The following is a 144,179-nucleotide window of genomic DNA, read 5'->3' as shown; positions in this document are numbered from 1 at the left end:
TCATATTCTTCTGGTGTCCATGGTTTCTGATGAGAAATTCACGGTGTTTCAAATTATTTTTTCCCTGTCTATAAGGCGCTATTTCTATTTTCTAGATTTTTTTCTTTGTGGTTAGTTTTTAGATGTTTGACTCTGGTGATAATTTTAAAAATTTATTCTGCTTTGGGATTGCTCAGCTCTAATATATAGATTTTGCCTTATGCCAAATTTGAGAATATTTTTAATAGTTTTTCAGTTTTACGCACTTCTCCTTTCTTTTCACAGTTATGATTGCATGAATGCTACAACACTTGTTATATTCCTACAGATCTCTAAGGTCCTGTTTATTTTATTTTTTCCAGTCTATTTTCTCTCTGTCTTTCAGATCATGTAACTTCTAATTCTGCCATCAAGCTCACAGATTATTTCCTGTCTCTTCCATTCTGCTGTTGATTCCATCTGTTTAGTGTCTAATTTGAATTCTTGTATGTTTAATTATAAAATTTCCATTTAGTTCTTGTTATATCCTCTCTGTTTTTGGTGATGCTATATTTCTTTGTTGAGACTTTCAGTTTTTAATTTATTTTCACTTTTCATTTGTTTCCGGCATTTTTGTGGTTGCTCATGAAAAAATTTTTACAATGGCTGCTTTAAAATCCTTTTTGGGTAATTCTCACATCTTTGTTATCTTGGTGTTGGCATCATTTTTCATCTTTTTTCATTTAAGTTGAGATTTTCTTGGTATTTGATATAACCAGTGACGTTCTATTGAAACCTAGACATTTTAAGTATTATAAAACTCTAGATTTTGTTTAAAACTTCTGTTTTAAGTAAGTTTCTCTGACAAAGCAAGGAGAAAGCACAGTCTCGTTTCTGCCAGGTAGAGGTGAAATTATAGATTCTTCATTTAGCCTTTGTTGATCTCCCCAGGAGGAGAGGCTCCTCCTTCCTGCTGGGCTCCTGGTGGGAGTTTCTGTTTGCATGCTAACAGCATCCTGACTGAGAAGAGCACTGAGTACCTCCTTACTGCTTGCCAGCTGGCTTCCCCTGACACTCAGTGGGTGGTATCCTCATCACAGCTGGGCAATGGTGAATGTTCTGCCTCTCCACTAGGCTTCCACTGATACTACCCCAGTAAAGAGGGTGAGGGGTATCTCATAATCATGCAATGAGAATAAAAATCTCAATTCCCTACTTGACCTTTTCTGACACCACTCCAGCAGTGGGTTGGAGAGCCTCTTTATAGCCTGGTAAGGGTGAAAATCTGGGCTCCCTACTTGGCCTTTCATTGCAGGGAAGGGTTAGCCTACAGATTTATCTGTTTTCCTGGACCGAGGTAGAGCTTTTTCACTTTTCTTTTCTTTTCTGGCTAAATTTTATTTTCCTTGCTAGGGTACCATTTCCTGTTCTTTGGCTAGAGAAAATACGCTTTTATTGGGGCTGGTTGATTCTGCACCTGTTAGTGTTTCTGGGTTGTCAACTTTTCCAGCACAAATTCTGGGATATATTAGGCAAAATTAAAAGCCAGGGCACTCACTACTATGTCATTCCCTGTGTCCCAAATACCCTGCTAGTCTGCCATCTACTTTTCATCTTTAAGGGTCTTCTAATGTTTGTTTTATATATGATGTTCAGGGTTCCCAGTTGGTTTTAGTGGGAGGAATAGGAAAAAGTACTTCCACACTATCCTTCCAGAAGCAGAAGTTTACTCATCAACATATAAATATTATCTATTATTTCTAATTTAAGGCAAAATAAGGTGGGGGGAAAAAGAAAAGAAAATGATATAAAAAGAAAACCTCTTTTGAACACATATCTCAGTCAATTATAATACAATATTTTGCTCCTTTTCAAAGCAATATTTTGCGAAATTACACCCCCTCTCTGTCTTTTCAAAATTGTAAAATATGACACATACGGAAGAGTACATACAACATAAAATGTACAATATACAATATAAATAGAATTTTTAAATGAACACCTCAATAACCACCCAGGTACAGAAATCAAGCATTCCTAATATCCTAAAAGTGCTTGTTATAACTTCTGACAAACCTGCTAGGGCCAGCCATTATGATAACTTCCACAATTAACTTCTAGGACTTTTTCATATGCATATGCCTCCTTTCTACATTAGGTTAAACAGCGTTTAACAAACAGTCTCTTTTTTCTTTCTTGATGTTGATCATTTGCCTTCTACTTTATATTTGCTGACACTTTTACCACTTCAAGTGCTTTTCTTTCTTTTGTGTAGATCCAAATTTCACTCTGATACTATTTCTTTACTTAAATACCTTTAACATTTTTAGTAAAAGTCTGCTGGCAATAAATTCTGTCTTCTTTGCTTTGAAAACTATTCATTTGTTAAATATTTTTGCTGAATAAAGAATTCTGGATTGGTATCTTTTATTCACTGCTTTAGATATGTTTTTATGCTTTATCTAACTTGCATGGTTTCTAGTAAGATATGTGTTTACATTCTTATTTTTGTTCCACTAAATGTAATGTTCCTTTTTTTTCTCTTGTCTTTAAGGCTTTCTCTTTACATGCTGTTTTCATTACTTGGCCTATGGTGTTCACACGTGTGTTTGCCTTTGTATTTATTCTGCTTGGGTTTTTCTGGACTTCTGAATCTGTAGTTTGTTGTCTTTCACTAATTTTAGAGAGTTCTTGGCTATTTTCTCTTTTCTTTTCATTTCTTCTTTTGTTGTTCCAATTACATGTAAGAGTATATTAAACATTTTGGTATTTACCTGTAGGATATTCTGATCTGTTGGCTGCTCAATTATCATTTATTTCCAATCTTTAGATCTCTTTGTGTTTCAGTTTGGTTAACTTCTATTGGCCTGTTTCAAGATGTCCAATTCTTTCTTCCACTAAGTACATATTCAGTCTTTTGTTAAGCCCATTAAAAGAACTTTTCATCAATGATATTGAGCTTTGCACTTACAGCATTTCCGTTTGACTCTATTAATAGGACCTAGTACTCTATGGAAAATCCACATTTTTTATGTGTTATTAACCTTTCCACTAGATCCTTTACCATAATCATAATGATTTTAAAGCCCTTATCTGATTGTTCCAACGTTTGGTCTATCTCTAGTTCTGTTTCTGTTGCTTGTTTTGTCCCCTTACAATAGGTAGTTTTTACTTGATTTTCTGTGTGTGTCAATTTTTTATTGAATACCAGGCATTATTAAAAAAAAAAAAAACTAGTTGAGACTGAAACAATATTTTTGCTTGGAAATGGGCTTACCTCTTTTTTTTGGAAAGGATGTTTGTGGGAGGCATTTATTCAACATAGCTGTAGTTCAACTACATTTCTGTTTTGTTGCACCACAGTTATCTTCAATGAATTACAAGCTTCGAATTGCTCCAGTGGAGCTCTGCCACTACATCAATATTAGTGGAAGGCCTGAAATGCCTGAAGTCTTTTTATCAGTATTCCTGTTCAACATCAGCTTTTAGCAGATCCTGCATACTTCTGTCACATGCAGAAGAGAACACTTTCTTTCCCTGTGTTGCCCTATCCTGGTGATATTATTACTTGTTACTCGGTGCACAGCTCATGATGAAGGCATGGGTATTTCTCTGTTTTCCAGGCACTCCTGCTGCATCCTCAAAACTTAGAAGCCTGTCACATCTCAAGGTCTATCTCATGTCTCCTTCCCTGCACCTAATATTTTTCTGTGAGCACCTGATGGAAGCTGTATTAGTCGATTTCTATTACCTGTAACAAAATATCTGGAACTGGGTGATTTATAAAGAAAACAAAACTTATTGCTTACAGTTTCAGAGGCTAGGAAATCCAGAGTCCAGAAAAAATATTTGGTGAAGGCCTTAGTGTTGGCAACAGTGACCCGGGGGCTTCACATGGCAGAAAGTGGCAGAGCAGAGAGAGACTAATGTGTCATGTGCTCTCCTTTTAAAGCCCTCAGAACCACTCCCCTGACCACTATTATTAATTCTTTCACCATGGCATGGTCCTACAATCTAATCACCTCTTCAAGGCCCTACCTTTTAATTACCATGATAGGACTTCCCACCCTCAGCAGTTAACAGTGGGGCTTAAGCTTCAGTGAGGTTGGGGGTGGCATCCAATCTATACCAGAAGCTAATAGGAAAATTGCTTAGGAGTATGTTTGTCAGGAGCTCACAGAAAGTCCCGTTTTTATAACTGAAAGTTTGTACCCTTTGACCAACATCTCTTTATGGAAAACAATATGGAAGTTCCCCCCCAAATTAAAAACAGAACTACCCTGTGTTTTCAATTTTAATTCTTCTCTGATACATGGGTTTAATGTGATAAGTTTTATAAGAAGTAATTTAGCAGTATCCTACAAGTTTGATATGGGGTATTATCAGTATTTTTCAGGTTAAAATGTTTTGCATATTTCATTATGAAGTCTTTTTAGACCCATAGGTTATTTAGAAGTAAAATTTTTGACTTACACACATATGGAGATTTTTATTTATCTTTTTATTATTGTTTTCTAACAGTGCATTATGGAAAGTCAGGACACTGCTTGACTGAAATCATCTAAGACTAAAATATATAGTTTATTTTTATAATTATTCATATTTTGGCTTATTTGGGGGTTATGTAATAAGTTACATAAACTTTAACAACATTATATCTTCCAGGAAACTGGAATTTTCATCATTTTCTACGTCATTCAATACATAGACATGCTGTTGTTCTTTATATATATATTTTTTTTTCCCTTTTTTTTTTTTTCCTTTTGATGGCTGGCTGGTATGGGGATATGAACCCTTGATCTTTAATATATTTATTCTTTCTTTTTAAATTATTTATTATAAGCATGTTATTATTACAAATCATGGTTTTTCTTTATGCCCTTTACCCAGCCTATCACTCCCCAAACCCCACCCCCTGCCTCCCTCCCATCTCAGGTATCCTTAGATTTATTTTTCCCTTCTGAAAATTCAATGTATTGTTTTGGTCTTTTCTTTCTTTCTTTCTTTCTTCCTTTCTTTCTTAGCATCCAGTTATGATTGAGAACAAGCAGTATTTCGCTTTCCTTGTCTGGCATATTTCACTTAACATAATTTTCTCCAGACTCATCCATGTTGCTGCAAATGGCAGAATTCCATTCTTTTTTATGGCTGAGTAGTATTCCTTTGTGTATATATACCGCATTTTCCTTATCCAGTCATCTGTCGATGGACACTTAGGTTGGTTCCATATTTTGGCTATTGTAAATAGAGCTGTGGTGAATATGGGAGTGCAGAAATCCCTTCGACATGATGATTTCTATTCCTCTGGATATATGTCCAGTAGTGGGACTGCTGGATCATATGGTAGTTCTATTTGTAGTTGTTTGAGGAACCTCCAAATTGTTTTCCATAATGGCTGTACTAATTTACAGTCCCACCAACATGTAGAAGAGTTCCCCTTTCCCTGCATCGTCACCAGCATTTGTGTCCTTGGTCTTTTTAATAACAGCCAATCTAACTGGGGTGAGATGATATCTCAATGTGGTTTTGATTTGCTTTTCTCTGATGACTAGTGATGTTGAGCATTTTTTCATATATCAGTAGGCCTTTTGTATGTCTTCCTTTGAAAAGCATCTATTCATCTCCTTTGCCCATTTTTTAACTGGATTATTTGTTTTTTTACTGTATAGTTGTTTGAGTTCTTTATATATTGTAGATATTAATCTCTTGTCATATGTATAGTTTGCAAATATTTTCTCCCATTCTGTAGGTTGTCTTTCTGCTCTGTCGATTGTTTCTTTTGCTGTGCAGAAGCTTTTTAATTTGATACAGTCCCATTTGTTTATTTTTTCTTTTGTCCCTTGTGCTTTAGGGGTCTTATTCATAAAGTCTCTGCCTGTCCTACTTCCTGGAGCTTTACCTCCTATGTTTTCCCTTAGTAATTTTATGGTTTGGGGTCTTATATGTCAGTCTTTAATCAACGTTAAGTTGATTTTGGCATATGGCAAGAGGTACAGGTCCAGTTTCATTATTCTATACAGAAGTCCAATTTTCCCAGCACCATTTAGTGAAGAGGCAGCCTTTTCCCCAATGTATGTTCTTGTTGTCTTTGTCAAAGATCAGTTGGCTGTAAGCATGTGGGTTGGTTCCTTGGTTTTGTATTCTGTTCCATTGGTCCAAGTGTCTGTTTTTGTGCTAGTACCATGCTGTTTTGGTTACAACAGCTTTGTAATATAATTTGAAGTCAGGTAGTGATATGACTCCAGTTTTATTTTTATTTTTATTTTTTTGCTCAGGATAGCTTTGGCTGTTCAGGGTTTTATGTAGTTGCAGATAAATGTTAGGATTGCTTTTTCTATTTCTGTGAAGAATGACATTGGTATTTTGATGGGGATTGCATTGAATCTGTTGATTGCTGTGGGCAGAATAGACATTTTCATGATGTTAATTTTTCCCATCCAAGAGCATGGTGTGTCTTTCCCTCTTTTTGTGTACTCTTTAATTTCTCTCAGTAGTGATTTGTAATTCTCATTGTAGTGATCTTTCACCTCCTTCGTTAAATTGATTCCCAGGTATTTTATATTTTGGGTGACTATTGTAAATGGACTCTCTTTCTTGACTTCTTTTTCTGCTAGTTCATTAGTGGAATATAAGAATGCTATTGATTTGGTGGTGTTAATTTTTTATCCTGCAATATTACTGAAATTGTTGATCAGCTCTAAGAGTTTTTTAGTAGAGTCTATAGGTTTTTCTATATTAAGCTCATGTCATCTGCAAACAGGGATAGATTGACTTTGTCCTTTCCAACCTGGATGACCTTTATTTCTTTCCCTTGCCTCATTGCTCTGGCTAGTAATTCCAATACTATGTTAAAATAGGAGTGGTGAGAGGGGCATCCTTGTCTTGTTCTTGTTCTTAAAGGAAAAGCTTCCAACCTTTCCTCATTTAGGATGATATTGGTTTGTCATAAATGGCTTTTATTGTGTTGGGATACTTTCCTTCTACACCTAATTTGCTGAGTCTTTCTCATGAAGAGATTTTGTATTTTGTCAAAAGCTTTTTCTGCAACTATTGAGATAATCATGTGGTTTTTGTCCTTGATTTTGTTGATGTGGTGTATCACATTTATTGATTTTCATATGTTGAACCATCTTTGTATCCCTGAGATGAATCCCAATTGATCATGGTGTATAATTTTTTTGATGTATTGGTGTATTCTGATTGTAAATATTGTGTTGAAGATTTTTGCATCTATGTTCATCAATGATATTGGCCTGTAATTTTCTTTTTGTTGTTGTTGTATCTTTGTCTGGTTTTAGTATCAGGGTGATTCTGGCCTCATAGAATGAGTTGGGAGAATGGCTTCTGTTTCCATTTTTTGGAAAGTTTGAAGACAAATGGTACTAATTCTTCTTTAAAGGTTTGATAAAATTCAGCTGTAAAACCATCTGGTCCTGGACTTTTCTTTTTTGGAAGGTTGCTGATTACTGCTTCAATCTCTTTATTTTTTATTAGTCTGCTTAGGTTTTCTGTTTCTTCTTGGTTCAGGCTTGGAAGTTTGTATTTGTCCAAAATTTATCCATTTCCTCCAGATTTTCATATTTATTGGTGTATAGTTGTTTATAATAGTCTCTGATGATTCTTCGTCTTTCTGTGGTGTTGGTTGTAGTGTCTCCCTTTTCATTTCTGATTTTCATTATTTGGCTCTTCTCTCTCTCTTTTTTTTTCTTTTTTCTTTTGTTAACCTAGCTAATGGTTTGTCTATTTTATCTTCTAAAAAAACCAACTTTTCGTTTCATTGACCTTTTATATTGTTTTCTGGGTCTCTATTTCATTTAGTTCTACACTGATCTTAATCATTTCTTTTCATCTATAGTTTTAGGATTGGATTGTTATTGTCTTCCTAGCTCTTTCAGGATAGTGTTTGGTTATTTATTTGAATGCTTTCCTTCCTTTGATGTAAGTGTTTATTGCAATAAACTTCCCTCTTAGTACTGCTTTTACAGTATCCCACAGGTTTTGGTATGATGTATGTTTGTTTCATTAGTTTCAAAAAAATTTTTTTGATTTTCTGTTTAATTTCTCCTTGGACCCATAGGTCATTGAGGAGTCTGTTGTTTAGTTTACATGCACTTGTATAGTTTCCAGAGGTTCACTTGTTATTGATTTCCACTTGTAATCCATTGTGATCTGAAAAGATACTTGAAATTATTTCAATTTTTTTCAAATTTGCTGAGACTTGATTTGTGACCTAACATGTGGTCTATCCTGGAGAATGTTCCATGTGCTGATGAGAAGAATGTGTATTCTGTAGTTGTTGGATGAAATGTTCTGTAGATGTCTGACAGGTCCAATTGGTCTAAGGTAAGTTTAAGTCATGTGTTTCTTTGTTGATTTGTTGCCTGGAAAATTTGTCAATGCTGAGAGGGGGGTGTTCAGATCACCCACTATTATTGTATTAGGGTCTATCTCTTTCTTTAGGTCTAATGGTGTTTGCTTTACATATCTGGGTGCTCCAGTGTTGCATGCATACATATTTATGATTGTTATGTCTTCTAACTAGATAGATCCCTTTAGCATTATATAATGGCATTTTTTGTCTTTTCTTATGGTTTTTGGTTTGAAGTCTCTTTTATGCTATATAAAAATAGCTACTCATGCCCATTTTTGGTTTCCATTTGCATGGTATATTTTTTTCCATCCCTTCACGTTTAGTCTGTGTGTGTCTTTATAATTGTGGTGGGTCTCTTGAAGACAGCCCATAGTTGGGTCTAGTTTTTTAATCTGATCAGTCTGTGTCTTTTGAATAGGGAGTTTAATCCACTTACATTTAGGGTTGTTATTGACAGATATTGCTTTACTTCCGACATTATATTGCTTTTAGTTTAGGTGTTTTAAATATAATTTGTCCCTTTCTCCCCCTTTTATTTTTCATCTTCAATACTAGTTAGATTTTTAAGGTGACATGATATAGCTTCTTTCTCATTATGTTTGCATTTTGGTTTTAATGGTGGGTTTTGCTCTTTCTTGTAAATCCATGATAGTGATTATCTTTTTTTAGATTCTGGATGCAGGACTCCTTTGAGCATTTCTTGCAGGGCTGGTTGTGTGGTAGTGAGCTCCCACAATTTTTGATTGTCTGGGAAATATACTATTTCTCCCTCATTTCTGAAGGATAATCTTGCTAGATATAGAATTCTTGGCTGGCAATTTTTATCTTTTCGTATTTCGAATATATCATCCCATTTTGTTTTCTGGCTTATAAAGTTTCAGCTGAGAAGTCAGCTATTAGTCTAATGGGGGCTCCCTTATAGTTGACTTCACAGTTTTCTCTTGCTGCTTTTGAATTCTCTCTTTGTCTGTGAGTTTTGCCAGTTTGACTACAATATGTCTAGGAAAGGATCTTTGTGGATTGAATCTATTTGGGGATCTTTGGGCTTCTTGTACCTGAAGGTCTGCATCTCTCTTTATACCTGGGAAATTCTCTGTTATTATTTCCTTGAATAGGTTTTCAATGCCTTTTTCTTTCTTTTTCCCTTCTGGAATACCCATGATTCAGATGTTTGTGGATTTTGAGGTTGTCTACTAGCTCTTTCAGGTTTTCTTCATTTTTTAAAATTCTTTCTTCCTGCCTGAGTTATTTTTGGTCTGCCTGAGTTATTTCAAAAAGGCCATCTCTGAAGTCTGAAATTCTTCTGCTTGTTCTAGCCTGCTGCTCAAGCTTTCATTGCATTAATCTTTGATTTCTAGGAGTTCTGTTACATTCTTTTTTGAGGTATTAATCTCTTTGTAAATTTCCTCCGTCATGTCTGGGTTATTTTTTCTTATTTCTCTAATTGATTCTTCTCTTATCTCTTTGAGTTTTCTTAAGATCAGCTCTCAGAACTCTTTTTCACATATCTCATGGGTTTCTTGCTCTATGGGGTCTGTTACTTGAGAATTACTATATTCCTTTGGTATTGTCATATCTTCTTGTTTATTTGTAGTTCTAATGTTTTTTCATTCATGTTTGGTAGGACACTAGTTTCTTCTATTACTTTGGAGTGGGCTATGAGGGGAAAGACTTCCTCTTCTATTTGTAGGCTCCACTTTGACTCTTCTTGTATCCATGCAATTGAGTATGTGGTGGGCTGCCGAGGCTCCTGACCAGTCACTGGGTGTGCCTTTTCCTGAGCTTGGGGCAGGTGCAGGCTGGCAGCTGAAGTCAGGGGCCAGGTCACAGGAGAGAGCTGCACTCATCTGGGGTGCCCACTCAGTCAGACAGTGCCTTCTCTGTGGCTTGGGGTGGGCGTGAGCCAGTGCCAGAAGTCACAGCCTGGGTCGCGGGAGCATAATATATTTTTTCATATGCTACTATATATTATACAGCACACAGATACAACACACACCCCCTAAGATATTTTTGTTTAGTATTCCTCTTATTATGTTGCAACAATTCTACCTCTTCTTGATATTCAGAGTCAATTATGCTGGTCAATTACCAGCATGTTGACACCATTCAGTGCTTGCTGACCTACTGGCACAAGAGGCACAATGAGCTATAGCTTTCATTTTAATGGTGCCTAGTGTGTCTCCTGGGGGAAAAAAACCTCACTTTAGGATCCGAGACCTCTAAACCAACAACCTAGAATTCCAGATATGAGAAGCATGAACTCCCCAAGGAAGATATTGTGTGTGATGGTGAGACTACTCATCCTCCACCCCTAGTTCTTCAAACTCATGTATGTGTTGGGTACACAGCACCACATAATGGCTATAGGTTAAAGGTGTGTACTCATCAGTGTACAGACACTTAAAACTTCAAGAATTGTGTTAGATCCTGCTTCTTCTACTACAGTAGCTCTTATGAACAGCACATGCCCCACTCTTCCCTACCTCATCCTCTCCAAAATATTGAAATGTGTAAGCTTTGATTATGTGAACTTTCTGATAGCCAAGAAATGGTAAAATAAAATATTAAGGCATGAAAACATTTTCCTCTTTATAAATGAAACCTAAGGAGACTTTAGATTGAGTACAGTCCTGAAACCCAACCATGAATTTTAAAAATTCCTCAACTTAAAATGACCCATCTCTGACAAGTGGTGGAAATGTGTAAAGGGAGTGCTTTCTGATGTATGGTCTAGCAAAATATACTTATGTATATGTCTTCAGTACACCACACTAGATGTTATGGGCTACAGAGGGACTATGCCAGCTGATTTCTATTAAAGTGTTTTCCAGATTGGATCCCTGAAAGAAAGTTGAGGTTCTTTTTCCTATTGAGCTCATTTGCAAGTCACTGGACCTGTTCCCTAGGGGAGCCAGAGAAATCTTAGTCTGTGATGGGGCCTTCTGAAAGAAGAACAGGCATGAGTCTGGAGCTATACCCCAGGGAGTGCCTATAGTCTCCATCAGTGATATGGCACAAGGCTAAGTCTTACCTCATTTAATGGTGAATGAGTGGAGGAGGCACCATGGGCTAAACCTATGTGGAAGAGTCTTCTATCAGAAAATGATGTGCAAAACACTTTTGTAAACTCATTAATATGTTATATTAGCATTTCACTGTCCAGGTTTTATTGGATACTCTTTCTTCCCTTAAATATCTATCCTGCATGTAAAAATTCCTGTAGTTTTAGTTCTCCCTGTAAATCCCATGTTTCAGTTACTCTAAGACTGAATTGAAGTGTGATTTCTCTCTAATGATACAACTTTCATTTCAGCTTGCAAGCAAGGTGACATGTTTATCATAGCCAAACATGCAAGCACGTCCCATTGTCTTACGTTTTATGTAGATCTGAATGCCTATTTCTTTTAGTCCGTTTTGTGTTGCTGTAACAGAATTGCCTGAGACTGGGTAATTTATAAAGAAGAGAGGTTTGTTTGGCTTACGATTCTGGGACAGCTGCATCTGGTATGGACCTCAGACTGCTTCTACTCATGGTGGAAAGGGGCAGGGAGCCAGCAGGTACAAGCAGATCGCATGGCAAGAGGAAGCAAGAAAGGAAGCGAGAGAGAGAGAGAGAGAGAGAGAGAGAGAGAGGAGGTGCCAGAGTCCTTTAAACAATCAGGTCTTGTGGGAACTAATAGAGTGAGAACTCACTCACTACCCCTTCTTCCCCAGGGAGAGCATTAATACATTACTGAGGGATCCGCCCCCATGACTCAATCAGTTTCCAACACTGCCACATTGGAGATCAAATTTCCACATGAGTTTTGGAGGGGAAACCACATCCAAACTCCATCATTCCGCCCCTGGTCCCCCAAAACTCATGTTCCTCTCACATACAAAATACAATCATTCTATCCCAACAGTCCCAAACTTAAAAGTTTGTTCCAGCATCAACTTAAAAGTCCAAAGTCCAAAGTCTCCTCTGAGACCAAAAGCAGAAGTCCTTCCAGCTGTGAACCTCTAAAAGTCAAAACCAAATCTATCTACTGCCAAGATACAATGGTGGAACAGGTATTGGGTACACATTCCCATTCCAAAAGGGAGGAATAGGCCAGAAGAAAGGACAAACAGGCCCCAAACAAGTCCAAAACCCAGCAGGGCAGGCATTAAATCTCAAGGCTGGCAAATCAAGTACCTTAATTCCATGTTCGACTGCTTCTGCACACTGGTGTGGGGTTGGGTCCCCAAGTCCTTGGGCAGCTCTGCTCCTATGGCTTTCCTGGTCTCAGGCCACACTTCACTTCTCCCACTCTGGTAGCTCTACAGGTCTGGGGTCTCCGTGGCAGTCCTGCTCTCATGGCTCCACTAGGCATGGCACTCTTGGGGTTTCTCTGCTGCAACTCTGATCCCACATTTCTGCTCAGCATTGCTCTAGGGAAGGCTGTCTGCAGTGACTCCACCCCTGCAACAGATCTCTTCCTGGGCCCCCAGACTTTTCCATACATACTTTGAAATCTGGGTGGAGGCTCCCAATCCTTCCAAGCTCTGGCATTCTGTGAACCTGCAGACCTAACACCACGTGGATGCTGCCAAGACTTCTGGCTTGTATTTTCTAAAGCTGCAGGCCCAGCCACACCTGGGGCCAATTTAGCCACAGACAGAGCAGCCAAAGCAGCTGGGTTGCTGGTGCTGGAAGCAGCTTCTCAAGGTGGCCCTGGGCAGCAAGCCCATGGAGGGTGCCTCGGGCCTGTTCCACAAGACCATTCTGTCTCCCTAGGCCTTTGGGCCTGAAATGGAAGGGTTGGCCCCAGAGGCTTCTGCAATGCCTTCAGGGCCTTTTTCTCCTTCTCTTGATAATCCCTTTCCTTTGAACTAATCTTCCTAGCTAATGGTCGCTGGGCTGCACCATTGCATGCTCTCTGCTTTTCTACCACATGGCCATGCTGAAAATTTTCCAAATCTTTATGCTCTGCTCCCTTTTTAAATTCTGGCTTCACATCATGCCTTTTCTGCCATAACTAAGCATAGGCTGTTAGAAATAACCATGCAGCATCCTTACTGCTTTGCTGCTTGGAAATTTCTTCTGCCAGATACTCTGGTTCACAACTCTTAAGTCCACCTTTCACAAAGTCCAAGAGCATGGACACAATGCAGCCAAATTCCTTGCTATGGTGTAGCAAGGGTGATCTTTGCCCCAATTCATGATAAGTTCCTCATTTCTATTTGAGACCTCATCATCCACATGGTCTTTACTGTCCGCATATCTATCAGCATTCTGCTCACCACCACATAAGTCTCTAAGGCATTCCAAACTTTTCCTCGTCTTTCTGTCTTCTTCTAAGTCCTCCAAACTCCCCCAACCTTTGCCCATTACCCAGTACCAAAGCTACATCCACATTTCCAAGTATCTGTATAGCAACACCCCACTCCTGGTACCAATTATCTGTTTTGTGCTGCTATAACAGAATACCTGAGACTGGGCGACTTATAAAGGAAAGAGGTTTATTTGGTTTACAATTCTGGGAGAGCCAGCATCTGGCATGTGCCTCAGGCTGCTTCTCCTCATGGCAGAAAGTGGTAGGCTGCGAGTGGGTACAAACAGATCATGTGGCAAGAGGAAGCAAGAGAGAGAAGCAAGAGATGCCAAGATCCTATAAAAAATAAGCTCTTGCGGGAACTAATAGAGTGAGAACTCACTCATTAATCCCTCCTCCCCCAGGGAGAGCATTAATCCATTCATGAGGGATCCATCCCCCATAACTCAATCAGTTTCCAACACTGTCGCATTGGGGATCAAATTTCCACATGAGTTTTAGAGGGGACAACACATCCAAACTCCATCACTCTTCTTTCATTTTGTCTATTTCTATGACCAGAAAATCCAAGGTGATTTTAGTTTGGTGTTCTTTTTACAGTTATGTTACAGTAGCTAATTCCTTCTATTCTAGAATTCCCTGCTCCTGTGAATTCTGCCCTTAAAGGACCACTTATTTTTCAGCTGAAAAATTGCACTCACCACATTTCTGAACTAAAACTGCTTCAAATTTGTGCTTACCCGGAAGGGTTGGTACATCCGAGACTTTGTGTTCTTTCATCAAGCTTTTTGTAGCAGGATGCTGAAATGAGACTCTTCCTGTCCGAGAATTTCCACCAGGCCTGAAAGCTGAGTACATTAAGTGCCAGATAAACACAATTCCTAAAACAACATGCTATGCTATTATCTTTGGAGTGAAATTAACTAAACATGAAAAAAACTTTACTTCTGTTAAATAAAGCCTCAATAACCTTCATCAGTTTAGAAAACCAATTTAACAATTCTTCCTTTACCAATATTATACTCCTGTTACTTAGACTTTATTAAAGTATGCTGTATTATACTTTTTTTACTTAGAATACAATTTTTAAAAATATTTTTTCTTACAGCAACTATAAACAAGAGAAATTGAAAGAAAGATTCTATTTTTTTTTCATTGCTTAATGTTTACAAAAACATATTGCTGTAAGAAACATTATAGTGTGAATAGGTTTGAAGGGAGGGGAATGTTGGAAAGTATCACTGTGCTACTGAAGGATTTATACAGCACATTCATGATATAAAATAAATGATGTTGAGCAATAAAAGACAACTGCTTTTATTTATATCATTTATTTTATATTATGCATTTTCAATATAAGGTCGTCAATAGCGTCCTAAAACATCCCAACATCCAACATCCCCCTGCCCTGAACCTTATTCACAATGTGGTGTTGTAATAGACTTTTCACTTCTAAATATTGTAAGATTTTATTGTACAAGATGCTCTCATGACAACCCAGCCAGAGATTATATTTGTCTAGCTGCTCTTAAAACTGGCAGTGGCCATGTGACTAGGTTGTGTCACATGAGAATTTAAGCAGAAGTGTATGCATGTCACTTGAAACTATGGGCCATAGAATTTTGAGCTTGACTTGACCAGTCTCTCTTTTTCCTCCTATTGTCTGGATCACAGATGTGGCAGCAGTCAGGCTTTGACCTTGCAGATGAATACAATGCCTTAGTGAGTATAGAACAATATGGAAGGAAACTGCTTTCCTGAATGATCCTCTGGAGCGATGTTTCCACATAAGCCTAGAGTAGTAGGACTGTAACATGTCTTCTAAGATGTAGCTGCAGCATCCAAAGTGATCTCTATTTCCAGTGTCCCTACTTTGTTCTCTCTCTCCTCCTGACATTAGAGTGATGGAATTGAAGTACTGTTCTGAGTGTGCTTAATAAACCTTCAAAGACTTTATTTGCCTCTGAAATAAATTCCACTATCTGTACCCAACTGATCTTTCAATCTCATCCTTAATGTCTCCGGCTGATCTTAGCATTTACTCCTTATAATTGTGTGTTTGTGTGTGTGTATACACACTGATTCCCTTCCTTTGCTCTAAAATGTGTTTCCTTTTATCTCTTTGCTGAAATCTGAGTCATTCTTCAAGATCTATTAGAAATGGCATTTCTTCTGTGAAACCATCTAAAATCCTTCTCAATATAATTAATTTTTGCTTTTATAGTAAACCAGACACTTTATTTATAACATTATTTTAACACACATCACTTCTTGCTTAATGGTATGTCTGTCCAATTTAAGATACAGATTTTTCGAGAGTAAGAACTTTTCTTTATTCATCTTTAAAAATCCAGTAGCAATGCAAATGCTGGTTTTGAAGGCCTTTGAGGTATAATAATGACAAATAGGGAACATGTAAAGCAATTAGTTTTGACTTCAGAGTTTAATTGGGCTGATAACAAAGTTACAAATTTGAAAATTTCTTAACATTAAACTATTCTTGAAAAGGTTTGGAGATGTATAAGGGACAATTTCAAAAGTGAAGATTAACAACAATCTGCTTATATAGACATTCACTGTCTTGAACCAAATGTCACAAGCAATGGAGGGAGGCCAAACTAGCTAAATGTTGTTTTAATTTACAAATTGGATCTTGGGGACAATAGTGAAGATGCTTTTTCCAATTAGTCTCATTGCAAGATACAAAATCTGTTCCTAGTAGAAAGGGGTCAGGGCAAGCCTGAGGAATTGCCAAGACACTAGGGAGGTACACATTGCTACTGCCTGGGGCCACCATCAGATATGTGGTATAGAACAAATTACACTCAGAGGTGAAAGAGAGAAAAAGTCACAATCGGCTGAATCTTCTCTAAGGGAAATAAATAGTACATCAGGGATTCTTAGAGGGTGGCATTAGTCACCCTTCTGTATTTTCCACATTCAAAATATGTGATGTTAGTATCCAGAGCCCAGTTCACAGAGTAAGTTTCTCTCCTAATATTCATTCTACAAATATAAAAATCTCCTGAATTCTAATTTCCATCCTGCTCCCTAAGCCAATTGCATACTCAATGCTAAACTAAGGGCAGCCATTCCCTCTAGAGGCTCAGCCCCCACTCCAATTGTGAACAACGTGATATAGAAAACTCACCAAGTTAGTCTATTGCCTCACATATTGGGTAATGCTAATTTCCTTTACATTTTAAAAAATTTTACTTGACCAATAAAATTGTATAAATTTATGATACAAATCACAATGTTTTGAAATATGTATATATTGAGGAATGGTTAAATTGAGCTAATTAATATATGTGTTACCTCACATAGTTATCATTTTTGTAGAGAGAACATTTAAAATCTACTCTCAGCCTTTTTTAAGAATACAATATATTGTTAACTACAGTCACCATGTTGTATAATAAATCTCTTTAATTTATTCCTATCTAACTGAAATTTTTATATCCCTTGACCAACATATCCCCGTCCCCTAGTCTCTGGTAACTACCATTCTACTCTCTACCTCTATGAGATCAAGATTCTTAGATTCCTCCTGACTGAAATCATGTGGGATTCAACTTTCTATGCCTGGTTTATTTCGTTTAACATGATGTTCTCCAAATTCATCTAAGATATTGCAAATGACAGGATTTCTTTCTCTTTTATGGTCCTTTTCATTTTTTTCTATAGTTTTTCAGGCTCAGCAATATCCAAAGTATTTATCTTATTGTCTTTAGTTTCATGTCACAGTAGATACTGTCTCTTGTTCCTCTTCAAGTATTGTGTATGCCTATTAATCTTGACTCTAAGAGCATTTCTTCTTCTATCTCAAGATTTATATCAGCTGAAGAATTCCATATTGATGATCTAAAATTGCTGAAAGCCTATTTCCAGAAATCCAATGAGGATTATAAAACCATAAGTTTTGTACTCCTTTTCCTTATGTTTCATGCAAAAAGAAACCAAAAGAAGTAGAAGTGACTATATTTCTGTCACACAGTGTGACTTTAAGTCAAAAACTAGCTCTAGAGAAAAAGATGGTCTTTACATAAGAATAAAAGAGTTAATTCAATAAGAAGATATAATTGTAAACAAACATCTACTCAACATCAGAGCACCTAAGTATATAAATCAAATATTGACAGATCTGAAAGGAGAAATTGACAGCAATACAAAAATAGTAGGAGACTTCAAAACCCCACTTTAATAATAAGACATCTGGGCACAAAATTAATAAAGAAACAGTGAACTTAAACAATACTATAACCAAATGGCCCTGTCAACATATACAGAACTTTTCACCCAACAGCAGAAGAAAGCACATACTTCTCAAGTGCACACTGAACATTCTCCAGAACATATCTCTTATTAGGTCACAAAACAAATATTAACACATTTTAAAAGACTGAAATCATAGCAAGTATATTTTCAGACCACAATGTAATGAAAATAGCAAAATACACAAATTCACGAATACATGGAAACTAAGTAACACACTCGAACAATCACTTTTCCAAAAAAAAAGAAAGAGAATTTAAAAAAAACCTCTAGATAAAAGAAAATAAAAACACAAATTAGCAAAACTTATGAGATGCAGCAAAAGAAGTTCTAAGAGGGAAGTTTATGGAAAGACACAACTATAAGAAAAAGAAGAAAGTCTACAGCCATATCAGCCTGAATGTGACTGATGTCTGATCAATCTCCTCTGATTGCAGAAACTAAGAAGGGTCAGGTCTGGTTAGTACTCAAATGGGAGACTGCCTGGGAATACCGGGTGCTATATCTTTTGAAGATAAGAAATGAGAAGAAACTTGTGAAATAACCTAACTTTATACCTCATGGAACTAGAAAAAGAAAAATAAATAAACATAAAGTTAGCAGACAGTTGGAAATAATAAAGATCAAAGTAGAAGTAAATCAAATAAAAACAGAAAAGCTATAGAAAAAAATGAACCAAACTATGAATTGTTTTTTTGAAAAAATAAACAAAATTGACAAACCCTTAGCTAAAGTAGTTAAAAAGAAAGTGAGAAGTCTCAAATAAAATCAGAAATAAAAGAGTAGAAATTACAATGGATACCTCAGAAATAAAAAAGATCATAAAGGACTATCATGAACAATTATATTCTTTATTTTATTTTATTTTTTTTTTGGTGGCTGGCTGGTACTGAGGTCCAAACACGTGACCTTGGTTTTGTCAGCACCATGCTCTACCAACTGAGCTAACTGGCCAAGCCATGAACAATCATATTCTAACAAATTGAATAACCAATAAGAAGTGGATAAATTTCTAGAAATGTACAACTTACCAAGACTGAATTGAAGACAAATAGAAAGCCTGAGAATATTAATAAGAAGAGTCTGAAGTAGTAGTAAAAAGCCTCCTGATAAAGAAAACCCCAGGACCAGAGGATTTTATGAGCAAATTCTTCCAAACATTCAAAAAATGAATACCAATATTTCTCAAACATTTCCAAAAATAGAAATATTGAATGTACTGCCAAACTCATTTTATGAGGCTATCATCACCTGATACCAAAGCCAGAAAAGGACACCTCAAGAAAAGAAAAGTCCAGGACAATGTCACTAATATATATACATTTAAAAATCTTCAATAAAATCACTGCAAACTCACTTTCGCAACACACCAAAAGATCGTGCAACAAATGGGGTTTATCCCTGGGCTGCAAATTTGATTTATCATAGCAAATCAATCATTGTACTACACCACATTAACAGAGTGAAAGATAAAACCACATGATTATCTCAACAGATGCAGAAAAAATATTTGACAAAGTTTTACATCTATTCATGAAACAAAATAAACCTTTCTGTTTTTCAGTGTTTTTTAAAATTTATTTTTATTTTTATTTTATTTTATTTTGTCAATATACAATGTGGTTGATTATTGTGGCCCGTTACTGAAACCTCCCTCCCTTCTCCCTCTCCCCCCTCCCTCCTCCCTCTCCCCCCTCCTCCCTTTCCCCCTCCCTCCCAACAATCTCTTTTCTGTTTGCTTGTCGTATCAACTTCAAGGAATTGTAATTATTGTGTTTTCTTCCCTCCCCCCCACAGGTTGTTTGTGTATTTATTTATTTATTCTTTAGCTCCCATAAATAAGTGAGAACGTGATATTTCTCTTTCTGTGCCTGACTCGTTTCACTTAATATAATTCTCTCTGTGTCCATCCATGTTGTTACAAATGGCAGTATTTCATTCTTTTTTATAGCAGAGTAGTATTCCATTGTGTAGATATACCACATTTTCCATATACACTCATCTGATGATGGACATTTGGGCTGGTTCCAGCTCTTAGCTATTTTAAAGAGTGCTGCAATGAACATTGGGGAACAGGTATACCTTCGACTTGATGATTTCCATTCCTCTGGGTATATTCCCAGCAGTGGGATAGCTGGGTCATATGATAGATCTATCTGTAATTGTTTGAGGAAATTCCATGCCATTTTCCACAGAGGCTGCACCATTTTTGCAGTCCCACTAACAATGTATGAGAGTTCCTTTTTCTCTGCAACCTTGCCAGCATCTATCATTCATGGTCTTTTGGATATTAGCCATCCTAACTGGGGTGAGATGGTATCTCAGTGTGGTTTTGATTTGCATTTCCCGAATGCTGAGTGATGTTGAGCATTTTTTCATGTGTCTGTTGGCCATTCACATATTTTCCTTTGAGAAATGCCTGTTTAGCTCTTTTGCCCATTTTTTAATTGGGTTACTTGTTTTTTTTTGTAAAGTTGTTTGAGTTACTTGTATATTCTGGATATTAATCCTTTGTCAGATGTATATTTTGCAGATATTTTCTCCCACTCTGAGGGTTGTCTTTTAACTCTGTTAATTGTTTCTTTTGCTGTGCAGAAGCTTTTTAGTTTGATATAATCCCATTTGTTTATTATTCCTTTGGTTGCCTGTGCTTTTGGGGTTATATTCATGAAGTCTGTGCCAGTCCAACTTCCTGAAGTGTTTCTCCTATGTTTTCTTTCAGTAGTTTTATTGTTTCAGGGTGTATATTTAATTCTTTAATTCATTTTGAGTTGATTTTGGTATACGGTAAGAGGTATGGGTCTAGTTTCATTCTCCTGCATATTGATATCCAGTTATCCCAGCACCATTTGCTGAAGAGGCAGTCTCTTCCCCAGTGTATAGGCTTGGTGCCTTTGTCAAAGATCAGATAGCAGTAAGTGTGTGGGTTGATTTCTGGATTCTCTATTCTATTCCATTGATCAGTGTGTCTGTTTTTATACCAGTACCATACTGTTTTGGTTATTATAGCTTTGTAGTATAGTTTAAAGTCAGGTAGTGTTATGCCTCCAGCTTTATTTATTTATTTATTTATTGCTCTGAATTGCTTTGGCTATGCGTAGTCTTCTGTTAGTCCATAGAAATGTCTGTATAGTTTTTTCCATTTCTGAGAAAAATGTCATTGGAATTTTAATGGGGATTGCATTGAATTTGTATATCACTTTGGGTAGTATGGACATTTTCACAATGTTGATTCTTCCAATCCAAGATCATGGGATATCTTTCCATCTTCTTGTGTCCTCTTTAATATCTCTCAGCAGTGGTTTGTAGTTCTCATTATAGAGATTTCTCACATCCTTGGTGAACTCAATTCCTAAGTATTTTATTTTTTGGTGGCTATTGTAAATGGGCAAGCTTTCTTGATTTCCCTTTCTGCATGTTCACTATTGGAGAATAGAAATGCTACTGATTTTTTTGTGTTGATTTTGTATCCTGCTACTTGGCTGAAATCATTTATCAACCCCAAGAGTTTTATTGTGGAGGTTACAGGCTCTTCAATATATAGGACCATGTCATCTGCAAAGAGGGACAGTTTTATTTCATCTTTTCCAATCAGGATGCCCTCTATTTCCTTCTCTTCTCTGATTGCTCTGGCTAGTACTTCCAACACTCTGTTGAATAGGAGTGGTGAGAGTGGGCATCCTCATCTAGTTCCTGTTCTTAAAGGAAAAGCTTTCAGCTTTTCCCCATTCATGATGATATTGGCAGTGGGTTTATCATATATGGCTTTAATTATGTTGAGATAGTTTCCATCTATACCTAACTTATAGAGAGTCTTTATCATGAACGAGTGTTGAATTTTTCAAATGCTTTTTCAGCATCTATAGAAATGATCATGTGGTCCTTGTGTTTGATTTTATTGATATGGTGTATCACATTTATTGATTTGCATATGTTGAACCAACTTTGCATTGCTGGGATGAATCCCATTTGATCATGGTGTATAATTTTGCATATGTGTTGCTATATTCTGTTAGCTATTATTTTATTGAGGGTTTTGCATCTATATTCATCTAGGATATTGGCCTGTAGTTTTCTTTTTTAGTAGTATCTTCACCTGGTTTTGGTATCAGAGTGATGTTTGCTTCATAGAATTTAAAAAAATAAACCTTTCAACAAAATAGAAATTTCCTCAATGCAATGAATGTCATTTTTGAAGCACCCGCAACTAACCTCACAATAAGTGGGATATAACTGAAAGCTTTTCCTCTAAGATTTCATACAAGGCAGGGATGCTGGCTCTCGCTACTTCTGTTCAACATAATACTGGAAGAACTAGCAAGGGCAATCGGGCAATCAGACCAAAAAAAAAAATATCAGAAAACAAGAAGTAAAATGTTCCCTGTTTGCAGATTGTATGATCTTATATGTAGAAAGCCCTAAAGATGCTACTAAAAAAAAAGACTGTTAGAACTAATAAATGAATTCAGCAAAGTCGCAGAATACAAAATCAAATTATAATAGAAGAAAATGGAAAAACTCCTTGGTATTGGCTTGCCAATGATTTTTTTGTATATGATAGCAGAAGCTCAGGCAACAAAAGCAAAAATAAAAAATGGGACTATGTCAAACTAAAAAACTTCTGCACAGCAAAGAACACAATGACAAAATTAAAAGACAGCCTATAGAACAGGAGAAATTATTTGGTTATAAAAATATATTCACACAAAATAAAAATATAAAACAAAAAATATATTCACAGAATTCAATAGCAAAATAAATAAGTAAATAGTAAAATAACTCAACTGAAAAATGGGCAAAGAATTTGAATAGACATTTTCCAAAAAAGACATACAAATGACCAACAGGTACGTGAAAAGGTGCTCATCATCACTAATTGTCAGGCAAATGCAAATCAAAACCACAATGAGATATCGCTTGTTAGGATGGCTATTATCAAAAAGATAGGAAGTACAAAGTATTGGCAAAGCGGTGGAAAGAAGAGAACCCTTGGATACCAACCCTTGTTGTTATGAATGGAAATTAGTACCATTATGGAAAACAGTATAAAGTTTTCTCCAAAAATTAAAAATAGAATAACCATATGATTCATCAATCCCTCTTCTGGGTATATACCCAAGGGAAATAAAATCAGTGCCTCAAAGAAATATCTATGTTGCCATGTTAATTGCAGCATTATTTACAGTAACCAATATATGGAAATAACCTAAGCACCCATGGGTGCATAAAATGGATAAAGAAGTTTATATATATGAGTATATATAATGTATGTGTATATATCTTTATATATGCATATATACACTAGTGTGTGTGTATATATCTATGAATATCATTAAGCCTTTAAAACAAGGAGATTCTGCCATTTGCAACAACATGAATAAACTGGAAGGACATTATGCTAAGTGAAATAACCCAGACACAGAAAGAAAAATATTGCATAATGTCACTTAGATGTAGAATATAAAAAATATTTGAGCTGATGGATATATTAAGCACCCAGGTATGATCATTGCGCACAGTATGAATGTACCCAAATATCCTATTGTACTCCTTAAATATACACAATTACCATGGCTCAATTAAGAAAAATAAATTTAAAAAAGAGAAAAACAAGAGAAAGAGATTAGAATAATGGTTATCATGGGCAGGGAAAGGGAATAGGGAGAGGAAGCCAGGGAAAAGTTGGTAGATCAGTACAAAGTTACAGTGTTACAATTGGACAGGAAGAATAAGTCTGGTGCTCTAGGGTGACAATAGCTAATAATATTTATGTTTCTAGGTCGTCAGAAAAGAGGATCATGAATGTTATAATCACAAAGAAATGATAAACGTTTAGGTGATAGAGATGCTAAATATTCTGATTAGATCATTATGCAATATATGAGTGCATTAAAACAACAAACTGTACTTCATAAACAGGTACAACTAAACAAATAAAGATATAACAGTAAATTGATTAGCAATATTAAAAAAAGAAGTCAAATATGTAAAAGCAGAGAGTAGAATGGAGATGTTGGTCAAAGGGTACAAAATTGCAGCTATGTAAGATGCGCAAGTCTAGAGATCTCATCTACAGCATAATGACTATAGTTAATAATACTACTGTATTGTGTACTGTAAATTTGCCAAGAAAGTAGATTTCAGGTGCTCTCACCACACACACACAAGAGTAACTAAGTGAGGAGATGGCTATGTTAATTTGCTTGACTGTCGTAATCATTTCACTATGTATTTATATATCAAAATATTACCGTACACCTTAAATATATAAAATTTTTATTTAAAAAGATATGCTTCCCATAAAAATGTGATTGATAGCATTACTTTACCTATGAACGGAAAAAGGGTATTTAAAATTTTAGTATCAAATTTTGTTTTCTGATATTTTATTCTATTTAACAGTTTTGTTTGTCATATTAGTGCTATAAATATTTTGACAATGCTATAAAATGTGTATAAAAAATAAATCTATAACATCTAACTGTGGGTACATTGCTTTCACTTTATTGTCAAAGAGCAAATTGTAGAGAAAAATAGTGGTGAACATGGAATTGACACCCTTAGTGTCTTTTTGAAACACACTCAGAACATCTGAGCAGAGAAAAACAGCCATGAAACAACGCCCACGAGTGTTCCCCTAAAACAGCTCCTACCTATATCCATCCAGAAGGCAACAGATGTAGTAAAAAGAGTGATCTGATTACACACTTTTTCTGTCGCTCAAAATAATGGAATGCAACTTTAAAGAGAATAAAGTTGCCCTTGATTACACCTCAAATTATTTGCTAGAATCATTGCTTATACTGAAATTCAAATATGATAAAAAAAAAAAATACCCTTACAGAAATAAAAAAAAAGAAAACAAAGAGAAAATGTTCATAGTATATGTCAGCTTTTTAAAATATGATATTTGTTATGACTTCTTTGCTCATTTAAATCAATATTCACTTTTGAATTTGTATTTTTCTATCCTTTTATTTAAAGAGGACTCCAAATTATATAAGCTTCAAGCCACCCAAAATCTGCCTACTCCCTAGAATAAATAGAGGGGAAAAAACAACTGAAAGAATTAGAACAAATTAATAGTGAATATTTCTGGATGATAATATTAAAGGTTTTACATCATATATTTATACAATATATATTTTATTTTGAAAACCGTACTTATATTGCTATCAAGAGAACTTCTTAAAAAGTGGGTGTGGGGGAGAACTGAGCAGATAAAAAATCATAAAATGAAAAAGACCATCCTGTTCCCTAACAAAGACCCCTGAGCTGACAGGCCAGTTGAGACGTGCCCCGCCTATCATTGCTTCGCTTTCTTTAACTCCTTCTACCCCGTATTTTCTTCGAGGCCAAACAAACGTGAGTCCCACAGCCCGGTGTGAAAGGACCTCATGGACTTTCCCGCTGTCTCATACCACAAACTCCGGTCTCCGGCCCCCGTCCGTTTTTTTTTTTTTTTTTTTTTAAAGGTGAAAACCCAGAACAGTTAAATTCATAAATAGCGCGCGTCCTTTCGCTTTCAGTTCTCCTCATCCTGGACCCATAGCAGAATGGCTGTAATATCCGGTTTGCTTTTGAGCTTCTGAAGAGAACGGTGGGTTCCCGCCGAGCCAGACGCAGGACAGCGCGAGGGGTGAGCGAGGGCCGCTGACAACCTGTCCCCAGCCGCGGCGGCCGCGCCAGGTAAGCTCGCTCCCGAACTTGGGCTTCCGTGCACGTTTTCCGTAACTAATTGACAACAAAGTCCCGAGCGCGCGCTCCACACCGGCGGGTGGGCGAAGGCAGCGGGAGGAAAGCGCGCTGGCCCGATGGTGTGTGGCCCGCGGAGAGCTTTGCCCCGGGCAACTCAGCGTCTCGGTTTGGTTGGTCCAGAAGCGGCCACGAGGCGACAGTGCACGCACCGTGTCACCAGGATGCGCTACTGCTCCTCCGGCATCCAGAGGCGAGTATCCTTTACTCGTCTGGGGGAAAGAGGGGCTGAAGGCCTTTCTTGGTGTGAAGGACCAAACTTTGGCCCCATAGCAGAGGCGCTGGGTGGGGTCCCTTCCTCCAGCCTCCCTCCTCCCTTCCTTCCTCAGGCATTTCCTGACTGCCCCCTTCCCGGCAGTGGGGAAACGAAAAAGATGACCCTTACCTTACAGACAAACTCCTAAAAGACTGCCTCTTGCTTATTTTTGTGTTATCCATATTTAATATTCCCTAGATACAACAAAGGTGTATTATTTGGGATAATTCAAATTCACTCACACTAATCAACTGTTACAAATTACCTTAAAGTGGAAGCAGCGGATTTGTCAACCGTGCGCTGTTTCTAGACGTGCTACAGGCACAAAGTACATCAGTTACCTAAGATACTTGTTGAAAATACAGAATTGGGGGCATTTTTAGCCATCCCTCCAGATGACTCTTAGGGACAGTAACTTTTAGAAATTATTAATGGTCTAATCCCATCTAATAGAACTTTCTCAGTCTTATTTAATTTGGATTTAAAAGCGTCTTGGCTTGGACATCCAGTCTTACTTTGAAGTAAGTGGAGAAAAAAACTTTATAAAGCTCATTTATTCCTTCCCAAAACGTTTAAAAATATTAAAATAGTAAATCAAAGAAAAGAACTCTGCAATGTCTTCTGCTTCTAACACAGCAGTAAAAAATTCGTGTTTTACTCCATAATTTCTGCTCCTTAACACCTACAGAAAAAGAAGAGATAATACAGAGGAAGTCTGTTAAACAAATTGATGTTTATTTTTTAATTAATTTAGCATTTCTTGGTAATTTACACTTTATAGGATGTATTGACATGTGTTAACTCATTGTTTCACATGCTCATTATAAAAACAGTAATTAATATTGGAAAATTAAAAGTAATGTATTGAAAGCCTATTTATTATTAGCATTTATTGAATCAAGAAGGAATTATTGTTTTACTCATAACATTGATAAGAAAATGGAGGCTTACAAAGTTGTTTCTCTTTCAGTTTCTCACAGGTAGTAAGTTATTCGAACCCTGCAGCCTGACATCAGAATCTGCTGTGACATCCCAGGAACTCTCTGGGTTCCTCTTGCCTGACTCACCTTCCATAGATCCCTCCCTCTCAGCCCTTCCTGCTGCTCCTCTCCTGCCTTCTCTTCCTCCTCATGGGATGCACCCTCTCTTGTTTGCCAGGTCCTTGTCTCCTTCACACTCCATATAAATTTTGGAATTGTTATTTAATTTTTCTAAAGACCCAGTGAAGTAGTTACCTTAATAATCCCATTTTGCTGAAGACACTAGTAAGAAAGAACACGAGGCACAAAGAGATGAAGTATCTTTCCAGTAGTCACACAACTAGAAAAGAGTGGATCCAGTATTTGAACACAGACAGTTAGGCTCTAAACATAGTACACTTCACTTTAGTTCATCAGTCATCCCTTTCTTTCCAGGATCTTCAGTCCTGTCTGTCTCTATCTCTCTCTGTTGGTCTGTCTCTTTCTTCCTTAACTCATTGTCACTCTTCTTGCCGCTCTAATTGTATCTCTGCTGAAGATTTCCCCTTCTATTACCAATGCCTTAAGGCAGTTTTATGAACTGAAAATTCATGGATATTGCCATGCAAATTAATAATTTTTGTGTCTCATAGGAAATAAATGGGCAAAGTTGTCTATTATCATGAAGTGTAGAGACAAAATATAATGTGATAAGCTTAGAGGAGGAAGCATGCTTTATCTAGAAATTATGACTGGTCATGTTCAATATTTTATTTGTGTCTCAAATGAGGTAAGAGGGTTGTTTTTGCATATCATCAGGTAGTCTGTTCCAAATGATGCAGGATTGTGCTTAGGTATTACACAGACTTACCAGTAATGACATTGGAGTGGTGAGCACGACTCCTTCCTGTGAAGCAGGTACTCAGTTGTGCCCAGAGAGCTCAGCTTTTACTTGTGGGCAGACCCTAGTGTGAGACTTCTCTCTACTCGGGCTCCAGGACTGCTGAAGGACAGTTCAGAGTAACCCCATCTCAGGCAGAAGGATGGAAGCAGTGTAAAAACACACAAATGTTGCTTAGCATTGTCTCAGAAAGAATAAAGCATTGTCTTTTGATGTCATGAAACACTCTGCCCTCCCCCCGGCCCCCACTGAAATGAAAAGTGGAGCCTTGTCCAGAGGTGGAACTCTTTCAGATCTGGGCAGACTCTAAAACACGCTCACTACTGGCTCTATTCTCTCTTGGCCTATAAACAAGAAATGTCCTTTTCTTCCACTTACATAAATTAAATCCTGGACCCATGTCTGTCTCTAGGCACCGTGAGCTATTTCTTTTCCATTTTGAGAAATAGCTATATTCTTTATTGCTCTTCCTTCTCTTATGGTCACTTTGCTGTCCAGTCAGTCTCCTGCTCCACCACTTTACTATTTTCATCAAGGTCACTGATGGCTTTCATTTTGTCACTTTCTCAAATGGCCTTTGTTGACTACCTTATGTATAAATTCAACCACAAACACTCCATATCCCATTCCCTGCCTATTTTATGCCTTACTAATTTTTTTCTCCAGAGCAGTCACCATCATCTAACATTATATATAATCATGGATGTGGATATATATGTGAACATTAGCAGAGGTAAACTGACTCAGAGAGGGTCACACACACACACGTACACAGACTACATTATACAAATTGTTTTATTATCTGTTTTCCCCACTAGAACGGAGATCCATGAGGCAGAAAATTATATCTGTTTTACTCACTGCTAGATACTGACTATCTAGAACAGTGCTCAGCATATGACAAGTTCTCTCTCTATCTCTCTCTACACACACACACACACACACACACACACACACACACACACACACACACACACACAGAATGTTGACAAACTTCACAAGATGTTTGGTCCTTATCTTACATGAACTCTCCATGTATTTAGTACTGTTGCTCACTTCCTCTTTCTTGATACCCAATCCACCCCGCTTTCTGAGACACATATTCTTCTGGAACTCATTATTTTCTGCATCTACTTGAAAGGTAATGTCAAGACATCCCTGATGTTTTGATGCATATACTACAGTCTCTCATATCTGATTTTACAGGTAGACCTATCTCCTGAGCTTCGCATCAATTCAAGTTAGCAAATATTTTTTTAGTGTCCAGGATGTGCTGAGAATTGGGTTCACATTGTTAAACAAGATGGAGATAGCCCCTGACCCCATTGGATATACTGTCAGGAGATACAAATGAGCATGATAAACTGTGGGTTAAATGCTACACTAGCAGGAAATACTTACATTCAGGTCTGCATAATTCTATTTGAGTGTCCAATGAGTATACCACAATTAACCATGTCCAAAAAAATTGAAAACCCACTGAAATCATATGTCTATTTCTATTTTTCTTACTTTTTGTCATTTACTCAGCTACCCAAGCTAAAAACCTTGGAGTCATTTTAGATACCTCCCTCTCACTTAAATCTTTCAAGTCATTGCATCTGCTATTTCTTCTGTCTTCTAGCTCTATCCTGTCATCAACTTTACTAACTTGCCTCTTTTAGAAACTTTTCTTGACTCATTGTTATTTCAGTCTGTATTAGATTTATCCTTCTTTTTACCTGGACACCATCCTGTATCAGTCTTCTTTAATCCCAGTGTAATAATACAACACTTGATTTTTACCTGGGTACATGGCACTCTACTAGAGAGCCTAAAGCTCAGTCTCCTAGCAGATAGGCTGCCTATGAGATGCAATTCTAGTCAGTGGAATCTGAGCAGAAGTGATTATGCATGATCAATCATCTAGATGTCCTTTAAAGGAGAGGACCTAGGTTCTTCTCTCCTTTCTTCTTCTGCTGGATGGAAGGTACATGTGATGGTGAGTCATCTTGGACCATGAGGTGGCATGTCAAAGGATAGCTAAGCAAGAAATAGAAGGACCCAGTGCCCCTGGTGACTTCGTGAAGCAGAACCAAGGATGCTTTACCTTGTGATCTTATGAGAAAGGGCAATAAACTTTCAGCTCTTTAAGCAACAGTTTTCTAGGGGTTTTCTCTTACTCACAGATGAATCAAATCCTAGTTGATACAGATTCTCAAGCACTTTGAAGGTTGGGACTCTATTTTATTAATTTTTATATCCTCAGCATTGAGTATGGCATCAGGCTCATCAAACATATAATGAGTTAAAAATTAAGGTAATAAACTTAAAATTATGTTTTTCACAAAATGTAAGATGAACTGAAGTCTCCTATGATGCACATACCCTGTAAACAGGCAAATTGGACTGGAAGTATCTTGGTAGTTGGATAACCTTGCAGGAATACCAGTAACCATTCAGATCACAATATGTATTTTAATGACTATATATGATTAGAGCCCTTATAGTTTCTCTATCAAGAAACTTATATATTTTTCAAAAATGTTTATTTGAGGAAATTAATTCTGACAGGTAAGTTTTTGTAGTATGTCACCTCTCCCCCAGGGTGACAGAGATGCAAAAAGGATTACTCAAAGCCCATTTCTTCGCAGCAGTGAGAAGCCCTGAAGGGGTTAATTTCCATGGACCCTCAAGAGAGAGGCATTCCTTGGAAAATTAACCACGAACTGGGGTTTTCTCTCAGGATTTATTCTCCAGGCCAAAAAATTACAGAAAAGGAACATAGGTGGTTACAAAAAGAACAGTGAGATAATTGTTATGGCAACAGTCATTAGGTTTAATTGCACCAAGGGCATCTGTCCTTGGAGCCAGCAATTCTGCTGTTACAATTCTTATCTACAACAGAGACTTTAGCCTGGGGAAAGTTTCCTGTCTTTTGCAAGCTTAACATTTCTATGTGTAATTTTAAAAGGTTGGGTTATAACTGAAACTACAGAGCTTTGGAAACTAGGCCCTGTGAAACACATTTGCTTTATAAATGTTAGTATACTCCACAATAGTAGGTAATACAATGAGACACTCAGATCACTGTTCAACTCCAGCTTCTGCCACTGACTAACTATAAAACCTCTACCAATCTTTTAGTTTATATTTGTACTGCTGTTACTTCATCTAGTAAGAAAGGATAAAATTCCTTAATTTTTAGAGTTCTTTTAAGGATCAATAAGTTAATATACTTAATGGATCTTTACCAAGACTTTTTATGCAGAGGGATTAATTAACTAGAATATTATTTTTAGAGAAATGAATCATTGGAGACAAGCAAGACTGTATCTGTCGTCATCAGCATTATCAGAGATAATGCATGATGAATGAAAAGGTCTGTGATCTGCCAATGCAAGGCTTTATACTTTTACCTTAGAAATGTACAAAAAGTAGGAAGTGGATATACATGTTCCACAAGCACGGCACTGATATGCACGTTCCTTGAATAACCTTGAGAGGTGACTTAGGGATCTTGTATTCCACTGAAAGATTCTTCTGGGTTTGCAGGCTACCATCACATCTGAACCCACCACAATGGCCCCCATTTGTCTAGTGGAAAATGAAGAGAAGCAGTTGATGGTGAATCCAGAAGCAATAAAGATACTTGACAAGATTTCTCAGCCTGTGGTGGTGGTAGCCATTGCAGGGCTGTATCGTACAGGAAAATCCTACCTCATGAACCGCCTGGCGGGACAGAACCATGGTGAGTGTAGTCTTGGGGTGGGGCCATTTGCTTGGAACCAGTGATAACACAGGCTGATCATACCTATCTAGGGTCATCTTAAAAAAGGGCATGACTCCTCCCAATGAAGAAAACTTCTAATTCTCACCACCAAATGTATGACCTCAACCCCATATGTCCATAAAATCTAACTCTTTTCCCCAGGAACAAAGAACCATTCTTCTTATCAAATGATCTAGCCCACTTCTCCCTTGTATCCCATCTACTCTCTTCTGCTCAGGAGCTCAGCTCCTGCCATTATCTTTCTTTCTTTCTCCTATATCACTTTTGCCAAAACTATAGTGTCATTCCAAGAAGCTTCAAATGTAGTTTAACATGTCTTGTTTTTTTCAACTGGAAGAAAAGAATGAAAAAGAGGAAAGATCCCTATTTATCCCCTATCTCAATGGAGCTACTATCTCATTATTTTGTTCCATTTCACAGCAGATTTCATAAGTTTTACCCCCTTCTTTCAATATTTTTAACCTTTCAATGTGTAAACCATAACACATACAGAGGAGTACATAAAACGCAAAATACAATAAAATAAATAAAGTGAACACCTGTGTAATAATAGGCCAGGTCAAAAAATAAAACTGTACCAACACTCAAAAGCCCAAATCACACCATCTCACATCCTCAGTAGTCTTCACCAACGTTTTAATTTCCGGATACTCCCTTCCTTGCTTTTTAAAAATGGTTTTACAAGATATGAATTAATTTTAATAGATAGTTTTGTTTGACCTGCTTCATAAATTTTGTATAAATGCAATTAAATTGTAAATATTCTTTGTTATCTTGTTTCTTTTCTTCAACAAAAAGTTTGTAAAACTCATCCACTTTTTAGAATGTAGCTGTAATTTATTTCACTACATTATAGTATTCCATTATATGAAGATACCACATTTTATTTATCTATTTATTACTGAAGAACATTTGTGTTATTTCCACTTTTTTGCCTTTTATGAACAAGGTTTTCATACATATTCTTGTAATGTTATCCTGATGCACATGTGCATAAAATTCCCTGGTATAAAAGATCCTGAAGTGAAATTGCTAGGTCATACATAGAATGTGTGTCTTCAGGATTTCCTGATAATACCAAATGGCCTTTTTAATATTTAATATTTTGTGCAATTTTCATGCTTTTTAAGAGGAATTAAGAATTCATACATAGTTATAAAAATTTTTAATTTTTTTCTGTTGTGGTGACTGTTTAATTGTATGCCATGTGCCTCACTGTAAATAAGGTTGACCACCCTTTGACATATTACTTGCCATTTGTATTTCCTATTTTGTTAAATGGCTGTTCAAGTCTTTTTTTTTTTCCAGTTGGATTGTCTCATTTACTTCTTATTGATTTTTAGGCAAATCTGCCTGTAGTTCCATTAGCCCTTTCCATCTATGCACACCATACAGCCTTTTTTTTTTTTTTTTCTGAATTTCTTACTTCCACTCTGGCTCAGCTCCTTTAGGGGTTGAACATCAGTCCATTAGGTTTTAAGGATCGCCACACATCCATGTTGCCTTATCTTCCTTTGCAGGCTTCCCTCTGGGCTCCACAGTGAGGTCTGCAACCAAGGGCATCTGGATGTGGTGTCTGCCCCACCCCTGGAAGCCCAACCACACCCTGATCCTTCTGGACACTGAGGGCCTGGGCGATGTGGAAAAGGTAAGCAGAGAGTCACCGAAGAATATTTTTTGCTCTTGATTCTGTACCTACCTTTTAATTCCCTACCTCAATTCATATTCTGTTACCTTTTTCTACAAACTGTAAATCCAATCATTAATAATGAGGCTACAATCTTTTTTGCCTTCAACTTACTTCCTCAGAAGGAAGTAAGGAAACTCAAATATTTTGGTATATCAGTGCAAGATCTTATTTTTAACATCTGAGTAAATGATACAATTTGATACTTATTGAACAGCTGAATTCCAGGATTCTGTACTAAGTACCATAGATACAGCAATAAACAGGGCAAATGCCCAGAGCCTAGTTGGGGAAACAAAAAGTATGCAGTGTGATCAGGGTGCTGTGGATGCACAGAAGTAGACAGCTAACCTAGTCATATGGCTGAAAAAAAGCTTCATAAAAGAAATCATATATGAACTATAAACCATGAGGTTAATGGCAGTGCTACACTAAAAACATTCATAAAAATTTTTTGTTCAAGTGTCTGGTTTTGGAGATTACCTCTTCTCTGTCTTTTATAAAAGCATAGCCTTAACTTACTGAAAATATTTTAAATGGAATAATTTTAGATATTTTGTCTTTATCTAATTAGGTGCAAGGAATCATTTCTCCTTATTTTGTATTACTCTGAGTCTGAATTCAAAATGGCAGCAGTAGATATTTGGCTTTCATAACGGCCCCAAATAAAAAGATTTTAAAATTCTGTGCTCAACTTTAAAGTTCTCAGTAATAACTCAGTATAAAGCCAAAATGGCACTATTTATGTTGAAATTGATTGCTGGTTTTTAAAAATCTAAAGGGATTTTCCCCAAAATGTGAAAAAACTTTCCCATCTTCCAGATCAAGTTTGGTAAGCATAGAATACAGATACTGCATTTGTACAAGGGAGCAAAACTGATTGCAGTAGAACCATTCATTAACCCTAGAATCGTGGTGCATTAGTCCATTACTGTTGCTTATAACAGAAGTAGCTGAAACTGGGTAATTTGTAAACAAATCATATTTATTGCTTACAGTTTCAGAGGCTAGGAAGTCCAAAATCCAGGGAACACATCTGGTGAGAGCCTTGTTGGGTAGTGACTCTTCACAGCAAATCAAGTTGTCATGTGGCAAATGACAGAAGCAGAGAGCTGACTCCTCCCTCCTCCTTTTAAAGCCCTCAGAATTATGCCCATGACCACTGTTAAACCATCAACTTTTTAATCCATTTACTTGGGCATGGTCCTCACAACCTAATCACCTCTTCAAGGCCCCACCTTTTAATTAACACAGTAGTATTTCCCATCCTCTTAACACTGTCATAATGGGGGTTAAGTTTCTAATACATGGACTTTGGGGGCATTTCTCCCCTAGCCCCCAAAGTTCATGTCCTTCTCAGGTAAATACATTCATTCCATCCCCAAAGTCTTAACCTGTTTCAATTCAAAAGTCCAAAGTCTTAAGGTCCCATCTGTGAAATCAAAACAAGTTATCTATTTACAAGGTACAATAGTGGGACAAACTTAGGGTACATATTTCCATTCCAAAAGGGAGAAATAGGCCAAAAGAAAGGGGTAACGTGTCCTAAACAAGTTCGAAATTCAGCAGGGTAGGCATCGAATCTTAAAGCTGAAGAATCATGTACCCTGACTCTGACATTCTCTGCATACTGGTGTGAGGGATTGGGTTCCCAAGTCCTTTGGCAGCTCTGCTGCTATGGCTTTCCTAGTCTCAGTCCATGCTTCAGCTCTCCCAGGCTGGCGGTCTACTGTTGGCTCTACAATTCTGGTGTTATTTGCTAGTGGCTAAGTCTATTCACCTGGCCACCAAAGACCTTTATGTCTTGCCCTAATTCTCATTCCAAACTTCATGCACCACATGCGTACATCTACATGCTGCTTTAGTCAAATGGAAATAACTCTGTAATACCTTTGTAGAACTTGCACTTTCAAAATATTTCTGCCTTGGCAGTGTTGGTCCTTCCATCTGAGTGATCCCTTCACATCTGCAAGTCCACATTCTATCAACTCTTTACTTTTTATTTTATTTTTTAGTTGACATGTAGTAATGGTACATATTTATGGGGTACGTGGTAATACTTTGATATGTGTATAAACTATATGATGATCAAATCAGACTAATTAGCATATCCATCACCATAAACACTCATCATTTCTCTATCATGAGAACATTTGAATTTCTCTCTTCTAAGCTGTTTGAAAATATACAATATATTGTTGGTAATTATAGGTACCTAACACTACTATATAAATAATACTATATAAAATATTACTTTATAAATGTTGGTATATAAAATATTTACTATATAAAGTTTTACCATATTAATATTGCTATATAAAATATTTACTACTATAAAATATTAGAACTTATTCCTCTTATCTAGCTGTAGTTCTGTATCCATTAACCAACCTCTTCCCATCCCTCCTTCCCCCTACCCTTCCCAGCCTCTATCAACTCCTTAAAGCTCAGAAGTTTTTAAAATTTGTTTATGTAATTTTTAATTGACAAATAGAAATTGTATATATTTGTTGTGTACAACATGATGTTGTGAAATATGTGTATATAGTGGAATGACTTAAATGAGCTAACTCACATATGCATTACTGCACATTTTTATCAATTTTTGTGGTGTGAACACTTAATAGTTATTAACTATACTCACCTTGTTGTACAATAGATCTCATTTCTTTTATCTAACTGAATTTTTGTACACTTTGACCAACATCTCTACAACCCCTCTCACTCCAAGCCTCTGGTAGTCACCATTCTACTTTCTACTTCTATGATGAACTCTTTTAGATTCCACCTGTAAATGAGATCATCCAATATTTGTCTTTCTGTGCCTGGTTTATTTTTGCTTAACCAAATGTCCTCTGGTTTCATTCATGTCATCAAAAAGTGACAAGATTTTCTTTTTTTTTCCAAGTCTGAATAATATTCCATTACATATACACACCACATTTTCTTATTCTGTTTATCTCTTGATAGTCATTTAGGTTGATTCTATGTCCTGCCAATTGTGAATAATGCTGCAATAAACATGGCTGTGCAGATATCTCTTCAATATATCGATTTCAATTATTTTGGAAGTACACACGAAGAGGAATTGCTGAATCATATAGTAATTCTATTTTTAGTTTTTTGAGGAACCTTCATATTGTTTTTCAAAATAGCTCTACTAATTTACATTCCCAACAATGGGGTGAAAGGGTTCCCTTTTCTTCACACCCTTGCCAACACTTGTTATATTTCATCTTTTTGATAGTAGCCCTTCTAAACAGGTGTGAAGTGACTCCTCATCATTGTTTGGTTTTAGTTTGCATTTCTCTGATGTTTAGAGATAGTAAACATTTTTTAACATACCTTTTAGCCATTTGCATGTCTTCTTTTCAGAAATGTCCTTTGCCAGTTTTAATCAGTTTGTTTTCTTGATTTTGAGTTGTTCCTTATGAACTTTGGATATCATATGTATAGTTTGCAAATATTTGCTCCCATTTTGTGGGTTGTTTCTTCACTGTGTTTATTGTTTCTTTTGCTGTGCAGAAGTTTGCAGTTTGATGTAAGCCCATTTGTCTATTTTTGATTTTGTTGCCTGTGCTTTTGAGGTTTTATCTAAAAAATCATTGCCCAGACCAGTGTCATAGAGCTTTTGCCCTATATTTTCTTCTAGTAGTTTCATATTTTCATGTCTTAAATTTAAGATTTCAATCCATTTTGAGTTGTTTTTTGTATATGGTGAGAGAAAAGGGTCTAATTTCATTCGTTTGCATGGGAATATACAATTTTCCTATCATCATTTATTTAAGAGACTGTTTTTTCCTCCAGTTTGTGTTCTTGGCACCTTCACTGAAAATCAGTTGGCTATAAAAGTCTGGATTCATTTCTGGGCTTTCTATTCTGTTCCATTGGTCTATGTGTCTGTTTTTAGGCCAGTACCATACTTTTTTGGTTACTATAGCTTTGCAGTATATCTTGAAGCCAGGTATATGATTCCTCAAGCTTTCTTCTTTTTTGCTCAAGATTGCTTTGATATTTTTGGTCTTTAGTGGTTCCATACAAATTTGGGGATTATTTTTTCTATTTCTGTCCAAAAAAAAAAAGGCATTCATATTTTGATAGGGATTGCATTAAGCCTGTGGATCATTCTGTGCGGTGTGGACATTTTAACACCATTAATTCTTCCAATCCATGACAGCAGAATATTGTTCTCCTTATTGGTGTCATCTTCGATTTATTTTGTTAATATTTTATAGTTTTCACTGTAGAGGTTGCTCACCTTCTTGGTTAAATTGACTTCCTATTAACTGCTATTATAAATAGGATTGTTTTCTTGATTTTGTTCAGCGAGTTGATGGTTAGTGTTATAGTAATGTTTCTGATGTTTAAGTTGATTTTGTATCCTAAAACTTTACTGAATTCCTTTATCAGTTCTAACATTTTGGGTGGAGTCTTTAGGGTTTTCTAGATCTTTATGTAAGATCATGTAGTCTGCAAATAGGGACATTTAAAATTTTCCTTTCCTGGGGAATAATGGCGGTTTGTGGTAATAGGCATACTGATAGTACTGATCTGATCATCACATCTTGGACGCAGGTGGTACCAGTCAGCTTTGTACCCTGCAAATATGCATAATCAATAAAAAAATAAATAAAATTTAAAAATTAATTTTCTTTGCCAATTTGGATGCCTTTTATTTCTTTTTCTTACCTGATTGCTCTGGCTAGGACTTCCAATACTATCCTAAATAAAATTGGCAAGAGTGGACATCCTTGTCTTATTCTAGATCTTAGAGGAAAAGCTATCAATTTTTCTTCATTGAGTATGATGTCAACTGTCTGTCACATATGACTTTTCTTGTGTTGAGGTATACTCTTTCTGTGTCTAATTTGTTGAAAGCTTTTATCATAAAAATATTTTGACTTTTGTCAAATGTTTTTTCTGCATCTATTAAAATTCTGATATGGTTTTAGTCCTTCATTCTCTTAATGTTATGGATCATATTTGTTGATCTGCATATGTTGAACCACCCTTGCATTCCTGTGATGAATCACACTTGGTTATGGTGAATGACCTTTCTAATATACTGTGGAATTTAGTTTGCTAGTATTTTCGTGAGGGTTCTTCATTTATGTTCCTCAGGGATAATGCTCTGTGCTTTTTGTTGTTGTACCTTTGCCTACTTTTGGTATCAGGGTAATGCTGGCCTTGTAAAATGAGTGTGAAAGAATTTGAGAAGGATTTGTATCAGTTCTTTAATTTGTTGGGAGAGTTTGAGATGAATTATATTAGGTGTTATTTAAATGTTTGGTAGAATTTAGCAGAGAAGCCATCAGGTCCTGGGCTTTTCTTTGATGGGAGACTTTTTTTTACTGATTCAAACTCCTCGCTCATTATTGGTTTCTTCAGATTTTCTATTTCTTCATAATTCAATTTTAATAGGTTGTATGTATCAAGGAATTTACCTGTTTTTTCTAGGTTATCGCATTTGTTGGTATACAATTGGTCAAAATAGTCTCTTGTGATCCTCTATATTTCTGTGGTATCACTCTTAATGTCTTATCTTTCATTTATTAATTTATTTGAGTCTTCTTTTTTAGATAGTTTAGCTAAAAGTTTGCCAACTTTTTATCTCTAAAAAAACTCACTTCATTGATTTTTTCTAATGTTTTTCAAGTCTCTATTTCATTTATCTCTGCTGTTTTTCATTATTTCCTTCCTTCTAATAATTTTTTGCTTAGTTTTTTCTTGTAGTTTTTTATCTTTTTTAATTTGAGGTACAATGTTAGGTTTTTTGTTTGAGATATTTCTTCTTTTTTGATGTAGGTGTTTGTTGCTGCAAACTTTCCTTTTAGAACTGCTTTTGATGTGTTCTGTTTGTCTTTGCATGTTGTGTTTCCATTTTCATGTGTCTCAAGAAATTTTTAAATTTCCCTTTTAATACCTTCATGGATCCATTGATTGTTAAGAAGCACATTTTTAATTTCTATATATTTTTTAATTTTCCTGTTTTCCTTCTATTATTGATTTCTAGTTTAATACCATTGTGGTTGAAAAAGATAATTGATATGATTTTAATCTTCTTAAATTTGTAAGAATTTGTTTTGGGCCTAACATATAATCTATTTTGGAGAATGTTTCCTGTGTATTTTGCAGCTGTTGAATGGAATTTTTGTAAATTTCTGTTAGTACCATTTGATCTAAAGTGTAGTTTTAAGTCTAATATTTCCTTAGAATTTTTGAATTTTTGTCTGGATAACCTATCAATTGTTGAATGTGGTATATTCAGATCCACTACAATTATTGTATTATAGTCTATCTCTCCCTTCAGATCTATTAATATTTGCTTAATATATATAGGTGCTCTGATGGTGGGTGCATATATATGTACAATTGTTATATCCTCTTAATGAATTGACCACTTTATTAAACTCTACTTTGTCTTAGATAAGTATGCCTACTCCTATTCTCTTTTGTTTTCCATTTGCATGGAATATCTTTCTCCATCTTTTCACTTTTAGTCTATGTGTGGCCTTAAAGATGAAAAGAGTCTCTTGTAGACACCATAGATTTGGGTCTTGTTTTTATATTTATTCATACACTCTATGTCTTTTAATAGGAGTATTTAGTTTATTCTAATTCAAGAAAATCATTGATGGATAAAAATTTCCTACAGCCATTTTGTTCATTGTTTTTTTTTTTAGTTTTATTTTATTTTGTCAATATACAATGTGGTTGATTACTGTAGCCCATTAACAAAACCTCCCTCCCTCCTCCCTCTCCCCCTCCTTCCCACAAAGCTCCTTTCTGTTTGCTTGTGGTATCAACTTCAAGGAATTGTAATGATTCTGTCTTCTTCCCTCCCCCCCACAGGTTGTTTGTTTATTTATTTATTTACTTTTAGATTCCACAAATAAGTGAGAACATGTGATATTTTTCTTTATGTGCCTGACTAATTTCATTTAATATAATTCTCTCTAGATCTCTCCATATTGTTGCAAATGGCAGTATCTCATTCTTTGTTATAGCGGAGTAGTATTCCATTGTGTAGATATACCACATTTTCTGTATCCACTCATCTGATGATGGACATTTGGGCTGGTTCCAACTCTTAGTTATTGTAAATAGTGCTGCAATGAATATTGGACAACAGGTATATCTTCGACTTGATGATTTCCATTCCTCTGGGTATATTCCCAGCAGTGGGATAGCTGGGTCATATGGTAGATCTATCTGCAATTGTTGGAGGAACCTCCATACCATTTTCCATAGAGGCTACACCATTTTGCAGTCCCACCAACAATGTATGAGAGATCCTTTTTCTCTGCAACCTCACCAGGATTTATCTTTCACAGTCTTTTGGATATTAGCCATCCTAACTGGGGTGAGATGGTATCTCAGTGTGGTTTTGATTTGCATTTCCCAAATGCTGAGTGATGTAGAGCATTTTTTCATATGTCTTTTGGCCATTCGTATATCTTCCTTTGAGAAATGCCTATTTAGCTCTTTTGCCAATTGGGTTACTTGATTTTTCTTGTAAAATTGTTTCAGTTCCTTGTATATGCTGGATATTAATCCTTTGTCAGATGTATATTTTGCAAATATTTTCTCCCACTCTGTTGGTTGTCTTTTAACTCTGTTATTTGTTTCTTTTGCTGTGCAGAAGGTTTTTAGTTTGATATAATCCCATTTGTCTATTTTTCCTTTGGTTGCCCATGCTTTTAGGGACATATCCAGGAAGTCTGTGCCCAGTCCTGCTTCCTGAAGTGTTTGTACTATGTTTTCATTGAGTAGTTTTATAGTTTCAGGATGTATATTTAATTCTTTAATTCATTTTGCATTGATTTTGGTATATTGTGAGAGGTATAGGTCTGGTTTCATTCTCCTGCATGTGGATATCCAGTTATCCCAGCACCATTTGCTGAAGAGGCAGTCTCTTTCCCAGTGGATAGGCTTGGTGCCTTTGTCAATGATCAGATGACTGTAGATGTGTGGGTTGATTTCTGGATTCTCTATTCTATTTCATTGATCGCTGTGTCTGCTTTTAGGCCAGCACCATGCTGTTTTGGTTATTATAGCTTTGTAGTATAGTTTAAAGTCAGGTAGTGTTATGCCTCCAGCTTTATTTATTTGGTGATAATTGCTTTGGCTATGTGTGATCTTTTGTTATTCCATATTAATGTCTGAATAGGTTTTTCCATTTCTGAGAAAAATGTCATTGGAATTTTGATGGGGATTGCATTGAATATGTATATCACTTTGGGTAATACAGACATTTTCACAATGTTGATTTTTCCAATCAAAGAGCATGGCATATCTTTCCATCTTCTTGTGTTCTCTTTAATTTCACTAAGCAGTAGATTGCAGTTCTCATTATAGAGATTTTTTACATCCTTGGTTAACTCAATTCCTAAGTATTTTATTTTTCTGGTGGCTATTGTAAATTGGAAGGCTCTTCATTTCCCTTTCTGCATGTTCAGTATTGGAGAATAGAAATGCTACTGATTTTTGTGTGTTGATTTTGTATCCTGCTACTTGGCTGAAATCATTTATCAGCTCCAAGAGTTTTTTGTAGAGGCTTTAGGCTGTTCGATGTATAGGATCATGTCATCTGCAAACAGGGACAGTTTGATTTCCTCTTTTCCAATCTGGATGCCATTTATGTCTTTCTCTTCTCTGATTGCTCTGGCTAGTACTTCCATCACTATGTTGAATAGGAGTAGTGAGAGTGGGCATCCTTGTCTAGTTCCTGTTCTTAAAGGAAAAGCTTTCAGCTTTTCCCCATTCATGATGATATTGGCAGTGGGTTTATCATATATGGCTTTAATTATGTTGAGATAGTTTCCATCTATACCTAACTTATAGACAGTCTTTATCACGAATGAGTGTTGAATTTTATCAAATGCTTTTTCAGCATGTATAGAGATGATCATATGGTCCTTGTGTTTGATTTTATTGATATGGTGTATCACATTTATTGATTTGTATATGTTGAACCAACCTTGCATCGCTGGGATGAATCCCACTTGATCATGGTGTATAATTTTGTATATGTTTTGGTGTATTCTGTTAGCTATTATTTTATTGAGGATTTTTGCATCTATCATCAAGGATACTGGCCTGTAGTTTTCTTTTTTAGTTGTATCTTTACCTGGTTTTGGTATCAGAGTGATGTTTAATTCATAGAATGAGTTTGGGAGAATTGCCTCTGTTTCAATCTTTTAGAACAGTTTGTAGAGAATTGGTGTCAATTCCTGTTTAAACGTTTGGTAAAATTCTGCTTTGAATCCATCTGGTCCTGGGCTTTTCTTTGTTGGCTGCCTTCTGATAACAGCTTCAGTCTCTTTTATTGTTATTGGTCTGTTCAGATTTTCTACATCTTCTTGGCTCAGTTTTGGTAGTTTGTGTGTGTCCAGAAGTTCATCCATTTCCTCCAGATTTTCAAATTTGGTGGCATATAGTTTTTTACAAGTAGTCTCGAATGATTCCTTCCATTTCAGATGTATGAGATGTAATATCACCTTTTTCATTTCTAATTTTTGTTTTTGTATCATCTCTCTTCTTGTCTTAGTTAGTTGTGCTAATGATCTGTAGATTTTATTTATCTTTTCAAAAAACAAACTGTTTGATTCATTGATCTTTTGTATCATTTTTTGGATTTCAAATTCATTAAGTTCTTCTCTGATCTTAATGATTTCTTTCCATCTGCTAAGTTTGGATTTGGGATTATTCTTGTTTTTCTAGTTCTTTAAGGTGAAGTGTTAGGTTGTTCACTTGCCATCTTTCTATTCTTCTGACATAAGCATTTAATGTGATAAATTTCCGCCTTAGCATTGCTTTTGCAGTATCCCACAGGTTTTTGTATAAGGTATCATTATTTTCATTAGTTTCAATAAATTTTTTGATTTCCTCTGTGATTTCTTCTTGGACCCATATGTCATTAAGTAGAATGCTGTTTAATTTCCATGTGTTTGTATAGTTTCCAGTATTTCATCTGTTATTGATTTCTAATTTTAATCCATTTTGGTCTGAAAAAATACATGGGATAAATCCAAGTTTTTTGAATTTATTGAGACTTGATCTGTGACCTAACATGTGATCTATCCTGGAGAATGATCCATGTGCTGATGAGAAGAATGAATATTCTGAGGATGTTGGATGGAATGTTCTGTAGATATCTGCCAAGTCCAATTGGTCTAGTATGTTGTTTAGATCTTGTGTCTCTCTGCTGATTCTTTGCCTAGATGATCTGTCCAATATTGACTGTGGGGTTTTCAGGTCACCTGATATTATGGTATTAGTGTCTATTTCCTTCTTTAGGTCTAATAGAGTTTGTTTTATAAATCTGGCTGCTCCAACATTGGGTGTGTATATATTTATGATTGTTATGTCTTCTTGATGGAGCAATCCTTTTATCAGTATGTAGTGGCCCTCATTATCTCTTTTTATGGTTTTTAGTTTAAAGTCTATTTTATCAGATAAAAGAATAGCTACCCCAGCTCGTTTTTCATTTCTGTTTGCATGGTAAATCTTTTTCCATCCTTTCACTCTTAGTCTATATGAGTCTTTATGGGTGAGGTGGGTTTCTTGAAGGCAGCATACAGTTGGGTCCTCCTTTTTAATCCAGTCAGCCAGTCTGTGTCTTTTGATTGGGGAATTTAATCCTTTTATATTGAGAGTTCTTATTGAAAAGTGTTGATATACTCCTAGCATCTTATTGATTTTTGTTTGGATGTCTTAGGTGTCTTTTGTTCCTTTCTTTCTGATTTACTGTTTGTTTTCTGTATTTGTTGGTTCTTTGGGTTGTAGATAGCCTTTTTTGTTTGTTTTCTCTTCATGGATGCCATTTTTATTATACTAGTGGGATTTTATTTTTCTTGGGTTTTTATGGCAGCGGAAGTTATTTTTCAGGTACCAAACCCAGTACTCTCTTGAGAATTTCCTGTAAGGGTGGTTGTGTGGTAGTGAACTCCCGCAGTTTTTGTTTGTCTGAGAAATATACTATTTGCCCTTCATTTCAGAAGGATAGCCTTGTGGGGTAGAGTATTCTCGGCTGGCAATCTCTGTCTTTTAGTATTTTGAATATATCATCCCATTCTTTTCTGGCTTTTAGGGTTTGTGATGAAAAGTCTGATGTTAGTCTGATTGGGACTTCCTTATAGGTGATTTGATGCTTCTCTTTTGCAGCTTTTAAAATTCTCTCTTCATCTTTGAGTTTTGCCAATTTGATTATAGCATGTGCTGGAGAGGACCTTTTTGAGTTGAATACGTTTGGGGATCTATGAGCTCCCTGAATCTGAAGATCTGTGATTTTTCCTATACCTGGGAAGTTTTCTGCCACTATTTTGTTGAATATGTTTTCAATGCAATCTCCTTTTTCCTTCTCTTCTGGAATACCCATGACTCAAATATTTGAGCGCTTAAGGTTATCTGATATCTCCCTTAGATTTTCTTCAATGTTTTTAATTCTTTTTTCTTTTTCATTTGTCTACCTGTGTTATTTCAAACAGCCCATCTTCAGGGTCAGAAGTTCTCTCTTCTGCTTCTGCTAGACTGCTGGTTAAACTCTCTGTTGTGTTTTTTATTTGGTTGAATGAATTCTTCAGCTTGGCAAGCTCTGCTACATTCTTTTTCAGGGCATTGATTTCCTTGTACACTTCTTCTTTCAGGTCCTGTATACTTTTCCTCATTCCATCATGTTGTCTAGCTGAGTTTTCTTGTATCTCATTCAGTTTCCTAAGAATTATCATTTGAAATTTCTTGTCAGATATTTCAAGGGCTTCTTGTTCTATAGGATCTAGATCTTGGGAGTTATTACCCTTTGGTGGTGTACTTTCTCGATTTTTCATATTTCTTGTATCTTTTCTTTGATGTTTAGTCATTGTGGCAGGGGATTTCCCAGTTCACTGGTTTGACACTATTGTCTGGCTAGGATGCTGCTGGGGCTGCCAATTTTGTATGGCTACCTCAGTGTCTGCTTGGTTGCCCACTAGTGCCTCAGGTGTGTGATTGCCTAGGACCTTGGGCCTCTCAGGGGAGGTGCCTCTCTGATCAGCATGCACTCGGCTGGGCTGGGGATGGAGTCAGGCAGTGGTGGCAGGGTCTAGCTGCTGGGTTGTGTGCTGGCACCGCAGAGCGTGTAGTCTCCAAGGATCATGGGCCTCTCTGGCTGGGCACCTCTCTGATCAGCGCACACTTGGTCAGGGCTCGGCATGGAGTCAGGCAGTGGTGGCGAGGCCTACCTGCTCGGTCACACGCTGGCACCACAGGGCATGTGGTCCCCAGAGATCTTGGCACTTCTCTGATCTGCACACACTCAGTGGGGCTGGAGATGGAGTCAGGTGGCAGCGAAGAGGCCTACCTGCTGAGTTGTGCGCTGGCACCACAGGGCGCATAGTCTCCGAGGATCTTCGACCTCTGTGGCTGGGCACCTCCCTGATTGGCACGTACTTGGCAGGGCTTGGAATGGAGTCGAGTGGTGGCAGCGAGGCCTACCTGCTTGGGTCACCTTGTTCATTGTTTTATGATTGTTTTCTAGCTCCTTTGTACCATTTTTTAACTCTTACTGTCTTTCTTTGTAATTAGACAATTTTTACTATTGGTATGTGTTAATCCCTTACTTACTACCTATTGTGCATCTAATCTAGGTTTTTGCTTTTTGATTGCCATGATCTTATGTAAAACATCATAACAGTCTATTTTAAGCTAATAACTTATTTTTTATTTCATAAAAAAACCTCCACACTTTTAGTCCCTCCAACACGCATTTTATTTTTGACGTTACAATTTATACCTTTTTATACTGTGAATTTTAAGTAATTATTGTAGCTATTATTACTTTAATAGTTTTGTCTTTTAACTTTTATACTAAATATATGAGTGATGAACCATCATTACAATGTTATAGTATTAGAATATTCTAAATTATTTTAAAAAGTGAATTTTATAATTTCTTTGTAATTCTTTATAATTTTTCTTTCAGCCTGAAGAACTTCTTTTAGCATTTTTTTTAACATGGGTCTGGTGTTCATGAATCCCTCAGTTTTGTTTGTTTGGAAAAGTCTTTCTATATCCTTCATTCCTGATGAACATCTTTCCTGGGTACAGTATTTTTCATTGGCAGTTTTTCTTCTTTTTTTTTTCCCCCTTCAGCACTTTAAATATATTATCTCATTCTCTTCCTGCCTATTATGTTTCTGCTGAGAAGCTTGCTGTTAGCCTTATTGGAACTTCTTGATATGTGATTTGCTTCTTTTCTTTTGTTGTTTTCAGGATCCTCTCATTGTTTTTGATTTTTAACAGTGTGATTTTAAAGACATACCTTGGTATTTTCCTAACTAGATGCTTTGTGTCCATTAACCAATTTCTCAGTAACCTCCTTCCCCCTCCCTCTTCCCTGCCTATAGTAACCATAGTTCTGTTCTCTCCTTCTGAAACCTTAATGTATTATTGATTGTTCTTTCTTTCTTTTGTTTTTTTCTTATTTTTTTGCTCCCACTTATGAGTGAGGACGTGCAGTATTTCTCTTTCTGCATCTGCCTTCTTTCACTTAATATAATTTTTTCTAAGCTCATTTATGCTGCTGCAAATGGCAGAATTTCCATTTTTTATGGCTTAGTAGTATTCCATTGTGTATATGTACCACATTTTCCTTCTCCAGTTTTCCATTAATGGACATTTAAGTTGTTTCCATATCTTTCCATTCCTTAAACAGAGCTAAAATCAACATGCGAGTGTGTGTATCCCTTCTATATGATGATTTCTGTTCCTTTGGGTACATACCAGTAGTGAGATTACTGGATCATATGGTAGTTGTATCTATAAGTGTTTGAAAAACCTCAGTACTGTTTTCCATAATGGCTGTACTAATTTACAGTACCACAACAGTGTACAAGGGCTCTCTTTTCTCCACATCCTTATCAGCATTTTTTATTCTCTGTCTTTATGATAATAGCCAGTGTAACTGGGGTGAGATGATATATTAATGTAGTTTTGATTTGCATTTCTCTGATGATTAGTGTTGCTGAGCATTTTTCAAGTACCTGTTGGCCATTTGCATGTCTTCTTTTGAGACTGTGTGTGTGTCTATTCAACTCCTTCACCCATTTTTTAAATTAGTTTACTCATTTTTTTTTACTGTTAAGTTGTTTGAGTTCCTTGTATATTCTGGATAATAATTCCTTCCATTCTGTAGGTTGTCTTTTCACTCTATTGATTGTTTCTATTGCTGAGCAGAAGCTTTTAGTTTGATATAATCTCATTTGTTTATTTTTTTCTTTTGTTTCCTGTTTCTAAGATCTTATACGTAAAGTCTTTGCTCAATCCTACATCCTGAATTTTACACTTTCAGGTCTTATATTTAAGTGTTTGACCATTTTGAGTTGATTTTGGTATATGGAGAGAAGTACGGGACTAGTTTCATTCTTCTACATATGGATATCCAGTTTTCTCAGCACCATTTATTGAAGAAGCTACTCTTTCTCCAATGTATGTCTTGGACCTTTATTGAAGATCAGTTTGCTGTAAGTATATGGATTGATTTCTGGGCTCTCTGTTCCGTTCCATTGGTCCATGTGTCTGTTTTTATACCAGTGCCTTGCTTTTTTGGTTACTATAGCTTTGTGGTGTAATTTGATGTCAGGTACTGTAATGCCTCCAGCCTTATTTTTTTGTATTTTATTTCCTCAGGATTTCCAGGATATTTTGTTTTTCCATCTGAGTGTTAGGATTTTTTTTTCTATTTCCGTGAAAAATGTCATTGTTACTTTAATGGAAATTTCATTGAATCTATATCACTTTGGGTAGAATGGACATTTTCACACCATTAATTCTTTCTATTCATGAACATGGAATGTCTTTCCATCTTTTTGTATCCTCTTTAATTATTTTCATCAGTGTTTTGTAATTCTCATTGTAGAGATCTTTTACCTCTTTGGTTAGATTGATTCCTAGGTATTTTATTTTTTTTGGTAGCTATTGTAAATGAGCTTATTTTCTTGATTTCTTCTTTGACTCATTTATTGTTGGTGTATCAAAACACTACTGATTTTTACATATTGATTTTGTATCCTGCAACTTTACTGTATTTGTTTATCAGCTCTAATAGTTTTTTGATGGAGTCTTTAGTTTTTTCTATAGGTAGGATCATATCAACTGCAAACAAGGACTGTTTGAATTTTTCTTTTTCAATTTAGATGCCCTTTATTTCTTTCTCTTGCCTGATTGCTCTGGCTAGTACTTCCAATTCTGTATTAAAGAGGGGCAGTTAGAGTGGGCATCCTTGTCCTGTTCCTGTTCTTAAAGGAAAAGCTTGCAGCTTTTCCCCATTCAGGATGATGTTGGCAGTTAATTTGTCATATATAGCTTTTATTGTGTTGAGATACTTTCCTTCTATACCTAGCTTGTTGAGAGTATTTATCATGAAGTGATGTTGAATTTTGTCAAATTCTTTTTCTTCATCTGTTGAGATGATCATATGGGTTTTTCCTTGATTTTGTTGATGAGGTGTATCACATTTATTGACTTGCATATGTTGAAACATCCTTGCATCCTTGCAATCCTATCTGATCATGGCTTATAATTGTTTTGATGAGCTGTTGGATTTGGTTTGTTAATATTTTGTTGAGGGGGCTGGCCAGTTTGCTCAGTTGGTTAGAGTGTGGTGCTGATAACACTGAGATTCTGTACTGGCCATCTGCTGAAAAGCATATAGAGAGAGATATTTTGTTGTGAATTTTCGCATCTATGTTCATCAAGGATATTGGCGTGTTGTTTTCTTTTTGTGTTATTTCTTTGTCTGATTTTGGTATCAGAGTGATGTTGGCCTCATAGAATGAGTTTGGGAAAATGGCCTCTGTTTTGATTTTTGGTAACAGTTTGAAAAGGATTGGTATTAATTAGTCTTTAAACATTTGACAGAATTCAGCAGTGAAGCCAGTCTGATCCTGGGCTTTTCTTTTTTGGGAGACTGCTGATTACCAGTTCAGTCTCATTGCTCATTATTAGTCTGTTTGGCCTGGGGCTGATCCTGCTGCTGGGGCAGGCCAGAAATTGAGTCTATCAAGCAGGCTACCTGGAGTCTGCCTAGAGCCTGGGGGTGTGGGATCCCCTTTGGCATCAGGGTGGGCTTAGAGGCTTAATCTGCATGTAGCAACCTGGAATCTGAGTCCATATGGGCTTTCACTGGACAGGCCTGGAGCATGTTTCCATAGGGGCTGGGCTGGAGGGTAGGTCTGCAGATGCTAACCTGATAACTGGGGCTGCAGAGGCCAGCCTGGTGCTGGGCAGGCCTGAAGCCTGGGACCATCGGGGCAGCCCACTGTGTAGAGTGGTCCAGAGTCTGAGGCTGCTGGGGTCATACTGGCTGTGTGATAGGAGAAGAGACTGAGTCCTCTGGGAAGGCCTGAATCCTGCTTGGATTAGGGCTGGCCTAAAGGCTTAGTCCACAGGTACCAACCTGGAGTCTGGAGCTGTGGAGGCCTGCCAAGCACTGGGTTTTACTGTGGGGGGATGTTGAGGTTCAAAGCAAAGTTTGGTGTTCACTTCCCTCATTTCTCCCAGGCAGTGGGTATCTCTCTTCATGCTTTGCTGCCTCAGGTTGGGTGAGGGGTGATGCAGGTAATGTAAAACTGTCCCTCCAACCCTTTTTAATATGTCTTCTCTTATTTCTGTGCTACCTTCAAGTGCTGTAATCTATCACCTGGTTTCCTTAGCTCTTGTGAATGTATTTTCTTGTATGGATAGATTTCCAAATTGATGTTTCTGTGGGGGAATGAGCACTAGAGAGCCCTATTCTACCATCTTGCTGGTATCAGTCCTCAATCAGCCCAATAATTTTATAGCTATGGTCATTGTATCCCTGTCAGACATATAGTCATTTCTTGCCCTGAAGTCACTCAATACATGTTCCCATTTACTGAAATTTTATATTCACATTTGGTTCCTCTCTTGACAGGCATTATAGTCTCAGTTATATTTGTATGTTGACCCTTTTATCTGCTCCTTTATAAAGTCATCTTGAGGGCAGAGACTCTCATATGGAACTTTTTTGCATCCATGCAACCAAATACAATGTCTGGCATTTTACAGGTGTCCAAAGAATAGTTGTTGAATTTATTTGAATAGCATTTTTGTTGTTAATATAGATAATATTAAGAAAAATTTCCTAAAAGAATAATTGCTCATTATTACTATGCACCTACAATATTTTAGCCACTGTATTAAATGTTTTACATATATTTACAGTGTCAAGTCACTTCTTTTAATAGCTAATGGAACTGAGGTCCCAGGAGGGGTCATTGTTGATATCAAAAACAAGGTTGAATTTAGGATTGTCTTTAAACTTGAGTTCTTTGCTCTACTATTCAGAAATATAAAGTAATGAAATAGTGAATGAACAGTAGAATAAAGGAATGAAGAGTAGCCTCCTAAGTCCCTTGCTCTAATGTACTTTCTAGGGTGACCCTAAGAATGACTCGTGGATCTTTGCCCTGGCTGTGCTTCTGAGCAGCACCTTTGTCTACAACAGCATGAGCACCATCAACCACCAGGCTCTGGAGCAGCTGCAGTATCCTTCCAGAAACCAAATTATCATGTTTCATTGAGTTAACAGGAATGGCAAAAGAGGTTGTTTGTTCTTTCCTGTGAGAGTTGTCATGACTAAAAAAAAAAGAAACATAAAACAAAAGTTAACATTTACAAAATTTATTTCCATGTAGATCTGAAAATTATGGTGTAGACAGCATTTCTCCTTCCTTAGCTAAGTTCCCAGCTATGTGACTGAACTGACAGAGCTAATCAGGGCAAAATCCTCCTCGACACCTGGTGAAGTAGAGGACTCTTTCAAGTTTGTAAGTTTCTTCCCAGACTTTGTTTGGACTGTACGGGACTTCTTGCTGGAGCTGGTGATAGATGGACACAGCATCACGGAAGATGAGTACCTGGAAGATGCCTTGAAGCTGATTCCAGGTATCAGAGCATAGCCCGGGTGGGGGAAATTTTGGTAGTATATAAAATCACCTGAACACTGACATTCAGCACTTGACATAAATGTTTATTTGAGATTGGATTGAGGTCCATGCTAAAGGTAATTGGTGACTGGTTTTTATTATTTTAGAAAGTCCAGTGACTGGAATTTAAGCTCACTTAAAGAAATTTAGGACTCAGTATCATACCAAACGATTTTAGACCAGTAAGTACCATGATAAACAATTTCCAGGTTATAATTAGTACTGTAACTTCCTAAGGCCCACTTGCTTTGGTTCTTTGTTAAGGGCTCCTCTTGTTCTACCCATATATTGAGTAAAATAGGTTATCAGATTGAAAGTTGCTAAATGAAATCACAATGAAACCAAATGACCTTATTTTAAAAATATATTTCACACAGAGTATTTTAGTAGTTTCTGGAGATAACATCCTTCAGATTATGAATATTTATTCACCAAAAAGTTCAAAAAAAAATTGATGTATCTTTCCAGTAAGGTTATCAATCCTTCCTTTTTACCTTTCTCCTATCATTATCCTCTCCATTCTACAGCCTTAGACAATGTTATAATTTTAATCCTATAATAAATTTATTACATATATTTAGCAGAGTGGATAATGGGTGGAACCTACAAGGAATATTCACTTGTATTTATTCATTCATTTATTCATTCTTTCAGTATACATTTATTGAACACCTGATATGTGCCACAAAACCACTCTATAAGGCACTATCAAGTCAGATGTACTCTGATATAGAGAAGTGATTCTCAAATTATGTTTAGATTAAGCTTACTCTTTTGAGGTTTCAGCTGGAGAAACCTCTAAATATATTTATATTATGTATGGTTTCGGCTCATATTTATAACAGTTTTTCATTTCTGAACTGGGTATCATGTGTCCTTCTGATGTTTTCCCCACCAAAATGCTATCCTTTTTTCTGGCATTACTTTATTTTAAGGCCCATATTTTATTTCTAACATGGAAACAATAAGATCAGAAAAATACCTCTGATCATGTTTTATTAGTCAATTATTTAATAAATATTTGTTAAATATATAATCTATGGGAATCCATACAAGTGCCTAGGAAACCTAGCATAAGTTTCTTCACTTAGGATGTTCCTTTTCCTCTCCAGAAGTACTTCTTTGGCTCTTGGCTCTGTTCAGAAATGGATTTCTCTTGCTTTTGGTAAATTGACACAAGGTTGGTTTGCAATGAGGTAATATATGATTGGATTAAAGGAGATTTGCAGGCACAGTAGCTACAATGATGCAAGGATCTCTGGGGAAAAAGTTATCAGCCCCCTTGCCTAAAGGTTATTCCTTCAATGATTGTTCTTTCCCTACATCTGCAGGCAAGAATCCCAAAATCCAGAATTCCAATGTGCCTAGAGAGTGCATCAGGCATTTCTTTCCAAATCGGAAATGCTTTGTCTTTGACCGGCCAACAAATGACAAACATCTCTTATTACATATGGAGACTGTGTCAGAAGACCAGCTGGATAGTAATTTCCAACGGCAGTTAGAAAATTTCTGTTCCTATATCTTCACCAATGCAAAAACCAAGACCCTGAGAGAGGGAATCATTGTCACTGGAAACCGTGAGTCACCTTTGCCCCAAATCATGTTGCTGTATTTAGTGTGAGTGATGAAGCTTTGATCATACTCTAGTTTGGTCAGTAATTTTGTTTGCATATTTATGTAAGTATGGAGAAGCAAATGTTCATTCCAAAAATAAGAAAACATGTTTTGTAATTAAAATGTCCCTATATGAGGGTTTGCTGAGATCTAATATAGCTCAAGAACCTAATCCACTAATTATAACAAGACAAAATGAAGTTAAAGAGAGAATGTCTGCATATTAAAGAGAAGTATTATGGGATAAGTGCTGGTCAGAAGGATCTAGAAGATAGTTTGTAAATTTGTTTCAGTCAGAAAATTACAGCAGGTCATGAATCCAAACATGCTCACTTAGAGTTCAAGAAACAAATTTCAATATAATCTATAAACAGGGCTGAATTCATGGACATGCAACATGTGCAGTCTCACAGTGCCCTGTGCTTAGAATGTTCCATATTTGATTAGTGCTTGTGTCACTGTCTCAAAACTTTTGATTTTTTTTTTTACAAGGGACCTTACATTTTCATTTGAAATTGGGGCTCACTAATCTATAGTTGGTCTCATGTATTAAATTTACTTCACCTGTCTAATCTGCTTCTGATTTTTATTAAATGGGAAAGTATTTTTCCAAAAATCACTGATCACATTGGTGGTGGTCAGTAATTTAAATTGTAGGGTATGAATTGAAGGACCAAAAAATAATGAATATGAAAAAAATAAAGTTATTTGAAGAAGATGGTATAATAAAAAAAGAATAGAAAAGAAAACTTTTGCTAAGTAGGTTTTTTGGTGATTTTCAGAATGTTGATACCTAAATCCTGTAAAACAGTAAGTGATAACTTGATATTTATCTATAAATACTTGGCTTATTCAGGGCTGGGTATACTTGTGGAGACCTACGTGGATGCCATCAACAGTGGATCAGTACCTTGTTTGGAGAACGCAGTGACAACTCTGGCCCAGCGTGAGAACGCAGTGGCCGTGCAGAAGGCAGCCGACCACTACAGTGAGCAGATGGCCCAGCGCATGAGGTTTCCCACAGACACGCTCCAGGAGCTGCTGGACGTGCACGCGGCCTGTGAGAGGGAGGCCATTTCAGTCTTCATGGAGTGCTCCTTCAAAGATGACAGACAAGAATTCCAGAAGAAGCTCATGGTACCTGTTTTAGTACTTATCCTTCCTGATTTCTGCCCTTCTGGAATGATGCTTTAGCTGTCTTTTGACCCTATTGCTCATCTTCTTACCATTGTAGAAGGAACTTGGATTCTTATGAATGAAGGGACTCTCTATAGGGCCATAGCTCATCCCTTTATTAAAAAATGAACATTTTATTAATTTTATATTGATGCATTAAAAAGCACCATTAATTTAGCAGTTTAAAACAATAAACATGAATAAACTCACCAATCTGTAGGTGAGAATTATGGCATGGGGTGGCTCAGAGTAACCCAAAGCTAAAAACAAGGGGTCAACTGGATTGAATTCTTATCTACAAGCCTCTGGGGAGCCTCCAGCTCATAAAGTTTGTTGTCATTTGCAGGATCCATCCCTTTAGATTATAATATGCAATTTCAAGAAAATTTGTTCTTTTCTATGTTTTCACACACTTAAATCCTCATTGGAAGAATTTTTTGAAGAGTTCCAAAATCTGTTCAGAGTACACTTGAGTCATTACTGTTTGGTTGATTTTCTATGTATACGTTTCTATCCTGAGCAACCCAACTTCTCTGAGGAAACTCTACTTCCAGCCACAATTCAACTTCTATTGCTCATTGTTGATGGTTGGATCACTGCTAATCAGACTGCTATAAAAGAAAACGTGGAGTTCATGTCTTTCAACCACATCTCTTATAGATATTAAACTGGCCCAAGGTCATTAAGAAACTTTCCAGAGGTCACACACAGAACTGGTTATAACTGAGACTAAAACAAGTCTTCTGACTCCTGGTCCTTTCCATGTCCCAGTCCATTCAGGGGCCATCATACTGCTTCTTCCAAGAGGCTCACAGTGAGACTTTCCCTTTTAACTTTTTTCTATTCTATTTTCCTACATTTCCCTGTCAGGAGACCATAGAGAAAAAGAAGGAAGATTTCTCACTGCAGAATGAAGAGGCATCTGTCAAATATTGCCAGGCTGAGCTTAAGTGGCTTTCAGAGCCCCTGATGGAGGACCTTTCAAGGGGAACTTTCTCTGTTCCTGGAGGGCACAGTCTCTACTTAGAAGCAAAGAAGAAGGTTGAACATGACTATGAGCTAGTGCCTGGGAAAGGAGTTAAGGTGAGGAATAGGGGTCGGGGTAGTTAGCAAAGTAGAGTCAGAGAGTCTTTTTGCCCCTTCTGAAAATCTTAGAGTACAGCACCATTTGTAGGGAGAAAATAAAGCATGGTGTTATCTCAATACTTTTAGCTTTTTGTATCCACAATTAGTTAGATATTCCTAAAGAGACCAGAAATATTTCTTACCAAAGAAAGGATATAGAATATAGAATTTCAGATTAAAGAGAATATTTTTTTTAAATTTATGAAACCATGTCATTGTTTTTGAGCTAAGTACAAAGGATACACAGATTAAAGAAACAAACTTTATTCTCAAGATGTTGATGACATCACCTGAGATACAAACAAATAAGAGTCAAGTGGATATGGTATGAAAAGGGTTATCATCCTGGCATGAACAGGAAGTAAAAATAGTGATAAGAATTATGATGATGATAATAATAATAATAATGAGTATGATATAATGGCTCACATATTGAACACTCCCTTCCTGTATCGTGCATATATAGTAAGTAACCTATAGTTAAGTACATTTATGAAATTATCAACTTAATTCTCAGAATAATATAAATTAGGTACTACTATTATCCACGTTGTACAATTGAGAATGTGATGCACAGAGAAGTTAATAACTTGCCCAAAGTCACACAGCCAGCAAGTAAGAGAGCCAGTAGGGTAGCTCAGAGTACTTGGCAGCCATTCCAAACTAGGAAGGCAGCTTAGAAAAGCTTCCTGGCAGAGGAGATAGGAGGTACGAGATGAAACATGGATAGATGCTATCCTGATTAAGAGCAGGTAGATGCACATCCTAGCAGGGGGAAAAAAAAGAAAAATGTTCAAATATTTGAAAACAGGGTGTACATGATTGTAGATACACGTAATTCTGTTTGGCTATAATCTGGGGTAGGTAGTAAAAAGCTTCATTGAGAGAAAAGAATGGAGAGTAAGGAATGAGTCTGCAATGGAGGGTTTTCAAGTCTCATAAAAGAGCTCAGAATTTATAGTGTGGCCACAAAGGAAAGGAAGCATGGAGGATATTAAGCAAGATGCAGAATTTACAGGGTCATAGTTGTGGTTTTATGGAACAATAGTTTCACCAGCAAGAAACAAGATTTTTGCGGCCTGAACCCTGTTTGCTCCTTCTTGATTCCTCAGGCAAATGAGATTCTCCAGAGCTTCTTGCAGTCACAGGCAGCAATAGAGAAATCCATCCTGCATTTAGACAAATCCCTCACCGCTGGAGAGAAAGCCATAGCAGGTACAGTGGCAGGGCTCAGTTTACAGCAGAGTGGGTAGTTTCCTGCTGTGTCTTCAGACAGATCTGAGAGGAAGATCTTCCTGAAACAAAGAGCTTCCTCTCCTGTGGAGAAGGGGAATTGTGGTTGTATGTCAGCCAGACAGTTGGGATCTTTCTCATCACATTCTAAAATGTGTTGGAGATGGTGTGGCAACCAAGTGATTTCAGAGATTTCCCAACCACCTTTTCAAAGACAATTTGGTCTCTGCTCAGGCAGAGCTCAGGAGGGCAGGACACAGACCTGACTTGTTTTCCTCCCTCTCTAAAACCTTTGTGGAACAGCTGAGCGGGCCAAGAAGGAGGCAGCTGAGAAGGAGCAGGAGCTGCTAAGACAGAAACAGAAGGAGCAGCAGCAAATGATGGAGGCTCGAGAGAGAAGCTACCAGGAAAATCTCTCACGACTGAAGGAGAAGATGGAGAAGGAAAGGGAAAACCTTCTGAGAGAGCAGAAAAGGATGCTGGAGCACAAGCTGAAGGTGAGTCTGGACGGGGCTGGGCAGTGCCTGACAGATAGTGCCCTGGTTCCTTGGGAAGGGATGGACTAAAGTTAACCAAAGATATGATCACAGAAGAATACACAAAAGGCATGATTCACTAAAACCTCAAGCCATCTGGATCCTGCTGAACCCCTTAAATTCATAAGATGCTAGCACCTTTGTAATGTTAGACTTTGGGGTATACAAACAATATTCCCCAGGACACTCGACTACTATTTGTGATGATTATGGCATCTCGTTATGCCCCAATTGAATAGGGCCTTAATTCACTCGTCCTTAGGATTCTTGTTGCAACTATAATAGAGACCTGACATAGATGTATCTGGTCTTGAAAGTACACATTAGGTCTTATATGAAATACAGGATGCTGAAAGCTCTGAAACTTGCTGTACAGTCACACACAGCATAGAAATGATTCAGGCAACAAAGGACTGTGTATAATGTGGTAGTCCCATAAGATTATAATGGAGCTGAAAAACGCATGGGAATATTGGACAAACTCATCAAAGAGAATTCTAAGGTGGTAGAGAAGTAGACATGTGCTTAGCTGCCGAAGTGGTTAAATACAAAACCCTGACTTAATAATTGAGATAAAAATAAAAGTGGACTCTTTTCCTTTTACAGGTTCAAAAAGAACTGCTTAATGAAGGATTTAAAATGAAATCTGAAGAATTGCATACACAGATATATCTACTAACGAAAGAGATTGAAAAAACTGAAAAATGTGAACACTCATTAGGTTCTTGGATCTTTGATGAAATTGACTATTTGTTAGTTGGCAAAATGCAAAGTCCTGGTAAGCCACTTGGTGTAGGGATGAAAATTCTAAATTTACAAATAAAATGGAGTCTTAATTCCTGTTACAAATGTATTAAACAAGGCTGATTTTGTTATGCAGTGGCTCATTTTTTAAAGTATGTGTTATGTTAGTGTTATCTAACAAAAGTTTAAAAATAAAAAGTGATTAGCAAAGGATATCAGGGCCTGACATACAGAAGACAAATTTAGTTTAAGTCACATTTTGAAAAATGGAAAACAAATGTTAGAAGATGTAATGGAAGAAAACGACAAATTTGAAATAGCATCAAAACAAATGAAATACTGTGGCATAAAATGATCAGGCCTGAATATTGTTTCCTTCCCTTTCTAAGACCTTGGTGGAACAGCTAAGCAGTCCAAGAAGGAGGCAGCTGAGAAGGAGCAGGAGCTGCTAAGACAGAAACAGAAGGGGCAGCAGCAAATGATGGAGACTCAAGAGAGAAGCTTCCAGGAGAACATGGCCCAACTGAAGGAGAAGATGGAACAAGAAAGAGAAAACCTTCTGAGAGGGCAGGAAAGGATGCTGGAGCACAAGCTGAAGGTGAGTCTGGACAGGGCTGGGCAGTGCCTGATGGACAGTTCCTCAGGAAGGGAATGGCAAAATTTTAACTAATGTTGTGTTTCCTGAGGGAAACACAAAAGACATATAACTTACTGAATGCCTCAAATCATCTTCTTCCTGCTGAGGCTCTTATATTTACAGTGTTCTAGAACTTTCTGTGAATGTTAGACTTTGGAGCATAAAAATAGCATCCCCCAGGGCCCTGGGCTTCTATTTATGGTGATTATTAGGTGGCTTCCTAATGACTCAAATAGGATCTTAGTCCTGTGGTATTTAGGATTCTGGTACAACCATCAAAGGCACTTCAAATAGATCTACTTAATCTTGAAACTGTTAGATTAGGCCTGATATGGAATACAAGATACTGAAACCTCTAAAATTTGCTATATTTGTTTCTAGATCTGAGTGTGTCATTCTGTAGAGCACAGAGGATATTCTTTCCATGGCCCAACATGCAGCTTGATAACTAGTTTTCTATACAGGGTCAGCAGTTCCCATTATTTGTTAGATGGGCATGGTCACACTACCTCAAGTAAAACTGAGAGTTAATTAGGACCAAACTTACGTTCCCTTCCAAAGGCCTTCCTTAGGACTGGTACACATGCCCAGGTAAGATCCCAGGCCTGACCTAGCCCCAGCCTCTCTGCTCCCTTAGTGAGATGGTGCTCAGCAAAACTTAGAAAGCTATAAACCATGGATACTCTTATTATTCAGGTCCAAACATATGGAAATATTGAAGAACCATATCAAAGATCATGATGGTGTTAGAGAAATAGACAGTTGTGCCTAGCTGGGCTGCTGGGCGTAAAATACAAAATGCTGACTCTTGATAATTGAGGATTTTCAAAAGTGGACTCCTTCCCTCTTATAGGTCCAAGCAGAGCTGCTTGATAAAGGATTTAAAATTCTGAGAGTGCAAATACAATTGGCTCAGAATTACTTTCAGTAAGTTATAAAATGAGGCTTCTTTTGTTGTGGAATATTAGTTTCATTTAACAAAAGTTTAAAACTAAAAAGTGATTACCTGAATATATCAGGGTGTTCCATGGAAAAGACAAATTTAATATTGATTAAAGCAATTTAAAGAAATGAGAAACAACAAGTTATAAAATATAGTGAAAGAAAAGACAAAATTTGCAATAGCTTCAAAACCAATAAAATACTGCAGAATAAAATTATCATGAAGTACATAAAATTCATATGAATAAAATTTTTAAATGCTGTGTAAGACAAAAATTTATAAAAATAGACAAAAATGTCAAAACTACTTAATAGTTCTGTTTAATTTAATTTTAATATTTAATTTATTTAATATTAAACTTACTGTGATTCACATCAATATGTCAAGCATAATATTTTAGGAAGTGGACAAATTTTAAAGTATTTTAAAATTTACATGGAAAAGCCACAAACAAAATTATCCAATTCTATTCTGACAAAAAGATAAAAGAGAGGGAACTAGTTTTGACCACACTTAACACATCCTAACAATTAGCACCATGGTACCAAGGTATACCTGTTCCCCAATGTTCATCGCAGCACTCTTTGCAATAGCCAAGAGTTGGAACCAGTTCAAATGGCCATCATCTGATGAGTGTATATGGAAAATGTGGTATATCTACACAATGGAATACTACTCTGCTATGAAAAAGAATGAAATACTGCCATTTGCAATGACATGGATGGACCTAGAGAGAATTATATTAAGTGAAACGAGTCAGGCACAGAAAGAGAAATATCACATGTTCTCACTTACTTGTGGAAGCTAAAAAAAAAAAAAGTAAATAAATACACAAACAACCTGGGGAGGGGTGGGAAGAAGACACAACAATTACAATTCCTTGAAGTTGATACAACAAGCAAACAGAAAGGAGATTGTTGGGAGGGAGGGGGTAGAGGGAGGAGGGATGGAGGTTTCGGTAATGGGCTACAATAATCAACCACATTGTATATTGACAAAATAAAATAAAAGTAAAAAAAAAAAAAAACACCTAAACACAGAAGAAGGCAGTAGCCAAGGAAATAGGGACAAAACAGTTGTGAGATATACAGAAAACAAATTAGAAAATGGCAAAATTAGACCTTCTCTGTCAGTAATTACTTTAAATGTAAATGATTTAAATTCCCCAATTGAGATGCATAGATTGGAAGAAAGATAAAAAAAATTATTCAACTATATGATGTCTATGGATGACTCAGTTTAAATCTAAGGACACACATAGATTAGAAGTGAAAGGATGGAAAAAGAGGGCTGGGGTGACCAATATCAGACAAAATAGACATTAAGTCAAAAACTGTTATGAGAAAAAAAAAAGACATTACATTATGATAAAAGGATCAATTCACCAAGGATTATAAACAAGTATGTACTAAAAATTAGCATTCCAAAATATATGGAGCAAACATTGGCAGAATTGAAAGGAGAAATAGCTCTATAATAAGAGTATTGGACTTCAATACTCACTTTCAGTAATTGATAGAATAACTATCAGAAGATCAGTTAGGAAAAAGAAAACTTAAAACACACTTCAAACTAATTGAACCTAACATACATATACCAAACTCTCTGTGCAAAAACAGAATACACATTTTTCTCAAGTGCACATAACAATTCTCCATAATAGACTACAAATTAGTACAGAAAGCATGTCTTACTACATTTAGAAATATTAAAATCATACAAATATCTTCTTCAATAACAATGGAATGAAACTAGAAATTAACAGCAAAAGGAAAACTGGAAATACACAAATATATGGAAATAAAACAATACACTCTTAAACAACCAATGGGTCAAAGAAGAAATAAAAAGGGAAATTAGAACATATCTGAGACAAATGAAAATGAAAACACAATATACCAAAACTTATGGGATGCAGCTAAATCAATGCTATGAAGAAAATTTATAGCTATAAATGCTAATATTTAAAAAGAAGAAAGATCTCAAATCAACAATCCAACTTTATACCATAAGGAATAGAAGAAGAACAAACTGGATCCAAAGTTAGCAGAAGGAAGGTAATAAAGATTAGGGCAGAGATAAATTAAATAGAATATAGAGAAACAATAGAGAAAATTAACAAAACCAAGAGTTGTTATTAGAAAAGATTAGCAAAATTGACAAACCTTTAGCTAGACTGGCTAAGAAAAAAGAGAGAGGACTCTAATTAATAAGTACCTAAAAATAAGTGGTGACTTTACTACTGATTTTACAAAATTAAAAAGGTACTATAAAGAATTGTACTCCAACATTGAACAACCTAGGTGAAATTAACAAATTCTAGAAACACAAAACCTACCAAGACTGAATCATGAAGAAATAGAAAATCAAATGGACTTAAAACTAGTAAGGATATTATATAAGTAATCACAGACATCTCAGCAAAGAAAAGCCCTGGGCCAGATGGCTTCAGTGTTGAATTCTATCAAATATTTAAAGAATTAATGCTAATCCCTCTCAAACTCTTCCAAAATCTGAAGAGAAAGGAACACTGCAAATTCATTCTGTGAGTCCAGCATTACCCTGATACCAAAGCTAGACAAAGATAATACAAGAAAAGAAAACTACAGACCAATATCCCTTATGAACATTGATGCAAAAATCCTCAATAAATACTATTAAACATAATTCAGCAGCATATTTAGAAGATTATAAAACATGACCAAGTGATATACAAGAATGGTTCAAGGTATGAATATCACCAAGGTAATACACAACATTAATAGAATAAAGGGTAAAAAGCACATTATTATCTTAATCAATACATAAAAGTATTTGACAAAATTTGATACCTTTCATGTTAAAAACACTCAATAAACTAGGAATAAAAAGAAACTACATCAACATAATAAAGTCAATATATGAAAATCCCACAGCTAATATTATACTCAACACTAAAAAGACTAAAGCTTTTCTTCTAAGATCAGGAACAAGACAAGGATGCTTACTCTTGCCACTTCAATTCAAAATGCTATAGGAGGTTCTAGCCAGAAAAATTAGCAAGAAAAATAAATAAAAGTCATCCAAATTGAAGGGAAGAAGTGAAATTACCAGTGTTTGGAGATGACATGACCTTACATGTAGAAAATCCCAAAGTTTACACACACACACACACACACACACACACACACACACACACACACACACACACACACACACACACACACCCCTACCTGTTGAAACTAGTAAACTAATTTAGCAAGATTGCAGGATACAAAATCAGCATGCAAAAATCAATTGTACTTTTATACATTAACAATGAACAATCAGAAAAGAATGTTAAGGAAACAATTACATTTCTAATTACATTAAAAAGAATAAAATTCCTTGGAATAAACCTAACCTAGGAGGTGAAGAACATATACACTGAAAACTATAAAACATTGCTTAAAGAAATTAAAGAAGACACAAATAAATGGAAGGACATTCTGTGTGTATGGACTGAAAGACTTAATGTTGTTAAGATGTCAATACTACCCAAAGAGATCTATAGAGTCAATGAATTTTCTACAAAAATCCCAATGACATTTTTTGTGTAATTAGGAAAACCCATGTATCTAAAAATCCATATAAATCTCAAAGGACACCTAATAGCCAAAACAATCTTGAAAAAGAAGAACAAAGTTGGAGGACTCACACTTCCTGATTTCAAAACTTACTACAAAGCTACAGTAATCAAAACACTGTGGTACTGGCACAAAGACAGACATATAAACCAATAGGATAAAATGAAGAGCCCAGAAATAAACCCTCACATGTCAAATGATTTGCAATGAATCTTCCAAAACTATTCAGTAGGGGAAAGCACACTCTATTCAACAAATGATGCTGAGGAAATTGGATATCCACATGCAAAAGAATGAAGTTGGACCCTTACCCTACACCATTTACAAAAATTAACTCAAAATGGATCATATACCTAAATGTAAGACCTAAAATTATAAAAGTCTTAGAAGAAAACATATATGAAAAGCTTAATGATATTCGATTTGGCCATTATTTATTTGATGTGCCATCAAAAGCATAAAATACAGATAAATTTGACTTCATCAAAATTAAAATTTTTTGTGCATGAAAGGACACTATCAACAGAGTAAAATTGCAAATAACATCTGATAAGGAATTAATATTGGGAATATATATTCTTAAAACCTAAAAAAATAAAATAAAAATTGATAAAGGGCTTGAATAGGCATTTTTTCAAAAAGATATAAAAGTGGCCAATATGCACATGAAAAGATAATCACCATCTTTAGTCATAAGCGAAAAGCAAATCAAAATCAAAAAACCAAAATGAGCTAGCACATCACACCTGTGGGGATGGCTATAATCAAAAATGGAAAATAACAAATGTTGCTTAGCCTTGCAATAGCTGGAGTACCTGTTAGTCTGTTTAATTTCTATTTTTACACTCAAAATAGGCTGGAAGAAAGGTGGGATGACATTTGTAAATAGAATTTGAAAGCATCATTGCCTGGCTTTACTTTAGGATATTTTTGGTCCTCTAGATGAAGCAATGAAGCATTTATTCCAAACCAGGGGAGTAGCTTCTTTTTATTGAGAAGACATAAGAATCTAAGAAAAAGTAACTTTGGAAACCCAGGAGGGCTAACCAATATTTATCTGTTAGTTCTGAGAAGCTGCTGATGTGCCTCCTCGAAACACCAGTGTAACCAAGCATAACTGCACACAGATGTGGTTTACTGTATACATACCACTCATTCTTTTATTCAATTAACATGTATAGGGAGCCTCTTATACCAAGCCGTTCTAGGTGCTCCTTGAAGAAAGTGCATTCAGCTTACGTTTGAATTATAATTTTAATTATCCAGATCATCAGGATAACCCACAATTACAACTGGACTTGTGATGTTACAAAGGACGTAAACCCAATGTTGGTTGCTTAAACAAAAATGGAATTTTATCAATTTAGGTTTCAAACTGGTTTCAAGGACAGATGGACCCAGGAATTTGAACAATGTCTTCCTCTTTTTCTCTGTCGGTTGTTACCCTGACCTCCACTTCCCTTCATTCTTCCTTCATATCTACTCCGCTGATTTGCTTTCTCCATGATGGCTTCATTCTCCAGCAAGCCCAGCCTGTATGGAACCACAGCACCAATAGTGTCAAAATTAGATCGCTCAGTCTAAAAGGACATGGATTATTTTTCCGAGTATTTTCTGCTACCCTCCTGAAAAGGACTCTTTCTAGAAACTTCCATGATTGCCTACCCTGCACCATGTGCCTGCCTTTGTGACAAGGAGACTTGACCACCAGTCCCACCTGACCCAAGAAGAGCAGAAGACCCAAGAAGAGGAAAAGGATGCTGGAAGATAAACAGGAACAAATGCTTACAGGCATTTTCTGTTGCTAACTCTGTGTTCTCTGGGTTGTAAGGCTTATGTGTTTTATTTATTATCAATCTCCTCCAACTAGAGTAGAGCTCCATGAGGCAGAAACTTGCAATTATTTTGTTCACTGCTGGACATTGAGTACCAGTACCTGCCAGGTACTCAGTACATATTTCTTGACTTAATAAATATTATGAACCTGAGGATATGTTTGCTCCCTCTCTTATGTAATCTCTATGTATTGGTACTGTTGGTCATATCCTCATCTTGATACACTCCTAGAATTCTGAGACATGTTCTTCTGGAACACCTACAACCTTCTCTGATCACTCTTTTTCAGTCTCCCTTATGTCCCATATTGCCTATTGTTATACCCAAAGTGTTAGTTTCCTCAAGGCTCCATTGTGTGTCCCTTGCTCTTATCTATCCATTATGTTATGAATCCACGGAACACAGAGATAGAAGGTGCAGTTTCAATGCATATACTACAGTCTCATATATAACTTTCCAACTTTCTTCTGAGCTTCATATCAATTTGAAATAGCAGATGTTTATTTGGTGCCTGGCATGTGCTGAGAATTGGGTTAATAGTAGTGAGCAAGATAGACCTTGCTCCTGTCCCACATAACTGACCCTCAAGAAAAACAAATGAGTGAGATAAACTGTGGGATAAATGCTTTACTACTTTGAGTGATTTATATTCAGATTCACACAATTCCAGACAAATGTTCTATAAGTATTCCTGAAATTAAACATGTCCAAAGAAATTTACCATCTCCTAAAATCATATACCTGTGTCTGTTTTTGTTATTTTGGGGTAATATTTACTCAGTTACCCAAGCTTTGAGTCATCCTAAATGCTTCTTTCTCATTTTAATCTTCTAACTCATTCAATATGTTGTTTCTTCTCACTTTTGACTCCCTCTCACACCATCTTTACTGACATTCTGCTGCTTATCCCTCAATGCCTTTTTTTAGAATCTTTTCTTACTTCATTTTTCCTTCAATTTATATTTGACCACCTTTCTTTTTACTCCAACACGATCCTGTTTTTATATGTATCTATTGTGGCACTCTTCATACTCAGGCTACAACGCAATGATATACAGTATTGTCTATTCCAATATACTATAAAATCTTGAAACACTTATGGTTACTTTGACAGACTGCTATTTACCTTCCAGTATCTGTTCTCTCTTTCTCCCATTGTAATAAAACACCCAATTTTTGCCCAGGCACTAGGAAGACTAAACGTCAAAGATTTCTTGGCAGATAGGCTGGCCATGGAATGTAATTCATGCAAATGGAATCTGAGCCAAAGTAATTTGTGCACGATACTTCACCCAGGATATGTCTTTAAAGGAACAGGACCTAGATTCTTCTCTCCTCTGTTCATCTACTGAGTGGAAACACATGTGATGGTGACCCATCTTAGAACATGAGATGGCATTAAAAAAAAAAAAAGGCTAAGTAGAAAATAGAAGCACCAGTAGACCCTATGGTGAAACAGATCCATGTACTCTTTACCTTTGAACTCTTACAGCAAAGGAAAATGAATTCTCAGGGCCTTAAGTAATGATTTTCTGGGGCTTTACTATTATTCAAAAATGAACCAAATCCTGGCTGATACATATTCCATGGCAGTTTGAAGTTGGGATTCTATATTCATTTTATATTCCCAGCACTGGATGGCATCAGACTCATCAAATACATAATGAATACATAATATCGCTAAATAAGACTGAATGTTATGGGTTGATAAGGCTTTCAAAAAAAAAAAATGAGCTGAAGTTCCTCACTAGGAGACACACACACTAAATAGACTGGTCAGTCTGGAAACATCTTGGTGGTTTACAAGATGACACTACAGAAATAACAGTATCCATCTAGTCACACTGTATATTACAAAGACTCATGTGATTAGGCCATAGAGAGTCCTTGCAGTTTTTCTATCAACAAACTTATCATATAAAAAAAATGTTTATCTGAGGAAGTTGATTTTGACAGTTAAGTTTTTGTAACAGATAAGTATAGCAAGACAGATGACTCTTTAATTCCTACTTCTCTCGTGGACTGACTATAAAATCTCTAACAAATCATTCACTAAATCTAAGTGATCTAAATCAGCTTTGGATGAGTCTCTGTATGATCCCTCCTGGGGTAAAATTTCTTTGGAACTAGAAAAAAAGTTATCTGCTTCCAAAATACAGTGATGGGATAGGTATATGAAAGATATTTGCACTCCAAAAGAGAAAAATTAGAAAAAATAAAGGGAAGCCCCAGAAAAATAAAGCAACATGTTACCAACAGGAACCAGATATGCATGTGCCTTGAATAATCATAATTTAAGATGAATTGGATGTAGTATTCTACTGCGAGGTTTTTTGGTTTGGCAGGCCACCGTGGCATCTGAAGACATGAGGGCCCCCATATGTCTGGTGGAAAACAAGAACATGCAGCTGTCAGTGAATCAGCAAGCTTTGCAAATTCTCGAGAAGATTTCTCAGCCTGTAGTGGTGGTGGCCATTGTAGGGCTGTACCATACAGGAAAATCCTACTTGATGAATCGCCTGATAAGACAGAACCGAGGTGAGTGTTGTCCTGGGGCCGGGGCTGTGTGCTTGATCCTGCTGTAGCTCATCTTCTTTCTCCTCCAGGGTCACGTGAGAATCCAACTTCTCTCAGACAAAACTTCTAATTCTTAACACCAACTTATCTACCTTACTGTAATCCGCTCCTTATTCTTGTTTTACTCCTGTTAAGGAAAATCTCTCCTATTGATGCTGAGAATCCCACCCTCTTTTACTTTTATTTGTCATCTTAAAAATCCCCCCAACTCCACATTCCACTGTGGCTACCACCCGATGTTTTATTATCAATTTGTAAAACAAAATTATAGTGTTTTGATTTCCTTTTTCCACTTCTTGCCTCTTTATGTTTGCTTTCAATACACTCCTCTTGGAATTTGAACCTCACCATTTTTTTCAAACTATTTTTGGCATACAAAATAGGACCGTCTTGATGTAATGAAGAAAGCACAATTTTGTTTCCTGGGTACTCACAATCCTACCAGTCTGACTTGTAGTCCCCAGGCAGCCTGGTCTACCTGCTGTCAATGTATGTTGCTGTTTCCTCTTCCCTTCAGGCTTCCCTCTGGGCTCCACGGTGCAGTCTGAAACCAAGGGCATCTGGATGTGGTGTGTGCCTCACCCCTGCAAGCCCAACCACACCCTGGTCCTTCTGGACACTGACAGCCTGGACGATGTGGAAAAGGTAAGGCAGAGAGTCACACAGAGATCCCTTTTACTCTTGATTCCTCTTTATTTCTTAACAGTTATTTGTAAGTTAACTTATGGGATCTATTCTTGACATCTAGAAATTCAACTATAGAGAATGAGGTGAGCATTGATCTTTTTGAACCTCACTTCTAGGTAAAATCACACATTGTGGTACATTAGGTAAAAATCTTTATTTCCTGGCACTGTGGAGAATGATTTGATTCAATTTAATAAGTAATTTTGAGCAACTAAGTTCCAGGCCTCTGGATTTGAAACTATAGATTATCAGTGAACAAAGCAAAGGCCTTGCCTTCAAAGAGCCTTCAGTCCCATTCAGAAGACCACGTGTATACAGTCAAACTTAAGTACAGTGTTGTTGGTGTTTTGATATTTAAAACAAGGTGGGCTTCCTTGAAAGCAGACCGAATAGAGATTAACATGCAGGGCAGTTGTTAGGGTGAGCTCTTGGGCAGAACACCTGAGGAATGTGGGGGAAAGAAGGAAAAAAAGACAGAGGCCTACAATTGCAGGCCTCTGTCAATTTCATGGTGGAGCTCTGTGATGAGAGTGACCCTTTCAAGCAATCCCAAATTGGAACAATGACCAATAATCGGAAGGCAGTCCCAGAAGCCCTTCTCATTAAGAGAAATGAGACCTGAGGGCTGTGTTCCATCACCTCTCACCACAGTGAGGGAATAAATCCTTCAGTCTGAAAGTGGATGCAAGCAGCACATCACTATTGCCACCACGTACAGGAATGTATAGGGTGCCTTGGCAGGAAAGAGAAGCAGCAACCCCTTCCAACAGAACAAGGAAGGGCTTCTTCTGGCCCACCTTCTGAGCTACCAGGTGAAGGGTGCATTCCAGTTAAGGGAGTTAGGTTTACATTTCTCATGGTGAAGCTCATCTAAACTACTCACAGAGCGTTCTGGAAGGCTTTGAAACACCTCTGTGGTTGGTTCTGTGGGCTGGTTCTATGAAACTATGCATTGTTCCTACAACAGACATTTTAAGATGGATTTCTTATATTTTGGCTTTATAATAATAGGTTGAATAAATAGTATTCCTGTCTTTTTTTTGTTGCCTTAATTTGAGATTTATTTGGGAATAGTATGTACTTTTTATTTCTACCTAAAAAGTAGTTAGATATTCAGTTTCCTTTGTAAACTATATATCAAATAAAGTTATAGTGTCAATATTTAAGGAGTTCATTGTTTATCACAGGTTCCACTAATTACTATTCTAGTTGGTTTCTTATTAAAAACTGGAATATGAGAGGAAAAAGTAATGAATAAAGTATTTTCTCCCCTAAACTCCCATATATAATCTTCTAGGCATAGATTCTAGTTTTGCATTTACTCAAAGGCTCAGTGCTAAATTTTCACATGTTTTACACAAGAAATAATTTCTGGATTATGCTATAATTTATACATACAAATTAGCCTGGCCTTTAAAGCTATCATTCACCACAAGAGCTCACTATCCAGCCTTCTAACCTCTGCTCCAGCAAACTAAATAACTCTATGCTTATTGCAAAGGACTCCTGAAGTATAACATCTCTGATTGTGCTTCTGCTGGTCTTTCTACTTGCATGATACCGTCAGTCCTTCAAGTCCACATTGTACCAATTCTTTAACACCAGCTCAAGGTTACCAGGAATTCTTCACATCATATATTTGTTCTCCAACTGTAATAGCTTATGTTCTTCTTTGACAGACTTATTTTTAATTTAATGTATGGCTATAGTTTGCACTACTTATGTCCATTACTAAGATGTAAGCTCTTCACAGATAGTGACAAATTTGTTGAATTCATTTTAAAAATTTGTCATCATTTTGAAATAGTCATCTTGAGAGTAACAAGAACCATGTGAAACATTTAGTAGGTGCCTGTATTTGTTGAAATTAATTGAATATAATTTGAGTGCTCAGTTAATTTGCATGCCAAGCATAGTATATTTTATATAGCCCATGATCAACAAACACTTCAACAAGTTCGTGGAAAAAATGAATAAAAGATAATGTGAATCTTTCCATGAACTTTTTGAAGACCCCTCGAATGTGTTGAGTGAATAAGTGCTAACAACTAATATAGAGCATCTAATTGTACATCAGATACTGCATTAGTTTTTCTATATATGTTATCTTATTTCATCTTATTGGGCAAAAAGGAGACACTAAGAAAAAAGTATGATTAGCATCCTTTTATAGATGAGGAAATGAGATTGCAAGAAATGTCAGTGTAATAGTTGAAATGACTAAGAGAATGAATATCTTAAAAAGTTCCTAAAGAATAAACTTCCAAGCCTTTTCCTCTAATGTGTTTCTAGAGTAATCCTAAGAATGACTTGTGGATCTCTGTCCTGGTCATGCTGCTGAGCAGCACCTTCATCTACAACAGTATGGGCACCATCAACAATCATGCCTTGGAGAAGCTACTGTATCCTTTTAAGGACCAAACTACCATGCTTCATTGAGGAATTTATGGGAATGAAGATCCTATCAGATTTAACTTCCCTGAGGCTGAGTTGCCATTGGTGGTGCAGATGGGGCAGAGAGAAAAAAAAGTGTTTCAATAATGTTTTTAAAGGAAATGTGGGAATTGTTGGTAGGGGGTTCATATCACCTTTCTTTGTTGCAGTCATCTACCAACCTCTCAGTAAAGACACTCTTCATTTGTTAAAGATTTCAGCTCCTAGTGTTTTTTAGAGACTAAAAACCAATAGATACTCATGTAACACTCTGCTCTCTCAGTTCCATCACCTCCTCATATCTTCATTATCTTTCACCCTCCTGCATTACCTACTTTAGGTCATAATCAGCAACTTCACCATTTCCATGAACATAGTTTCCAATATTGCACTGAATTAGCTTTCATCAAGTCAGCTTCACAGTCCTTTATCTAATGGGCAGTTCTCATCTTATTTGACCTCTTACAGCATTTCATAAAGTTGATTTCTTCTTCCTTTCTGTAACAGTTGTTACTTTTGGTGTCTAGATTTCATAGTTTTCTAATTATCCGCCTTCCTCATTGGTGCATCTTTTCAGTTTACTTTGCCACATCTTCATTTTCTTCTTGGTCTCTAAATAGCCCTTTAGTTATAGTGCCTCTTCTCTTTTTTCTCTCCCGTCATTCCCTAGGTGATCTCATCCATCCTCAAGGCTCTCAGTAGCACCTATATGTCAATCACTATTAAATTTGTATCTCCAATCACAGCCAAATTCAAACTTTCATATCTAACTGCAGATGCAACATCTCCATTTAGATGTGTAAGAGACATCCTGAATTCAAAATATACAAAATAAAATTCTTTATTTTTCTGTCCAAAACTATTCCTTCCCCAGTCTTTCCTATCATGGTAGATTCCCACATCGTTCACAAAGATGCTCAGATCAAAAATCTAGGAATTATCCTGGATTATTTCTTCCATCATATCCTAGAAACTATTAGTAAGCAAATCCTTTCAGTTCCCAACAGATATTTCCCCAGACTGACCAATTCTCATCACCTGCTCCACTACCTAACTGTTCTCTTTGTTTGAACCCTTGACCCTCACAGATGCGATACCAGCCAGTATGATCCTTTTTTAAAATATATGTTCTCTCTTCACCCAAAACCCACCAAAGTTTTCCCATTAAATTTAGATTAAATTTCAAACTTCTCACTTTGGTTTGTGGAGCTTATATGTCCCAACCCCTATTTCTTTTGGGACTTCTACCCTACCACACTGGACTACTTGATATATGTTGGACACTTAGTAATTTTCCATCTAATGGTTTACAGGTGCTTTGGCCTCTGTCTGAAATTTTCCTCTAATGATTTGTACATGGACAGCTGCCTTAATTCATTCAAATCACATCTAATACAACCTCGAGAGAATTTACCTGGACAATTACACAAACCACCCCACATGCAGACATACACAGCTGTTTTCCAACATTTTGCTTAGTTTATTTTTCTCCAAGACAATTGTTACCAATATCTGAGATTTTATTTTATTTTTGTTTACTTATTTGTTGTCTGCCTCTATCACTAGAATGTAAATCTATGATGGTAGCATTGTCTCTTTCTTTGCAATATGCTCAGTCTTTGGGACAGTGCATGTTTCATAGTAGATGCTCAATAAATGGTTGTAAATAAATACATTCTGTAAGTGAATGTCTGTGAATGAATAAATGAGCTAATAAAAAGAAAAAATATTTTAGGTAAGCACTGGGAAAAAATACAGCATTAAAAGTAGCATTTCTCCAGTTTTCTTAATTTAGCATCTCAGCTATGTGACAGAGATGACAGATAGAATAAGAGCAAACTCCTCACCTGATCATAGTGAGGTAGAAGACTCAGCTGACTTCGTGAGCTTCTTTCCAGCATTTGTGTGGACTCTGAGAGATTTTCCCCGGGAACCGGAAGCAAATGGACAACCTATCAATGCTGATGAGTACCTAGAGCTTTCGCTGAAGCTAAAACAAGGTTACTGGGCCTGATCATTGGTTGGATTACACATAGAAAGACAACAATATTAGAATAACCTTTCCTGAGTAGGTGCTGAATATTATAATTTTGTCACTGTGCTTACCTACCTGTTCTGTTAGAGGAAATGAAAACATTGCTTGGATAAATAATTTGGACCCAATTTTAAATTGCATTACCTACCTCTTCTTGGAGAAAGACTTTTCTTTCTCTACCCCTTTAATTCTTTTATTCCTCATTCATCAATAGTTAATTTTCTCCTTACATAAACTTTGTGAAAATTATGAACTTGAAGGGTCATATATTTGAGGTAATTCGTTTGAAGCTGTACAATCTCTAATCTCATTCCTGCAGGTACAGATCAAAAAAGTAAAAACTTTAATGAGCCTCAGTTGTGCATCCGAAAGTTCTTCCCAGAGAGGAAGTGCTTCATCTTCGACCGGCCCGCTCCAAGGAAGTACCTTGTCCACCTGGAGCAGCTAAAGGAGGAAGATCTGAACCCTGAATTCATCAAACAAACTGAAGAATTCTATTCCTACATCCTCAGCCACTCCAATGCCAAGACCCTCCCAGGTGGCATCACAGTCAATGGGCCTCGTGAGTCACACTCTCCCCTCTTCTTACCTGAACTTCCCTTCTGCCTATTGTAGAGGATAAAAGAAGAAGGTACAAAAGTCACTTCCAACAAATACATAGTCCAATAATGCCAAGGAAAACACAACACAAACATCACATTATGAACTTTAAATGAGAACTAAAACTATTTCTAGTATCATTATATTTATAAAAGCAAGGAGGGAAAAATGAACTAGAATTCAATTGTGCTATAAAAACCTTCTCCACAAACTTCTCAGCTCCCAATTTATGAAATAGCCTTCCAGGAGATATACACAGAGCAACAAAGTCAGAAAAAAAGCAAATACCATATGTAAGTAAGACTTTGCCACTGATTGTAGCAAAATTCTCTTGTTTGTTGATTCAAGAATATTTAGAGAGTTCCTGCAATGTACCAACCACTGGGTCTAATGATGGATAAAGTAACTGTGATTTCTATTCCTATTCCAGCATAATGGAAGCAAAAGATATTTTTTAAAAGTAAAAATATACATAATGATAAATAGTGATTGACACAATAAATGAAAATAGTAGGCCGCTATAAGAGAGTAAGGGATCTATTCAGGTGGGATGTAATTTAGATTGGGAAATAGAGAGTATTTTCTGTGAAAGCGACATGTAAGATGAGAACTTAAAAATGGGTAGGAGTTAGCCAGAAGAACAGGGAGGACCAGCTTTACAGACAGAAGTAATGTGATGTGAGGCAGAAAAGAACATTGCAACTTGAAGACAATAGAAGAAGGTGTTTGGAACAAGAATAGAAGGAGCAGGAGTGGTGTCAGGATTGGAGAAGTGTGCAGGGGTCAGGTCTTGAAAGGCCTGGCAGGTGACTTTAAGGAGATTAGAGTTTGTTCTAAGCTCTGTGGGAGGGTCTTGAAGGATTTTTGGCAGTGAGAGAAACTTATCCAATTTATATCTATAACTATCTTTCTGAGCATTTTGTAGATAATGTGTTGGAGTGCTGTAAGGGAGAGAATGACAAGAAGGATGCTATTTGCAATGGTTTAGCAGTAAATGCGGATTGTGTTAGGCTAAGATTATGGCAGCAGAGATGGTCAAAATGGATAAGATCCAAGCATATCAAATCCAAAAAGCTTCACGATGGAGGGAACATGCATGTACGGAGGGATTAAGAACAAGGATGTGTGAAGCTTGTCTCCAGAGTTTTGAGCTTAGCAAATGCTCAAATGGATGTGTTATTTACTGAGATGGTAATATCTGCAGAAGGAATAGTGTTTCAGAGTATACGAAGTTGTCTACATTTGGGCTTTTTAATATTGAGTTTATTAAGAGATATCATACAGGCATTTAAATATACAAATCCAAAGCTTAAAAATAATGGCAAAGCAAAAAATAAAATTCATAAGCTCTCTATAGAGAAGGTACTTCAAACCATACAAAGAGAAGAGAAAGTCCAGTATTGAGCCACGAAGAACACTTACTTGTGAGTTTTCCTGGGTGTGAGACTTTCAGTGCTACAACCAGCGAAGCCCTGGGAGAACCCAGATGACTCGTTCTCCCTACATGTAGCTCTGATGAGAAGATACCTAGGAAGACCCATTCATCTAAGCCAGACACAGAATTAGTGGCCTGCACCTCTGGAGGGAAAAAAAGGCTAAGTTTTCTCCTTGGCCTTTTTCATAAATTAGGAGTGAAGAGAGAGAACAAAGGAGAGAAGGAAATAAAGGGAGAAGAGGGAGAGAGATATATAAGAAGAGTAAGAAAGACCTAGACCTAATATCTCAGCCCCTGCAATGTCCTTATCCTGATCCATTCATTCTAACACATTCATTTTGGGTGAAGGAAAGAAGAGGAAAGAGAAAGTTTAATCTCCTCTGGATCTACAAGTTAAGAAATTATTCAATCACTCTTCTTCCTCAGAAAATCCTTAAAACTATTCTTTGTGACACTCACTTGAAAAGCCTGCAGAATATTCTGTCCATCAACTGATGGCCACTGTTTTTTATAAAAATTTTCTTTTGTAGGTCTGAAGTGCCTGGTGCTGACCTACATCAATGCCATCAGCAGTGGGGAGCTGCCCTGCATGGAGAACGCAGTCCTGTCCTTGGCCCAGATAGAGAACTCGGTTGCAGTGCAAAAGGCCATTGCCCACTATGACCAGCAAATGAGCCAGAAGGTGCAGCTGCCCACAGAAACCTTCCAGGAGCTTCTGGAACTGCACAGGGCCAGTGAGAGAGAGGCCATTGAAGTCTTCATGAAGAACTCTTTCAAGGATGTTGACCAGAAGTTCCAGAAAAAATTGAAGGTATATTTCATGCTCTAGGTCATGAGAAGCAGAAAAATATGGGCTTTGTGGGGGAAAGAATAATTCTTCCTAGACTCCAAAACAGTTGAAGTCCACTATGTGTTTATGTTTGTAATCATTGTTAAAAGATTAGAATATGCCTAGACTTAGACCTACAAAAAATGACACCATAACTAGCCAAGTTTTTCACAAAAAAATCTAGTTTTATTAATTTCTCCCTCTGGATACCATATTTTAAGCACATAAGTAAATTGTGCAACTTCATTTATAAACAACAATTTTTTCTTTTAAAATTAAAAAATATACACATTATTTTCATGTTCCCTGCTAATAATCTGTGGGGATTAAATTATCTTTAAATAACCCTAATAATTTGTTGTTTTTCTGTAAGCCAATGATAAAACATTCAGAAAACAAGAAAGAGAAACCAATCACATGTGCACACACACGTTCTTCAAAGCTATACTATTTATATGCTCCAGCTCCATCATTCACAATTCGAACAATGAACAAGACATTTGAAAAATAGGAGACGTGTACAAAACCATACCCTTTACATCAACCTCTTTAACTCAAATTTTATTTGAGAATGTTTTTAGAGTCTGCCTTATTTTAAGTTAAGGAGGGATTGTTGCATGACAAATGGCCACTTGACAAGCAACAGTCCTTCCCCTGGCTAGCAAGGCAGGATTTTACAAATGATACATTGATGCTTTCAGAGGTTCTGTTGAAATCAGTCAATATCAGCAGACAGTTGGCATGTTTCCAACCTAAGGAAGAAAAAAAGCTTAATAGTTAAGTGTCTTGAGTGATTTAATGTAGAAAAATGTGCTATTCTATTAAACTTTCTAAATACTGAAAATACCTATGGTACAATCTTCATTACTTTTAGTAGCCCTATATTGGAAAAATATGCAAAAATATTCTCATGTTAAAGAATATACTTACTCCTTAATGAGCATGTCTAAAAAACTCACCAAGCTTAATTAATTCTTTATAACACCTCATATAATCCTGGCGAGAAATCTATGGGATAGGTATTGTTCCTCCTAGTAAACAGACAAGGAATTCTCAGTTCACAAAGGTTGAGGGTCACAAAGCCACAATGTAGTAGATCCAGCAACTCAGGCCCACCTGACTCTGATGTTTGTAATCTGAACTATTCCTGAAATTAGAGACTTGGAAAGATCAAAGTTTCACATAAAATAGTGTCTATGCTCTGAGAATCATTCTCTAAAGCAGGAAAACTAGCAGAAAGGACCTTCAGGAAATCAAACAGAGAAGTCGATAAATTTCTGCACCAAGCCTTCCTGGGGGTATTCTACGATCTTACAGTAAGGTGAGGAGTGTGGCCCTATTTCAATGCCACAGTCTCTGCAGGAGAAGCATTCCCAGTGGTCTATGTGTGGGCAGCATCCTCCTCCTTGTGGGTTTACTGTACAACCGTGCTATTTGGTCACTTCACAGGCTCAACTGAAAGAAAAACAAGATGACTTTTGTAAGCAGAATGTGAAAGCATCATCAGATCATTGCATGGCTTTACTTCAGGATATTTTTGGTCCCCTAGAAGAAGATGTGAAGAGGGGTTTATTTTCTAAACCAGGAGGTTACCATCTCTTTATTCAGAGGAAACAGGAGCTGGAGAAGAAGTACCACCAGGCACCCAGAAAAGGGATCCAGGTAAAGTATATGGTGGGGACCATTTCTGGGGACTTTCTGAGGAGATTCTCTTAAACCCCACTGGGCACAAGGAAAATGGCACTGTGATTGGTGTGTAGTGCCCCTGCCTTTTATTCATACATTTGCTTATTCATTCAATAAAAGAGCCTCCCATGAGACGGATAGCAGGGTCCTCCTTGGAAGCATAAATGGTGCCCTTAAAAAATGTTTGTCGAATTCAGTCATTGATTTATTCACCTGATCATTCAACATTGGCTGAAATACATGTATACCAGGCATGTGTCAAGTTGATGGGGATAGAGCAATTAAAAGAAAAGAAAAAAAAGACCAAGTTCTCTCAAAGCACATACAGGCAATAAACAAATTATAGCTGTCAAAAATAATAGTTACTCTATAGGGTTCCCGGAATGAATTAATGGTTCCTTAAATGAATTCCTTTATAATGTTCCTTAAATAAATTAAGCTTTTAACCCAGTTCCTGGAATGCAGTAAGCACTATGCAAGTGTGCTTACATATATTGGCTGAAATACAAGTGTGCTTACATAGTGCTTACTGCATTCCAGGAACTGGGATAAGAGCTTAATTCATTTAATCCTCACAAAAACCCTATAAAGTGTGTATTATATCCCCATTTCATAAAAAGGAAGGTTGAGGGATAGAGAAGTACAAGGACCCACCTAGTATCACACAGGTAATGATTGGTACTGCCTCAATGTTAAATCCAGGTAGTAAAATCTGTGCTCTTAGCAATTCTTCCATGCTGCAATACTCAGGTTAGATCAGTTTGCATGAGGATTGGCTATACATTCTTTAAAATGAAAAACAGCAGTGGCTTAACAAAGACAAAAGTTGTTTTCCTTTCTTGTATACGAGAAGTCAGGCAGAGGGAACCCAGTGCAGCTGTGATGACCCCACATTCATCTCTGTCCCAGGCCCTTCCCTTGTTCTGCTCCAGCACCTCAGCATGTGGTCTCCCTCTTCAAGGTCAATTTATGCTCTAAGATGACTGTTAGAGTTTCATCCTTTAGTTTCACATTGTAAGTAGAAAAAAAGAGGGAAAAACAGAAGATTATAAAAGGGCTGTGAGTCAATTCCCTTCAAAAGATTTCTATGAAGTACCATATAACACTTCCGGTTGCATGTTATTGGACAATTTAATCATGTGGGCACCCCAGCTACAAAAGATGTTGAATAGAAAATACAGTATTTTATCATGATCTGCCATGTGCCCAGCTGGGGGAAAAAATCATTGTTCTATTGCAAAGTACAAAGGGAGAATAGAGCTTACGATGACTCTAACAGTCACTGCCACAGTAACAAAAATTATTCTGTGATGGGTTCTGGTTATATTCTGACGCTAAAGCCAACACAATTAGCTGATGGTTGTATATGAGATGTATAAGAGAAAAGAGATATCAGTGATACAGTTCGATGAACAGAGTAAGTAATTACTAAAATTGATGTAACTGGTAAGTAACAGGTTTGAGAGGAGATTCAGAGCTGGGTTTTATACCTATTAAATTTAAAATGCTATTTGAGTTATAGAGTGACTTGTTACATGGGCAGTTAAATTAAACTTAATTGTCAGGTGAATTACAGAGTTTTACTTTAATTCATAGGCTCTATTTCCTAGATCTAACATCCTCTGTATAACTAGGCAGAAGAGATGCTGAATAAATACTTCAAGTCCAAGGAGGATGTGGCTGATTCACTTCTGCAGACTGATCAGTCACTCACAGAAAAGGAAAGAGAGATTGAAGGTGAGAACAACTGAGAACACTCTAGAGAGATGGAAAGCCCTGGAAATGTTAGCCCACAATACTGGTCCGCCTGGAATCATTATTGTGGGGAAAGAATAGCAAGTATCATTTCTACTTCTGTGGTAGTTTTTTCTTATCTGGTATGTATGGTCATCTGTCTACTGTGTCTATCCAGTGCAAAAATGATCGCTAGAAATTTTCTCAACTACATAAGAATAAGACAAAAAGGGTTGAAGACAAAAGCAACATGTACAATTTAATCTTCATATTTCCCTGCTTATTTTTCTTCCTCAGTGGAGTGTATAAAGGCTGAATCTGCAGAAGCTGTAAACAAAATTTTGAAGGAAATCCAAAAGAAGAATGAGCAGATGATGGAACAGAAAGAAAGGAGTTATCGGGAACATGTGAAACAATTGATTGAGAAGATGGAGCAGGACAGGGCCCTGTTAAAGGCAGAGCAAGAAAGGACCCTCACTCTCAAACTTCAGGTATTCAATTGTCATCTCAATTTTCTCTTCCAGTGCCCCAAATAAAGAAGAAAGTGTAAGAGTGAGAACCTAATGCCCCCGAAAAGGAATGTTCTAGTGCAGACACTCTACTACCCTTTGCATTCCCTTACTGTTTTACTTCCGGCCACCTCTGGTTACCAAAGACTGGTTACTTTGGGGATAATCCCATGGAATTCTTCATTATTATATCACTATTAAACAGTAGTTATTGCTTGTTAGGCACTGCACACTGTTTTAGAGGCATTCTGTGATCAAATCCTCATCTATTGGCACAGGAATTATTATTTATTTTCTCATTTGCTAAATGGGGAAATTGTAGTTTCATGAGACATAAGTAATTTTCTGCATCAGACTGCACAGTAAAATATCTGGCCTACCTTTCCTACTGAGTGAAATTCACAGCGATGCTGTTTCTGCCATACCTGGTATGACTTTATCTCTGGAAACACCCTAATGAGTAGGAAGACTCCCTAACCATCTATTCACTTAAGCACACTGGTTAAATGTCCATGTTGCCAGAACCTTCCTGTTCTCCAGGCTCTACTCATCAATGTTGAGTCCAGAAGTGTATCATGGGCCACTGCAGGCCATGATCTCATCAACTTAATTTGTTTCCTCTGCCACCAAAATTTTTCAGACTTGTCCTAAATTCACTGATCGAACATCTTCCTGCCCTGATTCTGAATCATGTAATAACCTTCTTGTTGGATTTCACCCATCATTCATACCTTCCTTGTATTCTTCGGGTTTCTCCAGAGAGACAAAACAAATTGGATATGTATATAAATATATGAGAGGGGATTTATTAGGGGAATTGGCTCACACAGTTGTGAAGGCTGAGGAGTCCCACGATAAGTCATCTGAAAACTGGATGCTGATGGCATGGCTCAGTACAAGTCTGAAGGCTCAGAACCAGAGAAGCCAGTGGTGCCATTGGTGTAAGTCCTGGACTTAAGTTCTGATGTCCATGGACAGGAGAGCAGAGTGTATCTCTGTGGAGAGAGTGATTCTCACCTTTTCCTTTGTTTTTATGCTCTCTGGGCCCCCAACAAATTAGATGGTTACTGCCGATATTGAGAGTGGATCTCTACCACCTAGTCCACTCAGGTTCACATGCTAATATCTTCTGGAAACACCGTCATGGACACACCTAAAAAGATAACTTTACCTGGTTTCTAGATATTCCTTAATCTAATCAAGTTGACACCTAGAGTTAACATTCCTAGATATATATTTGAGAGTCCACACTTACGTAGACCAGAGATGAAGCAAAAAAAAAAAAAAAAAAAAAGGTGGTTTTTCCAAAAAGACTGTGTTCCATGTGGATGAATGGACCCAAGAATAGAATTCTGGGTCACCAATTTTCTAGAAACTAAGATGATGGTATTTCTGAAGGGTAAAGAAAGCCCATAAAAATTATGGTGAGGAATAGAAGATTCAGGAAAGGGTGATATAATGGAAGTCGTGGGAAGAATGGATTTCAAGAACAAGTGCCAAAACCTCTTGAGGGATTAATGTAAATACCAAAAGGGTAACTAATTTAGCAAATATGAGAAATATGTTAATCTTTATTAGTTTAGTTTAGGCTCCACTTTCTCTTTCAGGAACAAGAACGACTTCTCAAGGAGGGATTCCAGAATGAGAGCAGGGCACTTCATAAAGAGATCCACGATATAATAAGAAGCACCTCATCAGAACCGTCATGTAACATACTCTAAGAATCCAAAGGACATAATTTTCCTATTCAGCGCCTTCTCCCCAAAGAATAAGTTGAATGAGCAACTTCAGAATGTCAAACACCTCTCACTCAACTAAACTCAACTTGGGGGAAGGGGAGGGTGGTTGTGGGACAATTGAGTGGGGACACGGGGTACAAAAGCAATTTCTGGTAATTTGTATCTCACGAATATTCATAATAATAAAAAATAAAAAAGATAATAGTATGAAAAAATAAAAATAAATAAAAAATAAAAATCTCCCTCTCAAATTTGATTCAAAGTTTCTCCCCTTGATTCTGCCTCCTTCTTGGACCCCACTCATTCACATAGCCTAGGCCCTGATTCAGCCTTACAGGCATGCAATGAAGACGTATAGCTTTTTTTTTTTTTTTTTTTTTTTTTTTTTGTCTTTTTCATGACCGGCACTCAGCCAGTGAGTGCACCAGCCAGTCCTATATAGGATCCGAACCCGCGGCGGGAGTGTCGCTGCGCTCCCAGTGCTGCACTCTCCCGAGTGCGCTTTTTTTTTTTTTTCCGTTTTCTAGCTCTACCTCTCCTAGAGCACACTAGCTCATGTTTGTCTTCAAGTTATGACCATGGGATGTAGGGAATGAGAGAAAGAAAACTGTTTTACAGGATGCATTACTGATCTGGTGTCAGTGCCCTGTAGGTACGGCTTTGGACCTTTTCCTTAAAGATGATTTGAGTTCTTTGTGGATCCCCTGCAAGAACCTCCCACTAGCACTTTCTTATTGTGGTCCACTTCTGATTCCTTTCCTCAAACTCCTTCTTCTAATGATTCACTCATCTAATATATTCTTTGTTTTAAGAACACTGTGCATTGATGTGTAGACAACTTCAGCAGGATTTTCTTCAAGATGACTCAAGGCAAAGAGTGGCATCACTAAGATGGCAGAGTAGACAACACCCAGCTTCACTGCCCAACACAAGAAATCAGCTAGCAACTATTAAAGCATAAAACTGGCATTCTGAAATCACCAGAACTCAGGGGAGGAAGTAGAGAGGACTTTTGAGCCCACAAATGTGTGAAAAGTCATGGCAGGTGGGTGAAAGAATCACTTTAAACAGTTGCAGCTGCTACTCCAAGCTGGCATGGCACAATGCACAGAGAAGCTTCCTGGAGTCTGCAAAGCTGATGCAGAGCTGTTCTTGTGAAGGTACTTGAAACATGCAGAGGAGAAATGTGCTGTGACCACTGGGAACAAAGATCACTTCAAAATGCCCCATCCCATCTCTCAAGCCAGCATAGCTGTTTATGAAGTTCCCCTGTACCTGGATAGGTGGGAAGGGGCCAGAATTGGAGGAAGGAAAGGATCACTTCAGAGCACTCTATCCACCCCCTCCCTAGCCAGCACAGCAACATACACAGAGAAGGCCACTGGACCTACAGTCTCAGAGGTAAGAGAAGAGAGTAAGAGGTGGATGTTCAATCTTCCCAGTGGTCTGTGAGTCTTCATGGGGGACTCATTGAGGGCCTGCCCCACAGCAAACATTTGGCATGTCAGGAGGAGGGGGACGCCTTGAGTTGTGGTATTGGCGGGGTGCACTAAAATCTGATACTGGCAGCTGACCTGCATCCCAACCAGCACGGGCACCACACAGTAGAGATGGGTTGGTGCCACAGTGTTTTGGTAGACACAATCCGAGGGTAATACTCATTCCCAGGCCAGATTTTCCACATAGTCTAGTTGCTCCTGTGGAGAGTTATCATGACCCAGAAGTGACTGAAAGGCCAACAATTAAATTTGCACAAGTAAGTCTTCCTCAGGTTGTGAAACATTGTCAAGGCAGCAATTTGGCTTAGCCACAACATTCAACTTTTGGCCTCCACAATAAGTCTTCTCCAACCTGGGAAATAATGGCAAGACAACAAGTTTGTTCTGGTGCAGTGTTTAAGTAGTTGCAGTTGCTATAACTATGCCACAGAATGGAAATTAACTTCAGGATAGAGATAAAGATTTGACACTAAGCAATAAAGGTCCAATGCCACCAAAGAACACCCAAAAAAGCTGGTAAAGACAGCCATCTCCTCAAATGCACAGGCATCAACCTAAAAATAGAAAGATCAAGAAAGAACAAAGATATATGACACCACCAAAAGTGCCAGCAATGGACCCAGAAGAATGGCATATTTATAAAATTTCTAACAAAGAATTTAGAATAACCCTCTTAAAATTTTTCAGGGAGTCATGAGAAAATATAGAAAGAAAATTAAATGATATTTGGAAGACAATACAGGAGCAGAACAAAGAACTAGAAAAAGAAATAGAATCAATATTTTAAAAAACAAGTAGAAATTCAAGAAGTAAAGAACATATTATCTGAACTGAAAAACTTGATAGAAAGCTTCAGCAGCAAACTTGATCAGAGGAAAGAATCAGTGAGCTACACAATCAGAGGAACAAAAAAATAAGTGAATAAATAAGAAAAGATAAAATGGGCCTGCAGAAATTATGGGACACCATGAAGTGAAAGAACCTCTGTGTAACTGATGTACCGAAAGAAGACAAGAGAGGAAAAGCCCTGGAAAGCATATTTAAGTGAATAATAGCTGAAAATTACCCAACTATGGAGAAAAATGACAGTGTTAAGGTTCAGGAAGCATAAAGGTAACCAATCAAATTTAAGCTAAGGAGAAATTCCTCAAGGCACATTATCATCAAATTATCAAAAACCAAAGACAAAGAATGAATACTGAAAGCAACAAGGGAAAATAAACACATAACATTCAAAGTAGTCCTAATATGGCTCTCAGTGGATGTCTCAGCAGAAATCCCACAGGACAGAAAGGAGTGGGATGATAAAGTGCTAACAGAAAAAAACTGGCCACCAAGAATTCTGTATCCAACAAAACAAACCTTCAAATATGAAGGAGACTGTTTTAGTCCGTCTGTGTTGTTATAACAGAAATACCTGAGACTGGGTAATTTATAAGGAAAAGAGGTTTATTTGGCTTACGATTCTGGGACAGCTGCATCTGCCACAGGCCTCGGGCTGCATCTACTCATGGCAGAAAGGGGCAGGCAGCTGGCAGGTATGAGCAGATCACGTGGTGAGAGGAAGCAAGAGAGCAGAAGCGCGTGCAAGAGAGAGGAGGTGCCAGTGTCCTATAAACAACAAGCTCTCGTGGGAACTAATAGAGCAAGAACTCACTCATTACTCCCCCACCCCACCCCCAGGAAGAGCATTAATCCATTCATGAGGGATCCACCCCCATGACTCAATCAGTTTCCAACACTGCCACATTGGAGATCAAATTTCCACATGAGTTTTGGAGGGGACAACATATCCAAACTCCATCAGAGACATAAAGTATTTCCTAGAAAAACAAAAGCTAAGGGAATTCATCAACACTAAATCTGCTTTACAAGAATGCTAAAGGGAGTTATTCTATCTGAAAGATGACAATAAAGCATAACAAGAAAATACTTGAAGGTGTAAAACTCACTAGTAAATAAGTACACAGACAAAGTTAGAATGCTATAATGCTGACCCTGCTCCAGGAAGAAGGCAAGATGGCAGATGAGAGGTGACCACCACCACCATCACCACAGCTGGCATCACCTGACCCTGGTGCACTGTGGCTGCTGCCATCTGTCTCTACACAGCAGTCTGTCCCATTCCCTACCAACACCCAGCCCAGGTGCCACCAGCTCCATCTCACCCTGATCCATTTGTTCCTGTTTTACGAGGCAGGAGTAACGAGGAAAGCTGTGAGCAAGCAGAGCCCCATGCACCCAGTGTTGGGAACCACTCATGAAGTTCACACAACTGCATTGACCCAGAGAGGGCCATGTGTGGAGCTGCCAGAAATAGGCGAACAAGTGCAGCTCCTCAACCCAATGTTCCACCACAGAGAAAATTACACTGCCCCTCAGTCATGCACCCAAGGGTGAGATTTATTCTCACAGCCCACACACTGCATTGACCCAGGGAGGGACAAGTGTGGAGCCTCTGGTGAGTACAGAAATTCAAGTACAGAGTATGAAAGGAAATACCTAGCCACCACAACTCCATTTTCCAACCAGAAGAAGAAAGAGCCAAGGAAGAACCTCTGCCTGTAGGACAGGGCAGAGAGAAACCCGGCCCAGGGTCACCCATTTAAGCTGAGGAGCTTCAGTGCACCCAATTGCACCTATCAGGGTCACAGGACACTAGTCAGGGTGCCAGCAAATACATCCAGGTTCACCCAGTTCAGCCAAAGATTGACAGGGCACCTAGGTACTTCTCCCAAGAACTTGCGATCTAGCCTATATCCTCAATGACCCAACAGAGTGTCACTCACTTTAGCAAGGAACCACTGAGTGCCCCAATGCCAAGGCCACAGAGGCACTCACAGGCAACTCTGACATTAAATATGGTTGAAGTAACCACATGGAGACTACACTACCATGTCTACTGAGAACCAAAATTAAAACATCCTGACCTACAGTCAATATAAAACACATCATGGGAAGAAGTATCTCTCCTCAAAAGCCACTCCAGAGTAACAGAAAAAGCAAATGCTCCACCAGATGATGAGACATCAACATAGGGATACTACAAATATGAAAAAAACAAGAAAATATGACACAACCAAAGGAATATAATAATTCTCAAGTACCAGACCCCAAACAGCAGGACACCTTTGAAATGACCAAAAAGGAATTCCAAGCAACAATCTTTAGGAACCTCATTGAAATGCAAGACTTACAGAGATGACACAACAAAATAAGAAAAACAATCCAAGATATGAAGGAGGAAATTTTCAAAGAGATAAATAACTAAAAAAAAGAATATTGCAGAATTCCTGGGACTGAATTCTTTCAAAAAAATAAAAAAATACAATCAAGAGTATAAGCAGCAGGCTACAGCAAGCAAAAGAAACAATTTCTGATCTCAAAGAAAGTCTTTTTGAAATAACCCAGACAGACAAAAAAAAAAATGTTAAAAATGAAACAAATCTATGAGAACTATCACACAACCTTAAGCATGCAAACATCTAAATCATGGGTGTTCCAAAGGAGAGGAGGAAGGAAAAGGCATTGAAAACATATTCAATGAACTAACAGGAGAAAAAAAATTCCTAGGTATTGGGAGAGATATGGACTTCCAGATCCTGGAGGCCCAAAGATCTCCAAACAGATTCAACCCAAGAAGGTCCTCATCAAGAAACATGTAGCGAAGCTGTCAAAAGTCAAAGACAAAGAAAGAATCCAAAAACAGCCAAGTGTCAGGTCACCTATAAGGGAATCCCCATCAGAATAACAGCAGATTTCTCAGCAGAAACTTTGCAAGCAAGAGGAGAACGGGATGATATATTCAAAGCACTAAAAGAAAAAAACTGCCAGCCAGGAATATAATACCCAGCAAGCATATCCTTCAGAAATGAAAGAGAAATAATGTTTTTCCCAGAAAAACAAAAGTTGCTGGAATTTACCACCACACGACTAGCCCTGAAAGAAATCCTAAAGGGAGTCCTGCAACTGGAATCAGAAAAACAATAATTGTCACCATAAATACAATGAGAAAGAACAAAATCCACTGGTAGAGCAGATATGCAAATAAGAAAAAGAAACTGTATCTCAAAAAATCCACAAGCACCAAAGAAAAACAATAAGAGAAAGAAAGGAGCAGAAGATATTTAAAACAGCCATATGAAAATCAATGAAATGCCAGGCATAAAACAATACCTTTTGATAACAACCCTACATATAAATGGACTGAATTCTCCCCTCAAAAGACTTAGAATGGCTAGAGGGATTAAAAACTAGACCCAACTATATGCTGCCTTTAAGAAACTCACTGCACCTGTAAAGACCCACACAGACTAATTATGAAGGGATAGAAAATGATATACCATGGAAATGGAAACAGAAAATGATCAGGAGTAGCCTTTTTTATGTCAGATAAAATATTCTTTAAACCAAAAACTATAAAAAGAGAAAAAGAAGGTCATTATACAATTATAAAGGGCTCTATCCAGCAAGAGGATATAACAATCATAAACATACACATACCCAACATTGGATCGCCCAGATATAAAGCAAACACTATTAGACCTGAAAAGGGACATAGACCCCAATACAATAATAGTTTAGGACTTCATCACCCACCTCTCAACATTGTGCAGATCATCTAGGCAACAAACCAACAGAGAAACACAGAATCTAAACGATACTTTAGACAAATTGATCTTGGCAGACATCCACAGAATATTTCATCAAACAACTACATAATATACATCCTCCACATCAGCACATGGAACATTCTCCAAGGTAGACCTCACGATAGGTGACAAAAGAAGTTCTCAACAAGTTTTATAAAATGTAGATCATTTCAAGTATCTTTTCAGACCACAATGGGTTAAAACTAGAAATCAATAACAAAACATTGCAAATTATACAAATACATGGAAATTAAACAATGTGCTCCTGGACAAAATATGGATCAAAGAAGAAATTAAACAGGAAATTTAAAAATTTCTGGAAATTAATGAAAATAAAGACACATCATACCAAAACCTAATGAGATACTGCAAAAGCAGTACTTAAAGGGAAGTTTATTTTAATAAGTGCTTACATCAAAATGATATAAAGACTGCAAATAAACAACCAAATGTTATACCTCAAAGAACTATAAAACAAGAACAATCCAATCCCAAAATTAGTAGACCGAAAAAATTAAGATCAGAGCAGAACTGAATGAAATAGAGACCAAAACAAAGATGCAAAGAATTGAGGGGCGAAATGTTGGTTTTTGGAGAAGATAAATGAAGTAGACAAACCATTAGCTATACTAAGAAAAGGGGAACATTCAAATAAAAAAATCAGAAATGAAAAAGGAGACATTACAACTAATACCACAGAAATACAAGGAATTATTAGAGACTATTATAAACTCTATGCCAACAAACTTGAAAACCTGGAGAATATGGGTAAATTTCTGGACACATGAACTTAGAAGAAATAAAAAACATATACAGACCAATAATGATCAATGAGATTAAAGCAGTAATCAGCAGTCTCCCAAGAAAGAAAAGCCTAGGACTGGATGGCTTTACCATTCAATTCTGTAAAACCTCTAAAGAAGGAATTAATAGCAATCCTTTTCAAACTATTCCAAAAAATTGAAACACAGGCAATTCTCCCTCACTCATTCTATGAGGCCAGAATCACCCTGATACCAAAATCAGACCAAGATACAACAACCACAAAAAAGACTACAGGCCAATATCCTTGGTGAGCATAAATGCAAAAATTCTCAACATATTAGTAAACAGAATACAGCAGCACATCAAAAAGATACCATGATTAAGTGGGATGCATCCCAAGGATGCAAGGATGTTTCAACATATGCAAGTCAGAAACCATGATATACCATATCAACAAAAGCAAGACAAAAACTATACAATTATCTCAATAAACACAGAAAAGGCATTTGACAAAAATCAACATCTCTTCATGATGAAGAATCTTAGCAAATTAGGTATAGAAGGAAAGTGTCTCAACACTGTAAAGATACATATATGACAAACTCACCATCAATATCATCCTGAATGAGGAAAAGCTGCAAGCTTTTTTTCTTTTTTCTTTTTTTCAAAAGATGACCAGTAAGGGGATCTTAACCCTTGACTTGGTGTTGTCAGCACCACGCTCTCCCAAGTGAGCTAACTGGCCATCCCTATATAGAGATCCGAACCCACGGCCTTGGTGTTATCAGCACCACACTCTCCCAAGTGAGCCACGGGCTGGCCCTGAAAGCTTTTTTTTTTTTTTAAGAACAGGAACAAGTCAAGGATGCCCACTTTCACCACTCCTATTTAATATAGTATTGGAAGTACTAGCCAGAGCAATCAGGCAAGGGAAAGAAATAAAGGGCACCCAGATTGTAAAAGATGAAGTTAAACCATCCCTATTTGCAGATGACATGATACTATATATAGAAAAACCTAAAGACTCTACCAAAAAACTCTCAAAGCCCATAACAAATCAGTAAAGTTGCAGGATACAAAATCAATACACAAAAATCAATAGCACTTTATATTCTAACAATTAACTAGCAGAAAAAGAAATCAAAAAAGCAAGCACATTTACATTAGCTACCAAAAAAAAAAAATACCTAGGAATAAATTTAACCAAGAAGTGAAGATTTCTACAATGAGAACTACAAATCACTGCTATTAAAACTAAAGAAGACACAAAAAGATGGAAAAATATTCCATGTTCATGAATTGGAAGAATTAACATTGTGAAAATGTCCATTCTACCCACAGTGATCTACAGATTCAATGCAATCCTGATCAAAATTCCAATTCTTCACTGAAATAGAGAAAATGCTAATATTCATGTGGAACAACAAAAGACTCCAAATGGCCAAAGCAATCCTGAACAAAAAAATAAAAATAAAAAAGCTGGAGGCATTACACTACCTGACTTCAACATGGCACTGGCATAAAAACAGACACACAGACCAATGGGAGTAAAAAGTTCCTCTCTATCAATAATAACTCTAAGTGTAAATGATAAATGAAATAAATACCCCAATTAAAAGACAGAGTAGCTTCTGGATTATAAAACATGAACAAACACTATGCTGCCTACAAGAAACTTCACCTATGAAGACACACATAGACTGAAAGTAAAAGGATGGAAAGGAATAGTCCATGCAAATAGAAACTAACAAAGAGCAGGAGTAGCTGTACTTAAATCAGATAAAATAAACTTCAAATCAAGAATAGTAAAAAACAATAAAGAAGGTATTAGCCAGCGTTCCACAGGGAGACAGAACCAATAGGATATGGGTATAGATACACAAGAGGAGATTTATTTATTTATTTATTTATTGTCTTTTTTTGTGACCGGCCACACCACGCTCAGCCAGTGAGTGCACCGCACCGGTCATCCCTATATAGGATCCGAACCCGCTGCGGGAGCGCTGCTGCGCTCCCAGCCGCACTCTCCCGAGTGCGCCATGGGGTCGGCCCCAAGAGGAGATTTATAAGGGGAATTGGCTCACATGATTATGAAGGCAGAGAAGTCCCACAGTAGGCTACCTGCAAACTGGATGGCAGTACTGTGGCTCAGTCCAAGTCTAAAAGTGTCAGAACCAGGGAAGCTGGTGGTGTAATTCTCAGTCTGAAGCCAAAGGTGTGAAAACCCAGAGGTACTGCTGGTATAAGTCCTGGAATTCAAAGGCTGAAGAGTCTTGAGTTCTGATAGCCTCTTCCAAATGGAAAAACAACACAAACCAGAAAACCTAGAAGTACGTGATAAAAATGCAATTTTTTTTTCTTTCAACAACTACTGCTCTAGCTCTTCTCTTCTTTTCTCCTATTTTTTTATTTTAATTTTATTTTTATTCTTTTTTGTCAATATACAATGTGGTTGATTATTGTAGCCCATTACCGAAACCTCCCTCCCTCCTCTCTCTCCCCCCTCCCTCCCAGCAAAGTCCTTTCCGTTTGCTTGTCGTATCAACTTCAAGGAATTGTAATTGTTGTGTCTTCTTCCCTCCCCCACAGGTTGTTTGTGTATTTATTTATTTATTTTTAGCTCCCACAAATAAGTGAGAACATGTGATATTTCTCTTTCTGTGCCTGACTCGTTTCACTTAATATAATTCTCTCTAGGTCCATCCATGTCATTGCAAATGGCAGTATTTCATTCTTTTTCACAGCAGAGTAGTATTCCATTGTGTAGATATACCACATTTTCCATATACACTCATCTGATGATGGACATTTGGGCTGGTTCCAACTCTTAGCTATTGTAAAGAGTGCTGCAATGAACATTGGAGAACAGGTATACCTTCAACTTGATGATTTCCATTCCTCTGGGTAAATTCCCAGCAGTGGGATAGCTGGGTCGTATGGTAGATCTATCTGCAATTGTTTGAGGAACCTCCATACCATAGAGGCTGCACCATTTTGCAGTCCCACCAACAATGTATGAGAGTTGCTATTTTAATCTGTATTTCTTTCATAACTTTTCTCATTTTTCTTTCCTGTTGCTGTCTCTCATTATAATCAAAACATATAATGGTATCCATAATATACTTTCAGCCCCACCATAACCATAAGTATTACTATTTGCTTTACATATTTAGGTGCTCTGATGTTGGGGCATATATATTTACAATTGTTATATCTTCTTGATGAATTGAGCCCTTTATTGTTTTATAAAAACCTTCTTTTTCATATAATCATATAATCACTCATATGTATAGTAGTATTAGTAATCCCATTTTTCAGAAGAAGAAACTAAGGAAAGAAGTAATTTAGTATCTTGCTTAGTCACAAAGATAGGATTCAGTCCTTAAACCTAGGTACTCTGGCTCCAAACCATAATAATTAGATCTGCCACTTTTTAATTCTTCAGTCATTCATACTTTTTAGGATCTTCAACACCTTTTTTTAAAGCATGTAATTTAAAAAATGGTTTCCTTCCGATAGGAAACTAATGGGCAATGTTGTCTATTCTTACAAAATGTGAAGAGAAAATACAAGGGGTCTTCAAAAAGTTCATAGAAAGATTTGCATTCACTTTAATTCCATTTTTCCGTGAACTTTTTGAAATACCCTCATATACTCTTTGAAAATTAATGCCAGGAGTCAATGTTTATCCAGAACATATGCTTTGTTGCTGTTGAATATTTCATTTAGTGTTTCAAATTAGGTAAGAAGGTTGTTTTTGCATATCACCATTTAGCCTGTCCCAGACAATACAGGATTGTGCTTGGGTGTTACACAGACTCACAACAACGACACAGGAGCAGTGAGCACAACTCCCTCTAATGAAGCAGATGCTTGGACATGCCCAGGGAGCTCAGCTCTGACTTGTGAGCAGATACTAACATTAGAGCTCCTCCTGCCTGGGCTCCACGACTGCCTGAGAAATGGTTCAAAGTCACCCCATCTTGGGCAGAGGGCTGGAAGCTGCCTGGGAACAGGTGAATGTTGATTAGCAATTGTCTCAGAGAGAATAAGGCAACAGACAAAGGTATTTTTCTCTGTCTCTCGGTGTCATGAAATGCCCCACTCATTGAGATTCAAAGTAGAGCTTTGCCCAGATGTGGGACTCCATCAAATCTGGGCAGACCTTTATATACTTCACTACCGGCTCTCTTCCCAGTCAGCCTATAGTCAGAAAATATCTACCTTCCAGTTAAATAAGTTAATTGCTGCACCCACATTTCTTCAGACACTATAAAGATCTGTTCTGTTCCACTCTGAGAGAGAGCTACGTTCGTTATCTCTATTTCCCTTTCTTGCAATCACCACCACATCTGTCATCTGGTTCCCAGTCCAGTTCTTGTTCCTGGTCCCACAAATTCATTGTTTTCATCAAAGTCACTGAATGACTCTATTTTGTCTCTTTCTCACTGAGGCCTTCCCTGACTGGCCAATAGATAAATTCAATAGCCAGTGCTCCCTAGCCCCATTCCTTGCTTATTTTTCTCCAAAGCACTTACCATCATCTAATACACACACATATATATATATATATATATATATATATATATATATATATATACACTTATATACATAGCAAATATATACATATAGCAAATATATGTATATATGCACACACACACTGTGGGGGAGATTCATAATAAAACGAAAATAATTGATAACAAATTATATTTGTTATTTATTACCAGTCTCCTCAGATTGTAATAGGGCTCCATGAGACAGAAATTTGCCTTATTTTGTTTGCTGCTAGACATTGGTATCAGTACTAGCCAGATACTCAATATATATTTCTTGAATTAATGAATATCAACAAACCTAGAGATATGTTTGCTCCCTCTCATATAATCTCTCTATGTATTAGTACTGTTGGCATATCCTCATTCTTGATACACTCCTCCTAAAATTCTGAGACACACGCTTCTGGAACACCTAGAACTTCCTATGACCACTCTTTCACAGTCTCCCTCATATCCCATTTTACCTGTAGTTACACCCGAAGTGTTAGCAGTCTGGGGTCTCCATTGGGAGTCCCTTGCTTTTCTCTATCCATTGCATTATGAATCAACTGGGCACAGAGACAGAAAGTGCATATGCTACAGTATCTCATATATAACTTTCCAGATAGAACTTTCTTCTGAGTCATCCGTCAATTTAAGATAACAAATGTTTATTTGGTACCGGGGATATGCTAAGAATTGGGTTAAAGGTGGTGAGAAAGATGGACCTTGTTCCTGCCCCCACATAACTGACCCTCAAGAAAAACAAATGAATAAGATAAACTGTGGGATAAATGCTTTACTACTATGAGTGACATATATTCAAGTTTGGACAATTCCAGACAAAATTTCTATGAGTATATCAGAAATTAAACATGTTCAAAAAAATTACTATCCCCTGAAATCATATACCTATGTCTGCTTTTGGAAAATATTCTATTTTTTGGAAAATATTCACTCAGTTACCCAAGCTAAACACCTTTGAGTCATCCTAAATGTTTCTTTCTCATTTTAATCTTCTAAATAACTCAATATGCTGTTTCTTCTCACTTTTAACTCCCTCTCTCACTATCTTTACTGACGTTGTGCTGTTTATCCCTCAAAAACTTTTTTTAAGTATCTTTTTTTATTTCATTTTTCCTTCAATTTATACCTGACCATCTGTCCTTTTACTCCAACACAATCCGTACATATATGTATCTATTGTCACACTCTTCATACTTATGCTGCAAACAATGATATACAGTATTTTCTATTTATTCCAATACACTCAATATAAGATCTTGAGACATTCATAGTTACTTTGGCAGAGACTGCTATTTACCCTCTAGTACCCATTCTCTCTTTCTCCCATTGTAATAAAACACCTGATTTTTGCCCAGGCACTAGAGAGACTAATTGTCTCAGCCTTCTTGGCAGATAGGCTGGCTATGAGACCTAATTTTCACCAATGAAATCTGAGCTGAAGTAATGTGTGCATGATTTTTCATCCAGGATATGTCTATACAGGAAGAGGACCTAGACTCTTCTCTCCTCTATTCATCTACTGAACAGAAATGTATGAGATAGTGACCCATTTTGGACCATAAGGTGGCATGAAAAAAAATGGCTAAGCAGAAATAAAAGGTCTAATTGCCTTTGATGTAAATTGATCCAAATACTCTTCATCTTTGAACTCTTTTGAGAGAGTGAAATAAGCTTTCAATCCTTAAGCAACAGAACAGTTTTCGGGGGCTTTTCTACTGCTTACAAATAAACCAAATCCTAGCTGATACATATTCTAAGGCATTTTCAGGTTGAGATTTTTTACATTATTCATTTTAATATCCCCACCAGTGACCATGGCATCAGGCTCATTAAATATATAATGAATAAGCAAACAATGGCACTAAATAGGACTAGATTTCAGGGACTGATATGCCTTTCACAAAACATAAAATGAGTTCAAGTTCCTCCCTAGGAGACATACACACTGTAAATAGACTATTCGGTCTGAAAACATCTCAGTGGTTTATAAATGACACTGCAGAAATAACAGTATCCTCTAGATCACACTATGTTTTAGACTCTTGTGATTAGGCCATAGAGAACCCTTGCAGTTTCTCTCTCAACAAATCTATCATATAAAAAAAAATGGTTATCTAAAGTAGGTAATTTTGACAGGTAAGTTTTTGTAGCAGATAAGTATAGTGAGGCAGACAGATCATACTTCAAATCCTACTTCTACCATGTACTGACTATAATATCGTTAGCAAATCATTCAGCCTATATCTATAATGCCTTTCTCATCTACTGAGAAGCGAAAAATATTTAACTAACAGGTTTGGTTTTCGGGTTGTTTTTTTTTTTCAGAATCAATAAGATAATGTTCATAAAGTATCTGTCCCAGGCTTTGCCACACAGAGTGATTCATTATCTAGAATATTAGTTTAGAAAAATGAGCCATTGGAAACCACCAATAGTCTGTGTGTCATCATCAGTATCACCAGAGATTTCAATGGCGGGCATGATGAAAGAAGAGCTCTATGACATTCCTATGCTTTTTACTTAGATACATACAAAAATGGGACGTTGATATGCACTTGAATGATAGGTTGAATGGTTGCCTCAAAAAATATATGCCCATATACTAACACCCAGAACTGTGGCTGTAACCAAATTTGGAAAAATTTTTTTGCAGATGTAATTAATTAAAGGATCCCAAAATGAGATTTTCCAGGTGGGTCTTATATCAAATTGCAATTGTCTTTATAAGAAAAAAGCATACGGAGATTTGACACAGAAGAGGAGAAAACCATGTAAATGCTGAGGTAGCAATATGGCATTATTTGAAGGCAAAGAATGCCTGGCATCACCAGAAGCTTAAAGAGGCAAGCAATGATGTCACCCTAGAGCCGTTAGAAAAAGTGCAGCCCGAAATCAAAACCACATTGAGATACCATCTAACCCCAGTTAGGATGGCTAAAATCCAAAAGACTATGAACGATAAATGCTGGCGAGGCTGCGGAGAAAAAGGAACTCTCATACATTGTTGGTGGGACTGCAAAATGGTGCAGCCTCTATGGAAAATGGTATGGAGGTTCCTTAAACAATTGCAAATAGATCTACCATACGACCCAGCCATCCCACTGTTGGGAATATACCCAGAGGAATGGAAATCATCAAGTCGAAGGTATACCTGTTCCCCAATGTTCATCGCAGCACTCTTTACAATAGCCAAGAGTTGGAACCAGCCCAAATGCCCATCATCAGATGAGTGGATACGGAAAATGTGGTACATCTACACAATGGAATACTACTCAGCTATAAAAACGAATGAAATACTGCCATTTGCAACAACATGGATGGACCTCGAGAGAATTATATTAAGTGAAACAAGTCAGGCACAGAAAGAGAAATACCACATGTTCTCACTTATTGGTGGGAGCTAAAAATTAATATATAAATTCACACACACACATACACACATACACACACAAACGGGGGGGGGTAAGAAGATATAACAACCACAATTATTTGAAGTTGATACAACAAACAAACAGAAAGGACATGGTTGGGGGGGAGGGAGAAGGGAGGGAGGTTTTGGTGATGGGGAGCATTAATCAGCTACAATGTATATCGACAAAATAAAATTTAAAAAAAAAAATAATAAAAAAAAAATAAATAAAAAATAAATAAATATTGTTAACTTTAAAAAAAAAAAAAAAAAGAAAAGAAAAAGTGCAGCCCGGCCATTTTATTGATTTTGAATCTCTGCCCTCCAGAACTGTGATAGAATAAATTTCTGCTGTTTTGAGGTATACAGTGTTTGTAATTTCTCATGGCAGCCCCAGAAAACTAAAGCAACATGTTGCAAATAGGAACCTGATATGCACATGCCTTGAATAATCATTATTTAAAATGAGTTTGGATGTAGTATTCTACTGCAAGGCTTTTTGGGTTGGCAGGTCACTGTGGCATCTGAAGACATGAGGTGTCTGGTGGAAAACAAGAACATGCAGCTGTCGGTGAATCAGCAAGCTTTGCAGATTCTCAGGAAGGTTTCTCATCCTGTGGTGGTGGTGGCCATTGTAGGGCTATATCGTACAGGAAAATCCTACTTGATGAACCGCCTGATAAGACAGAACCGAGGTGAGTGTTGTCCTGGGGCAGGAGCCGTGTGCTTGATCTTGCTGGAGCTCAGCTTCTTCCTCCTCCAGGGTCACATGATGAGAGAATCCAACTTCTCTCAGACGAAACTTCTAATTCTTAACACCAATTTATCTACCTTACTGTAATCCGCTCCTTATTCTTGTTTTACTCCTGTTAAGGAAAATCTCTCCTATTGATGCTGAGAATCCCACCCACTTTTACCTTCCCTTACCTGGCTATGGCAATTCTGTCTCCCCTCCCTTGGAAAATACTTACTTTCTCTGTGAAATATTTCCATCAATAAACAAACATGATTTATTATGTGTCACCTAAAAAATTCTTCCTGAAGTCCACATTCCACTGTGGCTACCACCCCATTTTTATTTACCAGTTTCTAACACAAAATTATAGTGTTTTAATTCTCTTTTCCCACTTCTTCCCTTCCCATGTTTTTCTTTAATCCACTCTTCTCAGGCTTTGAACCCCAACATTTTTCTAGTCTAGTTATAATTACCAATGACCTTCTTTTATCCAAATAAGCACATTCTCCTTCATCTCCATCGTGAACCCTTTCTGGGCATGATTCTCATATTAATCTCCCCCTGCTCCTTGAAATAGATGACACAAAATAGAGGACAGTATTAATGAAATAAAGAAATCACCATTTTGTGTCTTGGGGTACTTACAGTCCTACAAGTCTGACTTTATAGCCTCTGGGCACCCTGGTCTACCTGCACTCAATTTATGTTGCCGCCTTCTCTTCTTGCTTTCAGGCTTCTCTCTGGGCTCCACGGTGCAGTCTGAAACCAAGGGCATCTGGATGTGGTGTGTGCCTTGCCCCTCCAAGCCCAGCCAGACCCTGGCCCTTCTGGACACTGAGGGCCTGGGTGATGTGGAAAAGGTAAGACAGAGAGTCACAGACAGATCCCTTTTACTCTTGATTCCTCCTTATTTCTTAATAATCGCTTGTAATTTAACTTATAAGATCTTTTTCTGAAATCTAGAAATCCAATTATAGATTATGAGGTGAACATTGTCTTTTTGAGCCTCACTTCTAGGTAAAATCAGACATTGTAATACTTTAGGTAAAAATTTCTTGGCACTGAGGAGAATGATTTGATTTGATTTAATAAGGAATTTTGAGCAACTGAGTTCCAGGCCTCTGGACATAATTACTGTAGATATTAGCAAATTAAAAGCTTTCCCCTCAAAGAGCCTTCAGTCCCATTCAGGAGACCATGTGCATATAGTCAGACTTTCTACAGTGCTGTTAGTATTTTGATGTTTAAAACAAGGTGGGCTACCTTGAAATCAGACGTAGGGATGGAAATTAGCATGCAGGATATTTATTATGGTGAGCTCTTTAGGCTCAAAACCTGTGAAATGGAGGGGAAAGAAAGCAACCTTTCTCACTAAGAGAACTGAGACCTGAGGACTGTCTTCCATCACCACTTGCAACCGCTGGGGGAATAAATCCTTCAGTTCTGGAAGTGGGTCCAGGCAGCACATCACTGTTCCCACCACATATAGAATGTATAGGGTGCCTTGGCAGGAAAGAGAAGGGTCATCAGCCCCTTCCAACAGAATGAGGGAGGGCTTCTCGCCCACCTCTTGAGCTACCAGGTTAAGTGTGCATTCAAGGACTGGGGTTAAGAGAGTTCACATTATATTTCTTATGGGAAAACTCATAAACTACCCCTAGAGCATTGTGGAAGGCTTTGAAACACCTCTGATTTTGCTGGTTCTATGAAAGCATGTGTTTGTGCTTACAAGAAACATTTTAAGATGAATCTTTGATAATTTAGCTTTATAATAATAGGTTAAATTATTTTGTTTCTTTTTTTTTTTTGCCTTGCTTTGAGACTTATATGGAAATACTATGTACATTTCTAAAAGTATTGATTTCTGTCTAAAAAAAGTGAGTTAGATATTCCTTTTAAAACCATATATCAAACAAAATTACACTCTCAGGATTTAAGGAGTTAATTGTTTATCACAGGTTCCACCAATTAATATCCTAATTGGTTTCTTTTTAAAAATTAGAGTAAGATAAAGTATTTTCTTCACCATATTCCCATACATAGTTACCTAAGAATAGATTCCAGTTTTGCATTTACTCAAGGACTCAGTGTTAAATTTTCACAGGTTTTATAGAAGAAATACTTTCTGGATTATGCTATAATTTATACGCACAAATTAGCCTGGTCTCTGAAACTATCATTTGCCACCAGAGCCCAATATCCAGCCTTCTAACCTCTGCTCCAGCAAACAAAATAACTGTATGCTTATTGCAAAGGACTCCTGAAGTATAACATCTCTGATTGTGCTTCTGCTGGTCTTTCTACTTACATGATACCATCAGTCCTTCAAGTCCACATTGTACCAATTCTTTAACATCCAGCTCAAGGCTATCAGGAATTCTTCACATCATACACTCTTTCTCCAACTTTGATAGCTTATATTTTTCCTTGACAGGCTTATTTTTAATTTAATGCATGGCTATAGGTTGCACTACTTACACCCATTACTAAAATGCAAGCTCTTTACGGATAGTGAGAAATTTGTTGAATTCACTTTACATGTTTGTCATCATTTTAAAGTATTCATCTTGAGATTAAAAAGAAACATGTGAAACATTGAATAGATGCCTCTAAGCACTTTTTGAATTTAATTGAATATAATTTGAGTCCTCAGTTATGGCAAGCATAGTGTGTTTTATATAGCCCATGAACAACAAACATTTCAAGTTAAATAAAAGATAATGCAAATATTTCTATGAACTTTTTGAAGACTCCTCATATGTGTGGAATGAATAAGTGCTAACACCTAATATTGAGCATCTAATTGTATACCAAATACTGTGTGAGGTTTTCTACATATGTTATCTTACTTCATCTTATTGTGCAATGAAAAGACACCTTGAGGAAAGTATGATTAGCATTCTCTTATAGATGAGGAAATGAGGTTGCAAGAAATGTCAACATAATTGTCAGTGCTAAGATGTGCATTGGTGTCTGTTTTCAAAGCCTGTTTCTTTGTATTGCCATCATGTTAGTGGAAATAAAATGAAAGACTGAGGGAATAAGTAGCTGAATAAGTCTCTGAAGAGTAAACTCCCAGCCCCATTGCTCTAATGTGTTTTCTATGGTGATCCTAAGAATGACTCGTGGATCTTTGTACTGGCCATGATTCTGAGCAGCACTTTTGTCTACAACAGCATGAGCATCAACAATAATGATGCCTTGAAGAAGTTACAGTATCCTTCCCAGAACCAAATTACCATGTTTCATTGAGGAATTTATGGTAATAAAGATTATGTCAGATTTTTCTTCTCTATGGCTGAGTTGCCATTGGTAGAGCAGATGTTGCAGAGAGTGAAAGAAAGTGTTACAATAATTCATTATAAGGGAAATGTGAAATTATGGGTAAGGGAGTCCTATTCTTTAGCCAAGTCCTAGTTATGTGACAGCTCACAGAACTAATCAGGATTAAGTCCTCCCCAAGACCTGATAGAGTAGAAGATACCACAGAGTTTGTCAGTTTCTTTCCAGACTTTATCTGGACTGTAGAGGATTTCATCCTGGAGCTGAAGTTAAGTGATCACTGTATCACAGAAGGTGAGTACGTAGAGAACGCCCTGAAACTGATTCCAGGTATCAGAGCATGGTCCGGGTAGAGGATTGTATTGTATACCACTGATCACTGCCCATCATGTCTGGGATAGCATTTGTATTTGAGACTAGATTGAGGTCCATAGAAATGGTAACAGAGAGATGGACTGAAAAATTTAAGACCTGGAATTTAAGCTCACCTAAGAAAAGTAGAACCTAATGTAGAGCAAATATACTCAAAGTTATTTTGTACTTCACACAATTTGTACCCTAAAACCAGATTACCATGGGTGCAAAAACTTTCTAAAGACTAAGCAATTGTGTTCACTATGTCAGTTCCTGATTTTCTTTGCTTAGGAAAACTAGCCATATATTTGTTAGAAATGAAATCTCAGTGAAAAGCTTATCCAATGAAAACATCCATATTTACAAATTGTATCTTATTCTTTTCAAAGAGAGATGCAACTTTCTAATGCCTGTATAGTTACGTTTTCTACAAAAAAAAAAACAAAACAAAACAGATTTTATGTTCCAAATGAAGAAACAGGTATCTTTTCAGTCTATACCTATTCAATGATTCTTATAACTACTTATAACTACTACAATGTTTCTTATATTATAACTTTAAGATAATAAATTATTTTAATGTTTACATGTACAGAGATGTGTAACTGATAAAACCTTGAGAGAAATATCAATTTCCCGTTAGTCATCCTTTAGTTCTTTTTCCATCCATGTTTTCTTTAAACATTTATTGAACAATTGGCTAAGCACAAGCAACATTGTCAACTCAAATATACTTCTCGACCTCAAAGAGTTTATAGAGTAGTGGTAACATCTTCAGATTTTGTTTAAGTTAGTCTTCATAAGTTTTTACTAAAAAATAGCTAACAATGTTCAAATTTATTTTTAGCATCAAAGTAGCTTTCCTTAAATGATCAGGGTGTCATGTGTCCTCTTCCTAATTTTTTCCCCATTATCCTTCCTTGTGGCTCTTCTTCTTTTTCATCCCACAATTCAATTTCTGCATGAGATGGAGTAGATCAGAAATTTACACTTCACCTTTTACTTATTCAGCTATTCACTCAGTAAACATCTAATAAATGACTACTCTATGCACAAGTATAAGAATATCAGCCACAGGATTTTTTTTTATCTGGGACAAGATTTGTCCCCAAATATCTCTACAAAGTTATGTCATTGGTATAATTTTGATTTGCAAAGAGGTATTGAATTGTTTATGTCAAAAGAATTTTATAATCGTAGAAGACAGCAAAGATAGAAAAATATCCCTGGTCATAAAAAGTGTTAGTTCTCTTGCCCCAGAAATATGCCTAGTGTAATTTCTGTTTTTGATCTTCTCAGGACAGAATCCAAAATCCAAATATCCAGTCCCCCAGGGAGTACATCAGGCATTTCTTTCCAAAATTGAAGTGTTTTATCTTTGACCAGCCAACAATTGACAAAGAACTCTTGGCTCCTATTGAGGATATGTCAGAAAACCAACTGGATCCTAAATTCCAGAAGCAAGCAATGAATTTCTGTTCTTACATCTTCACCCATGCAAGGACCAAGACCCTCACAGAGAAAATCATAGTTACGGGAAATCGTGAGTCTTCTTTTCACATTTCTGTGGAGCTTAATACATGTTGAATATATTGTGTAATGTGTATCTCAGCACATGTGTTTAATTCTATATAGGAGTGTAGAATTCTACCTGTGTAGAATATTTTCTTTTTAATTTTTTTAATAAAAAAAAATACTTTTCTAGGTACCCCTGAGTATGTTAGATAGAGGTATATATTTAAGTATTTTTACTGTTGTGACCTGAGAATGAAAAGTCAATAGAAACCATGAGTCTCTTTTGTTCCAAACATGTCTCTTTGTGGTTCAGTTTGTGTGACAAAGCTGTGGTTCTTCTGCCGTTTGTCAGTAATTTTACTTGCTTCTGTATAGGAATATAGAAAAGCAGATATTCATGCCACACATAGAAATGCATGTTTCTTAATTAAAGTCTCCCTATGTGATCATTTGTTGAGGCCTAATACATCTAACAAAATTAATACACTAATGATATTAGCACATATAGTATAAGTGTTTCTCGATAAGGATATATAAGATATTATATGAATTTACAGCCATCAGAACATAAACAGCAGGCCATGAGTCCATGAAACCTCAATTAGTGTTTGAAAAGCAAATTTAAATATAATCTTATGTATAGGGCTGGCTTCATGGACATGTGACCTGTGCAGAAGCTCTGTGCCCATGCAGAGATGGCCCCATGATTGTTTTAATGCTCTGTGTCATTGTCTTGAAATCCTTGATGATTTTTTTTTGCTAGTAGTCCCACATTTTCATTTGGAATTAGGACCCACAAATTATGTAATTTACTTTGCCTGTCTATTTAATAAACTTTTATTTTAATGGGAAAGTGTTTTTCTGGGAAATCCTCGAACATATAGGTAGCAATCAGTAATTTAATTTTGTAATATGAATTTGAGAAACATAAAAGAAAGAGTGAATAGGGAAAACAGGGAGGTCATTACAAAAAAATGAATCCATAAAGGAAGAGAAAAAGGAAGAGCAGGAGGAAGAGAAGGAGGAGGAGGAAGAGCAGGATGAAGAGGTGAAAGAGAAAAAAGACTTCAAGATAAATAAAACTTTTATGATTTTTAGAATGCTGTCCCTTAAAGCTTATAAAAACAATGAGTGGTAACTATTTATCCTCTAAGTATATGCCATTCTGGGCTGGGAACTCTGGTGGAGACCTGTGTGGATGCCATCAACAGTGGATCAGTACCTTGTTTAGAGAACGTGGTGACAACTCTGGCCCAGCATGAGAACGCAGTGGCCGTGCAGAAGGCAGCCGACCACTACAGCAAGCAGATGGCCCAGCGCATGTGGCTCCCCACAGACACGCTGCAGGAGCTGCTGGGTGTGCACGTGGCCTGTGAGAGGGAAGCCCTTGCAGACTTCATGGAGTGCTCCTTCAAGGATGATACAGGGGAGTTCCTGAAGAAGCTCGTGGTACTTTTAGCATTTATCCTTCCTGAGTTCTGTCCTTCTAAATGATGCCTTAAGTCTACCTTTATACTTGTGGCTCATCTCCTTAGCATTGAGGAAGGAACCTGGATTCCTGGGAATGAAGGGGCCGTACGAGCTACAGTTCACCTTTTTTCTAAAAGATTAGCACGTTATTTTCTATTGCTGTGAAACAAATTGCCATGAGTTCAGCAGCTTAAAAGAACACACATTAGTAGCTCACAGTTAGGTCAGAAGTCCATGTCAGGGTATCTGGGTTCTCCACTCAGTGTACCACCAGCTGAGAACAAGGTGTCTCATCTGGAGGCTCTGGGGAAACCCCCTTCATCTTCAAGCTAGCGATGATTATCAAATTCTTCTCCTCTTTCTAATCTCTCTGACTTCTTCTGCCAACAGCTGGAGAAAACTGCCTTAAAAAGCCTATGTAATTAGGTAATGCCCAACAGGGTACTCTCCATTTCTTAAAGTCACCCTGGGCTATGTGACATAATCCAATTACAGGATTAATGTCCATTGTCTTCACAGGCCCAGGGACTATGCAGGGTGTGGACAGCAAGGGAATAGAAAGCTTATTAGACACCTTAATTCTGCTTACCATAGGCACCTTCACTGACAGTTTGTCCATCAGTTTGTCTGGGACCGACCTAAAAATGACAAAAATCACTTAATTTGTATTGAAGAAATCCAGCTGGATTGTACTTAACAAGTACGACAAAAAATTCTGTTCCTATATCCTCACACATTCAAACCCTCATTGAAAGAATTCATGAAAGGTTCAAAACTCTGTACAGAATACACTTAGCTCATTACTGGGAAAGTGATTTTCCTCGTATACATTTTCATCCAGAGCAACCCAAGTTCTCTGAGCAAATTTTACTTCCAGCCAGGACTGAACTTTCTATTGATCGTTAATGGCAGTTGGGTTCCTGTTAATCATGCTATAGCTGAAAGAACCATAGAGTTCGTGTCTTTCAACACCATAATTTACAGATATTGAACCTGACCCCAAGGGAGTTAAGTGACTTTCCAGAGGTCTCACAGAGAATTTATCAGAACAGGAACTAAAGCAAGACTCCTGACTCTTGGTCTATACCACATCGCAGTCCACTCTGAGGCCATCAGACTGTTTCTTCCAAGAGGATCACAGTTGGATCTTCCCTTCTAACAGAGTCTTTCTATTTTATTTCCCTACATTTCCCTGTCAGGACACCATAGAAAAAAAGAAGGAAGATTTTTTGCTGTAGAATGAAGAGGCATCTGTCAAATATTGCCAGACTGAGCTTAAGCAGTTTTCAGAGTCCCTGATGGAAAGTGTTTCAAGAGGAACTTTTTCTGTTCCTGGAGGACACTGTCTCTACTTAGAAGCAAAGAAAAAAGGTTGAACAGGACCATAAGCTAGTACCCAGGAAAGGAGGTAAGGTGAGGAATGGGGGGGTGAAGAGGGGCCCACAGAGTGTAGTCAGGTGGTCTTTGTTGCTCCTTGTGAAAATCTAAGACCATAGCATCATTTGTGGAGAGACCAGAGCATGGTAATACCTCAACATTTTTAGTTTTTATATCCATAATTAATTACACGGTATTAAACAAAGCATAAATATTTTTTCCAAAGAAAGAACTTAGAAAAAGGAATTTAATTGAAAGATAACATTTCTTTCGTTTTTCAAACAAATTTACATTTTTATGTTGAATATAGGGCATACATTATCAAAGAAACAACTTTTTTCTCCGGAAGCTTATGATCTTACCTAAGATGAATAAATAGTTGGATATGTGTGCTACTGGTTATCAACTGGTATGCACTGATAGTGATGGTGGTGGGTGGTGGTGGTGGTGGTGGTGGTGAGAGTGATGGTGACAGTGATGGAAATGAGCCATTTCCTAAACCAGGTAAAGAGTTAGATGCTTTGGTTGGTTTATCAATTTATTCCTCAGAATAATATAGATTATGGACTGATATCATCCCTGTTATACAGTTGAGTAACGTAATGTTCAAAGAAGCTAATAAGTAGCCTAAGATCATATAGCCAGTGGGGCGGCTCAGTATATTTGGTAGTCATTCAAAACTCAGAAGGTAGCTTAGGAAAGCTTCCTGGAAGAAAAGGCAGAAGCTACAAATTGAAGTATTGATAAATGATATCCTAGTTAAGAAAGAGTAGAACAGCATCAGGCAGAAGAAAAAGAATGTGCAAATACTGCAAACAATAGAGGATGTGTTTGTACAATCGCACATAAAACTGGCTGCTGTAACCTGGGGAAGGAAGTGGGCAGTATCACTGGGAGATGAAGCTGGAGATTTAGGAAGGAGGCTGCTATAGACGGTTTTCATGTCTCACTAAAGAGCTTGGACTTTTTGTGGTGGCCACATAAGGAAAGGAACCACTGTGGGATCCTAAGCAAGACACAAAATTTATAGGGTCAGATTTGTGATTTTTATTGAACTATAATTTCCTCATCAGAAGACTAGATCTTCACTGCCTGGCAAGTCTTTGCTCATTTTTTGTTCCTCAGGCAAACAAGGTCCTCCAGAGCTTCCTCCAGTCATAGGCAGCTATAGAGAAATCCATCCTGCAGTCAGACAAAGCCCTCACCAATGGAAAGAAGGCCACAGCAGGTATAGGGGCAGGGCTCAGCTCCAGAGGGGAGGTGTGTCCCTACAGTGCCCTCTTACTGATCAGACAGGAAGCTTTTTCTGAAACAAGGAGCTTCCTCCTACTATGGAACGTATGCTCTGCTAAATCTGAAAATAACCAGGGGGGTTAGGGTTGCACATCCAGCCAATCAGTGCCTTTCCGTCATATTATGAAATGTCCTTTTGTTTGTGTGGCTAGTAGGAGGATTCAGAGATTTCCCCCCTGCCATTTCAAATCAGTTTGGTCTCTGAGCTCAGGAGGGTACAGCTCAGGCCTGACTATTGTGTTCTTCCTTCTCCCAAACTGTTTTGGAAAAGCCAAGCAGACCAAGAAGGAGGCAGCTGAAGAAAAAAATGGAGCTGCTAAAACAGAAACAGAAGGAGCAGAAGCAAATGATAGAGGCTCAAGAGAGAAGCTTCCAAGAAAACATGGCCCAACTGAAGGAGAAGATGGAGCGGGAAAGGGAAAACCTTCTGAGAGAGCAGGAAAGGATGCTGGAGCACAAGCTGAGGGTGAGTCTGGACGGGGCCTGGGCTGTCTGGTGGACAGTGTCCTGGTTCCTCAGGAAGGGAAGGGCCAAAATTTTAACAACCACAGGGAAATCCAAAAGGTATATGATTCACTAAAACTTCAAATCTATCTGGATCCTACTGAAGCTTGTAAATCTACAAGACACGAGTACCTTCAGTAGTATTAGAAGTGAAGAAATAGTGTAAGAATGAAAAATAACATCCCACAGATGCCAGGCTGCTGTTTGTATGGTTATAGAATGGTCTTCTTTTACCCCAGCTGAATGGGGCCTTAGTCCACTAGTCCTTAGCATTCTTGGTACAACCATTGAAGAGACCTGAAATAGATCTATTTATGCTTGCTCTTGAAATTATCAGATTAGTCCTGATATGAAATACAGGATCCTGAAAGGTCTACAGCTTGCTGTGTTTGTTCCAGATCTTCCTGATTCACTCTATACAATATGTGTTAATTGTCCTAACCCAGAGTTTGATAAGCAGTGTTCTGCAGAGTCAGCAGTTTGCATTATTTGTCAGTTGACTGTGGTCATGTTATCTCAATGAGACTGAAAATTAATTAGAATTAAACCTACATTCCACCCAAAGAGCATCTTTGGCCTGGATCACATTGCTGGGATAGTTCTCAGGCCTGACCTAACCCCAGTTCCTTCCACCCCAGTGAGATGGTTCTGAGGAAATCTTAAAAAGCTATAAACCATGGATACTCACTTACTCAGATCCAAAAGTGTAGAAAGTTTAGATAAACTCGTCAAAGAGCAGTATAAGGTGGCGGAGAAATAAACACATGTGCTTAGCTACTGAAGTTGTTAAATACAAAATCCTGATAATTGGAGATTTTCAAAAGTAGACTCTCCTTTTTATACGTCCAAGAAGAACTACTTATTCAAGAATTAAAAATAAAATCTGAGAATTTAAATAAAGAGATATATCTACTAAAAGAAGATTAACACTACTAAAAATGAAGAACCCTCAGTGTTTTCACAGATCTTTGATTTAGCTGGCAATGTGTTAATTGTATCACTACCTGGGGCTGCTAAGTTGTTGGGTGTAGGGATGAAATTTCTCCGCTCGTGTATTAAATAGGCTTAGAATTCTTGTTAATTATATTATAAAAGGCTTCTTCTGTTTTAATAGCATAACACTATGGCTTATTGTTGAAGTATGTGTGCGTTTCATACAAGAAAAGTTAAAAAAGTGATTCCAAAGAATATCAGAACCTGATGTGCAAAAAACAAACCTAATTTTGATGATTTAATTAATTTAAAGAAATGGGAAACAAGTTAGCAGATAATGAAATTATTCATAGAAAAAATTTAAATAAAGCAAAACGAAAAACGGCAAGATGAAGAAATATTTGCAACTTATATTGCAGACAAGGAGATAATTTCTTTAAACTATAATGAGTCTCTATAAAGGAGTGAGGAAAGAACAAACACCACAACTTTTAAGTGAGCAAACTATAAGAGAAAAAAATTTTAACTTACCTGATAATAAAAAATGTATGAAGTAAAACTATGAAGTACCTCATTTACCTGTAGATGGGCAAGGAAAAGCAGTCTTGACAGGACACTGAGCTGGCAAGGGTTTGGGGAAACTGACAATCTCCCATATTAGCTAACAGTAGTGCGAACTGGTGGAAATATATACCAAAATTTTAAATGCAAATACCTTTGATCTAGTAAGTCCACATTTAGAATTTTATTTTGTTGATTTATTTAATCAGGTTGAAAATGACATATGTAAAATTAGACTTGTTGCAAGATCTTTGTAATTCCAAAAGTCTGGAAACAACTTTAATGTCCCCCTGTCAGGTACTGATAAGGTGAATCTTCAGACATATTTTCAAGGATCTACTCTACAGTCACTAAAACAAAAGGGGAAGCTCAATTTGTACTAATATGAGAAAATCTCAAAGATATGTCAGAAGTGAAAAAATGATACAGAAAGTATGTATATTTGCTACGACTAAATTTATAAAATAATGAATATGTAGATATATTATTATCTATATCTGGAAAAACACACAAAAAAACCAGTATCCATGGTCACAACAGGAATGACGTGGATAGCTGAAGAAAGACAGGAGAGGATAACTAACTTTAAATTACTTATTTATCTGTACCTTTTATATTTTGTATGAATGCACCCCAAAATAAATAAATATAATTACTAATATTAAAAATAAGAATGTATGTAATGAGAAAGTTCCCATGATAAGATGAAAGTGTATACTATGACTAAAAATCACATAAGTCAGCTCACACAGGAAGAGTCTACTTGTTACAGCAGGAAACAGAATCTATATGACATGCATCCTAATTTTGTTTTCATCAGGGTCTCTCAATAAGGCCTTGAAATTCTACTCCCTAATTTATTTTTAGATATGATGTCCCCTGGGATGTCAACTGGACTGGTCTCTAAATTGCTGCCCCACATTTATAAAGATGATGTATTAGAAGGACAACTTTTCTTCAGGGTTGTAACAGTCAGTGTTCTCCAGAGAGGCAGAATCATTAGGATATGTTATAAACATATGAGAGAGGATTTATTAGGGGAATTGGCTCACATGATTGTGAAGAAAAGTCAACAACAGGCCATCTGCAAACTGGATGCTTGTAGTTTGGCTCAATCCAAGTCCAAAGCCTCAGAACCAGGAAAGCCGATGGTGTCCTTGATATAAGTCCTGGAAAGCAAAAGCTGAAGAGTTTTGAGCTCTGATGTCCATGGACAGGAAAGAAGAGTATATTCAAGCTATAGCAGAAAAAGAGAGAGATTTGTCTTTTTTCTCCATTTTTTGTTCTCTCTGGGCCCCCAGTGGATTGGATGGTTCCCACCCATGTTGAGGGCAGGTTCTTTCCACCCAGTCCACTCAGGCTTTCTTGCTAATATCTACTGGAAACATTCTCATGGACAAACCTAAAAAATAGTTTTACCAGGTTTCTCAGTATTCCTTTAATATAATCAAGTTGACACATAGAATTAACCTTCACAAGGTCAACTCAACATACTAGGAATTCTTCTCAGCTGTCTAGTGCCTAAGACTTGTAACTAGAATGAACTTCTTGTAATTCCACAAGCTGGGTATGTTCTCTCAACTATGGGCCATTGTACCCAGGATACAGACTTCTTAAAATGACCCAGCTTTCTTACCCTATATCCTTTATTTGCCAACCTCTGCTCCTCCTTAAGGTCTCCTATTTCCTGACTTCCTGATACTGGATGAGGTGTCCTCCCTCTGTGATGCCATTGCATCATGTTGTCACTCCTACCATAACCCTTTTATATAATTGTGAGAACTGAAATGACCTGTTACAGCTGTCTCCCCTACTACCTCTTGATCTTAGGTACTTGGTGTTCATCATCATATCTTTAGCTCCTACCACAAAGCCCATCATGTAAACACCAGCTGTTCAAAAAATATGGGTAAAGCTGCCTCGTTTTCTCAGTTGGTTAGAGTGCTTCCTTGTAACGCCAAGGTCAAGGGTTTGGATCCCCATACCAGCCAGCCGCCAAAAAAGAAAAAAAAAAAAGGGTGAATAAGTACATGAGCTGCCCTCCAACAGGGCCCCAAATTTCCATTTCCTCACTATATTAACTGCTCTATGGGGTTCTCAAAAAAAAGGGCACAGTTTTAGGAACTAATGCAGAGGGGATTCACTGAGGCAGACAAGACATGCACATATATCTAAACCTGCTACACTGTTCTCTCTAAAGGACTAGACTTTGTTCCTCAAGCTTCTCACTCATAAGTATTACCCAGAAATGAAGTCACTTCCGTTGGCTCCCAGCACAATTATAATATTTAAAATAGGAAAGAAGGGACAACATGACTGGGAGGCAAAAAAAAAAAAAAAAAAAAAAAATACATGGAGGAAGGATATTTTAATTTAGAAAAAATTCTTGCCTGGGTGTAGAGATAGTTTATGAATTCCAAATGTCAATATGTCTTATAAATTATAATTTAGAAAGGATTCAGTAAATCAGTTGATATATGTAAAAATTAAATAAATAAAATAAAATAGGAATGTGCCAGAAACTTGCAAACCTCCCATTTGTACAATAGTTCTTTTTTTTTCTTTTTTTCCCAATTAGCTCATGGTACTTCTGTTGAAATAAAACCATGCTTTTTTAGGTAAGGATCACTTCACCATTGAAAATGATACCCACAAGTTGACAGAGTGATGGAATCTGTAGGCATAGCTCTGCTTTCTTGAAGGTAGTAAGGCAATGCTCAATTGCCTTACATTTTCCCCAGCAAAACCACTGATGTGAGAAAACCTGCAGCTGAGCCAGTCCTAAAAAGCCTGTTGATACTACCAAAGGAATGCTCTGAATATTGCGTGCATGTCTGGATAGTCTGTCAAAGGGGGTGAGGGGAAGGGATAAGCCCTGCTTCCCCATCAAAACATTACATAAATGACCAGAAATAGAAATAACAAACAGTCAACATGAGAATGTTTACATGAAATAATCATCATGTTTAGTAATAGAAGGGGATTAAGAATGAGATAAAGGGCAATATAAGCAGAATAAAAGAATCTTCACTCATTTTGATGTTCAGGCACAAGTCATTGTAACTGAACAGAACCTATTGCCAAATGCCTGGCAAGCCAAACACTGACACTAGTCTTTGCAGGAGAGAAAAAGGTTTTTTCACAAGTCCACCAAGCAAGAAGATGGGAGAAAAACAAATCTCAAATGTGCCTTGTTCACATCAGGAAAAAAAGGGACCTTTAGGGGGAAGTGGTTAGGGGTGGTACACAGTATGGGGGATCATAACTGCTTAAAGGGTTTGAAGAAATTCTTCAGGGATCTGTGCAGGTGCAAGCCATCTGCATGCTTTTGCAGCACTAGCAGGATCTGGAGATGGAGTTTTGGGCCCTCTGATATCAAAAAGATCACCCATCAGACATTCACACAGGCTCAATAGAGAGGTCTTCAGGCTCAACCAGTTTAGCCCAGTTTGTGTTGGGCCAAGCTAACTCCAACAGTCCTGCAAAATGCCTTGTGCACAAAACTCATGACTTCTGTGCCAGAGGCATTATCTTAAAAGACAGATAGGGAGAAACAGAATGAGAGGTTAGATATGGAAATTTACTGAAAGAATGAGTAATTTAAACAGGAAATAAATTTTAACCAAAAAGTCACCCGTTACAGTCTACCCATTTTTTTTCATCATTCCTCAGTCATGATGGATTCTAGGCAATGACTGCTCTAGCTGCTTCCTGCTCATCAAGGGCATAGATTACAGTTTGAGAAATGAAATTGTTAAGCACCCAATTAGAAATACTGCCTGGTACCTGTCTTGGCAGGTATATTTTATATAATATATGTTAGGTCCCTCTCTAACTATTTGGGTGCAATATCTGATGGCACATTTAACTATCAGCTATCCAAACAAGAGAATGAGGAGTAATGATAACCCAAAATTTAACATTCCTTTTAAGAAGGATTTAATACCTAGAGGAACACAAAAAACAACACTGAAAACCAGTCTCCTCTTCCTAGGATCTCAGGAGATATTTGTTGTATCCAAGTAGCCTGTTCCTGATTTTATTTAAATGAGTTTCAACATTAACCAAAGCATTGCCATAAACACAACAAGAAATATTAGCAATAGCACAGACTTCTGCCTGTTTGTTCAGTATATAATTTAAGGCAATATAATTATCAATTATGCTACTCTGGCCAAGGAACTTAATCTCTTTTGTTGGACAGTACTGGCCAATGCTGTTTCATTGTCAATCATTTCCAGGGTAACAGATAAGCTTTGAAATAAGTAAAATACCAAGGACAAACAAGCAAGTAAGACAAAACAAAGTATTCATGGCTAGGAATCAGGCATGTTGCTTTTGGAAAAGCTACTTGAGGTCTATCAGTGGTTCACAAGAATATTCAGTCAGGGGAAGTCTGTGTCAGAGGTGTACCATGGGTCATCTTGTGATTGGTGTTCTTCACTGGCGTAGTTCCTATGTCCAGTTGTGTTCCTATAGATAGGTGGTGAAGGGTTGTAGGTGTCCTGGGCACAAAAGCTTCACCCAAGAGTTGTGGATCCACAGTCTGACCGCTTTCAATTTAACAGAAGAATGGCTTACTAAAACAGTTTCATATTGACCTACCCATCAAGAATGCAACTGGTCTTCTGGATGCTTGTTTTTCCAAGATTTCAATAGCATTCAGTTTCCTGGGTATAGATGATGGAGTGGCATATCTGTGGGAAGCATCTGCTGGCATATCTGCTGGAAGCAAACTTATGCATGGTTATTACAGTGATGCCTAAAGATTGGAAATATTATGTCTAATTCTCAAATTTTTGTCCCTTCCAGGTCCCCCAGGTCATACTCAGAGTAAAGGAAGGATCTCCAATGGAGCTTACTTTTAGGATCCACTCTATGCTAAGCAATACAACTAGCAAGGCCTTATCCGAAGTCTAATTATTTTCCTAGGCAAAGTACATACAGTCTTTTATTGTCCTTGGTCCATGAAGCTGCTTTCATCAGTAAGCATTTATAAATCTGTATTCTTTAGCAGGAGATCTGTCAAGTCAGGGTGGCTAGAATAAACTTGCTCAATTATTTGTATGCAATCATGTATGGGATAATCCATATCCATATGGAAAGAAAAGTGGTAGGGTTTAAGGTGGAAACTGCTTTCACAGTTACATTAGAATTGTCCAACAAGACAGTCTGATATTTGCCCCATCTCCTAGATGTAAGCCAGTAGCGAGAGTGAGGTGTGTGCACCGTGGTGGGCTTTCCCAGTGTAAATTTTCTGTTTCTTGTAAAAGGTCACAAGCAGCAGCTCTTAAACAAACCAGCCATCCTTTAGTTACACTGTCCAATTGCTTTGAGAAATAAGCAACAGGCCACCTCGTACTGCTCAGATTTTGAGTTAATACTCCAAGCCTAACCTCCTGTCTTTTATGAACAAACAGATCAAAAGGTTTTCTGATATCAGAGGATCCTGGAATGGGGGCAGGCAGCAGTTTTTACTTAAAAATCTGGAATACCTCCTGGCATTTGCCAGTATATTCAAGGGGCTTGTTATATCCTCCCTTGAAGACTTCATAAAGGGCTTGGCTATAAGTCCAAAATTGGAGATCCAGATAGGACAGGATCCTGCATTCTAGGAACCCTCATAACTGCTTCCCAGAGGTGGGCAGTGCTACTAACCAAGGCTTCTCTCCTATAAGAGAGCAAATTTCTTTGTTCTTGAGATAGTTCAAAGCCCAAGTATCTAACTGAACGTTGAGAAATCTGTTCCTTTTTCTGGGGAATGTCTCACCCAGCCAGAAAACTTAAGATCAGAATGGTGTTCTGATCTGAGGCTTCCTTAGTTATAAGAAAAATGCTGGACATAGACTTACATCCCCCCTCCCCGTGCATACCAGAGCTTCCCCTCCACCCTGGGAAACTACCCCTGGCCAAGGTAGTTTACCCAAGAAGAGACATGTCTCCTTTAAGACAAATAGAAGACAGTAGGAAGCAGGAGCCCTGGGTAAATTAATTAGCATGTAAATAGAGTTAAAACACTGGTGTTAACTACTGTGGAGCCAGGAAGGTAACAAGTAAGTGAACTTATCTACTCAACCAGATCTCCTTTGTGCTTGAGTTGGGTGAGGAGCACATAAGCATGCAAATGATTTACACATCTACTTTGATCTGTTCACTATATAAGGGCTGTATGTACCCATGCTGGTGCAGATTTCTAGCTGACAAGACACCACCAGCACCTCCCGTAAGTCTAATAAACCAATGTCTCCACCTATTGCAATATTGGGTCAGTTTCTTTGGAACAGGCAAACACTATGTGAGTGCCCTTTCAAATTTGGGGCTCCTGCAGTACACTTAGTCCTGCTGGCAATCAAAATGTCATCCATGTATTGGACTAAGGTCCTTTTCTCTAATTGGAGCTCCCTCAGACCTTTGGTTGGAAATTCCCCCAAAAGAGTGGGAGAGTTCTTGAATCCCTGAGGGAGAGCAGTGCAACAACACTGTTGTTTACTCTTTGAATATGGATCCTCTCATTCAAAAGCAACCAGCTCTTGAGACTCAAGGATCAAGATGATGCAAAAACATGCATCCTTTAAGTCCAAAACTATAAACCAACAAAACCTCCATACAAGGTAGTAAATTTGCCCATGCCTCTGGGCTTAACCTTTACAAGACTTCTGGAATAGCCATTGGGGGCTCTTTTTCCTTGTGCAGCAATACTGTTCCCAGTGTGCGTGCCTGATCAGGTGGCATTTGCCTGGGAGCAAAAGTCACTGTAGTGTTTAATTTAGTTAACAAATCTCATACCAACAGAGGAATTTGGCACTCAGGCATATACAAAAAGCTATGTTTGTAATACATTTTTCCCATTTGGCAGTCCAAAGGTTGGAGAAAGAGCTTGTTCATAGCTTCCCCAGAAATTCCAGTCACAATCATTGTCACAGAGGAGTATTTGGACAGCCAGGTATTTAGGACTAAATATGTGGCTCCAGTATTAATCAGAAATTCAAGGAGTCAATTCCCTGCTGTCATAGTTACTTGAGGTTTTGTTTTGCTTTTGTTTGTTTGTTTTAGGCAGCTGGCAGTAAGGAGATCTGAACCCTTGACCTCAGTGTTACAACCAGCTCTAATGTGCTCTAACCAGCTGAGCTAACCAGCCAGCCTGTGTAAGAAATTCTAATGGAGCTGGAGGAATTTAAGACAGCCCCTAGGTGCCACATCCTTGATGACTCTCAGTGAGCACAGGCATCTGATGAGTGCCTGTTGTTTTCCTTCTTCAAGACTTTGTTTAGACTGGGATGTTCATTTTTTCAATTAAGTAAGAGTGAAGTTGGAAAAGGGGAATGGACCCAAATAAATTCTGCCAGTTGTCCTTGAGTACTTATTCCTCCAATGGACATTTGCCTCAAGGGAAATTGCCCTGCCTGGATTTGGATTACTTCTTGGCCAAATTGAGAACCTTGTCAGATGTATGAGAGGGAGACCATTTCTGCTCTGCCCAGTTCTGATGAGACTTGGGGCCCTGGAGCAGATGATTTCAGCTCTGCTAGTGCAGCCACAGTAGCTACTCTATAAGGAGTAGAAGCAAGGAGAGGGTGGGTTATTCAACTGGGCCAGTAAAAGTCATCTCCTTCTTATGATTCAGGCAGTACCAATTTCCTAGGCTACCCTTCCTGCTGAACCATGCTTTCCCTTTTTCTTTTGCACAGGTTTTTTTTTTTATACAGTAACATAAATGCTTGTATATATGGAATTCCATCCTGTTTTCCTTTCCTTTTACAAAACAAGTCTAATTGCAGCATAGTATTATAATTCAAAGACCCATTTTCCGGCCATTTCTCCCCTACGCATAGGGAGTATTGAGGCCAGGCAGTATTACAAAACAAAATAAAACAAAAACACCACTTCCTTTTCAAAACCCACTAAACAGCTATGCAGATGACAGAACTCACTACCGTGTTCTGGACCCTGAGCTTGATCCCCTCAATGGGAGAGGCCCAACAAGAGTCAGATTTTCCCTCACCTGCACCAAACACCTTTTATCAACTCAAGGTGCGGAGGATTGACCTCTGGTCAGTAGTCAGGTCACTCAGTCTGGTGGAAATGGAATATAGAGCTGCCCTGAGTTAGGCCTACCTGGATGCTGCTGGCAACTCCTTCAGGGTTTGCTGAGAAGGTAGTGAACATAAGCATACCCATCATGAACAGGACAAACACCAACACATACACACAAATCCAAACCAATAACCAAGGCTCCGTTTTTGGGAGTCACCAAGGCCAAGAAGCCAAAGAGAACCTCTGGGAGTGGAAACCCCCTAGTCTTTCCCTATTGTTGGGGTCTGCCCAACCTGAGACTTTCTGCATGAAAGGTGAACCAAGGCTTTCTATCAGGAGTCACTAAGACCAAGAAGCCAAGACAACCTCTGGGAGTAGACTTTCTGAATGAAAACCAAACCAAGGCTCTCTTTTGGAAGTCACCAAGACCTCCACTCAGAGGCTGAAACTAAAGGGGAAAAAAATAAAAATAAAAAGCAGATAGGAAGAAACAGAATGAGAGGTTAGTTATAGAAGTTTACTTAACGAACAAGCAATTTAAAAAGGGAATAAATTTTAACTGAAAAGTCACCAGTTAACATTGTCATCTGTTGAAATGAAGCTTATGTATATCCCAAGAGAAGGCTTCCAGCAAAAGCCCTCTCACGCACTTGAAAATGGATAACTATTGTGGAATTATTGAAGAAATCAAAGATCTATTCATGTACCTTTTCAACAGTCTTATAGGAAGGCAGGTTCACAACTATGCTTGCAAATGATATTTTGGTATGGTGAAGAGTTAGTTGTTTTGGACATTCCCACACTCCTTTCTCCATTTTCTCAGACTGTAGACTGCCTCACAGGTGCTATTTTCTCATCTGATAGCCAAGTATTGAACAGCCCTCACAGAATTTATTCCTTAAGGAATTCTTCAGTGTTAGAGAAGAGATGGGAAATAGGAACACGATGGAAATGTAAAGAATAATAGAACAGACCTCTCTCCAAGAATACAAGAAATAGCTTAAGGAAGCAGGAGAGCGGACAAGACAGTGTCAGGTGGTCTTTGGCCTCCTCTGTCCCATATTAATTTCTGCCAATTATGTGTACCTTGAATCTCACAAAGAGTAAGAACATTTAAAAGACATGTCTAAAGCCTGGGGAGGTCCTCTCTGTGAAGCAAAGCCTCACCCCAAGGTAAACACTGTGAGGTTCTGTGGCAGGCTCTTTGGTCTTGAAGTTAGAACAGCGGCAGGATCCTCTGTGGATCAGGAAGAAGCAGGGAGAAGCAGGGCAGCAGGTTCCAACCCTGGAATACAGCACAGCTGGGATGAGCTACGGGCCCACCATAACTTATGTCATGTTTATACAAGGGTATTGGGTACTATTCCCTTCTCCTAGCATATCACATACTTTACACCCCACTACCTTTATCATTTCTACAGACTGTTATGCCAATGAACAAACTCTTAGTTGTTAATTTATTAAAGAATGCTTCCTGTGCTAAATCACCAATTGCTAGGGTAATGATTCTGGGTTGGGGCAATTCACATCCTCATTAACCATCTCTGGGTGTAAATTGGGGCCAGCATCTAAACACACACAGCACATTGCTTATTCTGAAATACTTTAAAGTAAATAACCACATGGATAAAGTAAATATTTGTCTCCTTATTTATTTGCTCATGAGGATAAAACACCTTTATTGGGCTCTACAACTTTATCAAATATACCTAGTTCTGTCCCAACCGTGAGGGCTAGTACAATCCCTCGTTCCAAGCACCTAAGCTTTCTTATCTGACCTACCTTAATATAATAACTCAATTGTACACAGTTGAACACTAACGTTTGACAGACGTTGTATGTAGTCATCACTTATTAAATATTTCTTTAATGAGTAAATGACCAATAAATTGTAATACCCAATACCTATCAGAAAATGATTCTTGAAATAAATTATTTTCTCACTCCCTCCGCGGTTCTCTGGTGGGGCTGGTGGCAGGGGGTGTCCTGGGCCAGTGTCGGGACGGCGAGGAAGTACGGGCGGGCCGACTGTCACTCCACCATACCCTGGACTCCGGCCCCAGGTAAACTCCCTGTTACTGGGAGGCAGATACCGTCTCTGCGGCCACCAGTTTGGAAAAAAGCCTAACGAATGTCTGGTTGGGAATAGTGTGGTAGGAGAGTTCCCAGGTCCGCTTGAACCTGCCGGAGACCAGGCTGCAGGTGGGCGCTAGACTCGGTTTATACTGGGGGGATACAAAGGTGAACAAGACCCAAGAAAGATCTACATAGTGCTACAAAGGCACCCAGAGAGACCAGTCGTCTGTGCCCAGCAGAAACCTGGTAGACTTCCTGGGCGAGGCGGTGCCGAGCAGGGTCTTGAAGGCCCAGCTGATAGACGAGGGGTGCAGAAGACACGCCCCAGCCCAGCACAGTGCGCACAGAGTGGGGAGACGTGCGGCCAGGGAGGGGGAGACTCAACAGAAACCACACACCCGGTGGGGTTGCCACTGCACGATCTAACAGCCTGGGCCAGAGCACACGGAACAGGGAGAAGTCCTGTACAGAAAGTGAAAGCTCAACAGAGATCACACACCCTGTGGTACGTGATCCACCAGCCCAGCAGAGTCCAAGCTGACCAGAAAGGTGGCTCGCCGGAGAAGCCCAAGACCCGAGACAACCACACACACAAGGCACTAGAGGCCAACTGAGCAGTCACGGAGGGAGCCATACGAAATTGGCAACCACAGCAACATCCTAGTTAGTCATTAGTCTCAAACCGGTGAACTGTGAAACCCCCGGCCACAATGAATAAACACCAAAAAAAAGATACCAGAAATACAAAAAATCAAGAAAGTACACCACCAAAAGTTAATAAATCTCAAACTCTAGATCCTATAGAACAAGAAGCCCTTGAAATGACTGACAAGGAATTTCGAGTGATAATTCTAAGGAAACTGAATGAGATACAAGAAAACTCAGCTAGATATCATGATGAAATGAGGAAAAGTATACAGGATCTGAAAGAGGAAATGTACAAGGAAATCAATGTCCTGAAAAAAGATGTAGCAGAACTTGCTGAACTGAAGAAGTTATTCAACGAAATAAAAAACACAACGGAGAGTTTAACCAGCAGGCTTGTCGAAGTTGAAGAGAGAACCTCTGAACTTGAAGATGGGCTGTTTGAAATAACACAAGCAGACAAAAAGAAAGAAAAAAGAATCAAGGACATGGAAGAAAATCTGAGAGAGATATCAGACAACCATAAGCGATCAAATATCCGAGTCATGGGTATTCCAGAAGGGGAGGAAAATGGAGATTCCATTGAAAACATATTCAACAAAATAGTGGCAGAAAACTTCCCAGGTATAGGAAAAATCACAGATCTTCAGATCCAGGAAGCTCAACGATCTCCAAATGTATTCAACCCAAAAAGACCTTCTCCAAGACATGTCATAGTCAAATTGGCAAAACTCAGAGATAAAGAGAGAATCTTAAAAGCTGCAAGAGAGAAGCATCAAATCACCTATAAGGGAGCCCCAATCAGGTTAACATCAGACTTTTCATCACAAACCCTAAAAGCTAGAAAGGAATGAGATGATATTTTCAAAATACTAAAAGACAAAGATTGCCAGCCAAGAATACTCTACCCTGCAAGGCTATCCTTCCGAAATGAGGGGCAAATAGTATATTTCTCAGACAAACAAAAACTGCGGGAGTTCACTACCACAAGACCACCCTTACAAGAAATCCTCAAGGGAGTACTGGGTTTGGTTCCTGAAAAATAACTACCACTGCCATAAAAACCCAAGAAAAATCTAAACCCGCTAGTATAATAAAAATGGCATTCATAAAGAGAAAACAAGCTAACAAAAACACTATCTACAACCTAAGGAACCAACAAACACAGAAAACAAACAGTAAATCAGAAAGCAAGGAACAAAAGACACCTAAGACAACCAAACAACCAATAAAATGCTAGGAATAAATCAATACCTTTCAATAATAACTCTTAATGTAAAAGGCTTAAATTCCCCAATTAAAAGACACAGACGGGCTGACTGGATCAAAAAGCAGGACCCAACTATATGGTGCCTACAAGAGACCCACCTCACCCATAAAGATTCACACAGACTAAGAGTGAAAGGATGGAAAAAGATTTACCAAGCAAACAGAAAAGAAAAACGAGCTGGAGTAGCTATTCTTATATCTGACAAAATAGACTTTAAACTAAAAACCATAAAAAGAGACAATGAGGGACACTACTTAATGATAAAAGGACTGATCCATCAAGAAGACATAACAATCATAAATATGTATGCACCCAATGTTGGAGCAGTCAGATTTATAAAACAAACTCTATTAGACCTAAAGAAAGAAATAGACACTAATACCATAATAGCAGGGGACCTGAACACCCCACTGTCAATATTAGACAGATCATCTAGGCAAAGAATCAGTAGAGAAATACAAGATCTAAACAATACTCTAGACCAATTGGAATTGGCAGATATCTACAGAACATTCCACCCAACAACCTCAGAATATTCATTCTTCTCAGCAGCACATGGATCATTCTCCAGGATAGATCACATATTAGGTCACAAATCAAGTCTCAATAAATTCAAAAAAATTGGAATTATCCCATGTATCTTCTCAGACCACAATGGATTAAAACTAGAAATTAATAACAAATGAAACTCTGGAAACTATACAAACACATGGAAATTAAACAGCATTCTACTTAATGACATATGGGTCCAAGAAGAAATCAAGCAGGAAATCAAAAAATTTATTGAAACTAATGAAAACAATGATACATCATACTGAAACCTGTGGGATACTGCAAAAGCAGTATTGAGGGGAAAATTTATTGCATTAAACGCTCACTTCAGAAGAATAGAAAGATGGCAAGTGAACAACCTAACACTTCACCTTAAAGAACTAGAAAAACAAGAACAATCCAAACCTAAAGTTAGCAGACGGAAAGAAATCATTAAGATCAGAGCAGAACTGAATGAAATTGAAAACCAAAAAACAATTCAAAAGATCAACGAATCAAAAAGTTGGTTTTTTGAAAAGATAAATAAAATTGACAAACCATTAGCATGGCTAACAAAAAAAAGAAGAGAGAAGACTCAAATAACAAAAATTAGAAATGAAAAAGGCGATATTACAACTGATTCATCTGAAATACAAGGAATCATTCGAGACTACTATAAACAACTATATGCCAACAAATTTGAAAATCTGGAGGAAATGGATAAATTTCTGGACACACACAAGCTCCCAAAACTGAACCGTGAAGACGTAGAAAATTTGAACAGACCAATAACAATAAAGGAGATTGAAGCTGTTATCAGAAGGCTCCCAACAAAGAAAAGCCCAGGACCAGATGGATTCACAGCAGAATTTTACCAAACATTCAAACAGGAATTGACACCGATTCTTTACAAACTATTCCAAAAGATTGAAACAGACGCAAATCTCCCAAACTCATTCTATGAAGCAAACATCATCCTGATACCAAAACCAGGTAAAGATATAACCAAAAAAGAAAACTACAGGCCGATATCCTTGATGAATATAGATGCAAAAATCCTCACTAAATTACTAGCAAACAGAATACAGCAACACATACGTAAAATTATTCATCACGATCAAGTGGGATTCATCCCAGGGATGCAAGGTTGGTTCAACATACGCAAATCAATAAATGTGATACACCATAATAATAAACTCAAACACAAGGACCATATGATCATCTCTATAGATGCTGAAAAAGCATTTGATAAAGTTCAGCACTCATTCATGACAAAGACCCTCTATAAGTTAGGTATAGAGGGAAAGTATCTCAACATAATTAAAGCCATATATGCCAAACCCACTGCCAATATCATCCTGAATGGGGAAAAGCTGAAAGCTTTTCCTTTAGGAACAGGAACTAGACAAGGATGCCCACTCTCACCACTCCTATTCAACATAGTGTTGGAAGTACTAGCCAGAGCAATCAGAGAAGAGAAGGAAATAAAGGGCATTCAGATTGGAACAGAGGAAGTCAAACTGTCCCTGTTTGCAGATGACATGATCCTATATATCGAACAGCCTAAAACCTCTACAAAAAAACTGCTGGAATTGATAAATGATTTCAGCACAGTAGCAGGATACAAAATCAACACACAAAAATCAGTAGCATTTCTTTTCTCCAATAGTGAACATGCAGAAAGAGAAATCAAAAAAGCCTGCCCATTTACGATAGCCACCAAAAAAATAAAATACTTAGGAATTGAGTTAACCAAGGAGGTGAAAAATCTCTATCATGAGAACTACAAACCACTGCTGAGAGAAATTAGAGAGGATACAAGAAGATGGAAAGATATCCCATGCTCTTGGATTGGAAGAATCAACATAGTGAAAATGTCCATACTACCCAAAGTGATATACAAATTCAATGCAATCCCCATCAAAATTCCAAAGACATTTTTCTCAGAAATGGAAAAAACTATCCAGACATTTATATGGAACAATAAAAGACCACAAATAGCCAAAGCAATGCTCAGCAAAAAAAATAAAGCTGGAGGCATAACACTACCTGACTTTAAGCTATACTACAAAGCTATAATAACCAAAACAGTATGGTGCTGGCATAAAAACAGACACACTGACCAATGGAATAGAATAGAGAATCCAGAAGTCAACCCACACACTTACTGCCATCTGATCTTTGACAAAGGCACCAAGCCTATTCACTGGGGAAGGGACTGCCTCTTCAGCAAATGGTGCTGGGATAACTGGATATCCATATGCAGGAGAATGAAACTAGATCCATACCTCTCACCGTATACTAAAATCAACTCAAAATGGATTAAGGATTTAAATATACACCCTGAAACAATAAAACTTCTTAAAGAAAACATAGGAGAAACACTTCAGGAAATAGGACTGGGCACAGACTTCATGAATACGACCCCAAAAGCACGGGCAACCAAAGGAAAAATAAACAAATGGGATTATATCAAACTAAAAAGCTTCTGCACAGCAAAAGAAACAATTAAAAGAGTTAAAAGACAACCAACAGAGTGGGAGAAAATATTTGCAAAATATATATCTGACAAAGGATTAATATCCAGAATATATAAGGAACTCAAACAACTTTACAAGAAGAAATCAAGCAACCCAATTAAAAAATGGGCAAAAGAGCTAAGTAGGCATTTCTCTAAGGAAGATATACAAATGGCCAACAGACATATGAAAAAATGCTCAACATCACTCAGCATCCGGGAAATGCAAATCAAAACCACATTGAGATACCATCTAACCCCAGTTAGGATGGCTAAAATCCAAAAGACTATGAACGATAAATGCTGGCGAGGCTGCGGAGAAAAAGGAACTCTCATACATTGTTGGTGGGACTGCAAAATGGTGCAGCCTCTATGGAAAATGGTATGGAGGTTCCTCAAACAATTGCAGATAGATCTACCATACGACCCAGCTATCCCACTGTTGGGAATATACCCAGAGGAATGGAAATCATCAAGTCGAAGGTATACCTGTTTCCCAATGTTTATCGCAGCACTCTACAATAGCCAAGCGTTGGAATCAGCCCAAATGCCCATCATCGGATGAGTGGATACGGAAAATGTGGTACATCTACACAATGGAATACTACTCAGCTATAAAAACGAATGAAATACTGCCATTTGCAACAACATGGATGGACCTTGAGAGAATTATATTAAGTGAAACAAGTCAGGCACAGAAAGAGAAATACCACATGTTCTCACTTATTGGTGGGAGCTAAAAATTAATATATAAATTCACACACACACACACACACACACACAAACCGGGGGGGGGGGGAAGAAGATATAACAACCACAATTATTTGAAGTTGATACGACAAGCAAACAGAAAGGACATTGTTGGGGGGGAGGGGGGAGGGAGAAGGGAGGGAGGTTTTGGTGATGGGGAGCAATAATCAGCCACAATGTATATCGACAAAATAAAATTTAAAAAAAAAAAAAGAAAGAAAGAAATTATTTTCTTTTCCAAAATGGACATTTCTGTTGTGTATGTGTTTCTCTATAACGATAAAATAATTCACAGGCATTAAATAAATTCATTATACACAGACAAGTATAAAAATAAAAAATAACCTACAATCCCATCAATGAGATGAAAATATTGTTATTATCAAAGTATATAATCTTCTAGATATTCATCAATTTATTACTGCTTTATAAGATTTTCATAAATAGAATAATTTTGTACCTATCATAAATTGAATTATTCTCAACCACGAGCCCCAAATTATCTACTGACAATAACTTTGTTCATCTGTGAAGGGGTTTGGAGGACAGGCAGAAAATTTAGTTCTTCCATATTTCTGGTAAATTAAAAGTCTTAACCAGCAAAGAACACGTCCGTGTCAATGAAGAAGAAAAAGAAATCTGTTATATTCTTAAGTACGCAGAACCAAGTGCATGTGTCTAGGTATCCTGCATTTTACTACAAAGTCAGTATAAAATTTCATACTACTTACATATTTAAGTAGATAAGATCCTTTTATTCTGAACTATTTTTAGCCAGTATGTAACATGTTTCCTTAGGATCAACTGTACCCACTTTTTCACAAGAGAACTTGACAGTACAAGTTGCTGTTATGTCCTGAACTTGTCCATACCTTTCTTCATATAGCTTGTGCTATGCTCACTTGGGAACCGAGGTAGCTCTTTGCTTAGTTAAAAAGTTTAATAAACTGTCTCCCATCTCCCTGAGAAGAAATGGTTTCATCTAGGATAGGGGACCTGGGTTAATCTCCCAAGGTGTCAGGGAGCCTAGAGCTCAGCATTTCTGTGTGTTTATATTAGAAAAGTGATGGAGCCCAGACCCTTGGAGACATCTCTTATAAAATTAGCAATGGTTTTATTTAGCCCCTGGAGAGCTTTATTTACATTCGATGGTTTAGAGCAGGGACTCTGTCCCACTTGTCTCCAAGAAACACTCTAAAAGCTGAAAAAGAAATGGGCATTTTCAAGCTTATAAACAGAATAAATTCACCTTTATTTACCCTTACATGATACACAGTTCAAAAAAACTATTTTTTGGCTCCCTGACATAAACAAATGGCCTTATTGGTCAGAAGAAGTAGCAGCTGATTTCTTAGCATTAATAGTGTTTTATAGTAGCCCTACCCTACTTTCATTTTTGATTCACTCATATTAATAGTATATGAGGTTTCAAATTTTATCCTGAAATTGGCACCAGAATTTTACACTCATGAACAAAATGGGGATAAACTTTAGACCTTATCCTTTACAAAATATTAATCAGACCAAGAAAGATAGAAAAGGCAAGAGAAGGTCAGAATTGGAGTATCCTAACCTAATCAGAACTGGAGTATCCTTACCTAATTTCTGTCATATTAGAGTTAAATATAACATTAAATTCTACAGACACACTGACTTATTTTAGGACCTGAGCTTATTTTCTTGAAAGCATTGGTAAGAATCTTAATTTTAGATCAGGCTTTAAATTGTTTAGAGATACCACAATAGTCCAGATTATATTAGATGACCATGACATTAAAGAAGCAGCATTTTTAGGCCATGTTTTAGTTTTTCTGTGTTTTTTACACAAATATTTCTAATTATAGGATTCAACTGACCTATTAGTGGAAAGATTTTTCCTAAACTATATTTTTTAATGTTTAATTAACATGACATTGTGAGGCAGGAAAGAATAGAGACATGCCCCAAGGATGCTGCTTATAAATATTCAGACTGAATCAGTACTAACCTCCTCCTTGCCTGGCAGTTAATGAACCCACAATGTGCTGATGACAGCTTAATGACCCTACAAATCAGGACGCTATACCTGGAACTTTGCAGATTGCAAAAGTCCCTATCTGCGCACTAGAAGGAACAAAAGTGCCAATGAGGGCACCAGCAGGACCCGTTGCCACGCCTGCCCCCCGGAAAGTGCCCCCCACCCTCAGACAGCCAGCAACAGCAACTGATGGCACCAGCATGCCCTACCACTGCCAGACTCCAGTGCTGAATGAGTGGTCGATGATAGCCAGCAACACAGCAACTGCTACTGCAAGGGTGCCTCACTGCCACACCAGCAGCCACTGCTGCCTCATAAGTGGTCCACTAACCACTCACTGGCATAGACAGAAGGAAAGTCACCAGTGGAGTTCAGGGAAAAAGATGAGTGAGCACAGACCCGTGACCCAGTGGCCCAACTCACAGGGAGAATTATGCTGCTTTACATGGTAGCACAACTGGGGGTGAGAAGTATGTGCATAGCCCACAGACTGGTTTCATCTGGGGAGAGGCACATGCAGAATCCCCCAAGAATAAAGAAAACCATGACACTCAAATAGAGCAAGGAAGAAAATTCCTTATTACCACCAACCCACCCCCCAACTGGGGAAAGCAAGGTCCTAGGAGGAATCTCTGCCTGTAGGAGAGAAGAAAGAGAAAACCCACCCAGGGCTGCCCATTCACATTGAGGAGCGCCAGTATATTCCATCAGGGCCAAGGGGAGCTAGCCAGGGTGCCAAGGTGACAGGATTCTGAGGCACTTCCCCCATGAATTTGAGAGCTTGTACAAGTCCTGGTGAACCAACATAGTGCCACCAATCTCAGCAAGGAATTACTAAGTGCCCCAGGAACTAGGCCATGGAGGCACTCACATGGAATTCCAACACTGAATTTGGCCAAAATACTACATGGAGACTACACTACTGCATCCACCTGGAACCAACTCTAAAACACCCCATTCAATGGTCGTTATAAAACACATCTACAAAAGGAACCTCCTCTCCTCAAAGCCCACTCCAGTGTACTAGAATAAGCAATTGCTCTATCAGGTGACTAGACACCTACATACAGACATTAGAAATGTGAAGAAAAAAACAAGAAATATGACACCACCAAAGGGAATATAATAATTTTCAAGTACCAGACCCTATAGAGCAGGAAGTCCTTGAAATGACTGAAAAGGAATTTCAAGCAACAATCTTAAGGAAACTCAATGAAATACAAGAAGACTCAAGTAAATAACACAACAAACTGAGAAAAAGTATACAGGATCTGAAGGAGGAAATGTATAAAGAGATTAATGTCCTGAAAAAGAATGTAGCAAAGCTCAAGGAATTGAAAGATTCATCCAACAAAATAAAAAACACAATCAACAGTTTAAACAGCAGACTAGAACGAGCAGAAGAAAGAATTTCTGATCTTGAAGATGGTCTTTTAGAAATAACCCAGGCAGACTAAAATAAAAAATAAAAAAGAATTCAACAAAATGAAGAAAATCTAAGGGATCTAGCAGACAACTGGAAGCTCACAAACATCTGAATCATGGGTGTTTCAGAAGGGGAGGAAAAAGGAAAAGGCAATGAAATTGTATTTGATGAAATAATAGTGTAAAGCTTCTCAGGTATAGGGAAAGATCCAGGAGGTTCAAAGATCCCCAAACAGATTCAACCCACAAAGATCCTCTCTCAGATGCATTATAGTCAAACTGGCAAAGCTCAAAGAAAAAGAGAGAATTTCAAAAACAGCAAGAGAAAAGCAAAAAGTCACCTATAAGGGAGCCCTCATCAGACTATCAACAGACTTCTCAATTGAAGCTCTACAGGCCAGAAGAAAATGGGATGATATATTCAAAATATTTTTTTTTAAAAATCACCCAGCAAGAATTCTGTACACAGCAAAGCTATCCTTCAGAAATGAAGGAGAAATAGCATATTTCTCAGACAAACAAAAACTGTAGGTGTTCACCACCACACGACCAGCCCTGCAAGAAACTCTCAAGGGTGTCCTACATCTGGAATTTGCAAAACGATAACCACTATTATGAATACACAAGAAAAAACAAAACCCACTGTTAAAACAAAAATACAAATGAGAAAGAGAAAGAAACTAAATCTTACCGCCTCAAAAACTGAGCAAACATTGAACACGAATAATAAAAGGGGAAGAAAAGAACCAAAGATATTTAAAACATCTAATCAAAAAGCAATAAAATGCCAGGAGTAAAATAATACCTGTCAATAACAACCCTAAATGTAAATGGATTAAACTCCCCATTCAAAAGTTACAGACTGACTGACTGGATTAAAAAACTAGACCCGACTGTATGCTGTCTCTAAGAGACTCACCTCACCTGTAAAGACACACACAGACTAAAAGCAAAATGATGGAAAAAGATATACCATGCAAAGGGAAACCAAAAGTGAGCAGGATTATCTATTCTTATATTGGATAAAATAGACTTTAAACCAAAAACCATAAAAACAGACAAAGAAGGCCACTATATAATGATAAAGGGATCTATCCAGCAAGAAGATATAACAACCATAAATTCACATGCACCCAACATGAGAGCACCAAGATATATAAAGTAAACACTCTAGGACCTAAAGAAAAAGATAGAACCCAATACAATAATACTGGGGGACCTGAACACCCCTCTCTCAGCATTGGACAGATCATCTAGTCAACAAATCAACAGAGAAACACAAGATTTAAACTATACCTTGGAACAATTGATCTAGAAGATAGCTACAGAACATTTCACCCAATAAAGACAGAAAATATATTCTTCTCATCAGCACATGGAACACTTTCCAGGATAGACCACATGTTAGGTAACAAATTAAGTCTCAGAAAAGTTTTAAAAATTGAAATCATTTCAAGTTATCTATTCAGACCTCAATGGATTAAAACTAGAAATCAATAACAAATGAAACACTAGAAACTGGACAAATCCATGGAAACTAAACAATAAGCTCCTGAGTGACCTATGAGTCCAAGAAGAAATCAAATAGGAAATCAAAAAAATCACAAAAATGATACATCACACCAAAACCTGTGGGATACTGCAAAAGCATTACTGAGAGGGAAGTTTATTGCAATAAATGCTTACTTCAGAAGAATAGAAAGACTTCAAATAAAAGACCTAAGACTACACCTCAAAGAACCAGAAAAACAAGGACAATCCAATCCTCAAAGTAGTAGATGGAAAGAAATAATTAAGATCAGAGCAGAACTAAATGAAATAGAAACCCCCAAAATGATACAAAAAATCAATGAAAAAAAAAGTTGTTTTTTTGAGAAGATAAATAAAATAGACAAGCCATTAGCTAGGTTAATAGAGAGAGAGACCCAAATAACAAAAATCAGAAATGAAAAAGAAGGCATTACAACTGATACAACAGAAATATGAAGAATCATTAGAGACTAGTACAAACAACTATATGACAACAAATATGAAAACCTGGAGGAAATGGATAAATTTCTAGACACAAACTACCAAGACCGAACCAAGAAGAAACAGAAAACCTGAACAGACCAATACCAAGCAACAAGATTAAAGGAGTAATCAGCAGTCTACCAACAAAGAAAAGGCCAGGATCAGATGACTTTACTGCTGAATCCTATCAAATCTTTATAGAGGAACTAATACCAAAATATTCCAAAAAATTGAAGGAGAAGCCATTTTCCCAAAGTCATTCTATGATCCAGTATCACCTTGGTACCAAAATCAGACAAAGATACAACAACAAAAGACAACTACAGGCCAATGTCCTTGATGAACATAGATGCAAGAACACTCAACAAAATATTAGCAATCAGAATACAGCAAAACATCAAAAAAAATATACACATGATCAAGTGGGACTCAGCCCAGGGGTACAAGGATGGCTCAACATATGCAAATAAATAAATGTGATATACCACATCAACAAGAACAAGGCAAAAACCATATGATTATTTCAATAGATGCAGAAAAAGCAGTTGGTAAAATTCAACATCCCTTCATGATAAAGGCCCTCAGCAAATTAGGTATAGAAAGAAGGTATCTCAACACAATAAGATACATATATGACAAACCCACTGTCAATATCATCCTGAATGGGAAAAAGCTTAAAGCTTTTACCTTAAGAACAGGAACAAGAAAAGGATGATACTCTCACTGCTCCTATTTAGCAAAGTACTGGAAGTACTAGCCAGAGCGATCAGGCAAGAGAAAGAAATAAAAACCATCCAGATTGGAAAGGACAAAGTCACTGTCCCTGTTTGCAGATGACATGACCCTTTATATAGAAAATCCTAAAGACTCTACCAAAAAAAACTCTTAGAACTGATTAATAATTTCAGTAATGTTGCAGGATACAAAATCAACACCCAAAAATCAGTAGCATTTTTATACACCAATAATGAACTAGCAGAAAAAGAAATCAAGAAAGCAAGCCTGTTTACAATAGTCACCAAAAAAATAAAATACCTAGCAATCAATTTAACCAAGGAGGTCAAAGATCTCTACAATGAAAGCTATAAAACACTACTGAAGGAAATTAAAGAGGACACAAAAAAGGTGGAAAGATATTTCATGCTCTTGGATTGGAAGAATTAACATTGTGAAAATGTCCATACTACCCAAAGTGATCTACAGATTCAATGCAATCTCCATCAAAATTCCAATGATGTTCTTCATAAAAGTAGAAAAAACAATCCTAAAATTCATATGGAAAAACAAAGACCATGAATAGCCAAAACAATCCTGGGCAAAAAAATAAAAATAAAGCTGGAGGCATAACACTACCTGACTTCAAATTATACTACAAAGTTATTGTTACCCAAACAGCATGGTACTGGCATAAAAAGAGACATTCAAACCAATAGAACAAACAGAAAATCCAGAAATCAACACACATAGTTACAGCCAACTGACTTTTGGCAAAGGCAACAAAAATATATATACATTGGGGAAAAGACTAATCATCAGGGAAATGCAAATTAAACCACATTGATATACAACATCACCCTAGTTAGACTGGGTATAATTAAAAAGATAGAGAATAACAAATGCTGGTGAGGATGTGGAGAGAAGGGAATGCCCCTACACTGTTGGTGGGACTGTAAATTAGTACAACCACTATCGAAAACAGTATGGAGGCTTCTCAAACAACTACAGATAGAACTACCATTTGATCCAGCAATTCCACTTACAGGTATATAACCAAAGGAATGGAAATCATCATGTCAAAGGGCTACCTGAACTCCCATGTTCATTGCAGCTCTATTTACAATAGCCAGGATATGAAACCAACCTAAATGTCCATTGACAGATGACTGGATAAGGAAAATGTGTATATATACACCATGGAATACTACTTTAACATAAAAAAGAATGAAATTCTGCTATTCACATCGACATGGATGAGCTTGGAGAAAATTATGTTGATTGAAATAAGCCAGGCACAGAGGGAAAAATACCACTTATCCCCACTCATAGGTGGGAGCTAAGAGAGAAAGAAGGAAGGAAAGAAAGTCCACAGTTGTGCGCTGGACTTGCAAAGGAAGAGAGCATACCTAGGGTTAGGGCGTGAAGTGGAGGAGGTGGGGAGGAGGAAGGATGTTGGTGATTAATTGGGTGGGGGACACGGGGAATAACTGCCGTTTTTGGTAATGGAGATGCTGATAGTATTGATCTGGTCATCACATCTTGGCACAAGTGGTGATGGTCAGCTTTGTACCCTGTGAGTATTCATAACCAATACAAATAAATAAATAAATAAATGAACGAACGAACAAACAAACAAACAAACAAACAAATAAATAACTAAATAAAAAGAAAAGACCACAATAATATGTTAATCTTTCAGAAGAAGAGAACAAATCTATGGTTACCAAAGGCGAGAGGGGAGAGTGAGAGGGGCGTGGGGAGAGGTTGAGTAAGGGGCATAAAGAATAATCATGATTTGTAATAATGAGCATGCTAGTAATATTGATTTGACCAACACATGTTGTACACAGGTGATGGTAGTCAATGTTGTATCCCCAAAATTATGTAAAATCAATCGTGTTTCAATTAACCAAAAAAATTGCAGATGACTTTCCACCCATGATACTAGACCAGAAAGGACAAAGTTAAGGGGAAAGTGACTTCACTGTACATGGCCAAAATCTTCAGAAACTCAGGGAGGCATGACAGGAAGCTGATGCAACTTCACATCATCCAATTAAACCTTAATTACCCTACATCCTCCCCCATGGTTAAATAGTCCTCCCTTTAGTTAGTACAGAAACATCTCCATCCCAGAACAAAATGTAAACCCTCCTCTTAGGAATCCATGGAGCAGCCCTCATCACAAGGTCATTCACCCATGCACATTTTGGCACATACTTTCACTTAACAATAAATTCCTATTGTGAATGTTCCATCTGTCTAGCCCTCTTCCGTTTCCTTTGCTGAGTGCATGCTCACCATGTTGTGGACTTCACTCTGTCCCGTGAAAGTTTCTCCTACACAGTTTGACCAGGAACCTAAAACTTGCCATCCAGTATCAATAGGAACGTGTTCAGCTCAAAAGTTTACAATAGGTGATATATTACAAAATGAACATGTAGAGGCCAAGGAAAAACTTCCCCTTCAACTCCCTGAGGATTCTCTGAAAATCAACTAATAAACAGAGATTAGTATGAAGAAAAGGCATAATAAATTTTATTATTTTAATGCACATGGGGAATCACAAGAGAGTAATTTCCCAATTTCTAGTGCAGTACAGAGCTTGTTTACCCATCTTCATAAGGAAAGAAGAGATGGGGGTGTACGAGTAAATGACTCTAAGGGGGTTCAATGGGCCTGGAGAACATACAATGGCCTGGGACAAAGTCTATTAGGCCTGTGAGCAGACCATGACTGGTAAATGATTCTCTTCAAAATACTAAATGGGCCCAAAATAGAAGACAATTGTCTGTGACAAAGTCTGTCCAGGTGTGTTGACAGACTTCAGTCTCTCTTCATTTGATATAAGTTAAGTTCATGAAAACTCAGGGGGAAGAAACAGAGGCAATTGTCTTCTTTTGCAAGTCCATACTTTAGGCAGATAAGGAACTGCTTCATCCTGTGCTTTGGGGAGTGACAGAGGATTGTGGCGAGGGAGGGGGTCACAGGGAACTTGAGGCTGCTTCTTTATTCCAGGATATGTCAAAGCACCACATTTTGGGGTAACATCTTCCTGCATCTCAACAAACACATCCCTATAATTATTAACCAAGTCAAGAATTAGTGCACTATCATTATCCCAGAAGCTTTCTTGGACCCCCTTCCAATCAATAACCCCTACATATGACTCAGAGATAACTACCACCTGACTTTTAAAGTCAGAAATTAGATTTGCTTGTTTGTGAACTTTACATAAATGGAACCAAACACTATATATTCTATTGTGTTCAGCTCTTTTCACTCAATGTTATGATTGGGAGATCTATAACTGTAATTTGATCATTTTCATTATTAAAAGGCATTCCCTTGTATAAATATAGCACAATTTACTTATCCATTTCACTACTGATGGATGTTTGGGTGATTTTCAATTTGTAAGTATCATAAGTATCGCAGATGTAATCATTTCTATATATCTCTCTGGTGGGCATACACATACATTTTTTACAGTAATATACATAAGAGTGAAATGTCCAAATCATAGGTACTTATGTTAAACTTTAGGACATAATGCCAAACAGTTTTCCAAAGTGGTTGACTCCATTTCTACTGCTGCATAGCAAACACTCCAAACCTGCTGGCTTAAAACAACTATTTTATGGCTCACAATTGTGATTTGATGGATGGTTCTTCTGGACTCGCCTAGCCTCACTCATGTGGCTATGTTCCAATGGTGAATCAGCAGGAGATGGAGGATTTGAAATGGCCTCATCCACATGTCTGGAGCTTGGTGGGGATGGCTGAAAGACTGGGACTTCTCCCTTCACATGGACTTTCATCATTCAGTCTAACCCATTCTTTTTTATAGAGTAACTAGGCTCTGCTGGGCAAGCCTAAAATATGGAGGTACTTGACTATGTGTCGTGTTCATTGATGTACAATTTCCAAAAGGAAGCCATATGGCCAACCATTTGGAGGGGACTATACAAGGTCATAAATACCAAAGCACATAATTATTTTGAATCATCAAAGTCTATACTAGTGGTTTTACTGATTTATACACTCAGGAACTGTGTATAAGAGTTCCAATTGTTTCACGTCTTGATCAACATTTGGAATTATCAGTATTGTTAATTTTAGCTATTCTGATGGTGTAAATCACTAATTTAGCTATAAAGCTGGTATGTGCTACAAGCTAATTAAACTGCTAGTTTTCATTTTCCTTATGACTTACAACATTAGACCCTTTCCCAATGTTTATGGTCATTTTGATATCTTCTTTTTGAAATGCCTGTTTAAGTTTTCTGCATATTTTTACACTTACTTTCTTATTTTTGTAGGAGTAATTTATATACTCTGTATATGAACCATTTTTATTTGTATGTCTTTTCACATATGTGGCCTGCTTTTTTCTCTATGAATAGTGTCTTTTGATAAAGAAAAGATCTTAATTTTAATATATTCAAATTTGCCAATCTTTAGAACTATTAGTAACTTGTGTTCTGTCTTGTATCCAATCTTTCCCTACTTCCAAATACTTGAAAATATTCCTTCATATTATCTTCTAGAGGCTTTATGATTTTGCCTTTTATATTCAATTCTACAATCCACTTGGAATTGATTTATGTGTAAGGTATGAGGGAGGAGTCATTTCCTTGTTTTTCCTTATGGATATCCAGTTGACACAGCACCATTTATCTAAACAATCATTCATTCATTTTTATTTAAGTTTTACCTTCTTTTGACTCCTCAAATGAACTACTATTGTTACTTTTTAAACAAATCATATTTTACATCTAGCTCTGTGTAAGCCAACAGTAACTTTATTCTTCTCAGAAATGCCTTTAACCTTACTTTATCAGATCATTCCTTCTGGCCATTGGTTCATTAGTTACTTGCAGATTAATGAAAAGTCTTTTTTAAAAATAAAAAGGTTCTCTCTCAAATGAAGAAATCTAAATAAATTATCATATTATATATGTTTAGAATACCCATATGTTTCCCCTTATCTTTCTTCTAGTTTGCTTATTATATGTCAACCTTCTTTTGGGAGTATTTTTCTTCATCTTGAAGTTTGGCTTTTACAAGTTTCTTTAGAGAGGATTTCTGGCAGGAAACACTGTCTCTGTATTTCAATATCTGAAAATGCTTTATTTTACTCTAATAGCTGCATGACAGTTTAGTTCAGCAGATATACAATCCAGGTTCACAGTTATTTTTTTTCCCCCCAACACTTTGATATTCCATTGTCTTCTGACCTCTTTGGTTGATGTTAAAAATCTTATTTAAATTTGATTCACTCCTTTTTTAAAAAAATCATTACACAATGAAAACATTTTTTGTGGCCCTTTACCAATTCCTCCCTAACCCCCCACCCCCTCCACCTTTCCCACTTCTGGTGGCCTCAGGTCCATTCTCTCCTTTTGAAAGCTCAAAAGAGATTTCAAAATTGTGATTGTATTTTTCCTTCTTTCTTTTTTTATTCTTTTGTTTATTTATTTTTTCAGCTCCCACTTATGACTGAGAACATGCGGTATTTCTCTTTCTGTGCCTGGCTTATTTCACTTAACATAATTTTCTCCAAGCTCATCCATGTTGTTGCAAATGCCAGAATTTCATTATTTTTTATGGCAGTGTACTATTCCATTGTGTATATGCACCACATTTTCTTTATCCAGTTGTTTGTTGACGGATATTTAGTTTGATTCCAACTCTTAGCTATTGTAAATAGAGCTTTAATAAACATGAGAGTGCAGGTATCGCTTTGACATGAGGATGTCTATTTCTTTGGGTATACATCCAGCAGCGTGATTGCAGGATCATATGGTAGTTCTATCTGTCATTGTTTGAGGAACCTCCATACTGTTTTCCATAATGACTGCAATAAGTTACAGTCCCACCAACAGTGTAGGAGGGTTCCCCTTTCTATGTATCCTCATCATCATTTTGATAATGGCCAGTCTGACTAGTGTGAGATGATTTGCATTCCCTGATGCTGAGTGATGTTGAGCAATTTTTTTTTATGTCTATTGGCCATTTGTATATCTTCCTTTGAGAAATGCCTATTCAGCTCCATTGTCCATTTATTATTGAATTGCTTGTTTTTACTGTTAAGTTGTTTGAGTTCTTTGTATATTCTGGATATTAATCCCTCACTGAATGCATAGTTTGTGAATATTTTCTCCCATTCTGTACGTTGTCATTTCACTGTGTTTCTTTTGCTGTGCAGAAGCTTTGTAGTTTGATATAATCCCATTTGTTTATTTTTTCTTTTGTTGCCTGTGGTTTCTTGGTCTTATTCATAGTCTTTGCCCAGTCCTACTTCCTGAAGAGATTCCCCCATATTTTCTTTCAGTAGTTTTACAATTTTTGGTCTTATATATAAGTCTTTAATCCATTTTAGTTGATTTTGGTACGTGGTGAGAACTACAGGTTTAGTTTCATTCCTCTACATATGGAGGTCTGCTTCTCCTAGCACCACTTATTGAAGAAGCTGTCCTTTCTCCAATGTATGCTCCTGTTGCCCTTGTCAAATATCAGTTGGCTGTAAGTATGTGGGTTAATTTCTGGGTTTTCCATTCTGTTCCATTTGTTCGAGTGTCTGTTTTTATGCCAGTACCATACTATTTTGGTTACTATAGCTTTGTAGTATAATTTGAAGTCAGGTAGTGTAATGCCTCCAACTTTATTTTTTTTTGTTCAGGATTGCTTTGACTATTCATGATCTTTTACTGTTCCATATGAATGTTAGGATTGTTTTTTCTATTTTTATGAAGAACATCTTTGATATTTTGATGGGGATTGCATCGCATTTGTAGATCACTTTGGGTAGTATGGACATTTTCACAATGTTAATTCTTCCAATCCAAGAGCATGGAATATCTTTCCATCTTTTTGTGTCCTCTTTAATTTCTTGCAGCAGTGATTTGTAGTGCTCATTGTGGAGATTTTTGACCTCCTTGGTTAAATTGATTGCTAGGTACTTTATTTTATTGGTGACTATTGTAAATGGGCTTGCTTTCTTGATTTCTTTTTCTGCTAGTTCATTATTGGTATATAAAAATGCTACTGATTTTTTGCTTGTTAATATTGTATCCTGCAACTTTTCTGAAATTGTTTATCAGCTCTAAGAGTTTTTTTGTAGAGTCTTTAGGTTTTTTCTACATTAAGGATCATCTCATATGCAAAAAGGGACTGTTTGACTGTGTCTTTTTCAATCTGAGTGCCATTTATTTCTTTCTCTTGCCTGATTGCTCTGGCTAGTACTTCCAATAACATGTTAAATAGAAGTGGTGAGAATGGGCATCCTTGTCTTGTTCCTGTTCTTAAGGGAAAGCTTTTCCCCATTCAGTATAATATTGGCAGTGGATTTGTCATATGTGGCTTCTATTATGTTGAGGTACTTTCCTTCTATACCTAATTTGCTAAGAGTCTTAATCATGAGGGGATTTTGAATTTTGTCAAATGCTTTTTCTGTATCTATGGAGATAATATTATGGTTTTTGTCCTTGATTTTGTTGATGTGGTATATCACATTTGTTGACTTACATATGTTGAATCATCCTTGAGTCCCTGGGATGAATCCCACTTGAGGATGGTGTATAATTTTTTTGATGTGTGTATTCTGAATGCCAATATTTTGTTGAGGATTTTTGTGTCTATGTTTATCAGACATGTTTGTCTGTAGTTTCTTTTTTGTTGTATCTCTGTGCGGTTTTGGAATGAAGAATCAATACCAATTCTCTTCAAACTACATCAAAAACTTGAAACAGAGGCCATTCTCCCAAACTTATTCTAGGAGGCCAGCATCATCCTGATTCACATGTTTTAAAGGAATCAATCTTCTATCTTTTATCTTTAGGCAAAGCTTTTTGACATCATACATTTTTCCTTTTTTCATTATGATATATGTGGGTATAAATTTCCTTTAATTTTTATTGCTTATAATTCATTGCAATTCCTTTAGCTCATGATTTATGTCATTTGTCACTTCTTAAGTATCTCTAATATTATTTCTTTGAATATTGATCTATTTCTCATGCTTCTTCATATTTACCAAATCTTTGTCTCTCTGTGCTAAATTTGCATGGTTTCTTCAGATCTATCTTCATAGTTTCTGCTTCCAGAATTATCCAATTTGATGTATAATTGGTCAGGTTTTTTATTTCAATAAAGACATTCATTTCTAGAGGAAATTTCTATTTCTTTTTCAAAATCAGCTTAATAATATTTTATGGTACCTTGTTTCTTCCTTATTTTTCAACTCTCTGTTATATTTTTAAACAGTTTAAACATTCTTATTTTATAATTTGAGGCTCAAATTTACAGTGTCTGAAATTCCTTGGGACTGTTCCTGCTGTTTCTTGCTTCTGAGGACTCTTATTTGTTGGGGATTGCACCTATGTTTGAGTTTGCATTTTGACCCCATGTTTGTTGGGGTTGTATCTGTGGATATTCTTGAGTCTAGACTGAAGACACCCTTATAGAATGGCCTGCTAATGCCAGGTGCTCAGGAGCCCCACTGACTCCCACGTAAATTGAGTATTTTCCCAAAAGACATGTTCAATGCAAATTCAAGTCCAAAACCCAGGTTAGGAAAAGCTTGTATATTAAATTCTCAGTTAGGCCAAGAGAGGTATTTTTTTTTCTTCTGTTGTAGGCAGATATTTTTAAGTCAACCCTCCCCTTGAAATCCTTTGTTTCTCAAAATGGATTCTTGGTTTTCATGCAGCACTCCCAGCTATCTCTGCCTCAAGATTTCATCTGCTGTACTTATGGACATTAAGAGTGAAGAATACTAACACTATATTTGGCACAAGCCTTTAAGGTGGTCACAGCTTCAGATTCCACCTGATACCATGGTTTTCTTCTTATTTTTCAAATTTGAGTCCTGAGCATATCGCTTATGTTCTGGTGAGCTCAGCTATGCATTCCTATAGATGTTAAAAACATTTCATTTCACCTAGCATTCTACATGTTTTGTAGGTGGAAGTTTTTCCCCATATCTGGTCTTCCATTACTTATGCTTGATAATCAAATGCATGAGGACAGAATCACTTGACAGAACAAAGATCAGGAACATGACTTCTTAGTTTTAACCATGATATAGAAAGAAAAGACTCTCTCAATCTCTTGGCTTTTGGGCAAGAGTAGGGTCCCTGGGTGTGTTAAACACTTCATTTCTACAATAGTAGACACAATACTTGCAAGAGAATTTTGTGGGTAAATACAATTAAATACAGAACCAGTCCTATTCATTTGACTCAATAAATAGTTGGTCACAAAATCTGATTGGATCTCGCTAAGACATACTGGTTTAGCCCATATATTGGGACAAAAAAAAAATTCTATAATTGTATTTGAAATATACCTCACTGCCTTTCTTTTGTTTTGGCATACAAATAGGAGACTTGTCTTACTATCTCTTTTGAGTGCTCCCTACAGATCAATTCCTCAGCATCTATATCCTTTCCTCCAGTACTACTCATGGCTGCAGAATAGGCCAGAAGTCTACAGATCAATATTAGCATTTCTCTGCACCATACTATACATAAATGAAATGATGGATTAGGACAGGCCATACATCCTTTTATATATTTTTCACACATTAAAAATAAAGTCAGGAAACTCCTGAATAATTGGGATAATTTTAAAAGTCAATTTTCACACAGGAAGGAAAGAAAGTTTCTACCCACTTGATCTTTTCTCAGGTCCAAAGGCCAAAAGCATATGCTTTTCAAATGAAGGACCTCCCTTGGCCTTCCTTGTTCCTACCCTTACCATCTTTGCCAAGGTTCATGAACCCCTCACACTATCTATTATCTGCTCTTCCAAGCCTTGTCACTTGAATATCTTCAACTGCATTGTTAGGAATATCTATTGGCCAGAACTCCAGAAGCACATCCTGGAAGAGGAGGCAAAGATTTAGGGAAACCCACATGTATGTGGGTATTGGTGGCCTGGATTAGACTTTCTTGTCAGTGTTGCTATGATTTCTTTAACAACTAAACCTGTTAGTGAAAGTATTTGGACCTCTCTTAAGAACAGACAAGCATCATGAGTAAAACATAGCATCTACCCATGTGTGGAAAGAAAATATTTCGTAAATTAGCAAACTGCTCTATTTCTCTTGAAGCCATTTTTATGTGGAACGGTATTTTGTTTCTTTCCAGCTTCACTTACCTAAAAACCCCTTGTCTACCATATTTATCCCTGAAGAATGAACTCTTCTAATAAGGATACAATTAAATCATGCCTTTCTGCTCCTCCTCTGATAAGGAAAAGGAGAAAAAAGGTAAAGAAAGAGACAATTCCTCAAGTTACATAAAGTATTGAACAGTAGGACACAAAATTATACCACGGGAATTAACTTAAAGGGTACTTGGAATCAATAAAAAAATGTTTACAAGGCATGATGGCTGTTTAAAAATAAACACCATAAACCTTTCCTACTTAATGCGCAGAAGGAGGTCACAACAAAAAACACCCACAGACTGGCAAGGTCTAATACGCTGCAAGAGTGGACTAGATGCAAGATAACAGAGAAGTGAACTGAAAGGTCACGACTCATATAAAATCATGCAAATCCAACCCATTTAAAAACACTATGTGTGTGCAATGGCACTCTACCAGGTTACAGAGTCAGCCTGAAGCTCCTCCCAGTTGGGGCACTCTGTTCCATACCAACAATATGTGGTCAAAAACTATGCTGGAAAAAATGATTCAGTACTAATATAAATTTTGGCATTTTTAAATGTGATAACAAACTGATGATGAAATTTTAATTTAAATATAAATACAGAATACTACTAAATAAAACTGAGAGACTAAAAAAAGGTTTAAACACACTATGATTTGAAGTCAAAGCAATTAACTAAAAATATTAATCATTTCAAAATCAGGTTATACTCATCTAATATATTCAGTATGACTCAAAAAGCATAGTAGAGAAACTTTACAAAGTTATAATAATTTTCACTCAGGAAAAGTTGTAGAAAAAGTAGTGGTAACACAATGTAATGGAAAAGAATCCACTACCAGAAATTAAAACAATATAAATTGCAATGTTTTGAAAACAGTGCTATATGCACACAGTATATAGGCCTTCCATGTGTTCACACACACAGTGCATATGCTTTCCATGTGTGCACAAGATGATTGTTTTTCTAACTTGCAGGTCTCGCCTCCATTGTATATGATACTCAGTGACCCCAGCTGAATAAATGGATCCCTGCTGCTTCATACTCCAGAACATGCTTGATGAACAATTACCATCTTAAATTCCCATTTAGGCAGGGTATGAGACAATGACTTATGTGGGGATTATTTATTCAAGAGGCAGTACCAGGGAGCAGAAGTGAAGGGCAGGGAAAGAGTGAACATTAAAGGAGAGAAAGGCAACATGAGCGTGTATTATGGTGGTTTGTCTTATAGGCAGGAAGGGCTCAGTTCAACTAAGACCCCTGAGCAGCATGCAGAATGCCTCTCAAATTTGTCTGATACCTGAGAATCATACAATTGCATCTCAAAACTGTCTCCCTGAAGGTTATGAATTAGAATTATTTATCAACTTCATCCCCACTGACTGAGTCTTGCCGGAGGGATATTAACACTCTCCAGCTTCTGGGGATGGCATGCCTCAAATCAGCTCTTCCTCTTGACATTTCTAGTACAAGTATATGTCATCACTCATCTGCAATTCCCTACTAGACTCTAACTTGCCAACTGAATTCACTCTTACACTCCTAGAATCTACTCAGGTCCTAGTGATTTTCACTATTAAAAAAATTAGTCAAAGTATCACATACATAAAGAAAAGTAACAAAACTATAATTTTACAGTAGATAATTTTTAAAAACTACATCTGACCTTCATGTAAGTGAAGGAATAGATTTTTACAAAAACTACCAGAAACAATCATAGCAACTTCCAAATTTCACATCCCTCTCTTTTTGCACAAAGAAACTGTAGTAAATAGCTTCTGATACTGGTCTCCAATTATCACTGCCCCCTAGTATTCATGCCTTTGTGCAAATGCCTTCACCCTGAGTGTGGGCTGAACCTAGTGATTACTTCTAAGGAACAGAATATCACAAGTTATGGGATATTATGAGTAGATTATAAAAAATTGATTCCTGTCTTGCTAGCATACCTCTCTTGCTAGCATACCTCTCTTGCTGGCAATCTCTCTCTCTCTCTCTCTCTCTCTCTCTCTTTCTCTCTCTCTCTCTCTCTCCTTATTGGCCGTTCACATTTATGAAACAAGTTGCTGTGGTGGAGAGGCCCACATGGAGAGGAATTAAAGATGGCCTTCAGGCAACAGACAGCAAGGAATTGAGGACTAACAACCCACAGTGAAGTGAATCCTGCCAACTATATGTGACTTGTGTACACGATATTATCCCAGCAACATTTTTTTGTGAAGACTACCCTTTCACTGTAGTTGTCATAAATCACCTCTCCAGATATGTGTGGTTCTGGGAATTGCACTGAATCTATATTTGTGGAGAAATGGCATTCATGAAATAATTAGTCTTCTAATCTATGAGTATGCCTTCAAATTATCAGCCTTTATATATTTCTCAGTAATATTTTATAGTTTTCAGTGTATAGTCCCTGCTTATTTTGTTATATTTATTCCTAGATATGTTTTAAGTAAACTTATTTAAAGCACAAATATATACACATGAGTGCACAGTTCATAACTGTACAACTCTATGAAGTTTCACAGACTTAACATACCTACATTGCCAGCACTCAAATCAAAAAGCAGAATCCTGCAGCTCCCCAAAAGCCTTCCTCATGCTCCCATTCAGCTCCCAATCATGCTACCACCTTCCCTGCCCCCACCAAGGGTAACCACTGTACTGGTTTTGTATGTAACATCAATAGAATCATAAAGTATGTAATCTTCAGTATCTACTTTTACTCAATTTTATGTTTGTGAGATTAGAGTTTAGTGTGTAGCTATAGATCATTCTCATTAATGTACAATATTTATTGTATAACATTTATTATATGCATTTAATTCTCCTTCAATGCTCTTTATGTAGTATGGTATGGATTTATATTTTTAAAAATAAGTTCTTGTTTTGCCAAAACAGAAAAGAAGCAGAATTCCTAGAAATGAGCCTATTATTTAAGTAGCTCTTCATCACTTTCAGTTTGACTCTGAATTACAATTTAAGGAAATACCATTTTAAGTAGCTTTGAATTGACCTAAGAAATTGTTTTCCTGTCTGGAAAACATTTATACAAGGCCATTTAAAAACATAATAACTGGAAGTCTGTGAAATTTGAAGGAAGCAAAGGGATAAACATCATATTTGAGAGTTCCAACATCTTACTTTTGCTGCCGTTGTTTTTCAGCGTAAGTTCAAGGCAATCAATTCTTTTTTTAAAATCAGTTATACAGACTGGTAATTTTAGGAAGGTGCAGCTGAACCTGTTGCCAAGGCTGATGGCTTGGTCAAAATCATCGTTGGCCCTCTCTAACACATTCTCAATGCAGTAGTTACAGTGATTTTTAAAATTATTGTTGTTGCCATACACAAAATTATTGTGACTTCCAATTATTATCTTTTTTAATGGACTTGTATAAAGGTTTTCCAGACAGGAAAACAATTTCTTAGGTCAATTGAGGTCTACTTAAAATGGTATTTACTTACATTGTAATTCAGATTCAAACTGAAAGCAATGAAGAGCTACTTAAATAATAGGCTCATACGTATGAAATGTGCTGCAGAAAGACAACCTATGGAATGGGAGAAAATATTTGCAAACTATACATCTGACAAGGGTTTAATATACAGAATATACAAAGAACTCAAGCAACTACACAGTAAGGAAACAAATAATCCAATTAAAAATGGGATGAATAGACATTTTTCAAAGGAAGACATACAAATGGCCAATAGGTACATGAAAAAATGCTCAGCATCACTAGTCGTCAGAGAAATGCAAATTAAAACCACATTGAGATATCATCTCACCTCAGTTAGATGGGCCATTATTAAAGACTGTGAATAACAAATGCAAGGATGTGGAGAAAGAGGTACTCTTCTACACTGCTGGTGGGACTATAAATTAGCATAGCCATTATGAAAAACAGTATGGAGGTTCCTCAAACAACTACAGATAGAACTACCATATGATCCAGCAATCCCACTAATGGATGTCAAATACACATCTGATTGAGAATACAGTAATTCTCAAATGCCAGACTCTATAGAGCAGGAAACCAACTATAGAGTTGAAATGACTGAAAAGGAATTCCAAGCAGTAATCTTAGGGAAACTCAATGAGATATGAGAGGACTCAGACAACATAATGAAATGAGATTTAAAAATCCAGGATATG

General features: G+C 37.2%; 1 protein-coding gene and 1 pseudogene across 2 annotated transcripts; both read left to right on the top strand.

The window, feature by feature from the left end:
* The first annotated feature begins 25,436 nt into the window (after nucleotides 1–25,436).
* On the top strand, nucleotides 25,437–81,058 carry LOC134383203 (uncharacterized). 2 transcript variants are annotated; one of them, XM_063104093.1, is made up of 22 exons: nucleotides 25,437–25,590; nucleotides 31,307–31,502; nucleotides 33,065–33,192; nucleotides 50,667–50,776; nucleotides 50,981–51,177; nucleotides 52,550–52,795; nucleotides 53,689–53,969; nucleotides 54,879–55,091; nucleotides 56,246–56,348; nucleotides 56,670–56,863; nucleotides 57,509–57,680; nucleotides 58,036–58,244; nucleotides 67,013–67,205; nucleotides 67,762–67,889; nucleotides 70,224–70,333; nucleotides 72,168–72,364; nucleotides 72,719–72,961; nucleotides 74,965–75,245; nucleotides 76,713–76,925; nucleotides 78,584–78,686; nucleotides 78,981–79,174; nucleotides 80,800–81,058. In XM_063104093.1, the coding sequence occupies exons 2-22, from the start codon at nucleotides 31,334–31,336 to the stop codon at nucleotides 80,911–80,913; spliced, it is 3,798 nt and encodes a 1,265-aa protein (XP_062960163.1). In that variant the 5' UTR covers nucleotides 25,437–25,590; nucleotides 31,307–31,333; the 3' UTR covers nucleotides 80,914–81,058. The 2 variants fall into 2 exon arrangements, with proteins under 2 accessions (XP_062960163.1, XP_062960164.1); XM_063104094.1 differs by lacking the exons at nucleotides 25,437–25,590; nucleotides 31,307–31,502; nucleotides 33,065–33,192 and adding an exon at nucleotides 47,649–47,732.
* A 15,292-nt stretch (nucleotides 81,059–96,350) lies between these two features.
* LOC134384199 (guanylate-binding protein 7-like) lies at nucleotides 96,351–107,412 on the top strand (annotated as a pseudogene).
* The last annotated feature ends 36,767 nt before the right edge of the window (nucleotides 107,413–144,179 follow it).

This window comes from Cynocephalus volans, chromosome 8, assembly GCF_027409185.1.
Source record: "Cynocephalus volans isolate mCynVol1 chromosome 8, mCynVol1.pri, whole genome shotgun sequence".
Taxonomy (NCBI): domain Eukaryota; kingdom Metazoa; phylum Chordata; class Mammalia; order Dermoptera; family Cynocephalidae; genus Cynocephalus; species Cynocephalus volans.
The sequence above is the reverse complement of the archived record's forward strand: the minus strand, read 5'-3'. Positions and strand labels throughout refer to the sequence as shown.

What these genes read in the sequence shown, in the direction of transcription:
- LOC134383203 (XM_063104093.1), top strand. Translation starts at nt 31,334, where the DNA reads ATGGCCCCCATTTGTCTAGTGGAAAATGAAGAGAAGCAGTTGATGGTG. An exon ending in AATTCCAGAAGAAGCTCATG is followed by an intron (nt 53,970 to 54,878) that starts GTACCTGTTTTA and finishes TTTCCCTGTCAG; the next exon opens with GAGACCATAGAGAAAAAGAA. An exon ending in TTCGCTGAAGCTAAAACAAG is followed by an intron (nt 72,365 to 72,718) that starts GTTACTGGGCCT and finishes TCATTCCTGCAG; the next exon opens with GTACAGATCAAAAAAGTAAA.